The sequence below is a fragment of the Bos javanicus genome, chromosome 4, assembly GCF_032452875.1.
Source record: "Bos javanicus breed banteng chromosome 4, ARS-OSU_banteng_1.0, whole genome shotgun sequence".
NCBI lineage: Eukaryota > Metazoa > Chordata > Mammalia > Artiodactyla > Bovidae > Bos > Bos javanicus.
In genome coordinates, this window is record NC_083871.1 from 107379793 (window position 1) to 107487022 (window position 107230).

General features: G+C 48.3%; 5 protein-coding genes and 1 long non-coding RNA gene across 14 annotated transcripts; 4 read left to right on the forward strand and 2 right to left on the reverse strand.

Moving 5' to 3' along the window:
- Positions 1-1261: 1261 nt before the first annotated feature.
- On the reverse strand, positions 1262-29397 carry LOC133246580 (uncharacterized). Its single transcript, XR_009736080.1, has 5 exons — positions 29002-29397; positions 26819-26869; positions 25661-26106; positions 23400-23510; positions 1262-4473 (listed from the first exon to the last, which is right to left on the reverse strand). It is a non-coding gene; the product is annotated as an uncharacterized LOC133246580 (long non-coding RNA).
- GSTK1 (glutathione S-transferase kappa 1) lies at positions 2807-12123 on the forward strand. 6 transcript variants are annotated; one of them, XM_061414988.1, is made up of 8 exons: positions 2807-2891; positions 3391-3472; positions 3673-3801; positions 4116-4216; positions 4391-4426; positions 6800-6916; positions 7232-7325; positions 7602-7900. In XM_061414988.1, exons 1-8 carry the CDS (start codon positions 2820-2822, stop codon positions 7649-7651), a joined length of 681 nt encoding a protein of 226 aa, XP_061270972.1. In that variant the 5' UTR covers positions 2807-2819; the 3' UTR covers positions 7652-7900. The 6 variants fall into 6 exon arrangements, with proteins under 6 accessions (XP_061270972.1, XP_061270971.1, XP_061270970.1 ...); XM_061414986.1 differs by lacking the exon at positions 7602-7900 and adding an exon at positions 9583-12123 and having other exon boundaries at positions 2820-3020; XM_061414985.1 differs by having other exon boundaries at positions 2820-3020.
- TMEM139 (transmembrane protein 139) lies at positions 25683-27065 on the forward strand. Its single transcript, XM_061414990.1, has 2 exons — positions 25683-25978; positions 26192-27065. Exons 1-2 carry the CDS (start codon positions 25683-25685, stop codon positions 26583-26585), a joined length of 690 nt encoding a protein of 229 aa, XP_061270974.1. The 3' UTR covers positions 26586-27065.
- A 115-nt stretch (positions 29398-29512) lies between the features above and the next one.
- CASP2 (caspase 2) lies at positions 29513-47873 on the forward strand. Of its 2 annotated transcripts, XM_061414982.1 has the most exons (11): positions 29513-29702; positions 33120-33270; positions 33565-33732; positions 33893-33974; positions 34547-34641; positions 34921-35097; positions 40944-41072; positions 41222-41312; positions 45072-45221; positions 45365-45474; positions 45621-47873. In XM_061414982.1, the coding sequence occupies exons 1-11, from the start codon at positions 29629-29631 to the stop codon at positions 45750-45752; spliced, it is 1359 nt and encodes a 452-aa protein (XP_061270966.1). In that variant the 5' UTR covers positions 29513-29628; the 3' UTR covers positions 45753-47873. The 2 variants fall into 2 exon arrangements, with proteins under 2 accessions (XP_061270966.1, XP_061270967.1); XM_061414983.1 differs by lacking the exons at positions 45072-45221; positions 45365-45474; positions 45621-47873 and adding an exon at positions 41396-41460.
- Positions 47874-52901: 5028 nt separating this feature from the next.
- Positions 52902-90380, forward strand: CLCN1 (chloride voltage-gated channel 1). 2 transcript variants are annotated; one of them, XM_061414991.1, is made up of 23 exons: positions 52902-53096; positions 56367-56487; positions 56879-57010; positions 57587-57715; positions 58009-58142; positions 59789-59866; positions 60905-60983; positions 67956-68081; positions 68517-68601; positions 68827-68928; positions 69240-69324; positions 69602-69751; positions 76115-76184; positions 76373-76483; positions 78535-78748; positions 78997-79130; positions 82915-83156; positions 83446-83557; positions 83898-83977; positions 84220-84258; positions 88160-88264; positions 88362-88448; positions 88964-90380. In XM_061414991.1, the coding sequence occupies exons 1-23, from the start codon at positions 52917-52919 to the stop codon at positions 89333-89335; spliced, it is 2967 nt and encodes a 988-aa protein (XP_061270975.1). In that variant the 5' UTR covers positions 52902-52916; the 3' UTR covers positions 89336-90380. The 2 variants fall into 2 exon arrangements, with proteins under 2 accessions (XP_061270975.1, XP_061270976.1); XM_061414992.1 differs by lacking the exons at positions 78535-78748; positions 78997-79130.
- Positions 90381-90936: 556 nt separating this feature from the next.
- On the reverse strand, positions 90937-100878 carry FAM131B (family with sequence similarity 131 member B). Of its 2 annotated transcripts, XM_061414993.1 has the most exons (7): positions 100682-100878; positions 98136-98245; positions 97788-97823; positions 97421-97514; positions 96628-96825; positions 94437-94580; positions 90937-94256 (listed from the first exon to the last, which is right to left on the reverse strand). In XM_061414993.1, exons 1-7 carry the CDS (start codon positions 100707-100709, stop codon positions 93784-93786), a joined length of 1083 nt encoding a protein of 360 aa, XP_061270977.1. In that variant the 5' UTR covers positions 100710-100878; the 3' UTR covers positions 90937-93783. The 2 variants fall into 2 exon arrangements, with proteins under 2 accessions (XP_061270977.1, XP_061270978.1); XM_061414994.1 differs by lacking the exon at positions 96628-96825 and having other exon boundaries at positions 100682-100873.
- Positions 100879-107230: the final 6352 nt, after the last annotated feature.

Below are 107230 nucleotides of genomic sequence, written 5' to 3' on the forward strand. Positions count from 1 at the left end.
TGGTTTCTTATGTGTGGAAGGTAGCACACAGAATTTCACATCATCCTTGGCAAATCTTTAGGAAAATGTCGGGCACTGAGAACCAGGGATGTAAATACTCTGTTGTATCTTGGCAAATACAATGGCCTTCATAATTGACATTTTCCTTAAATCAAAATAAAATATACAAATGCTCACAAATCATATAAATAAATCTCCCCTCTTCTGCCAGTACAAGTTCCTAAAGGCAAATTCCTTCCTTTTTAAAATTTTTCTTTCTGACTCCATCGCTCTGTCCTTCTTTTCTGATTGTCTTCCTTTGTGGGTAGATAATACTCACATGGATCAAAAATCAAAAAGTGTTAAACACTAGCTACAACAAAAACTACATCAGATACAACAAAAACTCTCCCCTTGCCCTGCTCCCAGGCACCTAGCTTCCCTCCTCAAAAGCAACTGGTTTTATCAGGGTTTTTGTCAGTATCAATGAACATATCTGTGTGTATGGTATATTCACAGATCTAGAGATTATTTAAACCCTTCAAAAAAAGATAAATTATTTGCTTGTTTTACACCTAGTTTTTCCCTTTTTAATATATAGTATATCTTCCAATATTAACATGCAAAGAATTTCCAAATTCTTTTATAGTTGAAAATATTATAAATATTGGTTTAATGAATTAGCCCCGTATGGGTGAACATTTAGGTAGTTTTCCAATCTTTGTTACTATAAACAATGCTGTAATAAATAACCTCACAGCTCATTACATTGCATGTAAGTAAACATGTTTATAGTATAAATTCTTACAAAGGGAATTACTAGGTCAAAGGGTGTGTGCATGTTTAAAACAGAAAGGTACTGCTAAACTGACTTACACTCCCACCACTTACATAAGACAATGGTTTTCCACAGATCCCTGCCAACACCCTGAGTCATAAACCTTTTTGATCACTGCCAACTTGATAGATGAAAACATAGCATAGTGTAATTTTAACTTGCAATTTTCATGTAGACATGCAGGTTTGTGTTTGAGAGCCATCTATTTGTCCATTTCTGTGAAAGCTCTGTTCATATGATTTGCCTGCTTTCCCATGAACTTCTTTTACTTTGATTTTTTTCAACTCTTTATACACTAGGATAACTAGCTTTTTGACTGCAAAACGAACCCAAATATTTTTCCCAGTCATTTTTTTGACTGGCTGGATTTTGCCAGATTTTTTTTTAATTTTATGTAATTGTATTAAGTGTTTTGTTTTTACCAGAGACGAGGATGAGACAGGCTGGGACCTGGAATCGTTTACTGAAGTGCTGCAATGCTTGCACTTAGACACACCTCTCCTGGAGCAAAAAATACAAAGAAACTATATGGGACTAAACATAACTGCATGTATGCACAGGTCAAATTCTAGACAAAAGATACAAAGAGACCAAAAAAACCCAACTGCCACTTCTAAAGGGCCTGGAGCAAAAGCTGGAGTTTGGAACCAAGAGCTGAGTCTGAGCATGCCCCCTGCACACAACACCACCTAAAGGGTGGACAAACCACCTATGCTACCCCTCCGCCCTGATCCCTGGATACATCCCTCAGTTCAGTTCAGTCGGTCAGTTGTGTCCGACTCTTTGCGACGCCATGAATCGCAGCATGCCAGGCCTCCCTGTCCATCACCAACTCCTGGAGTTCACTCAGACTCACGTCCATCGAGTCACTGATGCCATCCAGCCTTCTCATCCCCTTCTCCTGCCCCCAATCCCTCCCAGCATCAGAGTCTTTTCCAATGAGTCAACTCTTCGCATGAGGTGGCCAAAGTACTGGAGTTTCAGCTTCAGCATCATTCCTTCCAAAGAAATCCCAGGGCTGATCTTCAGAATGGACTGGTTGGATCTCCTTGCAGTCCAAGGGACTCTCAAGAGTCTTCTCCAACACCACAGTTCAAAAGCATCAATTCTTCGGCGCTCAGCTTTCTTCACATCCCTACTTCACCCCATATAAGGAGCCAGCTTGGTGTGTGTGTGTGTTGTGGCGGGGGGAGGGGGGGGGAGAGGAGGGGGGCGCGGGGGGGGGAGCACACTTGGGAAGTGAGCAAGGGAACCTATGTTTTGTTCTGGAACACCCCCTCCCCCCACCCCGCCAGCAGGAGACCCAATAACGCCTTCCCTGAATTTTTTATCAGGCCTCTGATTCATTTCTATTGCATAAGAAGCACCAGTGGTCAAGAACCGCCTGCCACTGCAGGAGACCAAAGAGGCGGCTCCATCCCTGGGCGGGGAAGATCCCCTGGAGTAGGAAATGGCAACCCACTCCAGTATTCCTGCCTGCGAAATCCCGCGGACATTGAAGCCTGATAGGCTAACAGTCCATGGGGTCACAAAGAATCGCACGCTCCCACGCAGAAGTTCGAAGGAGGCCAAGAACTCCGGTCAGTAACAAGCCTTCTCTGGTTCAGAGAAGTCAACAGGCTTGCCAGAGCTGCACAGCTAAGAGTAGAAGCAAGCATTTCAAACCTCGCCCCTTTGCCCCACACTCCTCCCCAGGGCAGGGTAGCCACGCCCCCCATCCCCCGGAGCAGAGCGGGTGAACACACCTGCGAGCTCCCCAGGGGACCCCCCCCTCACCCTCGCCCCCCGCGGGTGCCCTCAGGGAACCCACGCACACACCAACGGCCCACCGGACTCTGTCCCGGGGGCGGGTTCCCCCGGGAGGAGGCGCCGCCCGGGTGGGTCGCGGGCGGTCCTCCCCGGAGGCCGAGAGCGGGGGCGGGGCCGCTGCGCGCTGCAGGAAGGACGCTGGCGCCGCGGGCTTCCGGGGGCTGAGTTCGCTTCGCGATCGCGCGTCTGCAACATGGGGCCCGTTCCCCGAACGCTCGAGCTGTTCTACGATGTCCTGTCCCCCTACTCGTGGCTGGCCTTCGAGGTGACACCGGGGAAGCAGCTTCGCCCGGGGCTTGGGGAGACAGAAGCAGAGGGAGGGGTCAGGAAAGAGCGCGGGGACCTCGGTCTCGTGAATTTCCTGGCAGTGCCCTACGCGGTTTCGGGCAAGCAGGTAGAGAGCCAGGACTGAAGGTCACTTTGTTGATGAACGGGGTATGATCGCTGGCTCCAGGTGGAACCTTTATGTCTTAAGGCTGGGGTTTCCCATACTGGCTTGGAAGATGAGCAGCTCCAAAGAATCCAGAATATAAGCCCTCCGATGTCAGTTTTGGGGGATGGGGTGCAGAACAGATAAAAACTGTCCACAGGAGCAGAGATCCTGGAATCGATAACTAGGAATTGAGAGAGTTTTGCCCTTTCAAACCAGATTTAGGGTGTCCTCCTAACCCTTTCTCCGAGCCTATAGCCTGGCTGATCAGTGCCATGAAACACCCTTCTCTCCCTCAGCCCTCTTCACTCTCCGTCTCCGCCCCTCCCTACAGGTCCTGTGCCGATATAAGAATATCTGGAACATCAGCCTGCAGCTGCAGCCGACGTTAATTGGAGGGATCTTAAGAGAGAGCGGTAGGAAGGCAGTGGCGTTTTTGTCGGGGATTTGAGGGAAGGCTCATTTCAAACGTCCAGGGGAGCGGCCCTTCCACTGGGTCTCCTTATTGGCGGCAGCAGCTAGTAATACGCCTGCTGCCTGAAACCCAGGTAGGTGCATCCGCGGTCTGGGACCCTCAAGTGATCTCTCATCAGTAAGCCCAACTTTCCCCTTGCAGGAAACCAGCCGCCAGCTATGCTTCCCCACAAAGCCGTATACTTGAGAAGTGACCTTAGGCTCCTGAGCCAGCATCACCAGGTTCCCATCCACTTCCCCAAGGATTTCTTCTCTGTGATCCTTAAGAAAGGTGAAGAGAGTGGGATATGGATGGAGCATAAGGTTTCAGCAGTGGATTTGGAGATTGCAGGGCCAGAAAGGAGGGGTTCCGTTGATTTTGTTAAGTGAAGGAAACTTTGGGAAAGCTCAGCATCAGAGCTGATCATGCAGAAGGTTGTAGAGACAGAAGGGGAGGGAGAGCAGGATGGATCAGTGATCAGAAATGCAAATGGAAGATGGAGCACTGGCGGGTGGGGGGCTGGGGGAGATGAGAAGGAGGAAAAACCTGGTCTTCATGGGAAACAAGCTAGAGGAGGCCCCCCTCTGAGTGCCTCTGCCCCACAGGAAGTTTGACAGCCATGCGCTTCCTCACTGCGGTGAAGATGGAGCACCCGGAGCTGCTGGAGAAAGTGTCCAGAGAACTGTGGATGCGTGTCTGGTCACGGGTGAGGGTTGGGCTCTGGGCACCAACTTTCAGGGAGACCCAGGATGACTTGGTGACCCTCCCCTAGGCCTAGAGTCCCAGGTCCTGCCCTCCTCCTTGTTCACTGACCTGGTTCACTGGCCTCCATCTCACCCCTCACCATGCCAACCTCTCGTACTGACTGTCCTCTTCCCAGGATGAAGACATCACGGAGCCCCCGAGCATCCTGGCTGTGAGTGTTCCCACTCCTCTCCTGGGGAATCTGAGGACAGTTGACCTCTGGGGGCAGAGAGGACATTGTTTATTATTGGGTGGAAAAGGTCATAGTTACCAGGGGAGAAAGGATGTTTGAGAGGCCAAATTACTAAACGGCTGGAACTAAGATTGTCGAAAGAATGTATCATGGGTGAAAAAGGAAACATGTATTTGATGAAAGAAGTCAGTAGGAGAGAGGTGGTACATGTGGGTACCTGCAGATGGGGAGACTTGAAGTAGTGGCAAGTCTTGGCCCTAAAAACTGCAACACAAGCCTCACTGTCACATCTAAGAGACATAAAAAACAGGCTTTGAAAAGACAAAGAGAGATAACTGACTCAAGCCAGAAATATTCAGAAAGTCCGAGTGAGAAAAGTGGAAATAGCTCCAAATGTCAAAATGTGTGCCAGCCATATTTAGATACAAAAAAGTTTTTCTGCAGGATTAAATCAGAAAATTCAACACCACATTTTTTCCCCTTAAGTTTTTTCCCCCCTTAAGCCACAAGGGTTTCCCTTGTGGCTCAGCTGGTAAAGAAACCGCCTGCAATGCAGGAGACCTGGGTTCAATTCCTGGGTTGGGAAGATCTCCTGGAGAAGGGAAAGGCTACCCACTCCAGTATTCTGGCCTAGAGAATTCCATAGACTAGTCCATGGAGTCACAAAGTGTCGGACCCAGACACGACGGAGTGACTTTCGCTTTCACTTTAAGTTTACAAAAGATAGCTGAGGCATATTCAAATGTAGTATATAAAATGACAAGTCACAAAAAAAGTTAAATGTGTAAAGCATGGCCAGTATATCCTCCTCAGTTTTCATTCCTGCAAAGTCTATGCATTGGCTTGCTTTTTCACTTAATATTTAATCATCATTTCCCATGTCATTTAAAACTGTTGGAGAGAATAATTGTTAGGTTCCACATAGCATTCCATTCAGTGGGTGTACTTGTTTACTGAACCAGTTCCCTGTTGTTAAGCACTTGGCCAAAATACACTTCTCTGATGTAACTGGGTCAAAGCCAAGAAGTCATGCCTGACTCCGTATTTCCCACTCCAGGTCAAGGGGGTCAGGTTGCAACACTTGTCAACCCCAGATGTGTATTAAAATCACTTGCAGCACCTGGACACTACCACCCAGAAATTCCATGTAATTTGTTTTCGAGGATGACATCCAAACTGAGATTTTCAAAAAAGCTCCCCCAGGATATTCTATTATGTGCAGCCAAAGTTGAGAATCACTGATCCCAGCAAACCCCAAAGTGAAACCTTTAACATTCTCTTGAAGCCAGACACTGGTGGCTGCAGCCATGTGCCCTGTCCAGAGTCCTCAGGAAATTCTATGCGAATTAGAGCCCAGCCCTTGGGTTCAGGAATTCTGAGAAGTAGGAAGGCATGAACCCCCAGCTTAATGTCAAGGGACTTGGATTCTAGCATTGGCTCTGCTACTAACAAGCTCTTCAACACTGACCAAAATATGTACCGTTTCTGGACTGGAGGCTCCTTGCCTGTTTTGTTTTGGCTTTTTTAAATGTTTATTTATTTGGCTGCACCAGGTCTTAGTTGTGACACGTGAACTCTTAGTTGCAGCATATGGGTTCTGGTTCCCTGACCAGAGATTGAACCCAGGCCCCCTGCACTGGGAGCACAGAGTCTTCAACCACTGGACCACCAGGGAGTCTTTCCTGACCTGTTAATGAAGTGGTTTGGAAGCTGGCCACTCAAGATGCCCTCTGGCGCTCAGTTCAGTTCAGTTCAGTCACTCAGTTGTGTCCAACTCTTTGCGACCCCATGAATCGCAGCACGCCAGGCCTCCCTGTCCATCACCATCTCCCGGAGTTCACGCAAACTCATGTCCATCGAGTTGGTGATGCCATTCAGCCATCTCATCCTCTGGTGTCCCCTTCTCCTCCTGCCCCCAATCCCTCCCAGCATCAGAGTCTTTTCCACTGAGTCAACTCTTCGCATGAGGTGGCCAACGTACTGGAGTTTCAGCTTTAGCATCATTCCTTCCAAAGAACACCCAGGGCTGATCTTTAGAATGGACTGGTTGGATCTCCTTGCACTCCAAGGGACTCTCAAGAGTCTTCTCCAACACCACAGTTCAAAAGCATCAATTCCTCTGGCGTTAAATTTCTACATTTATGCCTCTTTGCCACCTGCTCTTTCTACCAATCTCATGATTTTGAAGGCAAAAAACATAGCCCCTCTTGGCAAAGATAGACCTCCACTCGTGGGTAGGTATAAGTGCTGTGGATGATGTGGGGGCAGAAAATAAAATGACCACAGTTTTCTCCTGAGATTCCCACCTGCACTAACGCAGACACACTTGTTTTCCCCTCCACATCCCTTCAGGCTGCAGAGAAGGCTGGCATGTCCATGGAACAAGCCCAGGAACTTCTAGAAAGGGTCTCAACACCACAAGTGAAGAACCAGCTCAAGGAGACCACTGAGGCAGCCTGCAAATATGGGGTGAGCAATTCTGTCCCCACCCCTGTGCTGAGACAGAGAATCTTGACCAGGTCCCCAAGCTCCTGAGCAAAAGTTACTCCCCAACTGTGAGTCCTCCGAAATCTCCAAGATCACCCTCACCCTCTTCCTTCCTTTCCCTGGGCCCAAAGAAAGGAGGGAGAGTGCTAGATAGTGAGAGAGGAGACAGAAAACTCTCCTTAGAACCCTGCAACCTCTCATCGAATACCTCTCAGACCAGTACTAACTTGCAGCCTTCAACCGCAGCCCTGAAACCACCACCTGCTCCATCGCCCTCCTGCCCTGTTACTTCTCCAGGCTTTTGGGCTGCCCGTCACTGTGGCCCACCTGCAAGATGAAACCCACATGCTCTTTGGCTCCGACCGGCTGGAGTTGCTGGCACACCTGCTGGGTAAGTTACACGTTCGTACTGACCTGCCCTTGAGCCCACCCCTGCATTATATCAGTTGCCCAGAAGGATGGATTCAAGAATAAAAAAAAAAATGTTCTAGGCACTTCCGATAATGGAACCTCATACAGAGGTAGGTGTGCTTGAGGTGGAGTGGGGAGGGGCCACCTTCTTCTGCAGGAGAGAAGGAAGCCTTCCAGACCCAGCACCCAGGAGCTCTTCCTGGAGAGAATCCCTGAGGGCTTGTGGACCCTCTGACTCATGATCTTTTCTATTCAGGAGAAAAGTGGATGGGCCCTGTGCCTCCAGCTGTAAACGCCAAACTTTAAGCCCAAAGCCCAGAGGAAGCAAGACGATTGGTATTAAAAAGCAGACCATCTGCTTAGCTCTCCTCCACTGTGGGGCCCTGGGATTCTGGTTTCCTATCTGATAGAGGTTCTTGTCCGGCTCTGGGGTGTGCTGGGGGCGGGGGGCGGCGGGCAGGATAATACACCATCTGCCGTTAGTGTCACCAAGTGCCTCTGAGAATCTCCAACTCTGCTTTCCACAGAATAAACCTAATGCCATTAGGTGCCATATTTCTCGGTCTGTGTCCTCTCTGGTGTTTATCTGTTCTTGTTCCTACAGTCACATCCTGGCCACGCTAGGTGTTTGAGAAGAACAGTTCTTTGTGTGCCCGCAGCCCTCTGCCTCACTTTGGGGCAGCTTATGTGAAGGGAGCAGGAAATAGTCCCTCTTTCTCTTCTACAGAAGCTTCTTAAGTCTGTCAGAGACAGAAAGCTAAGCCAGATGGATTCTGCAACTAACCGGTTGGGCACTGTCTTCTGACCAGCCATGGTGCCTGAGACACAGGCTGGGGCCAGAAGCCCAGGGGAAGTGGAGGCTGGAGAGAACCCCAGCATGGCTGAGCTTGCATCCAGATGTTTAAATGGGGTCCGGCTACTCTGACCAGCAGGGGCTGGGAGAGGCCGTGCCGGGAGACTAGCCAGAGCTGCCAGGGCCTGAAGAAGTTGCTCATCCCCTCGGGGTGCCTTCCCCTCGCCCACAAAGCAGATCCCAAGGAAAGGCCAGGCCTCTCTCCCTGGCCCACTATGACTCCTGTTCCCTCCCCAACAAACCTATAGTTTTCCCACTCCCCCCAGTTAATCACTGAGAGCCCCTACTCTTTCTATGCACACTGTGAGATCATCAGAATGCCTTGTGTTTCAGTAGGGTCTGGACTTCTTTGAGAAGACTCTTCAGATGCTGAAACCACACTTGGATGCCTGTGTGGTGACTTCGATGGCTCAGAGGGCTTTCGGAGTTTAGATGCCTCTTCCCTTTGCTGTCTTCTCATCTCGTATTTCTGGCTTCCTCATCTCCTATCCCATGTTCCCCTCTTTTCTCCCATCACTTTCAGTCTTCCTCCTCTCTCCCTTTTTTCCATTATTCCAGCACACTCCAGGACTTCATCTCATCCTGACCATGCATACCTGTAGTGTAATGTCACAAGTATATCCCCAAATAAGCACTCTGGTTCTCCAAAGGAGACCTGTGACAATGTGCAACTAATGCAAAATAAAAATATGAGAGCCATAAGGGCAAATTAAAACAAAAAAGAGGGGCTTCCCTGGAAGTCCAGTGGTTAAGACTCTGAACTTCCAATGCAGGAGGCGTAGGTTCAGTCCCTGGTTGGGGAACTAAAACGCAACATGCCAAATGGCGTGGCCAAAGAGTAAAACTTAAAATTTTTTTTAAATGGAACTTTCCATATATTGAAGTTAAATATAATCAACTATATTCAAGTTCTCATACATGTTGAGGGTGAGTAGAGACAAAGCTTTGTGAATAAAGATGCTTGTCTCACCATTGCTTGTTGTATCAAATAAATGTCCACCAGGAGGATTTTTGAATAAATTATGGTACATCCAGGATGTAATGTTTCATAGCCATCAAAAATTATATTTGTGAAGAATTTTAGCAACTTACCAGAACTTTGGAAATTCTTAGTTTATAATATTGATTGGAGAAAATGATGAAACTGCATAGTATGTCAATTATGTCTTGCATAAAGATATATTACAGAGGACATTAATCTGGAATAAGTCTGAACTATTAATCTGCAATAAAATATATAAAAATGTTTCCATTTTATTTGTATACATTTTTAGAAGATTTATTTATTTATTTTTGCCTGAGCTGGGCCTTCGTTGATGCAATAGGAGGCCACTCTTTGTAGGGATGTGCAGGATTCTCATTGCCATGGCTTCTCTTATTGCAGAGTATGGGCTCTAGATGCGTGGGATTCAGCAGCTGGGGCTCACAGGCTCTAGAGCTCTGGCTAGCAGCTGTGGCACACAGGCTCAGTTGCTCCACAGCATTTGTGATCTTCCCCGGCCAGGGATTGAACTCGTGTCCCCTGCATCGGCAGGTAGACTCCTAACCACTAAACCACCAGGGATGGTGACAGCAGCCATGAAATTAAGACCCTTACTCCTTGGAAGGAAAGTTATGACCAACCTAGACAGCATATTAAAAAGCAGAGACATCACTTTGCCAACAAAGGTCCGTCTAGTCAAGGCTATGGTTTTTCCAGTAGTCCTGTATGGATGTGAGAGTTGGACTATAAAGAAAGCTCAGTGCTGAAGAATTGATGCTTTTGAACTGTGGTGTTGGAGAAGACTCTTGGGAGTCCCTTGGACCGCAAGGAGATCCAACCAGTCCATCCTAAAGGAGCTCAGTCCTGAGTATTCATTGGAAGGACTGATGCTGAAGCTGAAACTCCAATACTTTCGCCACCTGATGCGAAGGACTAACTCATTTGAAAAGACCCTGATGCTGGGGAAGATTGAAGGCAGAGAAGGGGATGACAGAGGATGAGATGGTTGGACGGCATCACCAACTCAATGGACATGAGTTTGAGTAAGCTCTGGGAATTGGTGATGGACAGGGAGGCCTGGCATGCTGCAGTCCATGGGGTTGCCAAGAGTCAGACAGGACTGAGCGACTGAACTGAACTGAAACCATCAGGGAAGCCCCCTTATTTGTAGTTTTTTAAAAGATTGTTTATTCCAGTAAAAAAAAAAAACTTCAAGAATTTATAGATTCACATTTGTATACAATTGTGTACCCTTCTCATTGTTTTCTAAATTTGTATCAGTTGTTTAATGCTGAATGCTCAGTCGAGTCCGACTGCGACCCCATGGACTGTAGCCCATCAGGCTCCTCTGTCCATGAGATTATGTCCATTGACTACTCTGGTAAAAATACTGGAGTGGATTGCCATATCCTCCTCCAAGGGATCTTCCTGACCCAGGGATCAAACCCACATCTCTTGTAGCTTCTGTATTGCAGGCAGATTCTTTCCCACTGAGCCACCTGGGAAGCATCAACTGCTTAACTTAATCCTAAATCTTATCTCAGTGTTATGTAGGATAATCTCTTACTTTAGAGGCAGATTTTGCAGCCCTGGCCACTCCTCCTTCAAAGGGTCTAGAATCCTATTTTTCTAATCCAATAGCTGAATTTAATCTTCTCTGAAGGAATGAGACAATTTCTAGACTAATCCTTTCACATGTGATCTAGATTACAATGTCTGAATTTATAGCAAATAGAATAAAAATTGATTGTATTAGTGAAGGTTGTCAGAGAATAAAAATAGGATCAATAGGATATTGAACTTGGACTCTCAGGCCTTTGAACTTAGACTGGAACTGACCCCACCACCTTTCCTGGGCCTCCAGTTTGCAGATGGCAGACTATGGGATTTCTCAGCTCCCATAATCATGTGAGCCAGCATTGATCGAACTAATCTCTTCTGGAAACACTCTCACAGGCACACCCAGAAATTATGTTTTATCAGCTCTCTGGCATCTGTTGTTGTTCAGTCGCTAAATTGTGTCTGACTCTTTGCCACCCAGTGGACTACAGCACACCAGGCTTCCCTGCCCTTCACTGTCACTCAGAGTTTCCTCAAACTCATGTCCATTGAGTTGGCGATCTGTTCAGTTCAGTTCAGTCGCTCAGTCGTGTCCGACTCTGCAACCCCATGAATTGCAGCACGCCAGGCCTCCCTGTCCATCACCAACTCCCGGAGTTCACCCAAACTCATGTGCATTGAGTCAATGATGGCGTCCAGCCATCTCATCCTCTATTGTCCCCTTCTCCTGCCCCCAATCCCTCCCAGCATCAGGGTCTTTTCCAATGAGTCAGCTCACGGCAATCTGTTAGCACAGTTAACAAGTGAAATAACTATCACAGGGAGAGAAGGAAAAGCCTCCAAACGCACCTATTTTTTCCCAATAAAGGAACACTTCTAATTGAAGCGGCTTCATACCTAGTTACTTCCTTTCCACATCTTCTGAGCAACGGCTGACATACAAAATTTGCAATTAGGTCAGTGCTCAGAATTAAATACTGAACCACTTCCTTGTGTTGTAATTCAAATTCCAAGCTTACTAAATAGTGGTATGCTTCCAGATTGCAACGTTTTTAGGTAAAGTTCTTAAAAGGGATACTTTGTTTATAGAACCAAAATATAAGTGGTAATTAAAAACAACAAAGTATGGCATGCATGTGGTAAAACAAAAACACTCAGAAAACTATTGACTGTGAAAAGTGAAGTCATCCCTATCCTACTTTCCACTTTTCTGTATATGCTTCCAGAAATGCCTATGTCTGGGAAGGGAGTTGGGGGAGAATGGATACGGGTACGTGTATGGCAGAGTCCCTTCCCTGTTCAGCTGATGCTATCACAATATTGTTTGTTAATCAGCTATACTCCAATACAAAATAAAAAGTTTTTGTAAAAAATGCCCATGTCTTTTAAGCCAAATGTCAGGCATAATACAGAGATTCCATATACCCTTCATCCAGTTTCCCCAATGGCAACATCTGGCATATCCGGTACAATAATACAACCAGAACACTAGCATTGTTAGCGTCCATCAACCTCATTCAGATTCCACCAGTTTTGCATGCACTCATTTCTGTGTCTGTGTTTAGTTCCATATAATTTTATCACCTGTAGGTACATGTGCTGGAGAAGAACATGGCAACGCTCTCCAGTATTCTTGCCTGGAGAATCCTATGGACAGAGCAGCCTGGTGGGCTACAGTCCATGGGGTTGCAGAGTCATATACGACTGAAGCGACTTAGCACGCACGCAGATGTATGTGACCACAGCCACAGTCTAGTCTAGATACTGAATGCTTCCAAACTTAAGGATCCCTCAATGCGCTTTTCATAGCTACAGCTACCTCTCTCTTTTTCTCCCCACTTCCCTAACCCCTGGCAACCACTAATCTCATATAGTTCTTATTTTACAACAGCTGTATGAATGGAATCAGAATGGCTTGTTTTCACTTAGCCTAACTCCCTGAGATCCACCCATGGCATTTTATGTATCTGTAGTTTGTAGTTTGTTCTTTTTACTGCCAAGTCATCATGTTCCTTGGTATGGATGTGCCAGTTTGTTTAACCCATTGAAGGACATTTTGGTTGTTTGTAGTTTGGGGCTGAAAATCAGTTTATGGACCAAATTCCACTGTGTGTGTGTGTGTGTAAGCTTCCTACACCAACCGGCAATTTTCAGATGCCAGCAAGGTGTCCAAGAATTCAACTCAATTCTAACACTACCCAGAAATAGCATCACATTCCATATGTAAGACCACCCTCCACTTCAGACACTAGCTGCAAGTCCAGGTTGTCACTGGTTCTTCTGACAGACTGGTTATATAACCCATGACCCCCTCTTTGGGTTTGATTAATTTGCTAGAACAGCTCACAGAACTCAATAAAACCTGTTTACTTACTAGATTGCCAATTTGTTATAAAAGTATATTAGAGGATATGATTCAAAAACCAGATGAAGAGATACATAGGACAAAGTCCTGAACAAGCTTTTGTCCTCATAGAGCTTGGGAACCAGCCCAGAGGCAGGTGGAAGCCTCCCAGCTTCCCAATGTAGAATGAAGTGAAAGTCCCTCAGTTGTGTCCAACTCTTTGCAACCCCATGAACTATAAAATCCATGGAATTCTCCAGGCCAGAATACTGGAGGGGGTAGCCTTTCCTTTCTCCAGGGGATCTTCCCAACCCAGGGATCAAACCTAGGTCTCCCACATTGCAGGCAGATTCTTTACCAGCTGAGCCATAAGGGAAGCCCAAGAAAACTGGAAGGGGGTAGCCTATCCATTCTCCAGTAGATCTTCCTGACCCAGGAATCAAACCAGGGTCTCTTGCATTGGAGGCAGATTCTTTACCAACTGAGCTATCAAGGAAGCCCAATGTAGAAGCTCTCAGAAAATGGGGTTTTTATGGAGACTTCATTACATAGTCATGATCAACCAAATCTCTGTTGGTCAGGCACTCAATCATGTCCGACTTTTTGTCATCCCATGAACTGCAGCACACCAGGCTTCCCAGTCCTTCACCAGCTCCTGGAGATTCCTCAAACTCATGTCCATTGAGTCGGTGATGCCATCCAACCATCTCATCCTCTGGTGTCCCCTTCTCATCCTGCTCTCAGTCTTTCCCAGCATCAAGGTCTTTTCCAATGAGTCAGATCTTCTCATCAGGTGGCCAAAGTATTTGAGCTTTAGCTTCAGCATCAGTCCTTCCAATGAATATTCAGGGTTGATTTCCTTTAGGATTCACTGGTTTGATCTCCTTACTGTCCAAGGGACTCTCAAGAGTCTTCTATACTACCGCAATTCGAAAGCATCAATTCTTCGATGTTCAGACTGCTATATGGCCCAACTCTCACATCCGTATATGACAACTGGAAAAATCATAGCTTTGACTATATGGACCTTTGTCAGCAAAGTAATATCTCTGTTTTTTAATATGCTGTCTAAGCAGAGACATTACTTTGTCTAAGCATTGAGAATGATAAAGGTGTCTTTTTGTGAATGAAGTGACTTTTATAAGCACCTAAAGGTGGTGGGTCTGGTTGCCAGAAGAACCAATCGAGTGATCAGTGAGTTGTAATTCTCAGTTCTACCCCCTGATTTCTGGGGAGGAGAGAGGAGCCTGAGGTTGAAAACCCCCACCTTCAGGTGCTTCTAAAAGTCACTTCATTCACAAAAGACATGTTTATCACTAGCAATGGTTACACAGTTTCAAGGCTTTTGGAAGCTGTGACCCAGGGACTATGGACGAAAGCCACATATATATGAGAAACATATTTTGGTCATTTGAATGTCCATATATATATATATATATGTACTGGGCTCAGTCCTATCTGACATTTTGAGACCCCAGAGACTGTAGCCTCCCAAGCTCCTCTGTCCATGGAATTTTCCAGGCAAGAATAATGGAGTGGGTCACCATTTCCTCCTCCAGGGAATCTTCACAACCCAGGGATCAAACCCACATTTCCTGTGTCTCCTGCACTGGTAGGCAGATTCTTTACCACTGAGACACCTGGGAAGCCCTATATATATATTATCAATCACAATATCACAGGGGTTACTACAAGTAAAGTTGCTATGAATATGTACATACAGGTTTTTATGTGCACGTTTTCATTTCTCCAGGGTAAATGCCCAGGAGTACAATCGCTGAGTGATGTGATACGTGAATGTTTAGTTCTGGAAAGAAACTGCTATATTTTTCCAGAGTGGCCTTACCATTTTACCTTCACACCAGCAATTCATGAGCAGTACAGTTTCTCCACATCTTCACCGGCATTTGGTGTTACTACAATTTCTTATTTTACTTTTTCTGATTGGTGTGTAGTGGTAAGTCATTGTGATTCTAACTTGCATTTCTCTAAGAACTAATAGGGGCTTCCCTAGTAACTCAGATGGTAAAGAATCTGCCTGCAGTGCAGGAGACCCAGGTTCTAAACCTGGGTCAGGAAGATTCCCCTAGGGGAGCGAATGGCACCCACTCCAGTGTTCTTGCCTGGAAAATCCCATGGACAGAGGATCCTGGTGGGCTTTGGTCCACCGGGTGGCAAAGAGTTGGACACAACTGAGCGATTCACACACACACACACACACACACACACACACACACACACACAAGGGCTAATAATGTGAAGTATCTTTTTGCTTGCAGGGTTGACCAGGAAGGGGAATGATGGAACTTTCTGGGTGTTAATAATGTTTCTTATTTTGATTGGAGGTGGGTTATACCAATATAAGTTTTAGCCAGACTTGTGGAATGGTCCACTTAAAATCTGTGCAATTCATTGCATGCAAATTTTACTTTAAAAAAATGGTTAACTGTAAAGTAATATTTGACTCTAGGTACTTTTATGCATGCTGAAGTAGCTAGGTGGAAATGTGATGATGGCTCTGCAGCCTACTTTGAAATGAATAAAAAAATAAGATATATCGGGACTTCTCTGGTGGCACAGTGGATAACAATCCACCTGCCAATACAGGGGACATGAGTTCAATCCTAGATTTGGGAAGATCCCACATGCCTCAGAGCAACGAAGCCCTTGTGCCACCAACTACTGAGCCTGCGCTCTAGAGCCTGGGAATCGTAACTGCTGAGCCCGAGAACTGAAATTACTGAAGCCCATGTGCCCTAGAACACAACAGAGGCCTACAAGAGAGGCCACCGTGATGAGAAGCCCATATACCACAACAAAGAGGAGCCCTTGTTTGCTGCAACTGGAGAAAGCACGTGAGCAGCAACAAAGATCCAGTGCAACCAAAGATAACAAATAAATGTTTTAAGTGTTACATTTCCTGGGTAATAACTTTAGAGATTACTTTAGATATTACTTTAGATAACTTTAGAGATTAGCAGAGGGTGATGTACAATCTAAGTTACAAACAGATGCTCCACAGTGAAAGAAATCCAGGCCCTGCGACAGGATGGTGGCCCTGAGGTGGGTCCCTGGGTCAAAGCCAGGCTGGAGGAGCAGGATAGGAAAGGAGTGATAAGCTTGGGCTTATTTTTACCTTTACAAATTAGAAACTGAAGCCCCGAAAGGTAAAGTACTTACCCAAGATCACACAGTAAATGGCAGAACTGAGATCTGGAAGCTGGTTTGGCTATCTCAAAAAAACACATGATCAACTACAATGTGTCCCACTCCAATATACTTGCCTTGCAGGATCCCATGGACAGAGGAGCCTGGTGGGCTACAGCCCACAGGGTTGCAAAGAACTGGACACGACTGAGGCGACTTAGCAGCAGTAGCTGTCCCTGTTTTCTCATGTGTGGAGACATATCACATGGGACACTGTTGCCACTACCTGTAGACACTTCTAATCAACACAGTGCTTTCTTGTGTCACTCGGCAACCACCACACTCAGTTTCTCAAATGCCAGTATCACTTTTTGTGGCTCGGTCTGAACACGCGACAGCACTGAATCCCACTGTTCGCTCAGTTCATTGCCAGCGAGTTTGGTACTACGTGACAATTAGCTGGTGAGCATAATATTTATCCTGACATACTTGAGGCTTCTTTGAAAGCATTTCCGCCCCCCCAAATATCAACGTTTCTGATTTACTTCCTGTTATATCATTTAACCGGGGCTTCCGTGGTGGCTCAGTAGTAAAGAATCCACCTGACAATGCAGGAGGCTCAGGATTCGTGGGTTCGATTCCTGATCTGGGGGGAATCCCACATGCCGCAGAGCAACTAAGCCCATGTGCCAAAACTGTTGAGTCTGTGCTCTAAAGCCCAGGAGCCGAAACTACCGAGCCCACCTGCCACCACTACTGAAGCCCGTGTGCCCTAGAGCCTGTGCTCCACAATGAGACGAGCCCCTGCTCGCCGCAGCTAGAGAAAAGTCCTCACAGCAACGAAGACCCAGCTCAGCCGTAAGTAAATAAATACAATTATTTTTTTAAAAAAGGATTCTGAGTTTGATTCTAACTAAAGAAATCATGGACTTTCTCTGAGCTGGTTTCCTCCTCTGTAACATGAAAATGATAATCAGATCTACTCCACAATTGTTACTAAGGATCAAATGACATTGCGATTTGTTTCCACAATATTTGTGGTTTCTACCATCAACACCTTTTAAGAAGTCACCTGCACATGAGGCTTCTAACAGCTCTTCAGTTAAAGTGTTACTTTTTATAATCGGGCTTAATTAGCTCATAAAAGATGAGCATCCTGATAGTGCCTACAATCTTAACTTCCCAATCTTGCTTTACAGCTCGATAACCTTATTTATCTCCTGATATTCTCTTTTGCTGCCTTTGGTATCTGAAAAATCAGTCTTTTCCCAAGACATCAAACAATGGGGAAAACAGCCTCTACCTACTCCTCCAGGGAGGACCAGGGTAATGACCTTAGAAAGTCATAGGAGTTTTGTTAAATTATCATTATCAAGCAGCCAGAAAAAAAAGTGTTTAGAGTTGGATGACATAGCAGTTAAGAGCCAGGGTTCTGGACTGGGATGACGGGTTCAAATCTTGCTCCCACCTCACCTGCAAAATGACATAATGATAGTAACTCCCCCTTATTCCATTATATTTTAAATTACCTAATTTTGTATGTACAAAAGACAGCATATGTGCAAAAGTACAGAGAGCAGTAGGTACAAAGCACTCCACACGGGTTGGCCATAAGCACCAAGCAGACCCAGGTTCAGAAACACAAGACCACAGAAACCTGGGGACGCAGAAGCACACAGTGGCAGACACCCATGACCCTTCCCAGGAGTCTGTGCATTTTCTCCCCTTCTCCCTTTTCCCCTGATCGCCCACTTCCTGCACCCACACCCTCCAAAACAAGGCCACAAAGTGGGCTAACCAAGAAGGGTGCTCCAACCTCCAGCAAGGTGGTTTGCGGAAAGTAGGCAAGTAGAAAGTGGAAAGACAACTGAATTAAGTGATAAACTCAGCTGATAAACTAAGTTGATAAAGAAAAAAGGAAAGTAAAACCTCTGGAAAGGAGTTTGGCTTCATGCGTTCAGGGCAATAAAAACTTTCACCTGGCTCGTCTCAATAATGTTGTTCCTTAGAATTCAACTGGAGGAAATAATCCAAAAAGAAATAACAACTATACCTAAGAAGATAGCATTATTTTTTAAACAGCTTTATAGACATATAAATCACCTTTTTAAAGCGTATAATTTAGTGGGGTTTTTTTAATATATATATTCACAGAGTTGTACAAGCGTCACTACTACCTAATTTGAAGACATTTTAATTAACTCCCCAAAATAAATCCTCCCTCTCTCCAGACCCTAGCAACCATTAATCTACTTTTTTTTGTCTCTTAAAGCATTATTTTTGATGGCCAAAAGAAAAATTGAATAAAATATACTTGATGTTATTGAATAATATAAAGGTATGTTAAATTATGATATATCCATTCAGTAAAATATTATATAGCTATTAGAAATCATTACAATAAAGATTATATCAAAAGGCAAACTCTCTTTTAAGATAACAAAATGGTGAACATTCTCTGATCTCAACTAGAGTATATTCTGGTTTGTGTGTGAACAGATTGGTAGAAATGTGCATAAATTTAAGTGACCATGTTAGGATACTTAGATTGTGGATACTTTTTCTTCAGTCTTTAAATATTCTCTGACATTTTATATTTTTTAACAAATGGAATTTTTAGAAAATCTATTTAAAACAATTGGAATTGATAACATACTGTAGGGTACAGCCGGACAGCAGGCCAGCCCCATGAACTGGATCCAGTTCTTACCTAACAAATCTTGCTAGCATCCGTCCTCACTAGCAACTAAGAGCCCTAGGCCACAGAAGTCCCACCTCACCAGGACTGTCTGACCTTTCACACTGCAGATATTCAGGCCTTCACCCTTTGGCCCTTATGCCTGTCAGCCAACCCTTCCTGTACCCTCCAATCCAGAACTCAGTCCTTAACTCAGTCCTCTTACTTATCACACATCCCAATGACTCGGCCAATTTCCTGCTATTAACATATTTTCTGTGGATCCAAGTCCTTCTGATCCCAACCACTGTACATTCTCCTTAGGAGCTGAACAGTAAGAAAATCAGCGGAAACAAAATAGTCATCTCTCAGCAAACTCTGGGAGATGGTGAAGGACAGGGAGGCCTGGAGTGCTGCAGTCCATGAAGCTGCAAAGAGTCAGACCCAACTTAGTGACTGGACAACAACAGCAACAACAGTATTGGTAGGGGATTGGTTAATCACCCCCAGATGCTGTGACTGTGGAAAAGCCTTCATTTCAAACGTATCTCGGGACCTTCCTGGAAACTCAGTGGTAAAGAATCTGCCTGCCAATGCAGGAGACACAGGTTTGATCCCTGATCTGGGAAGATCCTACATGCCACAGAGCAACTAAGCCCTTGAGCCACAACTACTGAGCCTTTGCTCTAGAGCCCGAGAGCCACACATACTGAAGCTCCCTAGGGCCCATGGTCTGCAACAACAGAAGTCCATGAACTGCAACTAAAGAGTAGTTGCTCAGCACAACTAGAGAAAAGCCCATGCGGCAGCAAAGACTCGGCACAGCCCAAAGTAATAAATAAATAAAATCTTTAAAAGATTTAAAAAAAAAAAAAAGAAAGCTTACATCTCATTAGATATCATAGAGTACACACTGGTGTGAAACCCTATAAACACTGAGTCGGAGGATGCTCAAGTCTCTTATATAAAATGATATAGTAATGTGCATATAACTTGGTAATCCTCCTATATACTTTAAATCATCTCTATATTACTTATAATACCCAATAAATGCTATATAAATAGTTGCCAGTACTCAACAAATTCAAGTTTCGCTTGTTGGAACCTTCTACATTTCTTTTCTGAATACTTTCTACTTTAGTTGGGATGGATCTGAGTGAACACAGAACCTAAGGACACAGAGAGCCAATTTTAACAAGCAGGTCTCTTCCCACCCTATATTCCCACTTCCTAGAGAGACAGCTCATTTAGACTACCACAGCCTTCCTGTTACATCGATCACCTCCCTCTCTTCGCTTTCAACCAGGAACAGAGAACCAACACTGACACCCCACCACTACACACACATACACACACAACCCCAGACACACTCACTCTTTATCCATAATCTCATTCTTGTTCTCCTTTTCTCCCCGCCTCCCGCCCACACACTCCACACATTCTCTGCTGTGGTAGCCCTGGCCACACCCCACCACTACACACACATACACACACAACCCCAGACACACTCACTCTTTATCCATAATCTCATTCTTGTTCTCCTTTTCTCCCCGCCTCCCGCCCACACACTCCACACATCCTCTGCTGTGGTAGCCCTGGCCGTGCCCCAGGACTGCTACTCCTCTGGTTGGTCCACAATCAATACTCTGAAGGCTCAGAGTCCAACCTTGCCTCCAGAGCAAAGTAGTCCTCCAGCCACTCTGCGCCTCCCAGTACCTGCCCCACCCAGACTTACCACCAGATCCCAAACAGAAAAGAATGGATCCCAGATTTCCAGGCTGTGGCAAGGCCAGCTGGATCAGTAGCCTTCTAACAAGAACGTTCAACTGTGCTCAGTGAGCACCTACCGTGTGTCAGGAACTGTGTTAGATTCAGAGATTCAGAGATGGTTGAAACTGATCACTCACCTTGAGACACTCGCGGTGGAAGTGTTGCCCAACACTGGTTCATTTGCCTGACCCACGGTGAGGCCAGACAAACTGCAACGTGGGAAACTGGGACAGAGAAAGGTTTATTACAAGGGCCATGCAAAGAGAGTGGGCGGCCCATAGTCAAAAGACCCAATGGTCTTTTGATGGTTTGGGGAAAGAGTTTTTAAAGGCAAAATAAGCGGTGAATTTTGTAGGGTGTGTGACTTCCTTCTAATTGGTTGGTGGTGAGGTAACAGGGCAGTGCTCCAGGAATTTTGTTGTCATTGTTGATCAGTACACAAGTCTGTACTGTACATGTTTCAGACTGTCTGAGACCCCATGGACTGTAGCATTACAGGCTCCTCTGTCCACGAGATTTTCCAGGCAAGAATACTGGAGTGGGTTGCCACTTCCTTCTCCAGGATATCTTCTCCTTTCAGGGATCGAACCCGTGTCTCCTGCATTGATACGCAGATTCTTTACCACTGAGCCACCAGAAAAACCCTAGAGCTATTTACCAATCTTTTAGCTATTTCTCTTCTGCAAACCTACAATTACAATTGTCTAATCTTTTGATTTCATTTTTGTTGTTCAGTCCCTAAGTCATGTTCAACTCTTTGCAACCCCATGGACTTTAAGGTTGCTGCTGCGAGCCGTGTGCTATGCTGGGATTTGTGACCTCCAGAGGAGAGGATTTGTCCAGGGCCAAAGACCAGGCTTGACCACGGGAGCTTTTTGTGTAACAGAATTTTATTAAAGTATAAGAGAGATAGAGAAAATTTCTAACATAGACATCAGAAGGGAGCAGAAAGAATGCCCCCTTGCTAGTTTTTAGCAAGGTGTTTTCTGTCTGTTAGCAAGCTCTTAATCAGATAAGAGAGACACTTCAAGGCTGCAGGAGTTTCACCAGTCCTGTCTCCTACAATATGCATTTTTGAGATAGAATGGCACAAGGTGTGTCATCCTGGCCATAAAACAATTGACATGAATACTGGTTTGTTGAGCCATTATCAGCCCACGGTTTGAGAAAAGAAAACAAGGTTAGTCTTCAGTTCAGTTCAGCTGCTCAGTCGTGTCCGACTCTTGGCGACCCCATGACTGCAGCACGCCACGCTTCCCTGTCCATCACAAACTCTTGAAGTTCACTCAAACTCATGTTTTTCGAGTCAGTGATGTCATCCAACCATCTCATCCTCTGTCGTCCCCGTCTCCTCCCGCCTTCAACCTTTCCCAGCATCAGGGTCTTTTCAAATGAGTCAGTTCTTCGCTTGAGGTGGCCAAAGTACTGGAGTTTCAGCTTTAGCATCATTCCTTCCAAAGAACAGCCAGAGCTGATCTCCTTTAGAATGGACTGGTTGGATCTCCTTGCAGTCCAAGGGACTCTCCAGAGTCTTCTCCAACACCACAGTTCAAAAGCATCAATTCTTCGGTGCTCAGCTGTCTTCACAGTCCAACTCTCACATCCATACATGACCACTGGAAAAACCATAGCCTTGACCATACGGACCTTTGTTGGCAAAGTAATGTCTCTGCTTTTGAATATGCTATCTAGGTTGGTCATAACTTTTCTTCCAAGGAGTAAGCATCTTTTAATTTCGTGGCTGCAATCACCACCTGCAGTGATTTTGGAGCCCAAAAAAATAAAGTCTGACACTGTTTCCCGTTTCCCCATCTATTTCCCACGAAGTGAAGGTTAGTCTTAGGCGGAACCATTCTGAAGAAAAGTAGATTCCAAAGCAAATACATAATTTCATTACCATAGCTTAAGAAAAACATTTCCATAAGAAAAACACATTGGTTAGCTCAAGGCAGAACCAGTTGTTAGCAACACAATTAAAAGAAGCCTCTTCTAATTTTGTGTAGAGAAGGAAAAAAAACGTCTGCCACTTTCAGTTTATTTCCTCCTGCTGCTTGGGGATGTCTGGCCTTTCTATCTGTTACCCTCTCAGACTGCAGCAAGCCAGGGTCTTCTGCACTATCTCCCTGAGTTTCCTTAAATTCACGTCCACTGAGTCAGTGATGCTCATCTAACTGTCTCATCCTCTTCAGCCCCCTTCACCTTTTGTCTTCAATCTTTGTTGTTGTTCAGTCGCTCAGTAGTGTCGAACTCTTTGCGACCCCATGGACTGCAGCACGCCAGGCTTCCCTATCCTTCACTGTCTCCCAGAGCTTGCTCAAACTCATGTTCATTGAGTCAGTGATGCCACCCAACCACCTCATCCTCTGCGATCCCCTTTTCCTCCTGCCCTCAATCTTTCCCAGCATCAGGGTCTTTTCCAATGAGTTGACTCTTCGCATTAGGTGACCAAACTTGTGCTTGGTTTAAAGTAACCATCCTCCACCTAGGTGGGGGCCTTAGTTTCAATAAAAAGTCTCAGATATATCGTTACTACATCCCTTGAGGAGGAACCAGGACTCTGCTTAATCATGGAACTATTGTTTCTTGACTGCTCTTCCTTTGTTTCTATATTCCTTTACTTCCCTAATTAGAAACTCTTTGAAACTGCCCTTTGAAACTTAGGGAAGGTAGTCTGCCATTGTCTCGGTAAGCCAGCTTTCCAAATAAAGTCATATTCCTTACCTCAACATCTTGTCTTCCGGATTCATTGGTCTGTTGTGCAATGCACAGAGTGAGCTTGGACTTGGTAACAAAGTAGGGGCTTCCTCAACAGCTCAGGGGTAAAGAATCTGCCTGCAATGAAGGACACACCAGTCAGCTCCCTGGGTTGGGAAAATCCCTGGGGGAGGAAGTGGCAATGCACTCCAGTATTCTTGCCTGGAGAATACCCATGGACGGAGGAACTTGGGGGGCTACAGTCCATGGGGCCGCAGAGTCAGACACGACTGAGCATGCACATACTTACACAGCACATAAAGTACTATCCCATCATCCTCAATAAAATTTATAGTATTAAAATTTAAAACAAAAAACAAGTTAACTGAGCAAAGCAGCATACATATGAACACATCTTACAGGTCTGCAGAAAACAAGGAATTTATAGAAATGATACTTTGGTAGGGGAAGCAGGACACATCAGTGTGCAAAGCACTATGTGATACACGGAGATTAAATAAACCACGGTCTCTGCTCTGCTTGTTGCCAAAATCTTGGCTCTCTGTGCACCAATGCCAAACATAAATACGGAGACAGTTATGGAGAAGAAAGAAAGAATGGCTGGCCACAAAGAAACAGTGGGGTCTCAGGAAATGTGCCCCACTCAGGGGTAAGTAGGGAGAGGTTATATAGTTGGGCAAGGGTGTGTGATAAGGGTCTAGGCAGTAAGTCTTGCATTCTTTCTTCTGCAAAGTTTCAAAAGGGTGAGGTTGTATTCAGGGTCTTAGGTGGTTGGGGCTCCTAACCTTGAGCCTCTCTGGTCCCTTTAATATTGCCTCAGGTGGTTTCCTGACTGTTCCTTCCTCGATTAGCAACTGTTCTGCTCTTTGGAACTCAGAGAAGGTCATGGAGGCTGGAGTTTTGACTCTAAGAAATAAGGAACAAAAAGACCTCTGTGCCCAGGAGCCCCGCAGGGCCCAGCTTAACATCTTGCTCCCAGGCACAAAACATTATTAGCTAAATATAATGCAAACTGCTGGGAATACCAAGTGCCAAGAGAAGAAGGGAGAAAGAAAGATGAATTTAACTCTGATCCAAAGTACAAAGATCACTGGGGGTGAGGCTGGGGAGTACTCTCTCTAGGGCTCTGTGGGGGTTGGGGATAGAGTAACTAAGAGTCAGAAAAATTCCAGGTGGGGCAAAAGTAGGAGTTCAGCCTTGAGCAGAAAGGAAGGAGGAAGCCTGCGCAGGAATGTAGGGATCTGGGCACAAAAGTGGGTGGAACCAGTGGGCTCCGCCCTGTCTCCTCCTCCCTCCTCCTCCCCCTGTCCCAACCTACTTACTGCCAAGTGCGCTGAGACAGGTGTGGAGGTCCTAGCACAGGTAAGAGGGTGGGAGGGTCGTGCCTTTGGGGCTGGGGTGTAAGGAGGGCGTCTGGCTCCTTTCTAGAACCTGTGACTCCTTCCTGTGCAGAGTTCAGGGGACTCCTGACAGGCTGCCTGGGGGTTGCTGCTGTGTTGCAGAGCAAAGAAAAGGCTTCTTCTCACCAGCCTCGGAGCCCCTTCGGTAATAACTTCAGGCAGGACACTTGAAGTCTGAGTTTACCGAGTTAGGGCCCATAGAGGGTGGTGGACCCTGACAGACGTGGGAGAGGGAGAGGTCAAGAATTAGCGGGCCGAAGTCCCTTGCTCAAGACCCTGGTCTGTAAGACTCTCAGGCAGTTGTGTCCTGTGTCTGTGTACACTTTTCTCCCTCCGACTGGAGCATGGGCTGACTGGAGGAAATGGGAAGATGGCGGGGTGGGGCGGGTGGGGGGGGGCGGTGTCAAATAAGGTAAGGCTGAGGTCAGACGGAGGGCTTGGGACTGGGGAGGTGGGGAGTGGGGGAGATTTAGAGCCAGCAAAAGTAAGGGATGTGGCCTGCCCATCACCTGGATTCCTGAGATGCCGGAGCACGGAGAGGCCCCAGGCAGGGCCTGTCCACTACTGGGACCTGGAAGGCATAGAAATGTGGAGCTGGAAGAGAGGTCACAGGGAAGAAAGAAAAAGGAAGGAACTAGAGGTCATGGCACAGCAAATACACTTACACAGGGGCTGGGAGTCAGAACTCCTGGGCTGGATTCCTGGCTGTTCCACATATATTGATACCCCAGGATCATACTCCTAGGTGATCCTAGAGAAAACTCCAGAGCTGGGGGTGGGGGGACCCTGCAGATCATTTCTTTGGGCCATTTATTTTGATTTGAGATGGAAAGAACAAAGCCAGACAGAGGTGTCTGATAGGCTTACTTTGAAATCTGACCCAGCCGTGATGCCAACTGCTAGTTTGGACACAACAGCTGTGTGTCTTTTTGCAGGAGCCTGGGGAGGGGCCATGGTGCCAGGCCAGCTGTGGGGGAAACTGGAGAAGCCGCTTCTCTTCCTGTGCTGCACCTCCTTCCTCCTGGGGCTGGCTTTGCTGGGGATACGGCCGGACATCACCCCTGTGGCTTATTTCTTTCTCAGCTTGGGTGGCTTCTTTTTGTTGGGCTGCCTCCTGGCCTGTTTTTTGGAATGGGGGTCTCGATCAGTGCAGACCGAGAGCCCAGAGGCCTCCAGCAATGCACGGTGAGTTGAGGGGTGGGCAGGACTGCAAGAGTACACGTGGACCCATTCTTCCTTTGTACTTCTGGCCTCCAGGCATACAGATTCTGCTTTCCCTGGTCACTGGTAGCAGGGAGTGGAGGGGTCTTTTGCTGGTAGAAGACAGAAAAGGGGAAAAAGGCTCCTTTTAGGAAGCCACTAATTTCCTTATTTCCTCCCCCACCCCACCCCACTCAGGGACAATGAAGCCTTTGAGGTGCCAACCTATGTCGAAGCCACAGTGATGGACCCGCAGCCCCATCCCCAAGAGTTGGACCAACCACCCTCTTACAGCAGCATTGTAATCCCCTCAGGACTTGAGGAGGGACAGCCTAACCATCCAGAGGAGCCCAGGAGAGCCAGACTGGACAGGCGAGTGGGCTCAGAGGGGTCTGTGACCTCAGGAAGTCTTAGAAGACCTCCAGTCAGCCTTCGGCTTCGGTGGTCACGGGCTGCATCCACTGTTCCTGATTTGCAGACCTTGTGGACGCCCCCCAGATTGGAACCTCTGACTCCACCCCCTGCCTATGAAGTCAGCTGTGATCACTCTGATGATGATGTTTTCTATGGAAACAACTGGACACCCCCCTAAAGAACTTTCCGAGGATATATGATCTTTCGGCACCAGACCCACTCATTCGTTGGACCATCGCTTCCCAGTGCCTGTCATGTGTCAGGAACTGTGTCCCCACCTGGACATCACAAATGCAAACTTTGACCTAGAGTGGAGTCGGGCTGTGGTGAGCCCTGCCCGGTTTTGAGGTGGCCCATCCCAAAGATGCAGGCGGTAAAATTTGAGTCTTGAGGCAATATTTAGCAACCTACCCCATATCCAGAGTTAGACTGAGAGCGACATGAGGAGGTGATCCAGAGAATCTAGGGAAAAAAGAAAAGAAACAATATCTGAGTAACATTCTGATGCTCTGACATTCCAGGTGCTTTGGCTCTATTAGATCACAAAAATGAGGTGTTATTGCCCTCATTTGTGAAATGAGGACCCTAATGGTCAGAAGAAAAAATATTGGTAATTTGCACAGGAGCACTCTGCTAGTAAATGACACAAAGTCTTGAACTTTGCTCTTCAGATTTCATTGCCTCTTTTCTTTTTTCTTTCTCTTTTTTGAGTTGTTTTATTTGAGACAAAATGAGGCGTATAGCCCCGGAGATAGCATTTCAAATAGTTCTGAGAAACTGCTCCAAAGAGGTAGGGGGAGAAGGTCAGTATATATATGATTTAAAAAAAAAAAGTTTGAAGATAATTGCTTAACAATGTTGTGTTGGTTTCTGCCATACAACGTGAATTAGTCCTGCTGCTGCTGCTGCGTCACTTCAGTCGTGTCCGACTCTGTGTGACCCCAGAGACCGCAGCCCACCAGGCTCCCCTGTCCCTGGGATTCTTCAGGCAAGAACACTGGAGTGGGCTGCCATTCAAGCATAGATATATCCCTTCTGTCTTGAGCCTCCATCCCACCCCTCTAGGTTGTCACAGAGCACCACATAGCAACTTCCCACTAGCTGTTTACTTTACACAAGATAATGTATGTATTTCAGTGCTACTTTCTCAGTTCATCCCATCCTCTCCTTCCCCTGCTGTGCTGCTCACAAATTCATTCTCTACATCTGTCTCTGTTCCTGCCCTACAAATACGTCCATTAGTACCATTTTTCTAGATTATGTGTATATACGTACATTAGTATGGGCTTCCCAGGTGGCACTAGTGATAAAGAACCTGCCTGCCAATGAAGGAAGACACAAGAGATGCAGGTTCAATCTCTGGGTCGGGAAGATTCCCCTGGAGGAAGGCATAACAAGCCACTGCGGTATTCTTGGCTGGAGAATCCCATGGACGGGATCCTGGCAGGCTACAGTCCACAGAGTTGCAGAGTCAGACACAACTGAAACTACTTACGTGCACAAACATGCATTAATATACAGTATTTGTTTTTCTCTTTCTGATTTACTTCACTCTGTAACAGGCTCTAGGTTCATCTACCTCAGTTTGTATTTTCAGTACAAGGCAACAGAAGCCAGTTCACCCAAGCATCTCAGTTCCCCGCTTGGTCAATGGATGGTGAGGGGGTGGACTTCCTGTATACAGAACGGGGGACCACTTGTGTCTGCAGACAGGGCGGGCTGAGTGTACCAGTAGTAGAGGAGCAGAGGGAATTGCAACTGGGACGGTCCCTGTTCTAGAAAGGGAGCAGTTCCTGCGCGGTGGGACTGGGGGGCTGGAGTGAAAGTTAAAGTCGCTCAGTCGTGTGAGGGTCTGCGACCCCATGGACCATACAGTCCATGGAATTCTCCAGGCCAGAATACTGGAGTGGGTAGCCTTTCCCTTCTACAGGGGATCTTCCCAACCAAGGGACTGAACCCAGGTCTTCCACACTGTAGCAGATTGTTTACCAGCTGAGCCACAAGAGAAGCCCAAGAATACTGGAGTGAGTATCCTATCCCTTCTCCAGTGGATCTTCCTGACCCAGGAATCAAACCCCGGTCTCCTGCATTGCAGGCGGATTCTTTAACAACTGAGCTATGGCGGGGGTGGGGGGCGGGGGGCGGCTGGAGAGCAGTTCCCAATGCAGAGTCCCCATCTGATGGGGAAGCAGCGAGTTAAACTGCCCCAGGGGGTGGCACTTGTGATTTTCAGGATGTCTGGATATGATGATCCACCCCACGTTCTTGGAGACAGTTGGTGGAATATCTAAGAAAGAAAGTGAAAGTTACGTCACTCAATCGTGTCCGACTCTTTGTGACCCCATGGACTGTAGCCTACCAGGCTTCTCCGCCCATAGGATTTTCCAGGCAAGAGTACTGGAGTGGGTTGCCATTTCCTTCTCCAGAGGATCTTCCTGACCCAGGGATTGAACCCAGGTCTCCCGCATTGTAGGCAGACGCTTTTACCGTCTGGGCCACCAAGGAATTCGATTATCTAAGGATCCTCCATAAATCATCTATTAAATGAGGCACTGGAGCCACTTGAACGCTGTCTCCGATTGCGTCAGCCTCACCCCTGCGCTGTGACGCTGGGCTTTACCCCAGGCTCCCTGACCGGCTTCCTCAGATCCAAACAGAACGCCAGCTTCTCCGTAATCACGGTCTAAGCATGTAACACAGGTTTGAGCCCGAGGGAGCTGCTCCACCATCGCTGACCCACTCTTCTCAGTCTTTGCGCAGGGAATCTGTCCAGCACCTTGTAGTGCTTTCGTTGTCCTCCCTACCCTGGTCCCGACAGTTCAATAAATTGAGATGTCCGTCCACACCCATCTCCACAGAGTTCTCGCAATAGGCGGGTGAGGAGAAGTGGGCGGTGCGGGGGAGGGAGCTGTGATTTCCGCGGGAACCGTCGACCAATCGGATGGCCATGTAGGGTAGGGCGGCCCCCTCGCTTCCCCTTCCGCCTAGCGCGCTCGCTCGCCCTATTGGTCAGCGCGCCCACCGTGCGGGTTCTGCGCCTGCGCGCGCTGCGGCGGCCGCTCCTGCGGGGCTGGCCTCGCGTGGGGGGGCGGGGGGCGGAGCTAGAGGAGGCAGTGCGCAGGCGCGTTGCGCGCAGAAAGACGGGGGAGGGATGCTGGGGACCCGGCTCGGGGTTTGTTTGGGCTGTTGGGGGTGCGCGCACAGCCCGGGAAAAGTGGGAAATGGCGGCGCCGAGCGCGGGCTTCCAGTACCCCCTCCAGCCAAAGGAGCAGATGGCCGCTGATAGGGGGCGCAGGTGAGTGGGGAGAGTCCGGGGGTCCTTAGTGGGTCCGAGGGGAGGAACGCAGATTTCTGGCGTGTGGTCCTGGCGCCTCGTCACCTCGGAGCCCCTGGAAGCAGCTATATCCGCGCTTCCAGCCAGGGAAGCAATGACCGAGGGGAGCGCAGGCGGGTGAATCTCTTCTGGGCCTTGTCCGCCTCGTGCACAGACTCCCCAGCCTCCATTACTTCCAACGCACGGGGCTCTGAACCAGAGGAGCTCTTTTCAGCCTCGCCAAATCTCGGCTTCTCTTAAATGATTCTTTATCTTTTCTGTTTCTTGGCTCCCTTTTTAGGAACTAAACTGCTCTCTTAAACACCTGTGAGACCTGCAGACCTCTGCCTGGTGTGCATTTGTTTTAGGTCAAATAAATCATGATCTGTACTGCATTGGGTGTAATGACCAGATTTTCAAAGCATTCCACAGAGGTGTTGGGATTTGAGTACTTTGAGACAAGGAGGTGAGTGTGCCTCGGTCTCTGCCCTAGGTAAATCCTTTCATGGCAGACCCAGAAGATTAACTGAGGGCTTTCGAACCAGACCTGCAGAAGGACACAGAATCAGGACTTTTAAGACTCGGCTTTGCGTCCGTTTTCTCCACTGCCTCCTCTCTTTCCAGATGTGTCTCAAAGTTCTAAGTGGTTGTGGTTACTTCTGAAAAGTCCATGTTTGAAACTGCCCAAGATATGGAAAGACTGGAAGGAGCAGGTGTGTGGAGAATGGATGGTGCTTCAAATTAAATCCTAATGAGTTACTGATGGAAAATTAAAGTCCAGAACTTTGGAGTTAAGAACCAAGTGTCGATTAGTGAATTGTGTGAATGAGAGGGAATGGGGAGAGACTTTGAGAGGGATTGTCAACGTTTAAGGGCAGACCAAAGATCCTGTGAAGGAAAATAGGGACCTAGTAGGGAGAGAGGGAAACTGGAGAGAATGGTGGCATGGAAACCGAGGGAGGATAAAGTTTCAAGGAGAAAATACTAGTAAATTAAGAGAAAAAAGTTGAGTAAACTGCCCCACCATTGGTATGTATCCTGAGGAAATACCCAGTATCCAGCTGCGATGTTATCTTGCGACTGACCTATTAACATTTATTTTTATCAGAGTTCATGCATGTCTGCTTTGGTGTGTGTTCCAAGGTGATTCTTTTTTTTTTTTTTTTTTAAGTATTTATATACTTATGGCCATGCTGATTCGTTGCTGCCTTGGGGCTTTCTCTAGTTGCTGGACTTGTCATTGTAGTACTCTCTCTTGTTGAGGAGCACGGGCTTTAGGGTGCGCTGACTTCAGTAGTTGTGGCTCCTGGGCTCTAAAGCACATGCGAAGTAGTTTTGGTATACAGGCTTAGTAGCTCTGCTGCACGTGGAATCTACCAGGACCAGGAATCGAACCGTGTTTCCTGCATTGGCAGGTGCCAAGGTGATTCTTAATGATTCTGATTTCTCTCTAGATTGTATTGTTGTAGCAGGTTTTTAATGAATATATGGGGTAATAGGAGTATTACGATAGAAACAAGAAGTTAAAGCGGAGTTTCAAACATCACTGCCTCAAAACCCCAAATCAATGAAAGTTGGCTAGCTGTAACCCTGGGCCCTGGAGAAGGAAATGGCAGCCCACTCCAGTATTCTTGCCTGGGAAATCCCATGGACAGAGGAGCCCAGCAGCTACAGTCGATGGGTCACAAAAGAGTTGGACACAATGACTAAACAACACAACTCTGGGAGTGTTTTACTGGCTGGTTCCTCTGCCTTTGGATTTCTTGTGCCTCAGAAGCTCTTCCAAAGCTGCTTTTCCCTCCTCCATTCTAGAATTAAACCACGGACATTCTACAAATGCATGGTATTTCACTGATTCTGAAATGTATGTCCCCCTCACTCCAGTACTCTTGCCTGGAAAATCCCATGGATGGATGGAGGAGCCTGGTAGGCTACAGTCCATGGGTCCCAAAGAGTTGGACACGACTGAGAGACTTCACTTCACTCACCCTCAACCCCCACACAAACACATTTTAACATCTTTGAAATCAGGATGCATTTTAAAATAGATTTTTACGTTGCAAACTGAAGCTGTTACCTTTCTTACTGCCATCAGATCCTCAGTGTTGTTATGTATTTGGAAACTGAGCAGGCTGGCAAGTGCATGGGGTCGCTAAGAGTCAGACACTACTGAGCGACTTCACTTTCACTTTTCACTTTCATGCACTGGAGAGGGAAATGGCATCCCACTCCAGTGTTCTTGCCTGGAGAATCCCAGGGATGGGGGAGCCTGGTGGGCTGCCGTCTATGGGGTCACACAGAGTTGGACACGACTGAAGTGACTTAGCAGCAGCAGGCATATAGATGGTATATATTGGAAATATGATTCTTTTAGTTCATCAACAGAAGCAGATCTCTTTCCAAATGCATAGCAAAATGAAGGAGTCCTTTAAGTGAAGGCATCCCTCATAAACTAAATTACCAAAATAATTTAGCCTTTACAGGGATTAACCCTATAAGTGATTTCAGGTTACGTTGATTGTTGCTGTCGTTGACATTTATCTGCTGTCACTGTCAGACTTTCTACTTAATGCGGTTCTTACAGGATTCTGGTCATTTCTGGTGTCATTTTGTCACAGGAGCTAACAGTTTTAAAAAACCATAGTTTTAGTTGGTAGAAGTGGGCTTCCTAGGTGGCGCTCGTGGTAAAGAACCTGCCTGCCAATGCAGGAGATGTAAGAGACATGGGTTCAATCCCTGGGTCGGGAAGATCCCCTGGAGGAGGAGGGCACGGCAACCCTCTGCAGTGTTATTGCGTAGAGACTCCCGTGGACAGAGGAGCTTGGCGGGGTACAGTCCTTAGGGTTACAAAGAGTCGGACACGACTGAAGCAGATAAGCACAGCACACAGGGCAATACAGGCTTGAGAAGGGGTGTGTGTGTGTGATTCATTTGTTGTTAAAGTTGTCTGTTGAGTTTTTGCCATTGTATTAAATTATTTTTATTTCTCACAGAGCATTATTTTAAAGTCAGTCACTGTCAGCAACTTAGATAAGTAATGTGAAATGTTTTCTGAAGTACCCCTTAATTAAAACTGGTCTGTCAGGAGTATTCCTTATTGTGAAGATGTGTACTTGTGTGTGTGTGATTTTTGTCACGATAGACATTTGTTATTCTAGTTAGAACACAGAAGATGATCTCAGCTGAACGTCCTCTGTAAAGGATTGTATATCATTTGCTTATAATCAATGTGTTACTGCCTAATAACAATACTTCTGTGATCTTAAGCAGATTGAGTAAAGTATGTCTTAGTTATTGGAAGCCCTGTTCTTTATGCTTTTCCTACCAACGCCTCTTGCACCCCACTCCTCTGTGCCAGATCTTGTATTGACGGCTTTTCTGTCCGCCTTTTATCTGCAGGATGTTGAGAGGGTGTGGCATGCATCCTGACCATCAGGAAGCTCTCAAAAAGAACCGAGTGGTGTTGGCCAAAGAGCTGCTGCTGAGCGAACTGTTGGAACACCTCCTAGAGAAGGACATTATCACCTTGGAAATGAGAGAGCACATTCAGGTATTGAGGGAAAAGAGGAAAGCCAAGGAAATACATGGGTGGTCAGAGCAAGAACAGAGCATGATACAGCATGGAAGCATGTCATGCTTCCCTAAGGCAGCGAAAATGCGTTTCTGCCCTCAAGCATTTGACAGAACAGACAGAATCCACGAGTAACGGAAAGGAGTTCACACATCCATTTCTCTCTGTGAAAAGGAGTTCTTGAGACGGATGATGATGTTAGTGGGAAGCTCGCCTAGAGAAATAGGATTACAGTTGGGTGAGTAAAGGTGACGTCATGTTTTATCCTTGTAGGCCAAGACTGGCAGTTTCGGCCAGAACGTGGAACTCCTCAACTTGCTGCCCAAGAGAGGCCCCCAGGCCTTTGATGCCTTCTGTGTGGCCCTGAGGGAGACCAAGCAGAGTCACCTGGAGGAGCTGCTGCTCAGAACCCTGTCTGGTCTTCAGCCTGTAGTCCCGCCGGTATGGAGCCCTAGGCTGTGTGTGTTGAGAAAGGCTAGTTTGGTGGGAAGGGCATCTTTCAGACAGTGGGGATGGGTTGGGGTGGGGGACTAGGGTTCTGTGTTACTTGATCTGAACCAGCTCCCCTGAGCCTGGCTTGGTGGGTCCTGCTTTCTTACAGTTGAGCTGTGACTATGACCTGAGTCTCCCTTTCCCGGTGTGTGAGTCCTGTACCCGCCACAAGCGGCTCCACCTGTCTCCAGGTAAGAACTGATGATGTAAAATAGCACAACCCCAACTCCGCCCCAACCAGTCCCCTGTTGCAGATTGACTTCCGTTTCCTTGACTGGTATCTGACTTTGCCCAGTGTGATACCTATTTTTGTTTATAACTGGCACACTTTCGTCAGTGCATTTGTTAGGAACCAGCAGGACAGTTTAGGTGGGGTGTAGGTTGGACCTGTTTTCCTTCCATCACAGATGATTTTTTTAATGGTGATTGGCCCTTGGAGCAACAAGGGCCAAAGATTCCTTCACGTGATTGGTGTGTGTTTGTATACAGCTGAGTTACTTCACAGTGATAGCGTACTGATTAGAATAAGACTTTTATCAGATACCCCATACCCCATTCAGTCATTCTTTGGGTTGAGCACCTACTACTATAGGCAGGTCAAGTGCAGAGGATCCTGTAATGAGCAAAAGCAAACAGGATCTCTGTCTCTGTAGTGCTTACGAACCAGGGGAGTGAGCGAGACCAAAGGGTACCTGAAGTTATATGAAGATACTAAGATTGCCGAGTAGACTATAAGCTAGTTTTTCTGGTTTGTGTGCCACAGATGCAGTGGAGCACTCCCTAGACCACGGAGATGGTCCTCCCTGCCTTCAGGTGAAGCCCTGCACGCCTGAGTTTTATCAAACACACCACCACCTGGTGAGTCTTGGAAATGGCAAGAGGAAAGGCACTGGGAAATGAGATCCCCTTCCTCATCTGAACGTAGCTAGCTTGTGTGTACATCATTTCTTTCTTGCCTTGTTAGTCCTAAAAGCATTGCCTGTTGACTGTCTTTTGTGGGCATTTCTATATTTTGACCTGGTGGGACTACGAAGAAGAATGTGACGTCTTAGTTTTCTTGAAATGTCTCATTTTGGAAGGGGAGGCATAGTTTCTGTCCTCACGAGGCTGACGGTCTCATCGGGTGCCCCTCCCCAGGCCTACCGGTTGCAGTCTCGGCCCCGCGGCCTGGCACTGGTGCTGAGCAACGTACACTTCACTGGAGAGAAAGACCTGGAGTTCCGCTCTGGAGGGGATGTGGACCACAGCACTCTCGTCACCCTCTTCAAGCTCTTGGGCTACAAAGTTCACGTTCTTCTTGACCAGACCGCTCAGGTAGGTACCTGAGGTGTAGGGCATGCTGATGTATGCATCAGAGAGCTGGTGACACGTGGGGGCCAGACATGTCCGTGCTCCTATGCCAGGCGGGCTGGGCTTTACTAGAGTTATTCTCTCTCCCTACTTTTTACTTATTGTATTGTGTCTCCTACCTTGCAGTCTAGTTTTTAAAAAAAGAAAACAGGGACTTCCCTGTTGGCCCAGTGGTAAAGAGTCCGCCTGCCAATGCAGGAGACATGAGTCCGATCCCTCATCTGGGAAGATCCCATGTGTCTCAGAGCAACTAAGCCCACGCACCACAACTTCAGAGCCTGTGCTCTAGAGCCTGGGAGCCACAGCCACTGAGCCCGAGGGCCCTGGAGCCTGTGTTTCACAACAAGAGAGTAGCCCCCCGCTCTCCTAAATTAGAGAAAAGCCCTCCCAGGAAGACCCAGCACAGCCAGAATAAATACCTGAAGTTTTAAAAGGAGAGAGAGAAAGATCTGGGGCCAGCCGGCTGCTGCAGTGTTGACCTCCCCGGGTGGCTGTGCTCCCTGAGTAAGAATGGTCCAGGATCGGGTTCTCCCAGCTAAGCAACTTGTTTCCCAAGCACTCAGGAGGTGAGGAGACACCAATATGCACCCAGCCAACCAAGGAAAGGTACATATAAGTCAGGAGTACACAGGACAGTGACTTCTTGATTGATACTGCTGCTTAGGGTTCCAGCTATTGTTCTCACGATGACGTTGGCCGGTAAAAGTTTGCTAGAATTGTGCTTGTAAAATACTGTTTTGTTGCTCTTTCATGAATTAACATGACCTGTTATAAGTTGTGTGACCACAAGACAGATCTTCGGGTAGATAACTTTTGAACTAGATTCCTGCAGGTCATCAGCATTTTTGTGATCAGTTAGTCTCCGTTAGCCTCAATTATTGGCTGTACCACTGACTTTTTTACCTTTAGGGAGTTCTGTTTTGAAACTGAAAATAGTCCATTGGTAAATCGATACTAATTCTTCCATTTGATTCCAGGAAAACAGTACTCTCCTAAACTTGGGAATATCCATGGTAAAATTAAGGTTTCTAGGAGATTGTCTTTGATCTGTTGAGGTAGGGTAGTCCCTGTCTGTCTTCAGCGTTGTCTGTGGATTTCATTTCTGTTTCTCAGTTGTCTTACTTCTATGAAATAGATTATGTATCTGCTGAACTTCGGGTAAGGCCAATTTCAGTGGTTTATAGCTGAATGTTGTCCTTTACATGCTGTTGCCAGCTTCTCAGTGATAGCAGCTCCTGCAAAGGAGTAAACTCACCCTTGCTTCAAAGCCATGGCTAGAACAGGTTCTTTGATCATCAGGTACTTTCCTGAGAGTCTCCTGGGCTTGGAGTAAGGGTGGGACGACAGGAATTCTTTCAGAGGGAGTCCTATCAGAAGGTCATTTAACAAAATGAATGCTGTTTACATTTCTTCAGTGGCTTTGGTCTAATCATTCCTTTTACTAGGGATTTACTCTTTGTTTTCCAAATTTTATGCAGCTGATAAAGGATTTTATGTGCCTGATAGTTAAAAGATACATCCCTAATCACCATGTCAGCTGTGGGCTCCTGCTTCTTGGTGACATGATGGGCCTATGAGCCCACTTCACAGATCTCATTCCCTGATACAGATTCAAGGACCTGTTGGGTTCTGATTCTCTGATTACATTGTTCCATGACTTGAATTGCAGCAGAGTTCAATTTTGAGCCCCTTATAATGGGGAACTATGTGAACTGCCAGAGATTCCCTGATAGCTCAGTAGGTGAAGAATCTGCCTTTAGTGTAGGACCTTGGTTCAATTCCTGGGTCAGGAAGATCCCCTGGAGAAGGGATAGGCTACCCACTCCAGTATTCTCGGGCTTCCCTGTGGCTTAGCTGGTAAAGAATCCGCCTGCAATGCGGGTGACCTGGGTTTGATCCCTGGGTTAGAAAGATCCCCTGGAGAAGGGAAAGGCTACCCACTCCAGTATTCTGGCCTGGAGAATTCCATGGACTATATATATATAGCCCATGGGGTCCAAAGAGCTGGACACGACTGAGCGACTTTCACCCTAAATTTTGAGACCCTTTATAATGGGGAACTATGTGAGCTCTCAGAGATTTTTTAAAATGTGAACCTTGAATTCAAGGCACCTCAGTTAGATGAGAGTCTTGATTTCAGTTAAAAAAAAAAAAAAAAAGCACGTCCCCTAATGTTCCTGAGACAAGAAAAGATTAGAGACAGTGTCTTCTGCAGTAGTGAAGAGGAAGAAACTACCACCTGGGTAGATGTGGTCAGGAGGTTGTGAGATTTCAGCTGTCCTTGGAGGGTGGAAGCTGCTGAGGAGAGAGGAGGGGTGAAGGGGTCCTACACAGGGGGCACAGCATACTGGTTAGAGCTGTGTGTGATGTTCAGGACCTGGTGGTGAACCAAGTGTCTGGGGCCCAGGAATGCCAAAAACAAGATTGGAGATCAAGGGACCAGAATGCCCAGGGCCTTGAACGTCTTGCCAAAGGAACTGGACTTCCTTGTGCTGACACTCCAACGTCATTAGTAGTTTTTGAATAGAAAGGTGATGCATTCACAGTGATGATTCAGAAAGATTAATATGACACCATTGTAAAGAATGAGGTAGAGGGCTTCCCTGGCAGTCCAGTGGTTAAGACTTCATGCTTCCAACGCACGGGGTGCAGGTTCGATCCCTGGCTGGGGAGCTGAGACCCCACATGCTGTGATGAGATGGCAGGGGTTCTGAACAGGATAGCGGACCAAAAGGAAAGGAACACATGTGAAAACTAGTGTAATGGCATGATTGTACCGTCAGTGCTTTGTGACTGAAGGAGGAGGAAAACGTAAGGAGTTGAGAGCCTCTGAGGACGTCAGGACCAAAGACGTGAATTTGGGAGCTACTTGTGTAGGAAAAAGACTTAAGTAATGAGAGCCTGTGATCTTCGAGAAGGAGCCAGAGGGCTAGGATTGAACCTTGAGGGTATCGCCCTCCCCACGTATCTGGGCCTCAGCAGCTCTGGAGGTGCAGAACGGGACAGTTGCAGGGCCAGTTTCTGACAGTGGCCAGGCAGGCTTGCAGGCACAATTGAAACCAGATGACGGCAGTGGGTGTGACCTCTTCCTGATCGAATGTCCTCAGCAGGCCAGAGACAGAACCAAGAAAATTTAGATCCTCTTTTTCTCCCCGTATTATCCTTTTTTTTGCTTTAGAGATAATGTCACTTAAAAATCTGAGATGGTGTAATCTTAAATTGTCTTACGCTGATGGTGCTGACAAGCATGCTGGTATCTTCCCTGCCCATGGAGGTGTTCAGTGCTTCCGTTCTTCATCAGAGTCTGTTCTCGTTGCTTCCACCTCGTGAGGTTACTAGTTCTAGAATTATAGTTTATTGTATGTTAGGCAATGAGATACCCTTTAAAGTGGCAGATTTCTTTTCGCCAGGTATTGGTTTATAGCTTGCATTTGGTCACAGATGGCTTTGAGAGTGTAGTGACAAGCGCTGTGGGTCATCTCTGGAAAATGCAGCTGCCCATAGAATTTTGTGTGTAGTTTCAGGGAGTTCACAGGTTATTTATTCCCTTCTTCTGTGTCCCCCAGCCAAAAACACATACAAGTGTGAAGAACCCTGCTATTTATAGAAGCACTGTAATTTTATCAAAAATAGATCTCAAGATCCTATTTTAAGCTATGCTGCTTTCAGAAAAATTCCCCCAAATGACTAACCCCCATTTATTCAGTGGTTTAGTCTTTTTAAATTCAGTTACAGAGCCTGTCTATTCTTACTTTGGACTTTGTTGTCTTCTGTTTACTGATAAAATAACCTCAGTTAAGTTCGAAATGCTCCTGAGTGCCAAACCTATACTTTTATTCCCTTGGAGCAAAATTAGCTTCCACTGTTAGGTGTTAAATTCTGTTATAGTCAACTCCAGAGGAGCAGTCATAACTTATATGTGTTCTCTGGAGATTATATATTATTGAATGAATTTTGGATATCTTTTATTACCTTAAGATCTCCAGAATTATGGTTGGGTTCTGTTTGCTCAGAAAGTATACATGCTCTTTCAACACAGCCAGTTTCTCCATTTCCAGTGAAACTGTAGACTTTCAAGTCTTTTATGAAATCTCAGTTATCTGCAAACAGATATGTTCCAAACAGCAGATAAGTTCTCACGTTAGTACATCAGACTCACATGGAGGGCTTGTGGAGGCTCAGCTTGCCGGGAGCAAAGACTGTATTTCCTGCAGATTCCCGGGTGAGGCTGATGCTGCTCTTTGAGAGGTCACACTTGGAGAGCCCCTGCAGTCTGTTAATACAAGTAGGACCTGGGTATGGTGCTGTTCGATACACGTGTTCTGAAACTGCTCTGCTTTATAGCGCATTCTTCATTATATTTTGGTCAAATTCATGGCAAAATGAACTCATTTTCTCCCTGCTCACCTCAGAGACAATCTAGACATTTTGAGTTGTAGAGGGAGACATAATTTTAACGATTTGTATCACATTGGTATAATTATGCTATTAGATGTATTATAACTTTACATTGTATAGAGCAAATGCTTAAGGTGGAGTGTTACTCATATATGGCAGTCTAGTGCAAGATCAAAAAGATTCTTAAGCTGGACTACAGCGTTTCTTTGGAAAAATAATATGGCACAGTATGAAGGCAGATCTTTGCAGTATGTGCCAGGCGTAGTGATAAGCCCTTTCTATGCAATATTTCAGGGCTTCCCTGGTGGCTCAGTGGTAAAGAACTCACCTGCCAATGCAGGAAACGTGGGTTCCATCCCTAGGTTGGGAGGATCCCCTGGAGAAGGAAATGCCAACCCATTCTAGTGTTCTTGCCTGAGAAATGCCATGGACTGAGGAGCGTGGTGGGTTACAGTCCTTGGGATCACAGAAGAGTTGGACGTGACTTAGCCACTAAACAACAGCAGCAATGCAGTGTTTCATTTAATCTTTACAAACTCGGAGAAAATTTACTCTTAATTGTCTTCTTACAAAGTGGATATTAGAACCTGTTCTAATTTATGAACCCAGGGGTTAAACCTAGGTCTCTCTGATCCACTGGCTCATGTAGGTAGTCAGGACCCTGTCCAGAGTCCTCCATAGAGTGTGTTCTTCTGTGAGCAAAAGCATTTTTGTACAGACATCATCATCATCTCTGGGAACTTCATTTCTGAGACAGAAAACAGCATGGAAGTACTGCTGTTCTCTGCTGTCATGATCCTGTGAGCCCGTGATCACAGAACAGTTCTTAACGGCTGTTACTTTCTTGTAAGTGTGTTACTTACTCATTCACAGTTTACCTGGCAGTCCCCTTTGTGCCATTAACATACAAGGGCACATGCGCTGAAGCAAGAGCTGGTTGATGCCTGAAGAGTGGGTAAAGTTAACTAGCATCTGCATGATTAGCTTCATTAATAACTTGGCTTCACTCCAGGAGTTCTTCACATGAGCTTATAATGAGCCTGTGAATCATTATATTCAGTGTTTTGTCTAAGTAAGTGAGTGTTAGTTGCTCAGTCGTGCCCAACTCTTTGCAACCCAATGGACTGCAGCCATGACTGCAGCCTACAAGGCTACTCTGGATACTGGAGTGGGTTGCCATTTCCTTTTCCAGCGGATCTTCCCAACCCAGGGATTGAACCCGGGTCTCCTGCACTGCAGGCAGATTCTTTACCAACTGAGCTAAAGTCATGTAGTTTTCTTGTGTTTACTTAGCTTCTGACTTGGTAGAGAACGCGTTTGATTTTCTAATAGCCTAGGGCTTCAGACACCAAAAGGAAGCTTGTATAGGTGCTGACTCTAGTGAGCAACCCTGAAAGGCATCTTTCTCCTAGGAAATGCAAGAGAAACTGCAGAATTTTGCCCAGCTCCCGGTTCACCGAGTCACTGACTCCTGCATAGTGGCGCTCCTCTCCCACGGCGTGGAGGGCGGCGTCTACGGCGTGGACGGCAAACTGCTCCAGGTGCGTGCCGGTCTGTGGCCGCGGCTGCTGAGCCTGGGCCACGCCACCTCCCGCTGCCCGTCTCTCCAGGGACGGCCGCTGTTTATGTCTACAGGACTCGGGTCCCACTGACCACCAACCTCCTCTTCTCCCTTATTTCTCTCCAACAGCTACAAGAGGTTTTTCGGCTCTTTGACAATGCCAACTGCCCAAGCCTACAGAACAAACCGAAAATGTTCTTCATCCAGGCCTGCCGTGGAGGTGAGTGCCCCGGCGGACCGGCCCCTGGGTGTGGCCCCCGGGCAGCCTCCACCCGCTCTCACTTTCCTGTTTGCTCCTCTCAGGTGCTAGCGGATCCCTTGGGCACCTCCTTCTGTTCACTGCTGCCACCGCCTCTCTTGCTCTGTAAGTGTCTCCCGACGCATGGGGTGTGCTGGGACTCGGGCCGCCCCTGGCTCTCAGGTGGTCAGCTCTCTGCGCGCCACCGCGTCCGCCCCCAGGACGCTCTCGGCCAGTGCCTTCGCCTTCTTTGCTGAGGACGCTTCCTTTTTTCCTGTGCTTATTAACCCTGGTGCACTTTTCTCATCGTTCTTTCTGGTTCAGGGTCTGCCAGCTGCCTCTGCTTCCTCACCCTCTCACTTGGTCCTCTTCCTCTTTTTCTTTCTCCACCTCTCCTCCCCCTTTCTCCTCCTCCTCTTCTCCCCCACACCCCATTCTCGCCTCCTCTCCTCTCCGGGCCCCTCCTGTGTCGTTCGGGAGAGCAGTGTGGAGGCCCCACGTCACCTTTGGCTCCTGCTCTTCGCGAGCTCCTCCATCCCTCTTGCATGCACTCTCTTTTCATCCCTTGACAAGCCAGGACTCCCTGATTATGCTCAGAAGACATGCGGGTGTGCGTCTCATTTCAGAGGAAAAGAGTGGTGATTGAAAGCTCTAAATGTGGAGTCAGATTCTGCCTCTGCTACTGACTCGTCATGTGAAGTTATAGAGCGGTTACTCCATGTCCCTTCACCTTAGTTTCCTCCGTATAAAATGTAGGTAATCACACGTCCTAAGGTCGTGTTCTTGTGATGGTTAAGTGAAGTGGTTCACATGAAAGTGGTTCGTATTAGGGTCAGTGCCTGGCTCATGGTAAATCCACAGAATACCAGCTCTGACTGTTATAACATGGTCTGTTCCCTTAAGAGACTTACAGTTTGATTTAAAGGTCCTTTTGTCCAAAGATTCAAATAATATATTTTTTTATATGGGTATAGCAGAGAATCATGGAGAAGGAAATGGCAACCCACTCCAGTATCCTTGCCTGGAGAATCCCATGGACAGAGGAGCCTGGAAGGCTACAGTCCATGGGGTTGCAAAGAGTCGGACATGACTCAGCAACTAACACATAGTAGAGAGAGGTAAATAATCCATCTGCAATGCAGGAGCCACAGGAGACACGAGTTCGGTCCCTGGGTGGGGAAGATCCCCTGGAGGAGGGCATAGCAACTCACTCCAGTATTCTTGCCAGGAGAATCCCATGGACAGAGGAGCCTGGTGGGTACAGACCATAGGATCACAAAGAATCAGACACAACTGAAGTGACCTAGCATGCACGCATAGCAGAGAGCAGCAGTGGAACAGCAGTTAGGGCCTTTCAGGGAAAGAGGAGGAGTGCAGTGTGACAAGCACACCAAGATCAAAAGGACACCCCTTCCCCTGCCCCACAGTGGGCTGAGCCACAGGTATGCCTGGTTCTCCATCTGCGTCAGTCACGTGTAGTGAGATGTGGCTGACCACATGAGACAGGTCCTAGTGATCATAAACCTGTAGTCACAGCTGAGATTTTGGGCTTTCACAGAAGATAATAGTACAGAGCTATTGGGAGCACAAATAAGAAACAATTGGATAATTTTTTTTTTTAGGATAATTACAGGGAGCAGTGCTGAGAAAAAGAGTATGTGTGAGCAGGAACTTCCTCCTTTTATGTCCCTGCTGTATCCACAGGCCCAGGGCACTGCCTGACACTTAGTAGCACATCATAAATATTGGCTTCAATAGATAGAAATTCAGTTCAGTTCAGTTACTCAGTCGTGTCTGACTCTCTGCGGCCCCATGGACTGCAGCACGCCAGGCCTCCCTGTCCATCACCAACTCCTAGAGCTTGCTCAAACTCAAGTCCATCAAGTTGGTGATGCCATCGAACCATCTCATCCTCTGTTATCCCCTTCTCTTCCTGCCCTCAATCTCTCCCAGCATCAGGGTCTTTTCAGATGAGTCAGCTCTTTGCACTAGGTGGCCAAAGTATTGGAGTTTCAACTTCAGCATCAGTCCTTCCAATGAACATCCAGGACTGATCTCCTTTAGGATGGACTGGTTGGATCTTCTTGTAGTCCAAGGGACTCTCAAGAATCTTCTTCAACACCACAGTTCAAAAGCATCAATTCTTCAGCACTCAGCTTTCTTTATAGTCCAACTCTCACATCCATACATGACCACTGGAAAAACCATAGCCTTGAGTAGATGGACCTTTGTTGGCAAAGTAACGTCTCTGTTTTGTAATATGCTGTCTAGGATGGAAATTAGCCTGCCTAAAAAGTGGAGCAATAATACAGAAAACAGATGCAGGGATGTGAGAAAAGAGCCATTTGTTGATCAATAGATCTGAGACACAAAGGCGGGAGAGGCGTCTCCTTTCTCTTGAGGGACGCATGCAGCTTGGCCTGTTTCCTGTAGGAGGCATCACTGGCAAAGTGAAGTAACATGTTCACAATCATTTTCTCCTGAGTTCAGAGATTATATACAAATACCAGACCTGGGTAGGGAAATAGCGCCCTCCTGGGCTAAGCTGAATCTTTTCTCTAAAATCAAATCCTCCAAGGGATGACCAGTAAGCCTTCCTTTAAAAGTCTGAGCTCACGTGTCTTCTGCTGTACTCAGTTAACATAACTGATGCCTCGAAAAAGGACCCTGCCCTGGTTGACTGGCTCCTAAACTGGAGTGTAAGCTCCATGAGGATGGGGACTTTCTCTTCACTGTATCCCTTGGGCTTAAAACAAAAACAGTGCACATGGCAGTTGCACAGTAAATTTTTGTCAGATCAGTGAATCTTGGTCATTTTCTGCACAGACCTTCAAGTTTCGCTCCCCTTTAAGGCTCTCTCAGGTGTTACTTGGAGCAGGAGATGTGAAGAAAAAGAAAGTGTACACACTGTGTTACCTCTGGCTTGACAAGCTGTCCTACCACTCCCAAGCAACAGCGTCAGAAGGAACATGTCTGGGGCTAGATAAGGCCGGGGTCAGAAGGCTGGGCGTGTGCTCAGGGGATGTTGAGGATCTACTGCTAATAATTGAATAAGATAATAGTGTCCTTTTTACATTGTTAAGAGAAAACAGTTGATTATCCAAATTTTAAGTGTCTCTTAAATTTTGCGTGCCAGCTACAATTTGGCTTATGAAATTAATAATAAGTGGTTTAAAAATATCAAAAACACCATGGAAACAGCTGATCATGCTTAGTTTTATAATGTGTTTATCAAAAACATAGACATTGTGGTTGTGGTTTTCATACAGCATACTTGTAGTAATTATATTTTTGGTTTATTAACTGGTTTCTCTTTTTTATGTAGTATAACTGTATCAGTATTTTATCGTGTATTGCAGTAAGGAGCACTTTGACTTCCAGGTATACTGATAATCGGACGAGTGAATCGTGGACGCAGATGGCTTTTCGTTCTGTTTACAAGGAGTGTTTGATTGAGCACTTTGCCTGTCTTACACAGAGTGGACAAAGCTCAGACCACATATACGTGCGTGTGCGTGGGCACGTATCTCTGCCTGATCAGTGCACACTGGCAGAGGAGCAGGAGTAATGGTGTTTGTTTTCCTTTTTTTTTTTAATTAATTCATCAGCCACAGGTTGGAGGCAACAGCTGGAAATGGCTCTTCCCGTCCCAGTTGCAGGGAACTTGGGCTTACCTGTGACAAGCCCAAGAGAGGTGGGAGGAAATAACGTCTTTGTCCACTCTTATTTGCTTTTCTACAGATGAAACAGATCGTGGGGTCGACCTGCAAGACGGGAAGAACCATGACCGATCCCCCAAGTGCGAGGAGAGCGATGCCAGCAGAGAGGAGCTGCTGAAGATGCGGCTGCCCACCCGCTCAGACATGATTTGTGGCTACGCCTGCCTCAGAGGTATTGTGTGTCCCAAGGAGTGATTCCAGAGGTGGCAGGCTCTGTCACTCAGGGCTCTGACCAGGGCGGGTGTTGGGGAGGTCCGTCCGCTGGGGAGGGTGCCCATGGCCTTCAGTTGGCGCCCGCTGCTGCTCTGGTTGCAGGGACCGCTGCCATGCGCAACACCAAGCGGGGCTCCTGGTACGTGGAGGCCCTCACCCAGGTGTTCTCCGAGAGGGCCTGTGACATGCACGTGGCCGACATGCTGGTGAAGGTGAGCGGGCTCTGCCCGGCCGTGCAGTGTTCCACCCTCCTGCCCCCTTGCACTGGTTTTCAGTCTTCCACCACCCTTCCACTTGTGCTGGGATTCTGAAAACACCCAATTCTCAGACCCTGGCCCCTGGGTTTCTGCCTTGGCAGGTGAACGCGCTCATCAAGGAGCGAGAAGGCTACGCCCCAGGCACGGAGTTCCACCGCTGCAAGGAGATGTCCGAGTACTGTAGCACCCTGTGCCGCCACCTCTACCTCTTCCCGGGCCACCCCCCCACGTGATGCCAGCCCCCCACCCCCTGCATCCCACCTCGTCACCAGGCCACGTGGAGGCCGCTGGGCCTCAGGAGGCGAGGTAGAGCCTCTCTCTCCAGGATGCGCAGCTTCTGTGCCTCCCCTCAGGGATTGGGACTCCCCCAGGCTCCTTTCTCACGCCTACTGTCTCCACTGGTGACCTGGGACCACCAGCTCCTCCTGTGCACACCTCTCCTGGAGAGCCGGCTCTGGCTGGACTCGTTGCCAGGAGCGTGTGGCCTCCGTTGAGGGACCTGGCGAATGACACTGTGCACGCAGTATCTTGTGGGTTTCCTCGATGATTGTGTTCAGCTCCTGCCCCCAGCACTCTTGGAGGAAGCACCCTGGTAATTGCTTTTGTTCCAGGAGCTGAGATGTCCCAGAGGTCACACCTCCCGTCTCTCCTTTCATGTCCCAGCCCCATTTGTCCCAAAGTGGGAGTTTCAGTTCAATGCAGACAGTTTTCATTTGATTTCAAAAGGCCAAGCACCCTCTGCTACTGTGGGCGGGCCCGGACCTGTGCGTTTGTCCCCTTCGATTCCAGAGGGTCTCCCCCGGGAAGGACTGTCTTCTCAGCTCAGCTCTTGGCTCCTTGGGGCTCTGGGAATTCCGCCTTTCAGCAGAGGTCAGAATTTGGATGCCTTGTGTCTGTTAACTTGTTGATCTTTGCCCATGGAAGCTTCCAAGATCTTTTCATGGGTTGTGGGTGCCCTGAGCTTTGTTCCTGAAGTGAGCCTTGCAGGGAGTGTCAGCGGAGGAGATAAGGGTGCTGTGCTTGCCCATGCTTGGCAGTCTGCCACCTTATCCTCGTGTTCCTTCCCGTGAAGTGCCCCCCTAGAAAAGCTTCCTGGCTTTATCTTTCTGCTTCCTGTTTCTCCACTCTTTACCTTTGTCTCATTCTGTTTACGGCAGCCACGAAATCGTCTAAAATACAGCTTAATTGGATCGTTTGGCTGCTTGAGGATGTAGTATAGTACTTTGTTCCGGCTTTCTTCTTCCGTATTAAATCCTTTCTGGATTTTATGTGTTATTTCCCCTTCCCATTGTGACTGTCCATTTCAGGGAGGTCAGTGCTCTATATATGTTATTTATTTACCATAGAAGCCACCTTTATATGCACTTACATGAAGCCTTCTATTCTTAAAGGCCTTTTTTGCCGTACGACAATCTAATCTCTGTATGACAGATTTGTTTTTAAGTATAAATCTGATCCTCTCGCTCCCCTGCTTGGAACCCTTTGGTTTCCTGTCACACCTCTAATCAAATCCAGACTCCTTCCATTGGCCTGTAGGGCCTCATAAGTGCTGATTTCCCTGTGAGCGACAGTTCAATGGTGTCCTGGGTTTCTCAAACATTCTGAGGTCTTTCCTGGCCTAGACCATCAGGTACTGTTCCTGGGTCCGCTGAGTCCTACCCCTCGCCACTCTTGGCCCTGGTGGCTTCTTTATCCTTCAAGTCAGAGCTCAAAGGCCACCTTTTTGTGGAGGCCTTCCCAAGCCATTCTATTAAAAATAGAGTGTTGTTTTTAACTTTATTTCTGTCTTCTGTTTAATCTCCTCATTGCACTTATCACACTGTATAATCATTCATTATATGCGTGCGTGCTTCACGTGTTCATTCGCATCTCCCCTTTAAACTCCATGAGGGTGGAAACCCTGTCTCTCTCGTTCACTAATACGGACCCAGTGCCTGGCACGTCATAGGTCTTCAGTAAATGTTTGCTGAAGAAAGGAAGCAACCCTAGCCAGAATCCTACCCTTTGACGAAATCTCCCTTTTGGTAAAAATGCCCAGTTTAGTGTGTGTACTCTATGTCCTCACACGTGTTTTGTTTCATCCACTGGTATTATTAGCTCCTGAGGGCGGAAGTCACGTGCAGGGCGACTTCCTCTGCGTCTCCCGTGGTGCCGGGCGCAGTGCCCAGGCTCTGGTAGTTCAGGTGCTCAGTAAACACTCGTTCTGTGAGCCGGGGGCTCGGAGACTTGTTGCCAAGTCCTGCCCTTGGCTCAGTGTCATCTGGAAGTACTTAGGTGATAGAACCTTTCAGTTCCCACTGCCAGGATTTTGTATTGCCATCTGGTGCCAAATAAATGCTCATATTTATTACCGATGTGTGCCTGATGTCTGTAGAGAAATCGTGTTGGGAAGCCCACTTATTTCCTTGACTTCTTAGAGCTGCTTTTTCCCACCGCCTCACAGGGCACCCCCAGAGCGGGACACATCTTGTTTGGCTGCAAGGTCTTTTTAATGCCACCAGGTCCGCATTTGGGACGGGCCCACCTCCATTGTGGCCACAGGCGGCGGCCCCAAACACAGCTACCTGCACTGGGGTTCCTCATGGTCACAAGAGATGGAAGAGTCAAGTAGCGTCGGTCCTGGATTATTTAGATGACAAGAGGGAGGCTAGAGAAACACATTGAGTTGGAATGGGAGGAGATGCCAAGGATCGTAGAGTTCCCCATCTCGCATGGTCCAATTTGGATTGAAGGTTTTCCTGGCTGGGTGTAGATGGTAAGAGAATCCTCGGGCAGTGGACTGTGTAACCTGGGGAATCCTCGGGTGCGATATGTCTGCACCTGGAGAGGCAGGTGTACATGTGCAAGTGGGCTACAGAGGGTTAGAGAGGGGAAGTTCTGTAGGAGCTTTGTGGTGGGATAGCTGATGAGGACCCTGGGGGAGGGAAGCTTGTCTATGAACCTAGAGGAGGAAGAGCAAAGAGGGATGAAGTTGAGCTGAAGCATCAGCGGGTGGAAAGAGGAACTGGCTGAAGAACTGAGGGCAAAGGCTGTAGGAGCAGGCTGGCCCCGGGTACCTCTGGAGGGAAGGGCCCTGGAGCAGTGAGTGGGAGGACAGCCTGTGGGAGCTGGGTGTGTTCAGGGCTTACAGAGCAGCATCTGCTGAGCTGGGCTCCCTGTCCTCCCCGCCCCACCCTTGGATAAGGGCGTCAGGTTGAATTTCACAGCTCCGTGTCCTCTGCCAGGGGATTCTCTTCTAAAATTATCCCCGTTCTAGAACTGGGGGCGGTTCTTTGCTGCCCTCCCCCCATCCCATCTCCCGTGATAACGAAGAGAATAACAGGAAGAAATGGAGCAAGTGGGATATTCCGGTAGAAGGAGAAAGTGGTCTGAGGCAAAGATGTTAATAACAGCTCCAGCTGCCTGAACACAGTGCGTCTCCCAGGCCCTATGCTTGCAGCTTTACACCATCCTCCCACAAGTCAGGAGGGTGTAATCACCCCGGTTCTTCAGAAGAGGAAAATGAGGCTCAGAAACTTCAATTTATACAGAAGAAAAAGCTGTAGCTTTAAGGACACAGACTCCAGAATTAAATAGATTTTGAATACTGGCTTGTCCTTTTAAGGTATCAGAGACCTTGGCTAAGGTGCCTAACCTCACCCTTATTTAAACATGGGTAAATCGTTGCTGCCTTAAAAGAAGGAAGGATGCTACCTTCTGAGGATGAAGCGGGAGGATGCGTGGTGGATCACTTAGGGTTAACTCATTACAGATGCTGTTACCATCTCTGAGCGTGAACTTCAGTTTAATGACACAAGTTAACATTTGGCGCTCACTTTGGGGCTGCTGCTGCTAAGTCGCTTCAGTCGTGTCCGACTCTGTGCGACCCCATAGATGGCAGCCCACCAGGCTCCCCCATCCCTAGGATTCTTCAGGCAAGAACAATGGAGTGGGTTGCCATTTCTTTCTCCAATGCATGAAAGTGAAAAGTGAAAGTGAAGTCGCTCAGTCATGTCCGACTCTTAGCGACCCCATGGACTGCAGCCTACCAGGCTCCTCCATCCATGGGATTTTCCAGGCAAGAGTACTGGAGTGGGGTGCCATTGCCTGCTCACTTTGGGGCAGACACTGACTTTTAACGTCTAAGGGAACAGAGGCCAGGATGGGTAACAATCTGTCAGCTTGAGTTCAACAATTTTGCTTCTGTGACTTTTTTTCTTAGCAAAAGGTTTGTTTTTTTTTTTCCTCCCTCCTTACTTTTTGGGACTATAGATTTTCCCCACTGAGTTGTGAGGAGCCTGAGACCAAAAGAAAGACTATTCCATCTTAGCCCTTGTTGGGTAGAGAACAGGGGGAAAAGTGTACCATGTTCAAAAATCCAGAAGAGGGAGAAAGAGTCCTGTCCAGTGTTGGAAAGGCGTCATATGCAGGGGAGGGAAGGGACCAGGCCTTTGAAAGATCTGGGAGGCAAGGTTCAGTGAGCATAGAGGAAATGACTACCAGTGAGGACAACTACAAAGAAGGGTGTTCAGAGGAAGTTACAGTTGCCTGGGGGAAATTTCAGAAAGTTGGTGGTCATGGGTCCCATGCTAGGCTTGATGTGGAATGGGCAAGCCATGACTAAAAGCCTCTTAAGAAGAATATCATGGTGTATTGTCCAGCAGTTGGAAAGCCCAGACTTCAAGAGGTGGGAATCTGAAAACAAGGGTGTCACCCAGGGAGAAAGTTCCTGCTTAAATTGATTCGGGGATCCCAAGGAGCAGGGTCGTTCACAACCTTCTATACCTCAACACACTCCCACACACCTGTGTCCCGGACGGTCATTTCAGCAACCTTCCTTCAAATGGCAATTCCATAAGCCTATAGGTTTATAGGTTTTAAGCTTGGACCTCAAGAAAATCTATTAAAACCCCAAAGAATACATATCTTATTCAGTATACATATCATAGGTAAATGCATGGTTGTGAATTTGTTTCCAAATTTAGGAGCTTTTCAAAGGACTCACCAGAAACCCATCACTGGCCTTCCAAATAAAAGCACTGAGCCCATGGGGTGTTGGGGGTGGGATGGGCACAGTTTATATTTTATTGTTCTCTTGCAGGATGATAACTCAGGAGATTTTAATCTTTGAGCTAAGACTGAAGATCCTTACTCTCAAATGCTTACCCTTCAGAGCTAGCAGCTGGAGAGCTCCTTGACCCTTCTGATTTCAGAGTCTGGTTTTTAGAATTGAAGCTGGTGCTTCCAGGCGGCCTGGGGACTGGGAGGGTTTTCTTAATGCCCATGATCTTGCCTTCAAATTCTGGGATCCACACCCAGGACCTGATTTTCTCAGGAACACTGGAGAAATAAACAATTGTGTTAGATACCTGTTTCTTGGAATTATCAAGTTCCTGCAAAAACTGACTACTTTCAGGGGAGCCACCTCCACAAAGGGGTGGAAATCTCTTGTTTCTGAAGTCCCCTCCCTGCAAGAAAATAATTTCACTTTGGCAATCTATTTTCTTTCTTCTTAGCGATCTATTTTCCTATTAAAGTTTTTCTTTGGGGACTGTCCTAATGGTCCAGTGATTAAGAATCGCCTTTCAATGCTGGGGACATGGGTTTGATCCCTGGTCAGGGAACTAAGATTCCACATGCCACAGGGCAGTCGAGCCCATTCACCACAACTGAGCCTGTGTGCCTCAAAACTGGAGAAGCTGTGTGCCACAACGGAAGATCCTGCATGTCTCCATGAAGATCCCACATGCTGGAACCAACATTTGACACTGCCAAATAAACAGACAAATATTTTTTTAAAAATTTTAAAAAAGGGACTTCCCTGGTGGTCCAGTGGCTAAGACTCTGCGCTCCCAATGCAGGGGGCCTGGGTTCGATCCCTGGACAGGGAGCTAGATCCCACATGCAGCAACTAAGACCCAGTGCAGCCAAATTAAAATAAATAAATGATTAAAAAAAAAAAAATTTTAAAAAAGTGTTTCTTTCATCTCACACCAACCCATTAGATCTCTTTCATTTTCTGCCTGGGGAGAAGGGAGATGTTACAGAACGTTCAGGGCCTCAAATCACACATTTATCATCTTTGTGGGTAGATTACAGGTCTTCAGATTTATGTTAGAAAAGGTGCTCTTAATGGTATTCATCTTTCCACCTGCTTTGGACAGTCCCATTTAGCCTGGGACAAATTTCAATTGTAGACCAGACGTTCAGTGTCCCTACCCTGCAGTCCCTGGGACAGACCTTGCTTGGTGATGGATCCCAAACCACACATTGGCTCATGTTTATAGCTTTCCTTCAATAGCGAATAGTTCACAAGGGAAGAACTGTACTAGGAAAATTGGTCTAAAAAAAAAAGCATAATGCCAGACAGAGTAGTTTGGCCTTGGCCAAAAATTATTTATTGACCTGAAAAGGGAAGAATAGCAGGGTACTTCCCTGTCATCTCTTATGTCTGTCGGGCTCATCATGAGAAACGCCCACTCCCGTCTCTCCTTGGGCTCCCCCTATCCCTTGCCCCACTTCCGCTTCTCCCGCTGTTATCTCACCTGCCCTGACAGCCCTCCCAGGGATGCTCTGTGCTCTAAATGGAAGCTCAGTCCCTCCCTGAACATCCAGGCTGCTGGTGTGGCTGTCATGTGTCAGTCTGGGAAGTAGGAGAAATGCCAGAACCCAAGGCTATTACCCCTGTGCCCCACACCCAGTGGTGATAAAGGTGGGGTCAAGGGTATGACCCCAAAGCATCACTAGTGGCCTCTGGCAGACAAGAAAAGGCAGAGCTGGAGGAGAAAGCTGAACATCAGTTGGGTTGGGAGAGCTGGTCCGACAGATGAGGACTAAACCTGGGGGGCACCCAGAGCTGGAGACAAACCCACAGGGGAAGATGGCAGAGAGGCACCGCTTAATCGCCCAGGTGAGCCACTCCCCAGTGTTTCTGGACCCTAGAATCACTCCACCCAGCTCCCAACCGCTACCTCCCCACGGAAGGATGGACTGACGGAAGAAAAGAGGGAGACTGCTTAGAGGGTGCAGACTCGGGGAGCACGCAGGTCCGAAAGCCTCAAAGCAGTCTTCCACCCTCATCTGGACGGTATTTATAGCCAGACCAGTGGCCTGGGGCTGGAATCCTCTTCCTGACTCAGGAGGGGGCCGGTGCCTGTCCTGCTGGGGGAATTCCCTGTGGGGCTGCTCCCCAGGTTCTTGTCCCCACCCCTCCCCCGCACGGCTCTCACACCTGCTTCGACCCCAAGCAGATCAGATGTGGCAGTGGGGGGGTCATGTGACGGAGAGATGGCTATAAATAGCCGGGGGTGGGCACTCTGCCCCAGACGCCTTGGGGACAGGCAGGAGGAGAGGCTTAAGGAGCTGTTCTGGGGGGAGTGTGGGGGCCAGCAGGCTGAGGCCTGGCCGGGGGCGGGGGCATGGAGCCGTCGGGGGCCCAGCAGCGTGGGGGCGAGCCCAGCTGGTGGGGCAGCGCCCCCCAATACCAGTACATGCCCTTTGAGCACTGCACCAGCTACGGACTGCCCTCCGAGGACGGGGGTCTGCAGCGCAGGCTCCGGAGGGACGTGGGCCCCCGTGCCAGCGCCCACCCCACACAGGTAAAGTCCTCAGAGGAGGGGGCGGTGGGGTCCAGGAGCCAGAGGAGCCACGGATCGGGGAAATGGAGAGGCAGGTGGCGAGAGGGGGCAGCGTGATCTTTCTAACTTAAAGTACATGGTCATGTGTTCCAAATATGAACATTCTTTAAAGGTCTGGGTTCAGCCCAGTGGGCACCTTCTATAGAGATACACGTGCACCTGAACACAAGCTTTACTAACTGAACCCCCCAAATCTGGGGTGGGGGAGAAGGCAGAGCCACACGTGGGTGCCGAGCCCGTGCTTACATAAGCTACACGAGGGGACTGGCAGAGGAGCCCACGCCTCTGTGTGCCCGAGCCATCCTCACGCCCTCACCCTGCACACAGGCACCACCAGATTCTCCCTTCCCACCCTCGGCAGAACACACACATGCACACTTCTGCAGAGGCAGAGAGGTGGGGATAAGGGGAGAAAATGGACAGAAGAGCGTGGTCAGTGATCCAAGACAGACCAGTGTCAAATGAGCAGAGGAAATGTAATCAAACTTGCAGGTGGGAGGATTCATCAAGTGAGGTCCCATGAGGTGGTAGCACCTGGAGAGATACAGAGCTCTGATCTCAGTGAGGTGGGGGTGGAGGCGGGGGTGCTGGTGAACTAACTAGGGGTTTGTTGTTGTTCAGTCTCTCAGTTGTGTCCGACTCTGTGTGACCCCATGGACGGCAGCCCGCCAGGCTTCCCGGTCCTTCGCTGCCTCCTGGAGTTTGCTCAGACTCGTGTTCATTGAGTCGATGATGCCATCCAACCATCTCATCCTCTGTTGCTCTTTTCTCTTGCTGCCTTCAATCTTTCCCAGCATCAGGGTCTTTTCCAATGAGTCCAGGGTAAATATCCTTCAGGTGTAGACATTGAGGAAAGGGCAGTGATGGTGGGGGCATCCCTGAAGGACAGATTGGGAACTTGTTGCAGATAAATACCCAGGTTAAGTTCAGCATGAACGTGCCTGTAGAGGGACAGGATGGAACCTGTCAGGGGCGGAGACCAGGAAATCAGGATTTAAAAATGTTTTAGCTGATGAGGGGTAGACTGTGGGCAGGGCAGGGGAGCTGAGGGCTAGGCTGGGGATCTCCGTGCTGGGGGTCCAGAGAATCCACATCTCAATCCGGACCTGGCCTGAGGATGGTGGGTGGGGGCAGTTCCTGGAGAATCAGCTGGGGGGCGAGGGCACAAAAGCCAGGGGAGGCTCCAGTGGTGAGTCAGAGCAGGCTTCCTGGAGAAGGTAGCCCGGAACACAGTGCGGGGTTGGACAGGAAGACCCCCCACTTATGGTCCTGGGCTCTCTGTCCCCAGGTACGCGGTCTGAGTGGGATGTCAACTTAGTAAAGATGCAGCTACGGCGCCTTCTGGTGATGGCGAGCAAAGTGAGCACACCAGCACGAAGCTGAAGGGACTCGGGAAGTCAGGCTGGGCAGGTGCAAAGAGGGGAGCTCGGACTTCCGTTTTCTCTGCTTAAATCTTATTATGGAAATTTCACACTTATACAAAAATAGAAAGAGTGGTGTAATGAATCCCCAAGTACCCCTTGCCCAGTGATTAATTATCAATTGTCAGCATCTTTGCATCCAACCTCCCATCCCCGGCCCTACACTCATGAATCCAGACAATATGTCCCTTTCAGCCTTGACTTCTCTTCCCCCTCCCAGCCCTACTCAGATGGTGAGTCCTAGTCCACCCAGCACAGATTTGGCTCTTTTATTTTTATTTTATAAATTTATTTATTTATTTGACCTCTTTGGGTCTTAGCTACGGCACACGGATCTTCCGTTGTGGCACATGGACTCTCTAGCTGTGCCTTGGGCTCCAGATCGTCTTCAGGCTCAGTAGCTGTGGCTTAGCTTGTGGGATCTTGGTTCCCTGACCAGGGGTTGAACCCGAGTCCCCTGCATTGCAAGGTGGCTTCTTCACCACTGGACCACCAGGGAAGTCCCCAGATTGGACTCTTTTAGTGTTTCCAAGCCCAGGTTTGGTGTGTAGCACCCACTTCTCATCTCCTCCAGCCTGGGACCTGAGGTGGGTTGAGGTAGTCCATGTGCTGGCCCCCAAAGGAAGTGTCTTCTCTTGGGTCTGGGGAGGGCATAGAGGAAAACACGGCTCCCTTCAGTCACTAACCTCATCCCAGCACAGGGTATTAATGCCTCCTGCTCAGGATTCAGGCATAAACTCTACTGCTCGTATTGTGAAATCAGATCTCCTCCACTCAGGCTCTCCGAGAACCAGCAACGTGGCCTGGCCTGACCCTGGCCCCAGAGGACAGAGTTAGTGTAGTGGAGGTGGGGCAGGCTAAAAGGAGTTAGGATACCTTGCACACATACAACACCCCAAACACACATGCTCTACTTCGGGAAGAAGTAGACTGACCTGCCTTTTGGGGGCTGGGTCCAGTTTGTGCCTACAAGCACGGGGAGGGGACGTGGATGGGTCTTCTCTAAGCCTGGTAGGGCATCCGAGGAGCCTCATTAAAGCTAGATACCCAAGGCCAAGAGCCACCAGGAGTTACCTGCTAGCCTGTCCTCACCCCGTCCATGTCAGTGTGAGGGGGGTCCAGGGAAGTGACAGAGGGGCCAAGAAGCAGGAAGCAGTGACACACAAAACATGTCATTGACGCAGATGCCCAGTTTTAGCACAGTTCTCGTATCCCTGCTTCAGAGTAGGAATTGGTTCCCTTGCTGAAGGCTGCTGTTGAGAGAGATGAGTACAGATGGGCAGGAGAGTGGATGGATGGACAAGGGTGAGGAGTGGGAAATGTGTGGATGGATGGTGGGGAGTAGAGGGCATTGATGACCCAAGTGACCCTGCATGAGGCCATCAACACCCAGGATTTTTAAAAATCTATATATTTTTGATTGGAGGATCACTGCTTTACAATGTTGTGCTGGCTTCTACTGTACATCAACATGAATCAGCCATAGGTGTACATAGGTCCCCTCTGTCTTGAACCTCCCTTCCACTTCCCACCCCATCCCACCCCTCTAGGTTGTCACAGGGCACCAAACACCCAGGATTTTAAAAAGCTGTTTGTTCGATTTATCTGTGGGTCTATATGAAGTGAAGTGAAGTCGCTCAGTCGTGTCCGACTCTTTGCGACCCCATGGACTGTAGCCTACCAGGCTCCTCCGTTCATGGGATTTTCCAGGCAAGAGTACTGGAGTAGGTTGCCATTTCCTTCTATATACTTCCTCCTATTTCTTTTGACTTTTCAACGAGACAGACCTTTCCCATCTCCCTCTATCCAGATCTATGGCCATCACAAAGGGCAGTTGTCAGGCAAGGAGCAGGACAACGAGATGCCCAAGACGATGGGCTCCAGCGTTTCCATGGACAGCAAGGACGAGGATCACTCTTCTAAATGTCAAGGTGACGGGGACAGGGGAATGGAGGTGTCTGGAGAGGAAAGAGGTACAGGGACTAGGGTAGTAACTCTGAAGACTCGTTGTGTATTTCTGACTCACGGTCCCCATCTGCACACCAAAGCCCTCCTCCAAGGAAAAGACACGGCTCCCATGTCCTTCTAACACTACCTTCCCACCATCCCTCCCACACAGCCCCAAGAAACCAGAGTTTAGAAGGGAATCAAGTAGCCAGAGAGGAATTGGACTCTGGTGCCTTCTGAAGGGCAGAGAGGTGAGAAGGAACTCAGGGAATGAGATGTACAGACCAGAGCCCTAGAGGCCCTCAGCTCCCAGCCCTAAGCCGCACACCCAGAGCAGCGACTGGTTACCTGCTCCTCTGTTCTTTCTTTTCCTAGATTGTATGCACCGCCTGGGACTTGTGGTGAGAAGAAAGTTAGGGGAAGACTGGATCTTTCTGGTGCTTCTGGGGCTCCTAATGGCTCTGGTTAGCTGGTGCATGGATTATGTCAGTGCCAAAATGCTTCAGGGTAGGTGTAACGTGGCCCTTTGCCCCCCTAGCCCTCCCCACACTGCGGTTGTTCTAGAGTTTCCACCTAGGGTAAGCTGGGGGAGCTTCGGGATGGTGCTCAGAGAAGAACAGGTGTGACGCTAGTCCAGGGACACCAGACCCAGATCCATTTTCCCTGTCCCTTTCTATCAGCCAGGCTGTGGGCACCTCTCTCGTAGGGTGACCAGCTTGTGCTAGTTTTCCGAGGGCTTTGCAGTTCGGGCAACTGGAAACATGTGGAGTCCCAGGAGCCCCTCGTGCCAGGGTAACAAGTGGCTGGGTGCCCACAGTCTCTAAGGAGGTGCCCTCACTGTGGTTTGCTGCACTGGGGTCCACTCGACTGCCCACAGGTGGTGGGAACTCGAATGGGTCATGTCACCTCCCCCAGCTCAGATCCCCCCACGAGTCCAGTGAGAATAGAGCCACTTCTGAGGTCCAGTGGGGACACTGGCCACTCGAGCATGGTCTTAGCACGGCTCTCCCCGCTGCGGGCGTCGGGGCGCTCCGACACGCGGTCCATCCTCGTAATACTGAGCCTGGACGCCTGTTTCCGCAGCCTACAAGTGGTCCTACTACCAGATGCAGCCCAGCCTGCCTCTGCAGTTCCTGGTCTGGGTCGGCTTCCCCCTAATCCTCATCCTCTTCAGCGCCCTCTTCTGCCAGATCATCTCTCCCCAGGCTGTCGGTGAGAATTTCCCAGATCCCACCTCGGCACGCTATCACCATAACCCACAGCATCTCAGGGGTCTGTAGACCTCGCACGCCCCTCCTCCCCTCCCTCCCAAGCCTGTTTTCCGCTTTGCCACTGTCCCGCTCTCCCCGCTCACCAACCCCCAACTCCCACCCCCGCCACCACAAGACCTCTCGCTCCATCCCCATGTCCACTGTCTGGATGTCCATCTACCTTTAACCTCCAGCTTAAACTTGCACATAATCACTTAAAACAACAACAACAACAAAACAACAACACGCTTTTAGGCTCTGGAATCCCTGAAATGAAGACAATTCTTCGCGGGGTGGTCCTGAAGGAGTATCTCACCCTTAAGGCCTTCGTGGCCAAGGTAGTGGCCCTGACCGCAGGACTGGGCAGTGGCATTCCTGTAGGGAAAGAGGTAAGACTCCAGTTTCTGCGGGGTGAGCTGGGCAGGCCCTCCAGCAGAGGGCGCCACAGAGTCTAGAGGGAGCTGGTGGGGGTGGGGAGGTTGGGACCATAGGGATTCCTAGGGTATCAGGGAAGGTCCTCACCCTGGGGCACAACGACAAAAAAACATCAGAGCTGGGAGTAGCTTAGAGCAGAGTCACCTTTGGGGCAATCACTACTGGCATCTGAGTAATTCTTGGTTCTAGGGGGCCGTCCTGTGCATTTGTAGGATGATTAGCAACCTCCCCAGCCTGTCCCTCCTACAAGCCAGCTGCAGCCACGCGTTATGACAATCGGAAAGTCTCCAGACATCGCCAGATGTCCCCTGGGGGCAGAATCTCCCCCAGCTGAGAACCACTGCCTTAGAGACAATCCAGACAAACCCTGTGAAAACTGAGACCTAAAAGAGGCTGTGCTTTTTTTTCAAGGTTACTTGTAACCTTGTAAGAAGTTACATGTAACTTCTTGCCCTGCTGCAACCAGAGTAATCTTTTAGAAATGGTATCAGAAATAACTGCCCTCTGGTTAGGAACTTCAAATAACTTTTCACTTCTTTTTTTTTTTCTTTTGGCCATTCAACATATGGGATCTTAGTTCCCCGACCGATCAATCCTACACCCCCTGTGGTGGAAGTACAGGGTCTTAAAACCACTGGACCACCCCGAGAAGTCCCTCCATTCCTTTCAAAATGAAGTCCAAACTTATTTCCCAGAGCCTGTGGTGATTAGGCTCCTCTCTGTCCTCCAAGGCTACTCCTCCTTCCGGTGCTGGAATGACAAGGCAGTTTCTGCCGCTCAGCCACCAAGTCTGCCCCCCTCCAGGTTCTTGTACTTGCTGTGCCCTCAGCCTAGAGCATTGTTCTACTGAGAACCCTTCTGCCTTCACGTCCATCAAGGCCCTACTCAGCTGTGACCTTCCCCACCCCACCCTTGTCTTTCCTCTCTCTCTTCTGGTGTTCAGCCACTCAGTCGTGTCTGACTCTTTGAGACCCCATGGACTGCAGCACGCCAGGCTTTCCTGTCCTTCCCTATCTCCCAGAGTTTGCTCAAACTCATGTCCATTGAGTCGGTGATGCCATCCAACTACCTCATCCTCTGTCGTCCCCTTCTCCTCCTGCCTTCAATCTTTCCCAGCATCAGGGTCTTTTCCAATGAGTCAGTTCTTCGCATCAGGTGGCCAACATATTGGAGCTTCAGCTTCAGCCTCAGTCCTTCCAGTGAATATTCAGGACTGATTTCCCTTAGGATGGACTGGTTGGATCTCCTTGTAGTGCAGAGGACTCTCAAGAGTCTTCTCCAACACCAGTTCAAAAGCATCAGTTCTTCAGCACTCAGCCTTCTTTATGCCCAACTCTCACATCCATACATGACCACAGGAAAAACCATAGTTTTGACTAGTCAGTTTCTTCACAGCCTCTAGAATTTTCTGAAATGATAATGTGCTGGGCATCACCTCCCTTCCTCCCTGGGTTGATCCTCTGCGAAGGCACAGCTTCTATCTTAGCTGTATTTCTAGCCCCTGGTGGTGTCCGGAGCAACCGATGTCTGTCCAAGAATGCCACCAAGCCCCCCCACCCGACCCCTGGCCCTGAGCCCTCGTCCCCCTCCTCTCTCCCAGGGCCCTTTTGTTCACATTGCCAGCATCTGCGCGGCCATCCTCAGCAAATTCATGTCGGTGTTCTGTGGGGTGTATGAGGTAAGGCTGAGAAGGGCAAAGGAGGTGGGGCTGTGCGCGCTGGCGGCCCGGGGCTGGGCTGCCTTGGCCGCGATGCTGAGCCGGGCACTGCGCTAATCCCCGCTCCCGCAGCCTGCATCCACGTGCCCCCGGCCCGCCTCTTCCAGCCACAGGATGCCGCTGTTTAAGCCCTTGCTGGTCCCTTGACACCCTCCCTCCCCTATCCGGCCCCTGCCTCAGGGTTGGGGGAGGTCGCACATGGTCCGCTCTGCCGCTGGCCACCATGTCAGTTACCCTCCGCGATTCCCTCGGGGGCCGCCCCGTCCCTTTGTAGTTCCTGGTCCTCCACCCCGCGTCTCGTGCGCTCCAGCCGCGCCCTAGCCCTCCACTGCCTCGTCCCCGCGCTCCTCTGTTGCAGACCGTGCCTGGGCAGCTTGACCTCCTGGTGTCGGCCTGCGCTGTGGGCGTGGGCTGCTGCTTCGCAGCCCCTGTCGGAGGCAAGTTTCACTTCCTCCCTATCCCAGTTGGCCTGAGGGGTTGTGGAGGGGGGTGCTCTCATAAGCTTTGGGGTGGGCTGGGGGTGAGGGACTGCTCGCGGAAGGGGGATGGAGGTGGGCTTTTCAGGGAGTGACCCTGAATCACATCCCGAATCACTCACTTTCTTAAACCAGAGAGCTGTGTGTTCTTTTAGAAGCAGCTGGCTCGCTCTTGCCATTTGCCAAAGCCCTTTCCTGTTAATACTTCTGGCCCCGATTGTCCCCAGCCCCCCTCTCTGGTGACCATTTAGGCTTACCTGCCTTCTGTAAATTTACCTAACCGGTTCATTTTCTATGTCTGGCTTTGCGCTATGAGATCAATTCCTGTTTGCCAAACTAACTGAGTTTCTCTTGGCCTGGGATGGCACTGGGGAGATGAGGTCCCTGTGATGGGTTCCCTGTGACTCAAGTCTCTCCTTCTCTGTCCCCCCTCCTTGCCTGTTTTCCTTCCTCTCCTGCCCGCCTTCCTCTCCCTGCCTCTCGACCTCTGTCTGTCTCTCCCCCTCTATCTGTCCCCTAGTAGCAGCCGTACTACTACACTGACATGCTGACGGTGGGCTGTGCCGTGGGAGTCGGCTGCTGTTTTGGGACACCTCTTGGAGGCAAGTGATATACCCGCTCCTGCATCAGTGCACTTGCCTGTTCTTGCTCCCAAAATGGTTACTGCCAGCATCCCCAAGTTTGAGTATTACCAGTTTAAACAAGGGTAAAGCCAGATAGCTTTTAGTGAGCATTTACTATGTGCCGGCAGTGTTCTAAAGACTTTACATCCCTTCCTGCCCAGAGCTGTATGAGGTTGATATTAAAGAGAGAGAGTATGTGACTTGCTGTTAGTAAGTGGGAGAACAAGGAAGGAAAACCGAGGTGGCCTCTGTGGGACCCCTACTTACATTGTGTTTGTGAGTGCTCAGTTGTGTCTGACTCTTTGCGACCCCATGGACTGTAGCCCTCCAGGCTCTTCTGTCCATGGGATTTCCCAGGCAGGAAAACTGGCATGGGTTTCCATTGCCATTTCCTCCTCCAGGGGCTCTTCTGGACCCAGGGACTGAATCCACTCACGTCTCTGTGTCTCCAGCATGGGCAGGCGGATTCTTTACCACTGTGCCACTCGGGAAGCTAGACAGCCTTTTGTATTGTTGGATATTTTTGCCCTTCACTTATTACACTTCTTACAGGGGACTTCTGTGTACATTTTTTTTCTTTTTTGCTCTTTAATCATTCATTTTTTTGGTTGTCATTTTTTAAATTGAAGTGTAATTGACATCTCTATCTAGTTGACATCTGTATGTATTTTCTTCTCCAAAAGAAGACTTACCTTTGCTTGTATCTTGTTAAGGGCATGGGAGTTTCAGTTCAATTCAGTCGCTCAGTTGTGTCTGACTCTTTGTCACCCCATGGACGGCAGCACTCCAGGCCTCCCTGTCCATCACCAATTCCTGGAGCTTACTCAAACTCATGTCCGTAGAGTTGGTGATGCCATCCAACCATCTCATCCTCTGTCATCCCCTTCTCCTCCCACCTTCAATCTTTACCAGCATCAGTGTCTTTTCAAATGAGTCAGTTCTTCACATCAGTTGGCCAAAGTATTGGAATTTCAGCTTCAGCATCAGTCTTTCCAATGAATATTCAGGACTGGTTTCCTTTAGGATAGACTGGTTGGATCTCCTTGCTGTCCAAGAGACTCTCAAAAGTCTTCTCTAACACCACAATTCAAAAGCATTAATTCTTTGGTGCTCAGCTTTCTTTATAGTCCAACTCTTACATTCATACATGACTACTGGAAAAACTATAGCTTTGAGTAGATGGAGCTTTGTTGGCAAAGTAATGTCTCTGCTTTTTAATATGCTGTCTAGGTTGGTCATAGCTTTTCTTCCAAGGAGCAAGTGTGTTTTCATTTCATGGCTGCAGTCACTATCTGCAGTGATTTTGGAACACAAAAAAATAAAGTCTGCCACTGTTTCCCCATCTATTTGCCATGAAGTGGTGGGACCAGATGCCATGATCTTAGTTTTCTGAATGTTGAGTTTTAAAACAACTTTTTCACTTTCCTCTTTCAGTTTCATCAAGAGATTCTTTAGTTCTTCTTCGCTTTCTGCCATAAGGGTGGCATTATCTGCATATCTGAGGTTATTGATATTTCTCCCGGCAAGCTTGTGCTTCATCCTGTCCAGCATTTCTTATGATGTACTCTGCATATAAGTTAAATAAGCAGGGTAACAATATACAGCCTTGAGTTGACATACTCCTTTCCTGATTTGGAACCAGTCTGTTGTTCCATGTCCAGTTCTAACTGTTGTGTCTTGACCTGCATACAGATTTCTCAGGAGGCAGGTCAGGTGGTCTGGTATCCCCATCTCTTGAAGAATTTTCCACAGTTTGTTGTGATCCACACAGTCAAAGGCTTTGGCGTAGTCAATAAAGCAGAAGTAAATGTTTTTCTGGAACTCTCTTGCTTTTTCTATGATCTAATGGATGTTGGCAGTTTGATCTCTGGTTCCTCTGCCTTTCCTAAATCCAGCCTGAACATCTGGAAGTTCATGACCTGTTGAAGCCTGGCTTGGAGAATTTTGAGCATCACTTTGCTAGCATGTGAAATGAGTGCAATTGTGCGGCAGTTTGAGCATTCTTTGGCATTGCCTTTCTTGGGAGTTTAAGTGGACCTTATTTAGGTTAATGTATGTGTGTGCTCAGTTGTGTCCAGCTCTGTGCAACCTCATGGACTGTGGCCTGCCAGGCTCCTTTGTCCACAGGATTTTCCAGCAAGAATACTGGAATGGGTTGCCATTTCCTCCTCCAGGGGATCTTCCTGACCCAGGGATGGAACCTATATCTTCTGCATTTCTTGCATTGGCAGGCAGTTTCTTTACCACTAGCACCACCTGGAAAGACATTTAGATGAATAGTCAGCTTTATTTTTATTTTGGGCATGCTGCACAGCATGCAGGATCTTAGTTCTCAGACCAGGGATTGAACCCGGCCCCCTCATTGGCAGTGCAGAATCTGAACCACTGAACCACCAAGCAAGTGCCAATGGTCAGCTTTAGATGAGGACTACAGATGAGAATTAAAGGCTCATTTTCCCTTGACTGCAATGTAAGTTGAGTTTAGCACTTTCCTACCGTTAAACAAAGGGCAACTTTTCAGACTTTTCCTTGTCCTGGATGACTAACAAGTGTGCATGGTCAGAGACAGCTGCTGTATCTGTTTATTTACTCATTGGTAACAGTTGTAACCAGATTAACAGAGCAAGGATTATATAGATCACTGGTTGGATTCATTGGTGATAAAAAAAGATACCATGTTAACAATTGGAGAAGCAGAATTGCAGGAAAAGCATCTGCTTCATAAATGCACCAGCTGTTAGAGGTATCTTTCAATTATGAAAATGTAGTCAGTCCTTTCATAGAAGAGTCTTCGGGAAACCAAGATGACTTGGCTCAGGAATGATACATGTATAAACATTAACAGTTAATGAAAATGTACCATGCTCACTTGAACTGATGCTAAAGCAACGCACACAGCATCAGGGACATGGGCTGGCAAACGAGCTAGCTGGCATCCTGCTTGCACTACTGTGGTCAGCTCTTGTCATTAAAGTCAGTGTCCCCGGCAGTGAAGGCTAGCCTGTTGGAATTTCTGCACAAGTTCATGTGTTCACACTACATTTATACCCACTCTCACCTTTATTGAGTCTTTTGCCTTATAAATCCAGAAGGTCTGAAGAACACTTTTAGAAGGTAGCATTTTTTGTTGTTTTGTTTTTAATCCAGATTCTTTTAAAGTGAAGAGAATATGATTTTTTTTTTTTTTGCGTAATACTAGAACTTCTGGGATGAATGAGGAAGGTTCTTCATGATCCTGTCTAGACACTGGGAGAGGCAAATAGTTAAGTTACATATAAAGCATGGCTCTTGACATAAGAAAATGTTAAGCATTGAAAAGTTAAAATGTTTTGTTTTTAGGATATTAGTAGTAAGTGGCAAATATTAAATGAACTTGCAGATAACCTTATTTGATAGCTATATTTTACAAATATGGATTAATTCTAAAAGAAAAAAAAATTAGTATTAGAGTAATTTATTCACTCTGTAGTCAACTCTTAATGCCTTACACTGATGAAATCTACTTCAACATTTGGCTGAAACGACTCCATATATGCCCTCTGCCGTGAGCAGAGGCAGCACCTCTGGGTGCTATGCTGGTTACTATGCTTGCAGGTACCCACAGCAGAAAGGGTAGACAGGAAGGCCAGCAGACCATCACAGCCCACTCAGAGAAGCATCCAAGTGGCAGCCTGGGCAAAGTGCAAAGAATATTCTGGAGAGAAGAAACAGCATTGCACAGTCAAGACATTCAGGAATAGAATGTCAATACATGAGCATTGCTAGAGGACACAGGGGAAGAAATGACAGGAAATGAGTCTGGACAGGTACCTGGGGGGTGATTCATGAAGGTCATCATAGGAAATGCTCAATAATGTCAGTTTCATTCATTCTCTAGGCTAGAGTTTGCCTGAATATGTTGTACAGAACACAGTTCATGGTGTTAGTAGACATAACATATAAACAGTGTTCCAAGATCAGATACGTTGGAAAGTACTGTGTTGAATAGATAGTTTTTTAAACAGGAAGAGTTCTCAGAACGTTCAATACGCTGACATGTCCTGTGAATATCCCATGTGTGGCTCAAAGACAGTATTTCCCACAGAATCCTTTTTGCAAGAACCCTCTTTAGGGAACTCGTAGTATCTCATGGACCCGACTTTGGGAAATGCTGTCGTGGGTGAAGGGGAGTCAGGGAAGAGTTTCAAACAAGATAGTGACACGGCCAGCTTTGGCCAGACAGAACTGGCCTGTGGATTAACAGGATTTATCCAGGATTAACAAGAAGACTATTGTCATAGTCCTGATGATGCTAGATGGTGAGAAACTGAACTGGGCAGAGGCAGAGGGGATAGAGAACAGGATGACATATAAGGGTGAGAGAAAAGAAAATGAATGGGACCTGGTGGCTGATTTATGTGAGGTTATGAAAGATAAGAAAGGAGGAGGAATCTAGGCTAACTCTGTTTTATAAGGAGGAACATGCGGTGGATAGTGGTATTGCAAGCAAGATAGGGAATATAGGAAGTGAAACAGGTCTAAGAGAGTTGATAAATTTCGCTTTGAATACATTGAGTTTGAAGTTCCTGCAACATCTCCAAGTGATGTTAAATAGGCAGCTGGCTTGCTGAGTCTGGAGTCCAGGAAAGCTCAGCTTCATGCTGAGCTGAAAGCATGGCTTTGTCAACCCGTGGGTTAGCATGGGGATGGTAGTTAAAGCTATTGGCATAAATGAGGTTGAAAAAGTGGATCTACGAGTCGCAAGAGTCAGAGACCAAGGCCTGTGGTGCCAGAGGAGGAGACAGAGAGGAGCCTCCAGGGTGGGAAAGAGAGCGACATTACGGAACCTAGGAGACCAGAGAGTTTCCAAATGCTGTTTGTGTTTTTTAATGCTTTGTTTCCTTTTAGCGGCACATTTTCTGTTTGGCTCAGGCAAATATGAAAATTCACTCTCGCTCCGAAGTACACAGTGACAGACTGTTACAGAACGTGTCCCAGAACTCGGGAAGGGAAATCTAGCCTAGGATTTCAAAAGCTGGTCGTCAAATATTCGTAAGTTGGATAGTTTACATTTTGAGCCAACTTTGGTTTTGTTCAGTTCAGTTCAGTTGCTCAGTTGTCTCTGACTCTTTGTTACTGGTGAAGAAAAGGAGCAGTTTGTTCTGCCTGATGCCCCCGACCTCCGACTCCCCAAATCCTCCTTCTAGGCCAAGAGAGCAGCTGCCAAACCTGATGAGATTTGGGGAGCGGGGCGGGGGCCAGGGGTGGTTGGCGAAGGGCTGTCCCTCAGATTCCCCGTTTTCTGAAATTCCACCCATCAATGATCCCTTGCTCTTTTTCTTCCTTCCCCTGTCCCCCATCTCCCCTCCTTCCCCTCCCCTCCTCTCTCCTCTCCTCTCCTCTCATCCATAGGACAAGGCTTTGAACCCTGATGATGTACCAGGCACATAGGTGTTAGGTGTTGGGAATCCAAAGAACCTTCAGTACCAGGGGGACCGCAGAGATGTAAATAGAGAACTACCTCTGAAAGTGCTAACACGTGCTGTGATGGCCCAAATTCCCAGAAAACAAGAAAAGGGAGGGACTGTTTTTACCTGCAGAGGGGGACTGGGGAATCCCAGAGAGGGGGGACTGGTTCCCAGAGAAGGGGAACCACAAGGTATCCTCTGCCCAAGTGCAGCAGCTGTTGCACCTGGCAGCAACCACTAGGCCACCCTCGCTGTGGCATAAATGACTTCCTATCGCCACTAACTGTCACCTGCAGCAGAAAGGGCTGGAATCCTGAGAAATCAAGAGACGTGACTTTTGGAACCTAGAACAGGGGGAAGGAAATGGCTCGGATATGAGAGGCCACCAGAAATGGGAAGCAGGTGGCATGGTTGCAGGGGGTGGAGGGGGCGTTCTTGGCCGACCAGTAGCCACAGAGAGCAAGGGACAGGAACCTGACCTAGTTCACAGTCTTTCCTGGGGCCAGGGCTCTTTCCACTCAGGCAGTTATAGGCTGCATTTCTTGTTTTCTGTCTTCAGCTCTGATAAAGATGAGGCTTAGCCAGGTGTTAGGTAATTCTGTTGTCAGTTTCCAGTTTGCATCTAATCACAGTCTTCTCCCCGATTCATGGTATGTGTAAAGATTATTTTCTTTGCATCTCTTGAGTCCTTTATGCCCTTGATAGCTTCCTTCCTTTGTTTCCACCAGCTCTTGCTATTTTTCTGTTTATTTACCTTCTCATTTCTGCTCCAGCATCTACTCTCAGAAACAGGGCAACTTAGGATTCTGAATTAGCTTGCCTTCTACCTCACCCTCCTTTCTTGAGCATAATGGTTTGTAACTTCTTTGAGCTTCTTGGTATCCTCCCCCCTGGATCTGGTCCTTTTAAGTCAGGTTTTTTACATTTTAATTAGAAAAAAATATTAATGAACCCTCTCTTGGAATACTGAGTACTGTCAGCTCTTACAAAGTCCCTTCCTTTTTGTTTTTCTTATTTCTTCCCTAAAAGTTGCAGGGTACATGACGCATGGGAGAAGGGAGGAGAGATTGCAGGGGTGGGGGCGTTATGGGGTAAATCTTGAGCTCTGCTTGGTACTCTGATGAGCACTCATTCTAGAAGCTTTCCCTCTTGTAACTTTTCTGCAGAAAATTTTCAGATCCCTGTGGATATCAGACAACCATGAATTCCACCCAGCCTTGATTTCAAAGGGGTGGAGCAGGCACAACCATCATGTGTTGTGGGTTACACCCCCCCGGTTGCCCATTTCTCTGTGTCTTGTTGAACCATCTCTCTAGTCTGCAAAAACTGCTAGCATGGGCAGGTATATGGTTTAGAGCATGGCACACTCCAAGAGACCATCCGTTCCCACTACTGCTCCCCCCTCGTGGCTCAAGGAGCCAAAGCTCCTGGGGTCCCCGGGGTGGGGGTATGGGGGAGAGCCTCACCCCTGGCCTGCACCTGACCTGACTTCCTTGCCCCGTAGGAGTGCTGTTTAGCATCGAGGTCACCTCTACCTACTTCGCTGTGAGGAACTACTGGCGAGGATTCTTTGCAGCCACGTTCAGCGCCTTTGTTTTCCGAGTGCTGGCCGTGTGGAACAAGGATGCTGGTAACATGGGAAGCATCATCTGGGAAGTGGGACAAGGCCCAGGGTATAGAGGCCAAAGGTACAGGTCGTGGAGTAGGGCTGTTGTTTAGTTGCCAAGTCGTGTCTGACTCTTCTGCGACCCCATGGACTGTAGCCCACCAGGCTCTTCTGTCCGTGGAATTTTCCAGGCAAGAATACTGGAGTGGGCTGCCATTTCCTTCTCCAGGGGATCTTCCTGATCTAGGCATCGAATCTGCATCTCTTGCCTTGGCAGGCAGATTCTTTACTGCTGAGCCGCCAAGGAAGCCCGTTTCTGCCAGTAGTGTTAGAAAAAAGAAATAGAAGAGGGGACAGTAGGTTTGGAGGAAACTTTAATCCTTAAGGCTGATGACCTTGGGTCCTCCTCGATGGCTTCTGTGACACTCCCACCATGACCTTGGCCTTTCCATCCTGTAGTCACCATCACAGCCCTCTTCAGAACCAACTTCCGAATGGACTTCCCCTTTGACCTGCAGGAACTCCCAGCCTTTGCGATTATCGGGTCAGTGGCTGCTCTGGGAGTGGGGTTGGGGGGGCGGGGCAGGGCTGGGGCAAAGCTTTGGATTGGAAAGGACCCAAGCTGGGAAGTTGGCGTGGGCATGGGTAAGGTGGAAACTGTTGGGGGGGAGGTGGGTAGAAAGGGCAGGTGGAGGCCTGGTATTTGCTTCCCTGCAGTGGCCAGGGCCGAGGGATGAGGGTTTCATTTCTGTATGGCTTACACCCTCAGGATTTGCTGTGGGTTCCTGGGAGCTGTGTTTGTGTACCTGCATCGCCAAGTCATGCTCGGTGTCCGAAAGCACAAGGTCCTCAGCCAGTTTCTGGCTAAGCAGTGAGTCACCGCCCTACCCGTTTACTCTCTGGTTTCTCCAAGAGTTCCTCCCTTTTAATCTTGGCGGAAGGCGTTAAATGCCTTTCAGTGGCTTGTGATAAAATATAGATGCCCGGATACCCTACTAGGGACGAGCAGTGTGGTTTCCCCTTTAAAGATTGCTTATTGGTGGAGAGAGTGCTCCGTCTAATGGCCTGAGACCACAGGGGAACGCCAGGAAACTTCAGATTTCCAGGGTGTGGCATCCACTGTGGGTTGATCCAATTAGGATGAGGATTAATTCTAAGTAATTAATCCTGTTTCTTTTCCAGCCGCCTGCTCTATCCTGGAATCGTCACCTTTGTCATCGCTTCCTTCACCTTTCCACCAGGAATAGGGCAGTTCATGGCCGGAGAGGTCAGCTCCAAGGGTGACCTTTGAGGGTGGGGGGTCAGATCACTGAGCACATGACTGAGACTAAACCAGGATGGGGCCACGTGGAAAAGAGGAAACAGCGGAGGTGACCCTCAGGCTTCGAGCATACGTGCTTTTGCCCACGGATGCCATCTCTCCCTGAGAAAAAAGAGGAAAGGGACCCATGAAAAATGAGACCGGGGAATCGGTTCTCTTTAAAAAAAATGGAAGCACCGAACATCCCTGCAGAACTGCTCCCTTTTGCTTCCTCCTCTCATAGCTGATGCCTCGGGAAGCCATCAGTACCCTGTTTGACAACAATACGTGGGTAAAACATATCGGGGACCCTGAGAGCCTGGGCCGGTCAGCTGTGTGGATCCACCCCAAAGCCAGTGTTGTTACTGTCCTCCTCCTCTTCTTCATCATGAAGGTACCTCTCCCTACACCCCTGACTCCCTGAGCTTCTGTTTTCAACCTACGAACCAGGGTTTGCATAACGGGTGTGTGTGTGTGTGTGTGTGTGTGTGTGTGTGTGTGTGTGTACTCCTTTGTATCTGACTCTTTGCGACCCCAAGGACTGTAGCCCACCAGGCTCCTCTGTCCATGGGATTTTCCAGGCAAGAGCACTGAAGTGGGTTGCCACTTCCTTCTCCGCATCTGTAGTCTCCTGCATTGGTAGGCAGATTCTTTACCACTAGTGCCACCTGGGAAGCCCTTTACCATCTGAGCCACTAGGGAAGCCCCTTTGCATAAGGTAGGGAAGGGTACAACTTGGCCTGGTCTTTGTCCAGCCTAAAAAGAAACAACTTGGAAATCAGAGCCTAAGTATTAATAAGTTGCTCATCTAGAAAACTGAACCAATATCTGGGTTAATGTTCCATTTATGTCAACTTCATGATGTCATAATTATTATAATCCTTCTAAAGGTTTCACTTGCTAAATTACTGAGACATTGCAGCCGCTGAGTAAATAGGGACAAGACAGAGCTTAAGCAATACAATAACTGTGTGAAGACCTTAGAAAAATTAACCAAATCTCTCCACATATTAGATAATTAGGTACTTCATCTCCAGCATCTGATTATCCATTTTCAGATGATTTGCATATCCATTTTTCTCCCAGTCTGGTAGATAATCTCTTCTCTAGGATTACAAAAGAGATAAAATATTTAAATCCATTTTATTAGTGACTATAAATAATTTTTACAATATTATTATTCTCTATTGAGGTAGCACAGAGAAGGCAATGGCACCCCACTCCAGTACTCTTGCCTGGAAAATCCCATGGATGGAGGAGCCTGGTGGGCTGCAGTCCATGGGGTCGCGAAGAGTCAGACACGACTGAGCGACTTCGCTTTCACTTTTCACTTTCATGCATTGGAGAAGGAAATGGCAACCCACTCCAGTGTTCTTGCCTGGAGAATCCCAGGGACGGGGGAGCCTGGTGGGCTGCTGTCTATGGGGTCACACAGAGTCGGACACGACTGAAGTGACTTAGCAGTAGCATTAGCATTGAGGTAGCGAGACTGTGAGGATTTTGCCATTCTTAAACCATTTTCTTCTAACTTCAGCTAGGAAACAAAAGCTGATCTCTTTTACTTACATTGGTTCTTTCTCATATCTTCCCGTCAAGGATCACATGGTTATAGAATTTTCAGTTACTGCCTTGTACAAGGTTATTTTTATTCCCACCCCTGGTTGTGACATCTGTTATAATTGCTGTTTGTCTTTTTCTGTCTTTTTGATGATTGCCTCATTATTAATAGTATGTCTTGTCTGAATAGCCCATGATTTTCCTGTATATATTTGGAGGAGAAAATGGCAATCCACTCCAGTATTCTCACCTGGAGAGTCCCATGGACAGAGGAGCCTGGTGGGTTCCAGCCCATGGGATCACAAGAGTCAGACACGACTTAGCGACTAAACCTTGTCTGAGTAGCCCATGATTTTCCTCTATATATTAGGGTTTTCATTTGATTTTTTTTTTTTAACAAATCCAAGTAACAATTCTATTTTAGTCTATAGCACAATTTTTTACATACATTTTAGTAGGTTTGACAGTACTTTGGGGGCAGACTTTAGATGAATCCACAAAAGTTGATATGTTTAAAATAGAATATACACAATAAAGCAAGAGGCATCTAGATGTTCAGAATCGTGCATAAGGAGTGTTCTGGTTGGTGTTATCACTGAATACCTTGCCTATTAAGAATTCACCCGCAAAAGGCAGTTCTTCGGTTCTTCATTCCCATGTAATTTGCCAAATTATAAAGAGTTCTGTCCACATTGAACTTTCATGTTTATTAAGTTATTCTTTTTTAAAGAGAACCTTTTTTTAAAAATTAGCTATTTTTGACTGCGCTGGGTCTTTGTTGCTGCACGTGGGGTTTCTCTAGTTGCAGCGAGTGGAGGCTACTGTCTGATTGCGGTATGCAACTTATTCTCGATACTTACTGTGAAACTCTATTTCCATAGGATATGCGTCACTAAGTTACATGGTAATAGCCATAGAGGGCTCTTTCGTCCATTTATTCAATAAGTGTTCTAATGCACCTACTGTGGGCCAAATATGTGATACTTGATTATTGATCTTTGGCGTATCCAATGCTTGGGGTTGGGAAAAGTTATTTAAAATTTTCTTCTTGGTTTTTTGCTGTTCATTTAATGTGCTTGTCAATGGTCTTATGATTAGAGATACCAAGCGCTTGACATACCAGGTTCCAACTCTGTCACTTGTTTTCAGGATTTGCTGTGGGCTTCTGGGAGCTGTATTTATGTATTCTGTTTCTTATTCCATTCCACATGGGCTAATTGGGCCTATGCCATCCATATTTTGCACACCCACTTTATTAATTAGATCATTTTCATTTCTTCCTTCAATAGATTTGATTTTTTTTTTAATCATAAAAGTTCTCAGTGTCTTGCTAGGGATATGATTTTTCATTATAGAGTTTATCTTCTCTCATTTATAAACCCCAGCTCCTTGTAATTAGCTGTTGAGCGTACACACCCATCTGCAGTAACCAAGTCCAAATTTTGATGGCATCTCAGAATTTTTTGTTTGATGATAATAATTCTGTTTTTGTGATACTCCTCTAGACTGAACTGCTTCTTTGGGATCATATATATTTTTGAAACATTAAGCGTTTGAAAATTTTGGGAGAAACAAAATTCTGTATATATTTTCAACATCTCCTTCACGCCTCGCCTCATTTCCCCAGATTCCCAAGCATATCTCTGGATCCCACTTTGCAGACTGAGGTTTATTCTGAGAAACCTACTTGGATTATATAGAAGGACTAAGCTGTATGTCACTCACTAATTTCTTACTTAATTACATCCTCATTAATGTCTACATATAAGAGAATCAAGAAAAGAAACTTGGGGCTTCCCTGGCAACTCGGTGATAAAGAATCTGCCTGCCAATGCTGGAGACACAAGTTTGATTCCTGCTCTGGAAAGATCCCACATGCCACGGAGCAAATAGCCCTGTGTACTACAACTATTGAGCCTGTGCTCTAGAGCCCAGGAGCTATAACTACTGAAGTCCAAGTGCCCAGGAACCTGTACTCCACAGTGAGAGATGAGAAGCGCATACACCACAACTAGAGAGAAGCCCTCGCTTGCCACACTAGTGAAAAACCCGAGTAGCAACGAAGACCCAGCACAGCCAATAAATAAATAATTTTTTTTAAAGAAAAGAAACTCACATTTCTTGGGCTATATTTCAAGCCCAATAGTTTTCAGCAGGCCTGTACTATTCTATAATATTTTAAATATAAAACCACCCGCTGCTATAAATCTATATTACCTAGTTATCACTGCTTCCAGTATCTTTACTCTCCTATCACTGGACATATAACCATACCCTTTTTATTTCCAAAATGTGGACAGTAAAGGTACCTAGCTACATTAAAACATAAAATTGACTAGAACTATTTTTCCAGTCTAATTTGAAATTTAGCCCATGCGGTCTTCTGGCAGTATCCGTGTTCACAGATAGGATTCTCAGTTCAGCTCTTTCGTAACACTGATGAAGGGAACTTCCATCTTCCCAATTTTAAGACATGGAAAGTTATCGTCTTGTTGTGAGTCTGGTGTGTCTCTAATGAGCATGAATATGATTACAACATCTCCATTTCCTTTTTAATGAGTCTAACGTTATTAGCTAGTATCATTGAGTTCTCAGTACAGCCTGAGGCTCTGGAGAATTCTTGCCTAATCTTCCTGTGCTTCCTCCTTGTGAAGCATCTAAAGAAAACACAATCTGTGAGAAGGGGTCTCTAGTTTCCCACTTCTCTAGAACTGGGGGCTTAAAATCTTGGGAGTAATTTGTGTTCCAGATCATTTGCCCTGCTTTTGGATTTTCCCTTTTGTGTGCTAACAACTCAAAAAGTTTGCTAGTCTCAAGCGTCCACCTCTGTGCTGCAGGAGTTGATAACTTTCAGCGTCCTGTGATGCTGAGCCTCTTCTTACGTGTATCTTGGAGGATAATCTAAAGTTCATCCTCTGAAATCAGACCCATTGGCCGCCTATTATCTGTATTACTGGAGCTTTCAGATTAACCTGAGCCTGCAAAATCCCTTATGGCTTTCATGTACTTATTCCAAAGAGATAGTACAGAATAGTTCAAGAGGTCTCCAAATGTTATGAGTCAGGATCCCTTAAGAAGCTTAAACTATCGGCAGCTAGAACTCCGTCTCCAGACAGTCCAGTGGGGTAGTCTTTGGTGATGTCTGCTCATCACGGTTCAAACAAGTTCCCCTGCAAGCATTACTGTTGGGTGTTTTAAGCAAATATTAGCTCTGAGAAGCTTTTCTGCTTTGTATGAATACTGTTTGACCTAACTCTTCTTTCTTTCCTTCCTTCCTGTCTACTTAACTTACCTTTCTACCTCCTACCTACCTACCCACCTACCTACATCCTGACCTGCATGTACTGAGCACTGTGCTGGGACTGAGAGAAGGCAGAGACAGGCAAACTCTTGTTACACACTCAAGGAATTTGCAATCTGCAACCCTCTTCATTTGTACATCTAACTCTGCTGTTCTCAACTTTGCTATTTTAAACAGTTCTGTTCTGACAATTGTAGAAGGAAATGACAACTCATTCAGGTATTCCTGCCTGGAGAACCCCATGGGCAGAGGGCAATAGTCTATAGGGTGGCAAAGAGTCGGACACGACTGAAGCGACTTAGCATGCACACGTGCATTCTGACAAATATGTATTTTGCCTGATCTCAGAGCTTCTGGGACAAAGGCTTCTCAGAGCCTTTATCATTGTCTTTTTTTAAATTTATTTTTAATTATGGGCAAATTGCTTTACGATGTTGTGTTGATTTCTGCTGTACATTTATCATTGTCTTCTGAGGTCAGCCCTGGCTCAAGGGAATCTCTCTAAGGTTCAGAAACTGAGAAAATTTATTTCTCATTAGTTTACAATAAAGTTGGTGCAGTTTTTCATCTTTGTGATCCCATGGGCTATACAGTCCATGAAATTCTCTAGGCCAGAATACTGGAGTGGGTGGCCTTTTCCTTCTCCAGGGGATCTTCCCAACTCAGGGATCGAACCCAGGTCTCCCACATTGCAGGCGGATTCTTTACCAGCTGAGCCACAAGGGAAGCCCATATTCGCAGCAGAATAGGCAAAAGAACTGAGAAATAGAATGGGGAAAAGACCAGTGATTGAACTTTTGAAATATCTGTAAAAGAAACAAAAATATGTGACATAATATAAAAATTAAGCAACAGGTTTACATATGACTTCCAAAATAAGTAAACCAATCTTAGAAAAAGGTCTGAAATGAATTTGGTAAAAGATGACAGCAGCTAAGGGTCAAAACAAATTACCAGGATAAAAATATGTACAACTGAAAACTGCACCAACTTTATTGTAAACTAATGAGAAATAAAGTGTCTCATTTTCTGAACCTTAGAGAGATTCCCTTGAGCCAGGGCTGACCTCAAAAGACAATAACAAATGTACGGCAGAAACCAACACAACGTCGTAAAGCAATTACACATATTACTTCCGCTAAAATCATCCCAGTTCCTTTTGGAATAATACCTTGGCCTTGGAGTTCTTTTTTATGACACTGGCTGGCTTAGCTGGCTCTCGCAATGTACTCTTGCAGGTTGGTCCGGACAGATCTGATTTTCTCATCTTTGTTGAAGGTGATTTGATGTTAAAGGAAAATGTTAAAGCAAATGGCTCAGGCAGGGCCATCTTCACTCCAGGCTCCCTTGTGAGGTTTACAATGTAGATGGCTTTGTAAATGACCCTCCTGAAGCTAAGTCAGTCACACAGTAAATCACTATGACTTGAAGGTGTCTGTCGCTTGGAAATGAGGCTCTTTTTCGGAAACATAGTCTGGCCAGGAAAAGATATCCTGCAGGTTCAAGAGCTTCAGGCTGCTCTGCTGAGGTGACCTTTTGGGGTTAAGAGGATACAGTGGGCTAGGACCCTTTGGGGGCAGTGACAGAGGAGTCCCCTGGGGCCCCAATCCTTGTTTTGATTATCTAAAGGCAAATATTCTCACTCCAAGTAGGAGCGATTTGGGTTAACTGCCTGGAGGAACCTTCTTATAATGTTGTCTTTGGTGATATCTTAGCCTGAGTGCTCCATGCTTTTTTTGGTTCTGGGGGAAGGTGACAGACAAGATGACTTCCAGAAGGATTAGCTCTCCCAGGATTTCTGTACCTCTTGGAACAAGAAGCAGGAAAGAAGGGGGTTGTGAGTGTGTGTGTGTGTTGGGCACAGTCTGGAGGGTGCGCTGACGCCTCTTTTTACCCCAGTTCTGGATGTCCATCGTGGCCACCACCATGCCCATACCCTGCGGAGGATTCATGCCTGTGTTTGTGCTCGGTAAGTTCTGATGAGAAGCCTGGGACCTTACTGGTGGTTCAAGCTAGGGTACTGTGAAAATAAGGAAAGGCCTGGAATGCTGGGGGCTTGTGTTCAGTGTTAGCACCCAAGGAGGCATTGGCTCTTAAAAAATGGAGGATAAAGAACTTGGATCTCTCAACACCTGCCTTCCTTTGGTCTCTCCCTAGGAGCTGCATTCGGAAGGCTAGTAGGAGAGATCATGGCCATGATTTTCCCAGATGGTATCTTATTTGATGACATCATCTACAAGATCCTACCTGGGGGCTACGCAGTTATTGGTAAGCCACATTCCACCCTCCTGTAATCCTGGACACCCACACTCAGACTCTCCCATGACACCTGCATTCCAGGCTATACAATAACAGTCTTCATTTAATGCTATTTAATTCAACTTTTATTTAAATAATCAGCCCTTGGCTCTGACTCTAATTAGCTCTCATTAAACATCTCTGAGCCTCCGTATTTCTTCACACAGAATAGGGATTTCAGGGATTAAATGAGATAATAAGGATGAGAACACCCAGGATTGCCTCTGAGTGTTTGGTAAGGGCTTTTTCTTTTTCTCCAAAGAATCGTGGAAAGAACAGTGTTTGTGACTGGCTCGAATACTCCTACCTGCTGGTGTGCTCACATTGACGAGACTTAGGAGCCTATGACTAAGAGCTAAGAAATGTGGGCTGTGGTCTCATCCCCACCTCTTGTCACTAGATGACCATGGGGCAGATTACCTGCCTTTCTGCACTTTAGTTTCTTTATTCTAAAATGACTTCTGAGATGTCTGACATTTTGAGAGTCTGAGATTATCTTTTTCCATTACATGTATGGTCCCTTCCACCCAAAAACCATGTCTAACAAAATGACTAGGATATTCCCTAGAATTATTATGCTTCCTCCTTCACTCTCCTCTTTATTAAACTCCCATGGCATCTAAGGCCACACTTCCCTTTGATATAGAAGAATTAATCAGCTTTATAGAACATCCGGTGACCTTAGTCCCCCATCACAGTTTTGTACAAAAACTTCTTGCATCTGCTATTATTCCCTATCTTCACGCCTCTCATATCCCTTCAACCTCTCTGGTAGACATTTCCCTTAGCATGCATGCATGCTATGTCACTTCAGCCACGTCCGACTCTTTGTGATCCTATGAGTAGCCCACCAGGCTCCTGTGTCCATAGGATTCACCAGGCAAGAATACTGGAGTGGGTTGCCATGCCCTCCTCTAGGGGGTCTTTCTGACCCAGGGATCAAACCTATGTATTCTGTAGTTCCTGCATTGGCAGGTGAATTCTTTACCACTGAGCTACCTGGGAAGCCCATGTATATATATATATATATATATATATATATATATATATATATAGGCTTCTATATTGGATATATACATCAGTTCAGTTCAGTTCAGTTGCTCAATCGTGTCCGACTCTTTGCGACCCCATGAATCGCAGCACGCCAGGCCTCCCTGTCCATCACAAACTCCCGGAGTTCACTCAGACTCAAGTCCATCGAGTCAGTGATGCCATCCAGCCATGTCATCCTCTGGCTGTGTTAATGTTCTATAGTATATTGCATGCACTATCCAGTAAAACCATTCCTCCTGATCTTTATCTTTTGTGACTTTTTCTTACTCTATTTTCATGTATGGCTTCCCCAGCATCTTTTCTCATAGCATATCTTCCCATGTTTAAATAAGAAATAAAGTTCATGTACTAGGGACTCTTTGGCTGATGGGAAATCATAACCAAAAACAAGTAAGACAGATTCTATCTTCAAAGAGCTTATGGAATCATAATGTTTTAGATCTGCAAGGGCCTTAGAACTTATCTAATGACCCCTTTCGCCTTAGAGATGAGAGAATGGGGTTCCAGATGGATTAAGTTCTTCTCATACCATTGAGAGATAGAATCAGGATCTCATTGCTCCAAGCCCACAGCACGATTCTTGGGTTTTGAATCTGCTCATAAATTGTTGGCATCAGAACCTGAGGCCCAAAATAAATGTTGTAAATGGGTTTTTAAAAATGCTCAGTTAAGAGTGATCCAATTGTTTAAAAGCAAGGAACAGATAGCACATCACTATATTTTATAAATGAAAATTTGGACACACAAAATTTTTTAAGTTGCCAAAGGTCGTAGAATGAGATCAAAATGATTTTCTAACAGCTCAGCATTCTAGCCCCTACTTGACACAGGGTCATCTCAGGAGTGCTGGCACTGCCCGGGGTCACATCCCCTCACCCTGTGTCACACCCATCACCGCCCCCTCTACATAGCCACCATGCCAGGAAAGGCAGCCCTAACGCAGGGTGCACATCTGTGTCTGATTCCAGGAGCAGCAGCACTGACTGGCGCGGTGTCCCACACAGTCTCCACGGCCGTGATTTGCTTCGAACTAACGGGTCAGATTGCACACATCCTACCCATGATGGTGGCTGTTATCTTGGCCAACATGGTGGCTCAGAGCCTGCAGCCCTCCCTTTACGACAGCATCATCCAGGTCAAGAAGCTACCCTACTTGCCTGACCTTGGTTGGAACCAGCTCAGGTCAGGGGCACCAGCTGGAATTAGTTCAGATCTGATGGGGTGGGGGTGGGAGGTTCTGAGATTGAGAATGAGGTTAGGGTTGATGTCTGGATGCACTGCTTTTTTTACTTATTTTTATATTCCCGTGTACTTAATAATTTTAAGAGTGATCAAATGCATGGTGAAGACCTCATGGGAGGAGTGAAGGGACAACCAAGGACAGGCACATATGGTGGGGCTAACCTCCCCGGTGCTTTCTCCCTCCATAGCAAATTTACAATCTTTGTTGAGGACATCATGGTACGGGATGTGAAGTTTGTTTCAGCTTCCTGCACATACGGGGAGTTGCGAAACCTGCTCCAGACCACCACAGTCAAGACTTTACCACTGGTTGAATCGAAAGGTCAGTGGGAGGGAAGGAAGCAGATTCCTGGGCTAGTGACCTGAACAAAGGCGCCACAGAAGTGCAGGCAGTACTGGGGTGAGCGCTTGTCTGTAGGGGCCACCCAGTCTGCTACAGGCCACCTGGCCCCTGCTCCTTAGCGAACATGATCCATCATCTTCAAGGAAGGAAAAGCACAGACCACAATGCAGGAAGACAGTTAAAAATCCAGTGAAAGAAATACAGTTGATTCTCATTATTCCTTGTAGTTATGTTCTAAAAACTTGCCATGAACACTGAATTAGGGATACTGTACTTACGAACCTTGTAGTTCAGCTGGCAAAGAATCTGCCCTCAATGCGGGAGACCTGCGTTCGATCCCTGGCTTGGGAAGATCCCCTGGAGAAGGGAAAGGCTACCCACTCCAGTACTCTGGCCTGGAGAATTCCATGGACTGTGTAATCCATGGGGTCGTAAACAGTCGGACACAACTGAGCGACTTTCACTTCACTGAACCATTGCTCCCAAAGGAAATTCAAGGTGAAGTTCCTGCAAGCCTCTGGTCACATTTTCTTCAAGTAGTCAAAGCAGCTGGCGAAGGCAATGGCACCCCACTTCAGTACTCTTGCCTGGAAAATCCCATGGACGGAGGAGCCTGGTGGGCTGCAGTCCATGGAGTCGAGAAGAGTCGGACACGACTGAGCGACCTCACTTTCACTTTTCACTTTCATGCATTGGAGAAGGAAATGGCAACCCACTCCAGTGTTCTTGCCTGGGGAATCCCAGAATGGGGGAGCCTGGTGGGCTGCCGTCTATGAGGTCGCACAGAGTCAGATATGACTGAAGCGACTTAGCAGCAGCAGCAGCCAAAGCAGCATACACTTGTCTTAAATGGGTTTCTCCTTGCGTGTGTGCTAAGTTGCTTCAGTCATGTCTGACTCTTTGTGACCCTGTGGACTGTAGCCTGCCAGGCTCCTCTGTCCATGGGATTCTCCAGGCAAGAATACTGGAGTGGGTTGCCATGCCCTCCTCCAGGGGATCTTCCTGACCCAGGGATTGAACCCATGTCTCTTACGTCTCCTTCATTGGCAGGCGAGTTCTTTAATAGTGCCACCTGGGAAGCCCTGTGTTTCTCCTTAAAGACAACTTATTTCATATCTGTTGTTAATTCATTAACTTGGAACTCACCACGACCAACAGCACGATAGCTCATGGCTAAATAAAGCTTATCTAACACATGTATTTTCTCCATAAGGCACATCAAAGCCTTCTTGCTTGGGGTCAATTGTAAACAACAAAATCACCATCATGAAACACAAGAATATAAAAATCATGGCATTCAATGGATCATGAAAGGAACACTTGTGAAGCTAGAGAAAAAAAAAAAGGCAGCGTTTCACTCTGTTCAGACTCAACTGGGAACATGTGTGTGGGGCAGCTCAGATCTTTTGCTGCTTTACATGTGCTGTGAATGATGGGGAAAGCACAGCATGTATTGATTTTGGGTTACAAATATACTTGAGCCAGTGGGTGAATTCACAAATAGGTAATGGTAGTGGTTTAGTTGCTAAATCGTGTCTGGCTCTTGCAACCTCATAGGCTGTAGCTCACCAGACTCCTCTGTCCCTGGGATTCTCCAGGCAAGAATACTGGAATGGGTTGCCATTTCCTTCTCCAGGGAATCTTCCTGACCCAGGGATTGAACCTGGGTCTCCTGCATTGTAGGTGGATGCTTTATTGACTGAGCCATCAGGGAAGCCTTCACAAATAGGGAATCTGTGAATAATGAGGCTCAGCTGTAAATCTTACACCCCCTGAGGTGGCTGTCTTTGCCCCATAGCTAAATGACAGCTGTTCTTTAATACCCAATTTAAGGAGCAGATGAGACTGTTCCATGCGAAGGAGTAAACATCTTTGATAAGTAGTGATTTCACCTCCTTCACCATCCTTTCTGCCCACCTCTGACACTTAATCTTGCTTCGTATTACTTCTTACTGTGGTTTCTATATCCATGTCTTATCTTCTTCACTAGATTCGGTATCCTTTGAGGGCTGAGACTATAACATCTGTCTCCCTCAGACTTCTTCCTTGTAGGTATTTACCAGATATTAAATAAATAGTTGTCTAATGTTTGAATTAGTGTAATGGAATCATAGGGCCATTTGAAGCCATTTAAATTGTCAGTTCTAATTTTAGATGATTAGAATATCCAAATTACCTTAGTTTTAATATTTTCCCAAACCCCAAATGCCTTTCAGTGGCCTCTAAAGCAGTGGCTCCTCATTGGAACAGGGATACGGCTGGTGGGTTGCAGGGTTTTAATAGTAATGACTAATTCTTAACAGTGGTAAAGAACCTGCCTGCCAATGCAGAAGACATAAGAGATGCAGGTTCTATCCCTGGGTCAGGAAGAACCCCTGGAGGAGGGCACAGCAACCCACTCTATTATTCTTGTCTGGAGAATTCCATGGACAGAAGAGCCTGGCGGGCTACAGTCCTTAGGATCTTACAGTCAGACAGGACTGAAGCGACTCAGCACAGCACACAGCATGAGACTAACAGAAAGATTTATCTCAATAACACTGCCTTAATCTTGGGCTTCTCAGGCAGTGCTCGTGGTAAAGAACCTGCCTGCCAATTAAGGAGATGTAAGAGACATGGGGGTCTATCCAAAAGATGTGGGTTTGATCCCTGGGTCAGGAAGATGCCCTGGAGGAGAGCGCATGGCAACCCACTCCAGTATTCTTGCCCCGGAAATCCCATGGACAGAGGATCTTGGCAGGCTACAGTTCACAGGGTTGCAAAGAGTCTGAAGTGACTTAGCATGCATACAATCTTATGGCCTTAGAATGCAATGAAAATGTTAATGATAGTAATGGAATTCTAATAAATATAAAAGAACTTTTCCTGGAAAAGGAGGCATTATGTCTATGCCTAGAAGGACCCAGAGTATTTTAGTGATTAAACATCAGATATCCTTGTGGCCTTTTTTCAAAGTATTGGGTTGGCCAAAAAGTTCATTTGGGTTTTTCCATAAGATGATACGGGCTTCCCTAGTGACGCAGATGGTAAGAATCTGCCTGCAATTCTGGAGGCCTGGGTTCAGTCCCTAGATTGAGAAGATCTCCTGGAGGAGGGCCTGGCATCCCACTCCAGTATTCTTGCCTGGAGACTCCCATGGACAGAGGAGCCTGGCAGGCTACAGTCCATGAGGTCACAAAGAGTCGGACACAACTGAGCGACTAAGCATAGCACACAGCACATAAGATGATACAGAAAACCCAAACAAACTTTTTAACCAGCCCAATATAGTCCCATCTCAGTGTGAATGGCTTTTAACATGTCTTCTTTTGGAGACAGGGTTGATGAGCCTATTTTAATACCTAGTTCACCTGTTTGCAAACTGTCTATGTAAGGGCTGCATCAAAATAAGTACAAATTAGCACCAGTTAATATACTCTCATGGAGAAGGAAATAGCAACCCACTCCATTATTCTTGCCTGGGAAATCCCACGGACAGGGGAGCCTGGTGGGCTATAGTCCATGGAGTCCCAAAGAGTCAGACACGACTAAATGACTAAACAGTAATAATGTACTCTCAATTGGGTCCCTAAGTGCTAAATGGGTGAAATAAAAAGGACTGAGTGAGGTCAATCCTGAAAGACTTTGAAAATGAGTTTTTAGGAAGAGAGGGTAAGAGCTGAAAAGAGTCGGGAGCTGGACTGAGTCCCTGACTCCATCCTGCGGAGAGAGGGGCCAAGGGGGTGATCGAGCTACCCTCAGGCCAAGCCTGGGTCTCCCCTAGATTCAATGATCCTGCTGGGCTCCGTGGAGCGGTCAGAACTTCAGTCCCTCCTGCAGCGTCACCTGTGTCCCGAGCGAAGGCTGCGGTTGGCCCAGGACATGGCGAGGAAGCTGTCCGAGCTGCCCTTCGACGGGAAGGTGCGGCCGGCTAGGGGGCGCTCTGGTGTCTGGCCCCAGGGTCGACCCGAGTCCTTTGCCTTTGTGGATGAAGATGCAGATGAGGATCTCTATGGGAAGCCCGAGGTAAGAAGGCTGGGAAGGGTCAGGGGAGCGGGACAGATGGGGCAAAGGGAAAACAGGAAGAGAGAGGATTGATGATGATCATTGACAAAGTCTAAGACATCAGTGCCCCTGTGTCCAGGGACTGAAGATGAGGTTGCAAATTTTGGAGCCACGAGAACCCAGAGAGCTTTGAGGACTTCTGAACTGGAAAGAACAAGGGTGTTAGATAGGTTTCCCAGGACACCAGCTGGTACAGACAGGACGAGGTAGCCTCTTCTCTAGGACTGAGAATTTTTACTTTTCTCTCCAGATGCCTCCTCTTCATCCTTCTCACCCCCTTCCTACTGATCCACTGCCCCCCGAAGAGCCCAATGGGCCCCTGCCCAGCCACAAACAGCAGCTAGAAGCACTGGAGTCTACAGGTAAAGATTCTCCCATCATGCACCTCACCCTTGCCTCACACCTTGTGGGTTGTCTCTGCGTGCTCCTCAACCTAAGGGCTGCTATTATGAGGAGGGATTAGGCCAGGGGATGGTGGGAGGGGATTTCTGTTCTTTGAGTCCAATGTTACTGTCCCAAAGTGGGGGGGGGGGGCAAGGGCTGGATTAGGAGAGTGGGAAAGGGGAGGTCCTATGGAGGTGAGGCACCTAGAAATGCAGACCTGTTGTGACAAAGTATCAGGACCGCTTGGGGCCCCTAAGCCTTTCCTCCCAGGATGATATTGCTTGGTCTCCATTTCCATCCACTCACCACTCCTCTCAGGTCCAAGACCCTCCATCTTTCAGTCCCTGCTTCGCTGCTTGCTAGGCAGAGCTCGCCCCAAAAAGAAGAAAATGACCCAGGTGAGAGAAGATGTGTTGGAGTCAGCAAGGGGGAGTTTGGGAAAGGGAACTTGTCTTTGAGGAGTGAGAAACCCATGATCCTTAGGTGGGAGGGAAGAGGTCCCGCCAGAGAGGAGAAGCTTCATCATATGGAAGGGGTGATGGGATGGAAAGAGGCATCTGTGGCTTGGCCAGGGAGAGGCGGTTATGGTTCTACGAGGAAGGAAAGGGAAGGAACTTGGACTTATGTCTTTCTTCTCTAGGATTCAACGGATTTAGTGGATAACATGTCTCCTGAAGAGGTAAGTAAAGGAAACAGGGAGCTGGGGTGAATCATTTTTCTGTTTTGTTTGGTTTTGCTGGCTATGCTGTGTGTCATGCAGAAATCTTAGTTCCTTGACCAGGGATAGAACTCATGCCACCTGCATTGGAAGCGTGGGGTCTTAACCACTGGATCACCAGGGAATTCCTTGTCTTGTTAAGTGAAGATATTGCTCTTTTTTTTTTTTCATTGTGTTGTTGTAAGAATAAGATGTGAAGCTAGGCAGAAGAACACTTTGAGAGGTTGTTAGTGAGGTCTGACTATGGAGTGGTGCTGGGCACATTGCTTGGAGGTGGGGAAACATGGCAGTGTCCTCATGGGGACCAGTGTCATTTCAGGAGAAGGAAGTTTTGACCTCTGTGTTTAGATGGGCCAATGGTGATAGGATGAGCCCTAGAGCTTTGAGACGTTAGGGGTGCTCTGGACCAGGCAGACGCTATGTGGGAAGGATGACACTTACCTGCAGGAAAATGGCACGGGGCAGCCAACTCTTATACAAATGGAGGTGGAAGAACAGCATCCAAACTAAAATGGGGAAATCAGTGCCTGGTGAAGTTACTATGCTAGGTTGATCTGGGCCCTGAGACAGTGGACAATGGGAAGATTCCAGGAAGCGAGACTGGGAAGAACCACAGACTGAGGGCAAATTCCGACAGTGGTGCCTCCTTGGGACAAATGCCTATTTCCGCAAAGAGGTGGCTGTTGAGTCCATGAGAGAGAAAATCAAGCACTTGGGTGGAGCAGGTTGTGCTGAGTGACCAGAACATGGCACACGGAACAGATTGGGAACACATGGCTGAGCTGTGCAGATCAGAACTACCCTGGGGTGTGGAGAGACACCAATAAAATCCATTAGCAACCATTCCATTTAGTAAAAGAGAAGGCAAGCTTGCTGCAAAGGCTGAAAGGTAGAGCTTTAAAAGTATGTGGCTGAAATATCAGAGTTTTTAGCCTTCACAACTATATAAGCCAGTTCCCTAATTCCTATTCAACCATCCACCCCTCTCTCTCTCTGAAATTTGACGTTGCCAATGGTTGAATATTTCGAATGTACTAAAAGCCACTTAATTGTACACTTAAAATGGTTCAAATGGTAATTTTCATGGGAAATTTATCTCAAAATTAAAATATAAAATTAGATATGCAAAATGAGCAAACAACAAAAAGTATGTAGCTGATAAAATACCATAATGTATATTATCTTCAAAGAAATATCTACTGGATGTCCAGAATATATGCATCCATGCGTGTGTCTAACTCTTTGGAACTCTATGGACTGTAGCCCACCAGGCTCCTCTCTCCATGGGATTTTCAAGGGAAGAATGCCAGAGTGGATTGCCATTTCTTCCTCCAGGGGATCTTCCCAACCCAGGGATCAACCTGACTCTCCTGAATCTCCTGCATTCTTTACCACTGAACCACCTGGAAAATCCCATCCAGAATATATATGTGCTAAAAATTAAAAGTACTCAAGATTGGAGGAGAGGGTGGTTAGTGACAGGAAAGAAAGGCAGGTCTTCCCCTTCTCCCCTTTGTACCCCTCAAGACACACAACATATCTGGATAAATGACCTGAAAAATCAAATGGATAATCACAGATGAAAAAAATTGAACTATTCCTTCTACCCACAAGCAGGAATCAGATGGGTCTTAACTACAATGAAGGAGTACTTTACTAGGCTGCTGAAACCAATAATACTTTTTTTTTTTTTTTTAATGCACCAAAGAAAGCCACCTAGTCGATCAGTGAGGTTATTTAATAACCACAGGAAATAAAGTGCAACTAGGGATAAAAAGAAGATAGATGATACATTTTTAGCTGATATCTGTCTCAGGGAAGACTTTAAGCAGCTCTCAACTCCCATGGGACCCACCATGACTCTTTCGAAGGATAAGATACAATAGGAGTCAAACTTCAGGATATTTTGAATGTATTTTCAGGCTGAATACAGATGACACCCTTGACAATATCAAGATGACACCTTTGGGAATAGTCAAAGAATTCAATTCTAGGTCACCAGAAGTCTTTGCTATGACTTGTCTAATTCCACCGCTCTGTTAGGAATACACACCCATTAGAGCCCTGGTTTGTAACTGATGCTGAGCTTTTTAAAGTCGTGGAATCACATCAAACCTAGAGCAGATGAAAACTGGGGTTCCTGGGACATGATGGGCAGTCAAGGTCAGATGCCCACCTCTGTGTAATCTTAAGCATTTAAGGACAAACACTTAGGCACTCTGTTCCTCTGTTTTTCCTCATCTGTAAAATAGAGATAACCATAGGGCAGAAGACTCAAGGAGTGAAGCAATTAGCATAATGCTTGGCGCAGAGAAGTGCTTGGTGCGTGTGCACAGGAAATGGTTCTGCTACTGTTGTTCCCTGAGGACAGGGAAAATGGAACCAGGGAGGCCAGGAATGATCAGAGCACACTGCAGGACAGCAGCACCAACCAAACCAGTATCGGCAAGGGTCTCGCTCCCTATCATATAAGTAAACCTTGTCTGCAACATACCTGCTAAGGGTCTTTTCCAGTGAGTCAGTTCTTTGCATCCAGTGGCCAAAGTATTGGAGCTTCAGCTTCAGCATCAGTCCTTCCAGGGAATATTCAGGGTTGATTTCTTTTAGGATTGACTGGTTTGATCTCTTTTCTGTCCAAGGGACTCCTGAAAGTTTTCTCTAGCACATTAGGAGGGGACAGAGAGGTTACAGAAAATTTAAAATTTGTTTATGAGACCCACAGTGATACTGGATTATTTGGAACCTTGGGGATTTGGGCATGCAAATCTAAAATCCAAAGCACAGTTGGACTTTTGCCTTATTGCTTTGGTCACAGACAAAGCAATACAATGTAGAACAAACCAACCAAACACACACACAAAAGCAGCTTGTTTGAGTCAACAAAGTGCCATGTGACCCAGAACAGCTCTTTAAATCCAATAAAGTTTCGCCAAGATCTGATTTGTAAAAGGTCAGCCTGCAGGTTTATTCATGACACACAACGATGGATGCTTCACAGCACTCTGGAGGAGTTCAGTCCAGAGCTAAGGCAAGTCTAAGATGGAGCAAGACCCTTGCTGGTTCTCTCAGAGTTTGCTCAGTCTCATGTCCATTGAGTCAGTGATGCCATCCAACCATCTCATCCTCTGTTGCCCCCTTCTCCTCCTGCCTTCTATCTTTCCCAGCATCAGAGTCTTTTCCAAGGAGTTGGCTCTTTGCATCAGGTAGCCAAAACATTGGAGCTTCAGCATCAGTCCTTTCAGTGAATATTCAGGGTTGATTTCCTTTAAGACTGACTGGTTTGATCTCCTTGTAGTGCAGTGGACTCTCAAGAGCCTTCTCCAGCACCACAGTTCAAAAGCATCAGTTCTTTGGTGCTCAGCCTTCTCTATGGTCCAGCTCTCACAGCCGTAGGTGACTACTGGAAAAACCATAGCTTTGACTAGATGGACTTTGTTGACAAAGGGATGTCTCTGCTTTTTGATACACTGTTTAGGTTTGTCATACTTTTTCTTGTAAGGAGTAAGTGTCTTTTAATGTCATGGCTGCAGCCACCATCCTCAGTGATTTTGGAGCCCAAGAAAATTACAGGAGTAGTAGAAAACAAGACTGGAAAGATGGATGGGGAATAACAAGCGTTTGGGGCACCAGGAAGAAGGGGGCGTGTTTTGAGCACCTGAAGCTGAAGGTTGATTTGGGGCTGGAGGAGGGAGGAGAATTTATTGGGGCAAAGGGAGGTGGGCCAGCGACCTGGAGGAGCTGTGATTGATAGTTTCACAGCCTATTTCAGGATTCTGGGCCAGGGATTGGAGGGCAGTTTGGGATCAAGGATCTGGGGTTTAAGGGGGCTCCAATATTGGGTGACGGCTCTCCTCTCTGGCAGATTGAGGCCTGGGAGCAGGAGCAGCTGGGCCAGCCTGTCTGTTTTGACTCTTGCTGTATTGACCAGTCCCCCTTCCAGCTGGTGGAGCAGACAACTCTGCACAAGGCAAGTCCTTGCCCAACGCCCACCCAGCAGGGCTTCCGGGAGGACGGGAAGGGGTGGGGCCACCATGCTGACCTTACCTAGCACTCTGTCCTCGTAGACCCACACCCTCTTCTCCCTCCTGGGCCTCCACCTTGCTTACGTGACCAGCATGGGGAAGCTGAGGGGTGTGCTGGCCCTGGAGGAGGTAAGAGCGACGTGTCTCCCCGTTGGAGTAGCAGTGGGAGGAAGGGGTGAGGTGGGGAGGGGCTGGTTCTAACATCCAGGAGGTGGTCCAGATTTCCCACCTGTTTCTCACGCAGAGACTGGAGGGGGTAGGGGGTGGCAGCCCCCCTATATTCTCAGGATGGCATGGGCTTGGAATGGGGGCACAGGGCCTGAGTCACGGTCTCATGGGTGTGCCGCTGTGGAGGGGCGTGAAAGAGCGGGCAGATGGGACGTGGCTGAAGGCGGCCTGGGGGTTGGGGACCGGGCGAAAGAGATCCTGGGTCAGGACTTTTGAGATTTCACTGCTCTGCAGGTGAGGCTCTTTGTCCATTATGCCCCCGTTTTCCTTTTTCTCTCTTCTCCCTTCGATTCACCCCTGCCTCGCTATACCTTTCCCATTGCTTTTCCTTTGATTGTCCATTTCTCCACTGCTCCTGTCTTGTCTTCTTTCCTTCCCCGTATCCTACCCTTTCTCCCCTTCCCTGTGCTCCCCAGCTGCAGAAGGCCATTGAGGGACACACCAAGTCTGGGGTGCAGCTCCGCCCGCCTCTTGCCAGCTTCCGGAGTACAACTTCCACTCGGAAGAACACTGGGGTCCCGCTCCCTCCTGCAGAGGGCTGGAGCCTGCCTGAGGATGGAGCTGGGGCCACTGGGGCAGGGGACGTGACCCCTGCCTCCCCAGAGACCCCCATGCCATCCCCCTTCCCGGAGCGCCCCCTCTCCGGGGCTCCGGCCAAGGCAGAGAGCGAGCTGGAGGAGCTGGAGCTGGTGGAGGGGCCAGGGCCCGAGGAGGAGCTGGCCGACATCCTGCAGGGCCCCAGTCTGCGCTCCACGGACGAGGAGGATGGGGACGAACTGATTCTTTGACCTGCACTTCCTCACGAAGACTGTCCAGGAACCCAGGACAGTGCACACAGGGTGCACGTGTGGGAAAGTGTGCTTCCTAAAGCTGGTGGGCATCACATCAATACATGGCCTCTCCTGGGAGTTTTTAAAAATGTGATCCTTGGAGGAAGAACTGGAATTTGGGCAGGGGGTAGCCTTGGTCAGTCATTTGGGCCTTGCCCTCCCAACCCCAGATAGGCAGTGGATCTGTGTGAAGGGCCCCTGATATTCCATGGGCTTCCTAAGTTTGCCCGTGTGGGGGTGGGGAATACCTGCCTCTCCCGTGCATCCCCCACAACCCACCCTCCCCCGCCCCCAGTGTTCTTGTCCCAGTGCCTTCCCGGCCTTGCCCATCCTCCCATCAGTTCCCCAGGGGGTGGGTTAAGGGAGACCCAGGATGACTGTGGTCCTGCCTGTGGCATGCTGGAGGAGGAGATGGGACCACCTCATGGCCTCGTGGACTGATGGCCCTTGAATGTACTCGCAAACCATCCACAGCACCTTCTCTCAGAGCCCTCCACCCTGTCCTCCACTTGCCCGAAGCCACTCCCTGAAATTTGCCTCCAGACTCTATTCTGGCTCCTACTAGAAAGTGACGTTGCTCAGTTGTGTCTGATTCTTTGTAACCCCATGGACTGTAGCCCTACCAGGCTCCTCTGTCCATGGAATTTTCCAGGTAAGAGTACTGGAGTGGGTTGCCATTTCCTTCTCTAGGGGATCTTCCCAACCCAGGGATCGAACCTGGGTCTCCCACACTGCAGGCAGATGCTTTACCATCTGAGCTCCCAGGGTCTGGCCTCAATTTCTCGGGCGGGAAAAGGCCATTCCTACTTCCCTCTCCGTCCTCCATTTAGGCAGTGAGACATGCATACAGAGCCTATTGGGGGAAGAGCCTAGAAGAGGGACGGTCACGGGAAGGCTCTGTGTGGAAGGGGCGGTACCTTATGGCTCAACAGTCACGAGGCCCTGATGGATTTATTTTACTCCCTCTGGCATCTCGAATTACAGCTTCCTCACCCTCCGGTTTCCAGGTCACTCCCTCTCCCACTGTCGTCCTTGATCTGTCCTGCCCGAGGGTCAGCTCTGTTCTTGAGCTGATCTAGCCGGGGCTTCTCCTGCCCAGAGCCAAGGCTCAGGGCAGCTGGGCCACTGGTTCACCCCCACGCTTCTTCGGGGCTGGTCCTTTGTATTCCTCTCCTAGAGGTTCAGTGTTGAAGTGGCCCAGCTCTTTGATGCCTCCGGCACTTGGGAAGTCAGAGACCCTTATCCTCCCCAAGCCAGTGACAGGGAGCCTGCCATTACCCTGCCTTCTCTGCAAGTGGTCCCAGGTGCTCTTGAATCCACCGCCCAAGGCTTTCGTTGCTCCCTTCTTTTCAGTTCAGTTCAGCTGCTCAGTTGTGTCAGACTCTGCGACCCCATGGACTGCATGCAGCATGCCAGGCTTCCCTGTCCATCACCAACTCCCGGAGCCTACCGTTATGCCTCCTTTAATTCTTTAGTTGTGCCCATCCCTGGCATCCTCCTCCTTCCCGCCCCATGCCCAGCCTCCACTACCCCCCAAATAAGACACTCATAGCCGAAGGTGCCACCACAGTGTTTAGTGCCATTGAACACAGCCTGGAACCATCTCCAGCAGGACACCCCTTCCGCCTCCCCAGGGCCGAGAGAGAGAGGCTGAATCTGGGGAGGGGCCTAGCCGTGGGCCCTGGAGCCCCTGCTCCTGTGTGTATAATCTATAGTATTTATATATATATTTATATATAATTCTCTCTGTAATATATGTCATAGAATCTCTCTTGGGCCTGGGGTGAAAATGTCACATTAAGAAAACATGCTAAGACTGGCCATAAAAATGGATATTTCCCAGACCTGGAAGACGGAGTATGGGATGTACAGGTGGGGGTGCGAGGAGAGGTAATAACTCATTCACCAAGATTCCCTCCTTAAGAGGAAGGTGTGGGAGTGGGGTGGGGGGCGATGGGGGGAGGGGAGGAATGGAAGATTGCGATTTTCCTTTAATAAAGTGAATTGAAAATGAAGGTGCACCCTCCCCACCAGAAGAAAATAATTTAGCAAGAGCAGTTTCATTCACAATGATATAAAGACAGCCCCATTCTGGGGGCTGTCCTAAAACGTGCTGCACAGCCTTTAACCCCAAAGAAAAAGCAACCCTCCCCCACCCCCAGCAGCCTCTTCCGGCACATGCCCCTCCCCTCCCCCTAAAATAGGCTACAAGCAAACCCCATGCACCCTGGCCCCCAGCACCAGAGAGGCAGTCCCTCCCTTGGAAGAATCTTAAGAGGGTCCCAGGCTGGCTCCTCGGGTTTTCTCCCTGTTCAGAGCAGAGGGGGAGCTGCTTGCAAATGCAGACCCCGCCCCACGAGACCTCTGGTCTGCAGTGTTGCCAACACCCCGCAGAGGCTGAGCCCAACCCCCGCTCACTCTCACATCTGAACTCGACTAGAGTCCTTCAGAGTTTTAGCCATCTTTTGGCAGGACTGGCAGGGACCGCTGGGCTTCCTCGGGGAAGGAGGAAGGAGAGAACGCTGCTTTAGATGACCTTTCCTGACTCCACAGGGCCCTGAGCGGAAAAGGAACTGTTGATGAATGAACCCGCTCCCTGGACTGGATGTCCCCTGCGGTCTGGGGGTGGAAGATGGGGCACGAAGCGGGTCAGAGTAAAGAGAAAAGGATGATGCCTTAGAGAGAGGGCAGGCTGCACAAGGTGAGGAAACAGGGACCCCTTGAGAGGAGGAAACCGTGACCCTCAAAACCCCAAGGACCTGCAACAGTGGGTGCAGGGTGGGGCCAGCAATGTCCGGTCACATGATCACACACAACCCGTAACCGCTTTGGATGAGGTGTGATCACCTACCTGGGCTCACCCTGCTCACCCGTTTCCTCCAGGAACCACGCCCTCGGAGGGTGGCCATCCTCCCCTCCCCCAGAAGACGTGGGACGTGGCCTCGGTTGCATTTCAGGGGCACGTGTGTATGACAGTAGGGGCTTGATGGGGGGCAGGGTCATACATGGACGGAGCCACCCCAGTGCTCAGCTGCCTCATTCTGCAGCCGGGGCGGGGGTGGACTCTCCACTCTACCCTTCAACCCAACCCCTGTCATCAGGCTCTGTGACATTAGTCCTGGGGCTTCACCGGCTGCCCAGAGGTTCCCCCCCAACCCCCACCCCCACCCCAGAATGGCGAGTCAGTGTGGGAGGGCAAGCAGTTTCAGGGGCTTATGCCTCATTGTAAACCATACTGGAAGGAAGAATACCTGGTCCTCCTCTCTTCCTCCGCAGGTCTGGGGAGGGAGGGGGGACACCTGTGAGGTCCTCCTGGGAGTCCTGGGAGGAGGTGAGGAGGGGCAAAGGGAGCCAAGCACCCTCACTGCTCCTCAGCTAACACCAACCCCCCTCCCCCGCCCCAATCAGGGGGGGTGCCTGACAGCACCAGACCCCTCCCTCCACCCGCACTCAACCCTGAGTCCCCAAGAAGTTATAAAAATGTAGAAAAGGCAAAGAGAAAAGTGTAAACAGCTCCAGAGAATTAGGGCTGGATGGAGGGAGGCAGCTTCATGCTTCCTGTCTGGCCAGGACACCAGCATTCCGCGTCTCCCCTTGGGTGGGGGGCGGGCCGGGGCTCCCAGAGCAGGGGATGGAAGAAGGCAGAAAAAGGGAAAAAGAGCTGGAGCAGCCAGCCCTGGTGGGGGTCCTTTCCCAGGTCCGTGGGGTCCTCTGTTCACCTACTGGATATACTCAAGATCTGAAAGCACGTGGCCCGTGTTTGTCCCTGGTCTCACCAATGACCACCGGGCTCCTGTGCATCCCAGCTGCCATGTCCACCGCCTCTGCGACCCCTCATCTCTGAAGCCAAGTTACCTCTGAGGGTAGACTCTCCACTCTCCAAGGAGACGTGGTCTGTACGTTGCTTCCCCCCCGCCCCGGGTCCATCGAACCACATCCAACAGCCCCGCAGGTCCGTGCCTCATAGGAGGGCTGAGCCTGGGCCACAGCCAGAGAAAAGAGTCGGGAAGAGCGACAGTGACGTGGAGAAAGGAGGCCTTCAGACAGCCACAGTGGAGGCTTCTGGAAGACGAGATCAGGGAGCAGAGAACGGCGATCCAGGGCACGGCGCTCCTGTGCTCGGGATGCACACGGGGGCTCCGCTGCCGCAGACCCAGAAGCCCGCAGGCAAGCGAAGTTCCGGGCCATCTCGGTTGCCCGGGCCTCAATTCCTGGACCTGTGGTCTCTACAGCATAAGCCCGGATAAAATTCCACCCCGGCCCTCCGTTTTGCTGGCGAGGACGCCTGGGCTCATCAGGGTCTTCTTGCCCAGGTTTCAGGCGCGCTGCTGGGGGAAGGAGGAAGGTGTGGTTGCAGCCAGACCCCTCAGGCGGGAGTGGACGGCTGGGTGAGAAGTGGGAGGAAGCTAGTTGTTGGCCTCGCCTTCCTCCTCATCAAAGGACTGCACGCCTGAGGATGTGACGTCAGACACCTTCCGGCTGAGAGCGGTGGACATCTCGGGGTCCTCGCGTGGGGAGAGGGACTCCAGGTCCCGGCACCCCGCATCTTCTTCCTCTTCAGGGGCCAGCGGCCTCTTCTCCTCCTCGGCGGGGCCCCTGGCCAGGTCCACCCCGCCCACCCCTGGAGCCCAGTCAGTGTCTCCCCCCAGCAAAGACGACGGCTCCTGAGCAGAGTATCCCGAAGCAGGTTGGGAAGGTCCCATTTCATGCAGGCTAGGCTGTGAGTCACCAAATGCAGGCCCGAGATAGGATCCTGTGGCCGGAGAGGCAATGAGGGACTGGTCGCTGGCTTCCCAGGCATCCGATGACCCCAGACAGTACATGCCCTGGGACACATAGGAATGAGGCCAGCCATCCATCGGGGCTTGAGCGAGGGCATCTGGAAAGAGAATCAGGAAGGTTGGTGGGGTCCCAGAACATCATCAAAGGCAGCGACAGCAGCACAGAGAATTGAGATGGGGGTGGGATGTGGCAGGCAATAGGAAAGCTGATGTGAACACAAAGCCTTAGAGATGAATGGAGGTAGCCTCTGGGGTTGGATTCTGGAACCGGTCCTCACCCTGACTCTCCATCAGCTCCTGGTAGTTGTCACTGTAGTTGCAGCCCAGTGTTTCTTGGGTGGAGTTGACACTCATGTCCTCACCATCCATGGAAGACCAGGCCATGAGAGTGGCCTCAGAGATAGCAAACTGTTCCATGACACCTGGGAGAAGAAAGGTAGTTAGCACAAGACACCTCCAGGAAGCTTAGACACATGCCTGGGGAGGGAGCATCAGTGCGGTGCTGTTCAACAGGAATATAACACGAGTCATTTGTGCAATTTAAAATTGCTGCTGCTGCTAAGTCGCTTCAGTTGTGTCCGTCTCTGTGTGACCCCATAGACGGCAGCCCACCAGGCTCCCCCATCCCTGGGAGTCTCCAGGCAAGAACAATGGAGTGGGTTGCCATTTCCTTCTCCAATGCATGAAAGTAAAAAGTGAAAGTAAAGATGCTCAGTCGTGTCCAACTCTTAGTGACCCCATGGACTGCAGCCTACCAGGCTCCTCTGTCCAGGGATTTTCCAGGCAAGAGTACTGGAGTGGGTTGCCATTGCCTTCTCCCTTAAAACTGTCTAGTAGTCATGTTAAAATGAAAGAGAAACAGGTAAAATGAATTTTAATAATACATCTTTAACCTAATCTATATAAAACTGTCATTTCAATGTATAATCCGTATACAAATTATTGAGATATTTTACGTTCTTTTATTCACACAAAGTCTTTGAAATCCAGTCGATATTCTGCACTTATGGCACGTCTCCGTTTGGACTAGCCGCATTTCAATTCTCAGCCACATATGGCCAGCAGCTACTGTATCGGACAGCACAGTTTTTGTATATGCCCTAAAACAAGGCAAAATCATGGGTGACTTCCCAGGTCAGACTTAGAATTCCTAGGGGAAAGAGTTGGGGGGTCTTCTGGTGAGGTATCATAAGGGATTAAAATTGAGGATTTCCAGAAGTTTATCTTCAGAATTTTTTAGGAATGGTAGCTAGTGCTAGGTAGTCAAGGCCAGAGGAATCTAAATGGGAGGGATTGTAGGTCTACAGTGGTATCAGGCTGAAAGTTTAAGGTCTGGGACGGCAAGGGAGCGGGAACAGAGTAATGAAGGTACATAGACTTGGGGTTCCCATGCTAGTCAAAGCCATGAGTAAGTTGAAGCTTACTTTGCTAGCTGCCCTGCATTACCCTCTACCTGTTCATGTCCCCTCCCCACTGGTATTTCATCTGCCACGCACACCACCAGAGCTTTTCCTGAAGTATCTCATTGAGATCTGCCACCAAGGCTTGGCCAATATTGATGTTATTTAGTTGCTAAGTTGTGTCCAACTCTTTTGCGATCCCATGGACTATAGCCCACCAGGCTCCTCTGTCCATGGGATTTCCCAGGTAAAAACACTGGAGTGGATTGCCATTTCCTCCTCTAGGGGGGCTCTTCCCCATCTAGCGATCGAACCCATGTCTCCTGCAAAGGCAGGATTCTTTACCTCTGAGCCACCAGGGATGCCCCTGCCGAGTGTTGTAAGTACATCATATGCCTGCCTCCTACCTCTCCTGAATAAAAGCTCTTCTGTACACACCCTCTCCTCACCTAGGTCCCTTGATCTTCTGGTTGTTGAACAAGTAAGTTGTCTGTAAGTGAATCCATGACAGCAAAGTGCTGATGGGCAAAGGCTAGAAGAGAACCCCAAGGCTTTTCTTTCTTTTTCATCATAAAACATAAGTAGACACAGAGACTATTGAAGTCTAAGGCCCCTGCTTTATTTTTCCCCTGTAAGAGGGAATCCAGAGATTGGACAGTCCTACCATGTGGGAGAGATGGCATCAGGTGGACCCACAATCTCATGTTAATTTTCCTCAACTTCTGAGATGATAATAAAAAATAAGTTTGAGGGACTTCCCTGGTAGTCCAGTGGCTAAGACTCCACACTCCCAATGCAAGGGTCTGGGGTTCAATCTCTGGGAACTAAAATCCCACATGCCACAACCTAAGACCCAGTGCAGCCAAATAAATAAACAAATATTAAAGAAAAAGTTTGAGAGCCCTTATCAGAATGAACAAGTCAGAGTCCTTGAAATTCGAGCTAGCTGGGAAATGAAGTCTGATGGTCATCATATGGACAGAGTCAGTCCTACCACAGGGGACCAGGTTGAAGAGTGGGTCTTGGCCATCCTGAAAATGTGTCTCTCGAGGGGCTGGAGAATAAGTACCTGCGAGGAAACGGGCCTCCTTCTCGCCGTCACTGAGGTCGGAGTAGGCATCTGTGTCCCTGCGGACGGCCTCGTGGCTGTGCTGCGGCTGAATGGCTGGTGTCTTCCCCCAGCCTTGCCACTCAATCATGTGGGCCACCCGGCCCTGCCCCATGGCTGTGGGCTTTGTCACGTGGTCCTTCATGCTTCTCGAAATCCCTGAGGGGCCAGACATTCCCCACATCCTCCAGAACATCACACAATAGCCATACCAGGTTCCCTCCGAACCCCATTATCCCCACCCTAGCCCCATGGGATGCTGTCTCATGAAAAGGGCAGGTGATGCCCTGCTGCTACTGCTGCTAAGTCACTTCAGTCGTGTCTGACTCTGTGCGACCCCATAGACAGCAGCCCACCAGGCTTCCCCGTCCCTGGGAGTCTCCAGGCAAGAACACTGGAGTGGGTTGCCATTTCCTTCTCCAATGCATGAAAGTGAAAAGTGAAAGTGAAGTTGCTCAGTCATGTCCGACTCTGTGCGACCCCATGGACTGCCGCCTATCAGGCTCCTCCATCCATGGGATTTTCCAGGCAAGAGTACTGGAGTGGAGTGCCATTGCCTTCTCCGAGGTTATGCCCTAGGACACCGTATATGAGGGGGGGTCTGGAGGGTTGGAGGGGCTTGACAGAAAAGGCAAACAGGCCCGGAATATGGGGATAAGGGTGTGTTTTCCAGGCCTGAAGCGGCAGGGAGTCTGAGGCCAGGAGCCCACAGGTAGTGTTCTGTCTGAAAGCATCCCCAGGTGGGGAGTCTCACCTGAGAACGATGACTTGGCCAGGGCCCCAATGCCATAGGCGTTCGAGTTTCGCTTAAGCTTCGGAAGGATGGAAGTGGTGTCCTCCATGGAGAGCTGGGAGGGGGATGTGGGAGATGGGGCAGAGGGATAAGAAAGTATGGGATGCTTGTATGTTCAGGAGGAAGGATCTGAGCTAGGACGGGTGATAGGAAACCCTGATACCCAGGAAGCCCACCTCCGAACTGCTCTTGGAAGTTTGGGGGTTCGTAAAGAACGTGAGGGCTTCCAGGGCCCATTGGAACCAGGGAGCTCTGTGTTCTATGGCAGGCCTATGGGAGAGGAGTTATGGGGGAGGAGGAGGTCGGGGGTGGAGGGAGCTGCACTCACATTGATGCCATCCCAGGAGAAGTCTGTCCGGGTTTGCTGCAAGGAGAAGAGGAGAGGGGGTGGGTACCCAGGGCACTTCCTCAGAGGGCCTTCCGGAAGTGTGTGAAGTAGGCAGGGCTTTTCTGAGAGTCACACCGGGAACTTGGGGTCTCAGTATGGAGCATTGGGCTTGTACTTGAGGAACAGAGGAGGAACATTCTGTGAAAGGGTCAGTCTGGGAGCGGGTCTGGGATGTTATCCTGGAATTCAGGAAGATGGCTGAAGGACCGGGTTTATGCGTGGTGGTTCCGGGGTCTTTTTGAGCTCTTTCGGGAAGGCAGCTGAGCACGGGAGTTGGGGGAGGCTCACCTCGGTGGATGGCCGGTGAAGGCTGCTACCGTGCAGCGAGCTGGTGCTGTCCATGTTGATTTGGTCCACATCCTTCAGGCCCTTCCAATCCACGGCAATCACCTCATTTCCTGCGATGGCCAGATGGTGACTTGCGTCCCTTTTACCCCCTGTGCCCACCCCTATGGCCCCTCATTATTCTCTTCCTGCAGAATTCTGATGCCACAAGTGGGGGGCCAGCCCCCCCTCCCCTCCCACAACCACTCTCTCTTCCGATTGCCTAGTCCCCTCTACATCTCCCCTCACCCCCAGTTTTTGGCACGAGAGATAACAACGCTGAGCTCAGTCAAGAACAGCACACTTAGGAAAAGTGTCCCATGAGCTTATTTGTTGCTCTTGTTTAAATGGAAGGGCCAGTGGCTAGGTTTTAGCCGGAAAACAGTCCTCAATTCTGTCCCAAGGGATCTCTGAGGGTTTCTTTATGGGAGTGCCTGGGTTCTGTACTTTTCCTCTATTAGGTCTCTACAAACAATGGCAGAACTTTTCCGAGGCCAAGCTTCCCTCCGTGTTGGCTTTATTACATGTGAGGTGGAAGGACTGCATCTTCCCTGGTGGACCCTCAATGGGAGCTGGTGGATTTGTATGAGAGGAAGGAGATTTGGTGGGGATAGAGGTGAGAGCTGGGTGTGTTCACCTAGAAGCAATGAGAGCAGAGAAGCAAAGAGATGGGATCATTCTACCTGACTGTGGGAGACACAGGCTAAATGAAAGAGGAGAGAGAGCAGGGGACTTTGAAAAACAGAAACTAAGGGAACGGGAATTCAGGTCCGAGTGAAGACAAAAGACAATGGGAGGGAGTGGATGGGGTTTGAGGACTCTTAGTACATGGAGGCTGCTGGTGTGAGGGCAAGGTGTGCCTCCTGGAAGGCTTGGGGAAGAATCACTTGGGTGGTAGATGCTGGGCATTCAAGCATAAAGTTTTCTGATTCGGAGTTTAGGATTAGGGGTCCACTCTTGAGAAGAGGGGAATTGAATGTGATCTTGGGCGGCAGCAGGAGGTACTGGGCGTGTAAGGATGACATAGATGCTGCAAGCCGAAGCACTGTGGTTGACAGGTCTGAGAGAGGAAGGACCCCTACAAAGCGGGCATTTTCTCCCTGGGGCTACAGGCGAATGGTGCCACGGGTCAGAGCACAGGAGGTGGCTGGGAGGGAACGGGAAAGACGGACGTCTGGGCGAACAGAGCGGGAATGGGGCAGGCAGGGAACCACCTCTGAGGGGAAGGGAGATGGGGAGGACAGAGTGGGAGAGAGGGGTGGGGGGAGGTGGCCTTTGCAAGAGAGGGAGAGCTGAGTCAGAGCCGCGGGGGGCAGGGAGGGGGAGGGAAAGAACCCCGAGCAGAGGTGAAAGCAGAGCGGGGCGGGGGGCGGGGGGGTGGTGGTAATCCATGGGAATATATCCGGTCTCAGAGAAATCAGGCTTTTGGAGAGTGAGTTCGTTTGCAATAATAATACGAATTATTCTCTCAGCCTAAGATCACTGGGGCATGCAGGCGGGAGAAATTGGGAGTTGCAAAAATTAGGGGGTTGGGGACAGGGTTGGATCAATCTGTTGAGCTGTGAGAGCGGAGTGGGTGCACGGGGTAGGGGAGAAGGGGTGGTAGCAAGGCAGAGGGGAGAAGTCTTAGGAGGCGCCTCGCTTCCTTCCTCAAGCCAAAGGTAAATAAAGAGCCGGCCCCGCCCCGCCAGCCCCGCCGACAGGTGCAGTCGGGTCCCCGGTTCCCTCCGCCGCCGGCCCCACCCTCCGGGGAGCCGGCTTCCGACCCTTCTCCGGCCCTCTAACAGCCCCCCGCCTCCTCCGATGTCCCCGGCTCGTCCCCTCTACCCCAGCCCAGCGCGGCCCCATTCCCTCCGGGCGTGGAACCCGTCGCCCTCCCGGAGGCACCAGGCTCATCCCGCCCCCGCCCCGGAGGGAAAATGCACGTGAACAAAGCAAATCGGGGGAGGCAGGGACGACAGAAAAAGGCAACGGAGAAGGAAAGAGATGGGGGCAAAACATCCAAGCCGGATGGAGGCGGGGTGCGGTGGGTGGATGGGTTGGGGGGCGAGTGCGAAGGAGACTCGGGGCTGAGACTGAGGCTGGGGGGTCCTTCCAAGGGGGGGCTGCTCCGGACACGGAGTGGGGCGAGGAGGCGCTGGGGAAGGCAGGGCCTGGAGGTGGAGGGTGCGGGGACGGGAGAGTAGGGGAGAGCCACGGAGAGGATGCCGGTGGGGGTATGATGGAGAGGGACCACGCCTGGAGGAGGGCGACGGAAGGAAGCTAGAGGGAGACGGATGCAAAGAGCCCTGAGGGATGCAAGCCCAGGAGGCGCGCGCGAGGAGAGCGAGGAGAGATGAAGGCAAGGACCGCGAAGGCTCGGAGGGAAAGTGAGGAAGCGAGGCCGGACCGGGCGGGTGCGGAGAGAGGGATCCCGGGGAGGGGCGCGGGGCGCGGTGGGGGAGGGGGCCGGAGGACCGGGCCGGGCCGAGACCTGCCTCCGCCCGCGCCCGCGCCGCCGCGGTACCCACCCACGGTCCGGGAGCCGATGCAGCCCATGGCTCCGGGCCTCCAGGCCGGGCCCTCACCGACGCGGGGCGGGCGCCGGGGGGAGCACCGGGAGCCGCGCCGCCGCCCCAGCCGCTCTGCAGCGCCGCGGCCGTCTCCGCTCGGCTCCGCTCCCCCCTCCCCTCTCCATCCCTCCCCGCGGCAGCCTCCGTCGCCGCCGCCGCCGCCGCCGCCTGGCTCCCCCGCCCCGGCTCGGCTCGCGGCGGCGGGGAGGGGGCGGCCCGGGGATTGGCTGCGCCGGCGCCTCCCGGCCCTTCCCCCGACCCCGCCGCTGCACTCCCCGCCGCGCTCCCTGGGGGAGCCTCGCCGCCGCTTCCCTCCCTCGCCCTTCTCCAGCCCCGCGCGAGGGACTGCTCGCCGGGTTCCCGCTGGGCTCGGGGCGGGGTGGAGAGGGGAGGCTGGTGGAAACCCGGAGGATGCCCGCCCGGGGTCTCACGAGCCGGGTGGAGAGCCCCGGGCCCACCCTTCGGATCTGGGGGATTGATTTTGAGGGTCGAGCTTGGGGATGCCTAGAGAGAAAGTGGAATGAGAATAAAGCCTGGATTTATTGGGCCTTGGCCGCCAAATTCCGCAAACACTTGTTTTCTTCCCGGGGTGGCCTCGGGGACAAATGGGAGCCTGGTTGGACGCGGTTGGAGCTTCCTGTTCGCTGCTTTATGCGCCCGAACAGATCGCGAAGTCTTTGCAAGCGGATCGCGTGTTAGACTTCCCAGGGCTCGGCGCTCGCGGGAAAAGTCGGGCATGCGGGGACGGTGCAGATGACCTAACTCCAGGTCTGATTGGGGAGGGGGAAATAGAAGATCCTTCAGTCCCATCTCCAGGGAAATAAAAATGTCAGGACTCGAGGCTAGCTAGAAGACAGTTTTATATCCAATGTAACTTTTCTGAGCCATGGTCTTCTCTGACAGATGAGCACAACCGTGTCAGAGGCGGTCAAGAGCCCGGAGGATTGAGGTCTGGCTGGTGGGGTCGGGTGAAGTAGGTACTTAGGGCTTCCTGGGTGACAAGGGTCAGTGGGCACTATAGTTACAGCAGGGAAGAAGTGGAGTCCAGAAAAGTCACAGGAGAAAGGAAGGAGAGACCCGTTTATGTAAGCCCAGCTCGGCGAGCACAAATGTCAGAAGCAAATGCTAACCCAGGCTCGGCTTTCATGTGCCTCCTGAGGTTGAACAGGGAGCAGGGCAGTGGACCAGGGGACTCTGGTGTGGGCACGGGACAGGGAGAGAGACCAAGGCTCATGGGGACAACCTTTTAAGCTTTAACTGTGAATCAGAAGCGAACCGTTAGTGTGATAACCACCACGTTCTGTGGAATCCCAGATGAGAGAGAGGGGGAAAGATACTAATAACTGCAGATCTGGGAGATAGGATGATGGAGACGGAACTGATCTTTGGTCTCTGTGCATGAAGAAATAAACCAGATCTACATCTCTAGAACCACAAAAGAGAAGACAGAACAGTGGTCAGTAGGCTTAGATTTTAATCGCCTTGTGTGTTTTGTGGCAAGATTTGCTATCTTAGTTTGACAGTGGAGGGAATTAGAAAGTATTTCCCCCCGGTCAGCTTTTGTTGGTTATACACAAGAAGGACAAAGTGGATTTTGCCCTCTTGAAGTATAATGTCTAGCTGCAAAGGAAAGAAAATAGAAAGATGGTTAAAAAAAAAAAAAAAAAAGATGAAGAAACAGCCTCCATTACTGTAGTAATGCTCGCAAACCCCTGTTGTTTGAGCAAAGAAAGCACTGACTCTCCAGGTCAGAAGTCATGAACCAGGTGGCCAGCTCTGCTTTCGCCTTCTCACCTGAAGCTGTCCTTCCCTTGGAGTGCTTTCTGATTCTACTATTCTCATCAGTCCTCTGGTCCAAACATGGATACAAGCCTGGGTGCCCTTAGCACAATTGCATAAGGTTGCTGTTGTTCAGTCACTAAGTCGTGTTTGACCCTTCCCAACCTCATGGACTGCAGCATGCCAGGTTTCCCTGTCCTTCACTATCTCCTGGAGTTTGCTCAAACTCATGCGCATTGAGTTGGTGATGCTATCTAACCATCTTGTCCTCTGCCACTCCCTTCTCTTTTTGCCTTCAATGTTTCCCAGCATCAAGGTCTTTTCCAATGAGTTGGCTCTTTGCAGCAGGTGGCCAAAGTACTGGAGCTTCAGCTTGAGCATCAGTCCTTCCGATGAATATTCAGGGTTGATTATTTAAATCAAGTCAACTCTAAGTCTTGATGATTTAGTCCCATCCTATATTCTGTCTTAAAGGTGTTTCCAGCGTCAGAGAAAAGGAATCTATCAGAGGCACAACACTAATACGCTTCCTTCCTTCTTCTTGTACTGAATCATCTTACTTCTCACCATTTAAAGACATTTTCCCAGTCTCTTTACCATCTTCTGAGCCAAGGTCAAAGACTCTAGTTCTGTTATGAACAGGAACAACCTTTCTGGAGGACAATTTGACAGTGCAGATCAAAAAAATCTTTAAAATATGCATAACTATTCTTACTAAATTGTGACACAGCAATTTCATTTATAGAAATAGTCTAAGAAAATAAAAATAGAATGTGGACAAAGATTTACAGCACCCATCAGAGCACAATTTCATAATAATTATAAACACTGTACACAGCACACATGTTGAAATGTAGGGATGAATTAAATAAATCATGCTATATGCCTATAATAGAATATTATGCAGCCATTAATACTATCTTATAACTGTATTTGTTGAAAATTCCTCATGATCTATTGTGATGTTATAAAAAAGCAGGCTATAATAATGACAGGATATCAATTTTTGTTTGAAAATCACACACACACACACACACATACACATACACACACAGATTCTTCTCCTGCCTTTTGTCAGGATTTCCATCCCGAATAATTTATGGGATTCCTTGAAGAAAGCCTATGTTTTACAAATGTCCGATTCCACTCATCAGTTACAGTTTGACTCTCAATGAAATTACAATATTAATCAGTCCATTTCCAAAGTCTAAAAATATAGGACTTTGGCAGAATGCCCCAGTAAGGCGCTGGCACGTCCTTATTGGTTCCCTTTGGGGCACAACCCCAAGGTGAAGTTATGTTTCTGTCTTCACTGTGGTTGCTGCTTTGTGCTCCTAATCTCTTGTGGACAGAACTTGGACGGAAGGAACAAACCAATTTTAGAGACAGTACTGCTGAAAATGGGGACTCTCGCCCCAGGATCCATGAACAGAATCCACAGTCCATAACCTTGGATGGGAAAAAAAGGTGTTATGTTTACTAACTTGTCATAGAAATTCTCTGTGCTTGTTAGGGTTGTAGGCAGCAAATCGTGGTAGTATTAGAAGTGCTGCACTGTGTCTGTATCAGCCGTGAAAAGTGCAGATGTGTCTATGTTGTGGCACAGTCGCTGAGTCCTGTCTGACTTTTTTGTGACCCCATGGACTGCAGCACACCAACCTTCCCCATCCTTCACTGTCTCCTGGAGTTTGCTCAAACTCATGTCCATTGGATGGCATTGGTAATGCCATCCAACCATCTCAATCCTCTGTTGCCCCTTTCTCCTCCTGCCTTCAATCTTTCCCAGCATCAGAGTCTATTCCAATGAGTCAGCTGGCCAAAGGTGGCCAAAGTATTGGAGCTTCAGCTTCAGCATCAGTCCTTCCAATGAATATTCAAGGTTGATTTCCTTTAGGATTGACTGGTTTGATCTCCTTGCAGTCCAAGGGACTCTTAAGGGTCTTTTCTACCACCATAATTTAAAAGCATCAGTTCATCAGTGCTCAGCCTTCTTTATGGTCTAACTCTCACATCCATATATGACTACTGGAAAAATCATAGCTTTGACTTTAGAGACCTTTGACTAAATGTTAGCAAAGTGATACCTCTGCTTTTTAATACTGTATCTAGGTTTGTCATAGTTTTTCTTCCAAGAAGCAAGCATCTTTTAATTCTGTGGCTGCAGTCACCTTCTGCAGTGATTTTGGCATTCAAGAAAATAAAATTTGTCCCTGCTTCTACTCTTTCCCTATCTATTTGCCTTGAAGTGATGGGACCAGATGCCATGATCTTAGTTTTTTTGCATGTTGAGTTTTAAGCCAGCTTTTTCACTCTCTTCTTTCACCTCTATTAAGAGGCTTTTTACTTTCTCTTCACTTTCTGCCATTAGAGTGGTATCATCTGCATAACTGAGGTTGTTGATGTTTCTCCTGGCAATCTTGATTCCAGCTTGTGATTCATCCAGCCCAGCATTTTGCATGATGTACTCTGCATATAAGTTAAATAAGCAGGGTGACAGTATACAGCCTTGACTCACTCCTTTCCCAATTTTGAACCAGTTTGTTGTTCCATTTCCGGTTTTAACTGTTGCTTCTTAACCTGCATACAGGTTTCTCAGGAGATAGGCAAGGTGGTCTAGTATTCCCATCTCTTTAAGAATTTTCCATAGTTTGTTGTGATCCACACAATCAAAGGCTTTAGCTTAGTTAATGAAGCAGAAGTATATGTTTTTCTGGAATTTCCTTGCTTTTTCTGTGATCCAACGAATGTTGTCAATTTGATCTCTGGATCCTCTGCCTTTTCTAAATCCAGCTTGCACATATAGAAGTTCTTGGTTCGTATACTGTAGAAGCCTAGCTTGAAGGATTTTGAGGATTACTTTGCTAGCATGTGAGATGAGCACAATTGTACCATAATCTGAACATTTTTTGGCACTGCCTTTCTTTGAGATGGAATGAAAACTGATTTTTTTCCAGTCCTGTGGCTATGGCTGAGTTTTCCAAATTTGCTGGCATATTGAGTGCAGCACTTTCACAGCATCACCTTTTAGGATTTTAAATAACTCAGCTGGAATTCCAATACCTCCACTAGCTCTGTTTGTAGTAATGCTTCCTAAAGCCCACTTGACATCATACTCCAGGATGTCTGGCTGTAGGTGGGCGACCACACATCACAGTTATCCAGGTCATTAAGATCATCTTTGTATTGTTCTTCTGTGTATTCTTCCCACCTCTTCTTAATCTCTTCTACTTCTGTTACGTCCTTGCTATTTCTGCTCTTTATTGTGCCTGCCTTTGCATGAAATGTTCCCTTGGTGTCTCCAGTTTTCTTGAAGAGATTGTCAACTACAAATTGGTGCTTGCCAAGGACATTTGCTGTCTGCCTCTGTGGAGACTGAGTCCTATGCTGCTGCAGCCCTGAAGGGAGTTCAGGGTGGAGAAAGAAGCACTCTGTGCTCTAGGGAAACTGGTGGAACAGGCCTTTGGATAGTTAGATATTTTAGGAACTGATTTCATAATCCCAATCTTCACATCTCCTTATATCTAGAAAAACACTAAATCCATTCATAGTGACATCAGCTTCTTGTGACTAGTAGAAAACCTTTTGTAACATATGTGCTTGATTGTGTCAACTCCCCCTTCCCCAAAATCACATATATTGACCTTCCCCCAGTACCTCTTTGAAACAGTTTCTTAGAACTATTTGAGGTGCTATCTCCCAGACTGCAGTCCTCATTTTGCCCTAGATAAAACTTAACTCAGAACTCTCACATTGTATATCTTTTTTTGGTCAAGAGTTATGGTGACTGATGAAGTGACCCAGAGCAGCAGCCCCTTGCATCCATCTGCCTGCTCAGGGAGGGAGACCAGATGAATTTGGATAAGTGTCTCCCGGTTCTCAGATCTCCTGTTTTGGTTGATGATCCTGAGTTTTACTTGGCAGTGGGGCAGGTTACGTGCCACCTTCCAGTTGAAAGATACTGGGGCATACCTACTCATGATCTAGATACTGAGTGGGGCTTGGTTGAAAGATATCACGGTGCTCAGTTGCAGGAGACTGAGTGGGCTGTGCTGAGTAGTTAGGTAAGAGGCTGATTGGATGCTTTTCCTCAGTTCGGCCCGCAAACACAGAAGCAAGAGGCATTAGCAAGCAGCCACTAACTCCAGCCAGGGCTATGTATGTACAAAATTAGTACTTGCAAGTACCTATTTCATTGAGGAAATTATACTAAAGGAGATCGCAACCCAAAGGATCCAAATTTGGGGTCCTTTTGATATTCCAAAATGGATATTTTTGCATGCAGTTACAAAAAGCCGGTGGTAAGATCAACTGAACGGAATGCTTACTTTGATATCTAGAAGATCCTAAAGGAGAAAATGATAGAGTAACTTCTTTGCAGGAAACCAACAAGAAGTTGCTTGAAAATATATCAGAACTAAAAATGGCCACTAGCACTGACTCTGCCAGGTCACAGGTCTAGGAGGACTTACTGGGAAGTCGTGTTTGGGGGATTTTTGCCATTTGGCTTTTGATTTCTGAGCATCTCTTTGCCATTTGTTTTATTTGGAGTGAGACTTCCAGCTGGTAAGGATCTGGCTTGGTTGGTTTGGTTTGGTTACTTTGATTTGAGCACACAGATTGGTTTGCGCACACAGACATCTGGTCCAGACTATATGAGTTAAAAATGGGAAGCGCTTCCTCTAAAATTCTACACCCCACCTGGAAGCCTCTTGGGAAAAATTCTAAATG

Bases quoted from the DNA above. Each gene is read 5' to 3' on its own strand.
- GSTK1 (XM_061414984.1), top strand. From the start codon at position 2,820: ATGGGGCCCGTTCCCCGAACGCTCGAGCTGTTCTACGATGTCCTGTCC. The intron at 3,802-4,115 runs GTGAAGAGAGTG...TCTGCCCCACAG, and splicing joins CTCTGTGATCCTTAAGAAAG to GAAGTTTGACAGCCATGCGC. The intron at 6,917-7,231 runs GTGAGCAATTCT...TTACTTCTCCAG, and splicing joins AGGCAGCCTGCAAATATGGG to GCTTTTGGGCTGCCCGTCAC.
- TMEM139 (XM_061414990.1), top strand. From the start codon at position 25,683: ATGCCAACTGCTAGTTTGGACACAACAGCTGTGTGTCTTTTTGCAGGA. The intron at 25,979-26,191 runs GTGAGTTGAGGG...CACCCCACTCAG, and splicing joins GAGGCCTCCAGCAATGCACG to GGACAATGAAGCCTTTGAGG.
- CASP2 (XM_061414982.1), top strand. From the start codon at position 29,629: ATGGCGGCGCCGAGCGCGGGCTTCCAGTACCCCCTCCAGCCAAAGGAG. The intron at 34,642-34,920 runs GTGAGTCTTGGA...GCCCCTCCCCAG, and splicing joins ATCAAACACACCACCACCTG to GCCTACCGGTTGCAGTCTCG. The intron at 45,475-45,620 runs GTGAGCGGGCTC...CTGCCTTGGCAG, and splicing joins TGGCCGACATGCTGGTGAAG to GTGAACGCGCTCATCAAGGA.
- CLCN1 (XM_061414991.1), top strand. From the start codon at position 52,917: ATGGAGCCGTCGGGGGCCCAGCAGCGTGGGGGCGAGCCCAGCTGGTGG. The intron at 59,867-60,904 runs GTAAGGCTGAGA...GTCCCCTAGTAG, and splicing joins TGTTCTGTGGGGTGTATGAG to CAGCCGTACTACTACACTGA. The intron at 68,929-69,239 runs GTGAGTCACCGC...TTTCTTTTCCAG, and splicing joins AGCCAGTTTCTGGCTAAGCA to CCGCCTGCTCTATCCTGGAA.
- FAM131B (XM_061414993.1), bottom strand. From the start codon at position 100,709: ATGGGCTGCATCGGCTCCCGGACCGTGG. The intron at 98,246-100,681 runs GTGGGTACCGCG...TGGCCATCGCAG, and splicing joins CATCGGCTCCCGGACCGTGG to GAAATGAGGTGATTGCCGTG. The intron at 94,257-94,436 runs GTGAGGACCGGT...TTCTCTTTCCAG, and splicing joins GGAGCTGATGGAGAGTCAGG to ATGCCCTCGCTCAAGCCCCG.